General features: G+C 36.3%; 2 protein-coding genes across 6 annotated transcripts; both read left to right on the top strand.

Moving 5' to 3' along the window:
* Positions 1–13,928: 13,928 nt before the first annotated feature.
* LOC145663114 (PEST proteolytic signal-containing nuclear protein-like) lies at positions 13,929–29,713 on the top strand. Of its 4 annotated transcripts, none has more exons than XM_081729392.1 (4): positions 13,929–14,104; positions 21,608–21,783; positions 24,869–24,999; positions 29,171–29,713. In XM_081729392.1, exons 1-4 carry the CDS (start codon positions 13,951–13,953, stop codon positions 29,292–29,294), a joined length of 585 nt encoding a protein of 194 aa, XP_081585518.1. In that variant the 5' UTR covers positions 13,929–13,950; the 3' UTR covers positions 29,295–29,713. The 4 variants fall into 4 exon arrangements, with proteins under 4 accessions (XP_081585518.1, XP_081585519.1, XP_081585521.1 ...); XM_081729393.1 differs by having other exon boundaries at positions 13,932–14,089; XM_081729395.1 differs by having other exon boundaries at positions 13,936–14,089; positions 21,591–21,783.
* A 36,663-nt stretch (positions 29,714–66,376) lies between these two features.
* On the top strand, positions 66,377–143,938 carry LOC145663113 (macoilin). 2 transcript variants are annotated; one of them, XM_081729390.1, is made up of 14 exons: positions 66,377–66,627; positions 82,339–82,480; positions 89,909–90,035; positions 97,103–97,232; positions 100,574–100,640; positions 102,741–102,879; positions 106,934–107,062; positions 113,429–113,645; positions 115,539–115,745; positions 119,858–120,016; positions 125,905–126,087; positions 127,645–127,765; positions 129,828–130,002; positions 132,512–143,938. In XM_081729390.1, the coding sequence occupies exons 1-14, from the start codon at positions 66,548–66,550 to the stop codon at positions 132,724–132,726; spliced, it is 2,091 nt and encodes a 696-aa protein (XP_081585516.1). In that variant the 5' UTR covers positions 66,377–66,547; the 3' UTR covers positions 132,727–143,938. The 2 variants fall into 2 exon arrangements, with proteins under 2 accessions (XP_081585516.1, XP_081585517.1); XM_081729391.1 differs by lacking the exon at positions 106,934–107,062.
* Positions 143,939–144,179: the final 241 nt, after the last annotated feature.

Here is a 144,179-nt window from a genome sequence, read left to right as displayed (position 1 = left end):
ACGGATAAACGAGGATAATGAAAATAACATTTCATATGGCATAACATTCGCCTGTCGTGTGGTGCAGCTTTGTTACATTTATGATCATTTTGTATACTACTTTAACATAGCTTTTCACACTTCCCGACAGTGGACTTGATTGACCAGGGTGTCTATCGGTCACGAAATCAGAACACGGTCATAAAAGTCAAGAAATTTAGCTTTTGGCTCACGATTTTTTAAAATCTGTACAAATGTGAATACAGGTTGCAAAATTTTGTTCTTTAAAAATTCAAGATTCACCACCACAAATGTCTTTATGGTCGACTTTGGACGCTACCAAATCGCAAGCAAACCACGCTTCTATCGCATGAATGAAAACTTGGCCAAATACGTTCTTGAGAGTGTTATGAAATTTTACGATTTGGCAAAGAAAAGGTCACGAAATTTCATTTTGGAATTTTAGTAGACACCCTGTTGATCGTTAAAGTATTTTCTGCTAGCACTTACGTAAACGTTTTAACCCAGCAGACGTCTTTTTGGTTTTCTCGTTTACGTGATGTTAGTTCCGAGCCAGCCCATCAAATTAGGTCATTCTTGTTTGGAGTGTTTAGTTGCCACACATTAACAAGTGGGTTACAGTGATTTGCGAGTGGTGTGGTGCTTTGCTATGTTACTATTGTTTTGCTGCTGAGTGCTGTAAAATGAACGTTTTATTATATCGTTCTTGGGTTTTCTTGTAGTCTTAGGTGGAAAACTGAAACAAAGTGAACAGCAAATAAATGAAGCGCCGACTTTGAAAAGTAAGGAATCTGAAATATAAATGTATGTAACTACAGAACAACAATATTTATTTCGAAATACCGATGTTTAGAGAAAACATTTTATAAGCTGATTATTTAAAACCGGGAGAGATACGAAATAAATACTTTAGAAAGATCTAAAAGAGACACCAGTCAACTTGAAGGGCCCAAATTAAAGGTTATCGGCACTATGCAGAGTCGTTTTGAAGTATGATTAAAATCATACTAAAGATTGACTATCGCAGGAAACATGTCAGTCGGACTTTAGTATAGCGCTAATCACGTATCAGAACGACTGCATAAGGCCCAATTGGCCTTATACAGAGTCGTTTTCATATATGATTTACACCATACTACGAGGTTGACTAGAGGATGGTTATCAAAATTGTATCCTCCTTGGATTTCTATCTTTGCCTCAAAAGGTAAATGAAAACAAACTGCAACCGTAACACACTGTCTTTCCAAACCCATTTCCAGTAACGTGTTAACAATACCGGCATTCTCAAATTTTTAGATGTGGAGTGGATTCATGGACGCCCGAAGGTGGGAGCAGGGTGGAGCCCGGGACCCCTCTGCCTCACGAAAACAACTCAAATTCCTTAACATTTTCTTAATAGAAATAATAAATACCAAACGTAATATAGCAACGAGGGAGACGGGCCCCTCAATAGAAAATTTTCTTCGGGCGACCATGAGTGGATTGTATACCTTATAATGAAAATCTTAACATTTTTCAGTAAAAAATAAATGACAGCATTTCGGCAATAGTACAGTTTTTCGGCATTTGTTTAAGGATGTAGTTTGACATTTAGAGTCAGTTGTTCGTACAATAAATTACGATTCTGATTCGTGGAATGTGAATGTGTTTGAAACTATAACATCCCAGAAGATTTTGTTCCTATTTCGTACTACAATTCCGAGTTTAGCGTATTGTAACTCTCAACATAACCCTGGCGTTTAAACACCGCATTGCAGATAGATCCATCGTTTAGAACGGAATAATGCCAAGAATAAAACAAACCAGAAATGGCAGAAAAACTACTACTACCGGTTTTAACATTGAGAAAATACCATGCCATGCAAATCAAACTGCTTCACAGTTGTAGCGTCTGCTCGGGAGCTCTCCTCCTGTAAAGAGGAGGAAGTGTTTGAAAGCTGGAGGTACTTGAATGGAAGGGGTAAGATAATTCAAAAATGTTCTTTTTGATGTTAAGTAATAGTAATAGTGGAGCATTGTGTATATACTTATAAACCTGTCTTACTGTCGTGGTACGGTGGCAGTGGCGAATCTATCCCGGGAACAAATTCTTTTTTTTTTAATGACAAAAATTACTGAAGCTATCGTTTATATAGTTTTGAAAGTTTATAGTAAACTCATGGTATAATCTGGAGACTCGCTGCTCACCATTTCTACCTTCTAGATTCGCCTCTGTATGACGGAAGTTGAAAAAATAAAAAGACCAGAGGCCCATTAGTGGCTATTGTTCAAGCATATAATTCCTACAATACATGAATGTTGAGCACCAATCATGTAAAAAAAAAAGTAAATAAAAGATGCAAAAGTTGTTACATCCTAATCTTGTCCTGACTTGGGACAGAAATACTCCTGAAATAAGTATCGAGAAAGAGAAATGGGATACAAGTTAGACATTGAGAAGTTTCAAAATAAGTGGGTAAAGTCTCATTCGATTGAAAAGTAAATGAGTTGATACAAAGTGGATACAAAAACTATTTATGCCGGCATTTTGATTTACAAGTGAAGATAAGTTATCATGAAGGTAGCGTAGCTAAGAATAATGGGTTACTAATAGAGTTTTCGTAAACATGGCATAAAAGTATTTTAAAAAAATATACTAATGAATGTAAAATAATGTGTACAAAGTTGAACTGCGAATTAAGCAGTAAATCGACCAAGATGGGCTGTAAATAGAATGGTAGCATTGACAAACCACTACGACAAGGTGATATAAAAGTAGATACGCCTATGGCATTTTTCAAGGATGTAGAAGAAAAGTACATATTCGAGTATGTGGTTACTTAAGAGAGTCGTCATAAGACATGTTGCATAGTTTGAGAGTAACAAGAAAGTTACTACCACTCCAATTGAGGAGAGAACTCTGTTCTATTACAGAATGTAGCAAGATGGTCGCCGACATTGAATTCCTTCAAGAGTCCCTTCGTACCAGTTTTCGCAAATATCTGCGTACAGTAACACAATAAGAAAGGATATTATAATAGTGATGTTGCTTATCGTAAGTATTGCGTAGCGTTGACAAACCATTACGTAATATGACCACTTATCAATGAAAAGTTGCAAGACAATGTCCTGAAAATGCTATCTCAAGGTTTGTGACACTGTCTTGGTACTAAAACCGTCCTAAGCACCTGTTTTAGAGGATAACGCCGCAGGGTAATTCGCCTCCCATTCATCCAACCGAATAAAGATATATCGCCGAATTTATGAAGCTCTAAGCTGTCGTGCAGTTTTTAAATCCTATGACCAACAAACTTTTTTTAAATTACATTTGTTTATTGTCTATGAAGTTACATTTCTAGTGGTTGAGAAATCAAACTATCTAAGTTTGCAAATGTCTGTAGCTCGCGACCGACGATTTTGCGATCACTGTTCAAAACTCATCATAAAACAGTCTCATGCCTTCCTTTCGGAGATTTGTTACGTGAGGATGGCGCTCAGCTTTTACTTCGTTTCTTTCAAACTCGAGGACAAGTAGGCTTATATGATATTCCACACTGTGAGAACAGCCTTCTACGGGGTTTTATTGTAAAGGAACGCTTGTGTCAACGGAACAAATTTTTCCTTTAGTCGCCATAGAAGTATTCAACACTCTTCGCATGTTTGCGTATCGTTGCTGCTTGCAGAATTTTTCAATGAGTGGTAAGGAATGAGTGGAAGTCAGCTTTATGTCTACCTTCATTGGACAAATTATTTTGCACTTCATGGAGCTCATTCCGCTGCAGTATTCGCAACATTCTGTGATGTGAAAAGTTGTTAAAACTGCAATGCCAATTATATCAAATTTTGCTATGCATTGACGCGAAATGTTAAATAAAATGCCCACATATCACGTACTATCCACATGTTTGAAGTAACGCTTCCAGGATGTCAGTACGCCTAGCGTCAAGAATAATCCAATAGGAATTCCTATATATTATATAGTGTATAGGGGTAAAAAACTGTGCTTCCTACGGGACTAATCCGCAATGGTTTGCGTCAACGTAATGTAACTTTTCGATCAACAGAAGTAGAGTTGCTTGCTAAATTTTACGAAGGGTGCTCCGGAATGCTCCTCAATGTCTTGTACAACTTCGATCTACCTACTGGAGATACATAAGAAATATTGGACTATCCTCCAGATACTTAGAAGTGAAATTTAAGCTTGTTAATACCTAAGTAATTAGAAGAAACCAATAAAATTGTTTTTACGCTATGGTTAATTTTCAATTAGCTCATTTTCTTGCAATAAGTACCTTATATTTCTCTTTGCTTATTTTACCGTTTGTGGTCAGGTGTACTCTGAAGAAAATGAATGAAACAAATAAATCTTCATCTAAACTCAATTTACACTTTTGGATACAATTTAGGATATTTTTCAATTGCTATAATATTTGTATAGTTGTATACACTATCGCAAATCCCGAGGAATTAGGGGGTGTGTACCTTCCAATCTGGAACTGGGATGACCCCACCCCCAATAATCCGATTTGAAGTATGTGTAATCGGTTTAGGTAGAAATGGCATGATTATATCCGATTGACACAAAGGAAAGTGATGTAAAATCGATGTCCCCCAAGAATAAGTCTCAAAACTACTCATCTCCAAATACTGAAAACAACTTTGCTCTGTTCATCCTCCACAGCATTGTTTCTCGATTTCATAAATATTTTGAGTATGGCTTGAAAAAAAGGATTATGGGAACGCACTTACTCGATCCCCCCAATGATGAAGACAGATTTGCGCCGCAGGTTTTATTATTATTGACATTGTGTAACTTCATAGTCACGAGCATGAGTCAACTAAGTTTCAGCACTGGCGTCGTTAGCTTTTTAAATCTGGGGTCGGATGAATCAAAATCCTCTTTCCGGCAAAAGTTAGTCTATAGGGTCTACTTAAAAAAGTGATTTACTTACGTTACGAAATATAGCTGAGCGAACGAACGAGGTAAGTAGCCCCGCAGCCTCATTTTGTTCCACCTTGACTCCGTGATATAAATTTAATCTCAGTTGCTTCCCTGTGACCATCTTAAAACAGCTCGCTAGGGTAGCGCGCGGAAAAAATACTTCAGGGTGTATTTCTTTCTCTCTAGTCCTGCAGTAGTCATGCCTTTAGTATGACTCTAGTCATACGTCAAAACGTCTCTGCTTTTTTTCCACTTCGAACACTGGTTCACAATTTCTATGCTTTGTGTTGCGTTACATCACTTTTTGATGGTTGGTATAAGATTGTGCAATTCAAATTTTTGTAATCTCTGTAATCAGCACCTAGGGTTAACATATACTCGAGTGAAAAGCGGGACAAATGTGGTAAAAAAAAAAAAAAAAAGACATATTTAAGAAACCATTGAAGCCAATTTTTTCTGCAAAATTAACAAAATGATATACAAAATTACCAAATATATATATATATATATATATATATATATATATGAATTAACATACAATGGTAGGGCCTATGTACTAAATTAAATGCAGCATAGAGCTTACTTATTTGTACTTTTCTGCCGGGCCAATTTTTTTCAGCAAGTCCTTACTCTCCAAATGGTAATTATAAAACTGACTGCATGTGAAATTTTTGAAATTGAACTTCGTACAAATCATCCATCTTACACTCTCAATATCAAACCTATTGCGTTCTTTTGTCCACTGAGCACCCACTAAAGAAAAAAAATTCTTTCAAAGTTTGCATTATGAGCAGTAATTAATAAGAAAAATTCACATAATTTTAATAGTACACAAAAACATTCAATATTACAGGTATTGAAATAGCTTGTCCACTTTTTGTGCATTGGAGTATCAATGAACATTTTGTCTTGCTTCTTTACTACTACGTAGTTTTTTTCAAATTTACACACTGATCAAACAATTTAACATTATCAATATTAACCCCCCTTCTGTTTACATAACTCACAGTTTCTTCAACTTCTGACCAACTTGGTTCGAAATCCAGAGACAACCATTTAAAACATGCAAAATCTTTGATTGGCTTCACCCACTTTTTGAGATACTCAAGGCAGGAAGCATAAACTTGATTTATTTCTTCAGAAAATTTATCACATACTTTCTGCAGCCAGTGTTGGGTAAGTTACTTGTAAAAATGTAACGCGTTACAAGTTACTTTACTTTCTCATAAAATGTAACCCGTTAGTAACTCGTTACTTGCCCCCAAAAAATAACTCTTACTTTACTTCGAAAGTAACGCGTTACTTTCAGGTCCGAAACTTTAAAAATGTGAAAAAACTTATGACTTCAATTTTCCGTAGCCTACTACTATTCAACCGCCTACTACTATTCCGTAGCCTACTATTACTACTAACAATATAATATAATATAATATAATAATATTATTATTATTATTATTATTATTATTATTATTATTATTATTATTATTATTATTATTATTATTATTATTGCACGTTCTGAATCGCTTTATGTAAATGCAAGGACAAATGTTTATACTACTTGATATATGAACATTTTCATATAATGTAACATTGATAAAAAAACCATACTGCGTTACTCGTAGGGATGGACACCAGCGAATTCGAGCGAGTTTTCTTTGAAACTCGATTCTACTAGAAACGGACATCTTTGAGCTCGACCCGAAAACTCGACTTGAAAGATTTCCTCCAACTCGACTCGAATTGGGGTCGAGTCGAGCCAAATCCGGTTGTGTAGTTTCGAGAAGATTCTTCAAGTACATTACATAGACAGTATACTTATTATCAATGTCACTACTACTACAACTACAACTTATTATTATTATTATTATTATTATTATTATTATTATTATTATTATTATTATTATTATTATTATAACAACACTGTATATAAAATTGAAAGATAGGCGGTTTGTATTTGAATACTAAAAAACTAGTTGATTGCCAACCTCGGTAGTCGTGAATCTAGGAGTCAAGGACATTGTTCACGAGCTCCTGAATTTGGGTTGAGGGTCTAGGTTGAGTATTCGAGCTCGAACCAAACACTGTTAAAAGTTATAGGGCACTGCCAAAACATCTTCAAAACTGCTCGGTCCGGGTTTAGAATTGTCAACGACTCGAGTAGCTCGGATCACAGCTCATGCACTATCGACCCGAAGTGAGCCGAGCCAACAGCTCACCCAACCGACTTGGGTAGAGCCCTCGGCTAGTTGAGCCGAACCGAGCAGATGGCTCATCCCTACCAAGCCAGCTCGAGTCGATGGTTCACCCCAAGTGAGCCGGCTCGAGCCATCTCAATTGAGCCGAGCCGAGCTGAGCTTGTTATAAAAAATCACTTGTGGTCTCGCTATCGAGACGAGACGAGATGCGAGTAGTGTCCCCTCTCGTGAGCAACACTAAAAGTATTCCATATTACTGTTTAGCTTACATTTCTCATGGCTTTCGTTTTCCAGTGTAATCAGGCCACGATTTCAAAACGAGTTAAAACGAACGAGCCATGTATCAAACTCGACTCGAAAAACTGAATCGGCTCGGAACTCGACTCGAGGATATAACCTTTCACTTGACGACTCGAAACTCGACTTGAATTCAAGTCGAGTCGAGTTTTAGCTTGACTCGTGCTCATCCCTATGCGTTAGAAAAAATGGTTGCTTATTATTATTATGCTAAACTAATTATATAATAATAATGTTTTTTATGTAAAATTAAAAATACAGAATATGGAGAAACATTACACTACAACTAATAAAATGATAACACATGAACTGGGAGTCAATCAAAACTTGCCAGTGACTCTAAAATCGATACATGCCTTTTCAAGCTAGTTTCAAACTCTATAATCAACGGGACTCTAGGATAAACAAACTGATCTGAAAGAACTCCAATATTACATACCATCAGCAAACTATTTTCTAGTAATAAAGTAGACCTGCTCATCAGAACACAGTTTATTCATATTAACCCCTTATTGTAAATAGTTAATTATGGCACCCTAGCTGTCGATAAATATTTTCCGCCGGGGCACTTCAGACACTTTACTTTTAAATTCTGTGCACCATCATCCTCAGCTCTTAAGAAAAAAGTATTCTTTCAAATGTTCGAACGGTACAATACTTTCGTTCTCCATCTTTATAAAAACAACACCAATCAAAGTAAAATAGACTACCAGTATTATTGCACTCCTAGTTCTCTCACTGAATGTATTGATTTGGAGCTGTCAAAATCTACGACAAAATCTTCCAGGTGCGTGCAATCAGTACGCGTGATTGCCCTAGAGCTGTCCTCATCTTCAAAAAACAGCAACTGGTACTACGAACTTATCTGATTCTCTGTGTGTCTGTGACTGTCGGTCACTGACATACGTAGTCCATGCTCGATTGTTTCATTCTGAGAAATTCACTTATAGGAAACAAACATTTGTTTCCGAAAAAAAATATATATATACATACATTGTAGTAACTCATCCGAAATGTAACGCGATAAAAGTAACGCAAACTAGATACGTTACTTAAAAATTTGTAACGCGTTACCGTTACAGTTACTTTGAAATAAATGTAACGCGTTACTGGGAAAAGTTACTTAAAAAGTAACGCGTTACTTGCGTTACGTTACTTCCCAAGACTGTCTGCAGCCAATTTCCCTTTAATTCGTTCAGAACGTTCCTGACTTTGAGAGATATAAACTTGTGCTCTAGCCTACCTTCTAACATTAATTACACTCTCAAGATGTAGCTTCACATCAATGTCCGAATTGTCCTCTCTTTCAATTTCTTGAATTTCTCTTGAAACACAGACATTAGTGACTGACAAAATAACAACTAAGCTTCACTAAAATCGTCACTGAAAAAATTCTTTATGATTGAAGGAGGATGGTCCATTGAAAGAAAATAGGATTTTAGTGCTGGTTACATTTCAAGCACCCGCTCAATGGCTGGAAAAAGGCAACCACCGCGTCTTGTAGTGACTCAATAATGTCTTGTAATTAATATTTACAAACTCTAAGTGTTTCATTTCGAACTGTATAAACAGAAAAATAGTTGAAAACTTTTAGAATAATACTTTCAATGTCAATTGGCAATAAATCGACAGCATGTTGAATGCAGTTGCTACCTACCGTATCCCTCGGGTGCTGGCTTCCGGAGTATTCCCTAAGGAAACAGCTGATAACAATTCAGGTCAGAGCCCATGTCCTGTTTAGGCGCAAATTGATGATAGTGAAATACAACAAGTGATTTGACATGAGCAGCTTCAGTGATTTCGAGACTTAGGCTTGGTTATACTTACTTTTGTATACTCGTATATATATATATATATATATATATATATATATATATATATATATATATATATATATATATATGTGTGTGTGTGTGTGTGTGTGTGTGTGTGTGTGTGACTGGCAAGCCGACTACTCGCAGGGATTAACATACACATAAATGAAGACGATAGTATTCCCTTAGAGGAACTCTTATTTATTGAATAGGCACATATGTGCATACGGAGTAGAATGAAAGATATTATTAACACAGAAAATTTTCACTTCACAGAGTACGAATGCTCAAACAGAAGAAGTTACACAACTGAATGAATGAAATCATGGCAAATAAAACACTTAGTATTGCATAATAGACGTAGATATATATATGCTATATAAAACACTAGAACATAGCCCTTCTGTTATTGTGATCACTTGCACTGTATGATCCTTATTCGCACTGATATGAGACTTTCACTACGTAATTGGGAGTGTGGGGGATTGAGGAAACACTAACTCGTGATGAAGCTTCTTGACTCGCAAAATGCTGTACTCCAGAAGATAGTTACGAGTACATCACTTTGTTCACTTTTCCGGTTGATACCAAAATAATAATCTATCAAGTACTTAATTATTCGTTGTAATCATCCTGTACTAATATGTAGGTAAATTGTTCTTTAAAAGAAAACTTTTCGTTCCTTCTTGCTCTGATGCTAACTCTTGCTTTTCCGAACGCTTGGGAACATTCCGCTCACCATACCTCGGGTTGGTAGTACATTGTAAAAATTAATAAGAAAAGTGTCAAAGTTTTTCATATTCCTACACAACACAAATATAATGATGGTATAATCAAGAGCGCTGGCAACACATGTTTCAGTTCTGTGGGAACGAAACTTGAAGGCGATAATCAAACAAGTGTTGCAGGCCAAACTTGAAGATTCCTTCCACGGCTGATGGATTTTTCACTCTATGTTTCTACGTAAAACAGTTCGGTGGAAAAGAGTGCATATTGGCAATTGTGTTAATTAGTCATTTCGTCTGCGACACCTACAAGCTATGAACACTGTTCCCACGGTAGGAAGGGTGACGAAATGTTAATGCATTTGAACATAACATTCGACGAGTATTCATTCACACACAGTATCAACTTCATGACTAAAAAGATTTCCAACCTCAATAAATGTAGTTATGAAAATATATATATAAAACAGTCATAGTGGCGAAAACCATAGGTTGCTAACTTCTTTTAGGGAAAGAAAAAAGTTTGCTGTTTCAAAGCACTTTGTCCAGACGATAAGCGTTGTGTTGGGAAAACAACAAGTCCTTTGTTTTGTCGTCAGAAGCGATAAGAAACTGAGGAACACCTGCAGACAAAGAAAGAACTGAGTTTCTTACCAGCTTGGTAGTATTCAGAATCAAAAAAGAAAAATAGCTTTTCTTTTCCGTGAGTAAAATAATGATTTCCCTGTATGAATAAAAGTTAGAAAAGAAATACACTGTCTGTCCAAAAGCGTAACCTTGTTGCCATGCTGACGGTCACACAGTTGTGTAAAATATGTGCTGGACACCCAACACCTATCAAATTTTCATTGACCTGGGACTTCAATTTTGAGAAAACATTGTTAACTTCACTTCTTCGCATTCCACCAAAATTCGTATTGCAATTATCACCCCCAAATGCAACACATCTTTAATTAAGGAGGAAATTATTTCGGCTTTTTCGTTTGTTACATTTCTTAAATCAATGAGTTTTGTTTGCAATCCACCTTGTTTGAAATTGAAATATTGAATAACTACAGGAAACATTTTTATGTTTCTGTGCTTACTTCCATTTGTACTGACGCCAATGCAAGACATGTTCTCGGTTTCTCTCACACAACTCTCCACAGACTCCGGACCAATCACACTGTTAATAACGGCTTCGCACTTTGTTCGCGCACAAGACATTTTTTTCGCTGCTCCACAATCTGGAAATATTTTTGCTGGTAATTTCGGAAAACAATCCATTGTATTGTAACTATTGTGATCAAGAATGTTATTAAATAGAGGATCTGCCCATATAACAAAATTAGTAATCCATACGTCACAGCTTCGCCACACCTACTCTGCCCACTCCGCGCCACTGAGATAGCAATGCTTCGAGCCAACAATCATGGCGGAAACGAGAGTAGCCAATCAGATGAGCCGGCTCAGACGATGCTTGATTGTTTTTCGGCTTCATTGAGTTCATATGATGAAGATACGTTTTATTTATTTATTTATTTTGCCTGTTTTGACTTACAATATGGAGAGTATCTCCTATAAGTTCTACAGTTGTCAAGTATATAAATGCAAATTGTAATTACAGCTTATTACACCATTTGAAGTACAAAATTATAACAAACATCATATGTTAAATTTGTTACATCATTACATCATATTCAAACATTGTTATGATTTGCAAATTCCTGAATTGGATAATATGCTGTAGAAAGTAACATAGTACGAATTTTGTTTTGAGTATTAAAATTTACCTCTTTATAATGTGATGGTAACATATTATAAAGTCTCATACAATTTAAATAAACATTATTTTGGTACTTGGAGTAATTTTGTTGTACTATGTAAATGTCGTTTAATTGCCGCGTGTTGTATGCATGAATATCTCTTGTTTGTACAAACATCTGTTTGTTTTGTTTCACGAAGTGTACAGATTTATATATGTATAGGCTTGGAAGGGTTAAAAAATTTTGTGAACTAAATATTTGTTTACATGATGTTCTTTTATTTAGTCTGAATATTATTCGTAGTATTTTCTTTTGTATCCGAAATGTTTCTTGACTGCATGCGGCTGACCCCCTCCCCCCAAAATTCCAAAACTTAGGAGTGATTGAACTTTTGCATAGTATATCGATAATAAGCTATTTCGTAAAACTGTATCACGTAACCTAAAGAACGCAAAATATAAAGTAGTCCATTTTTTATTTTACGTATGAGCAGATCCTCTATTGTATAACATCCTTGATTATGATGTACAATGGTATGATTGGCTAACGTTCCTTCTGCAGCACGTATTTCGTCAGTCAATGGCGAATCTATTTTAGAGAATTTGTCAGTTATTTTGGATGACGATGATGTACCCTGTGTACTACTTTTATGTTTCGTTGTAGAAATGTGATTTTTCAGGTCCAGTGCACCTCGGCTAGCAACAGACACGTACGTCCCGGCCGCATTTTTGCCGATCCCAAACGTTTCAGCATTCTTGCCAAATTGATGTCGAGAACAGAACCCAAACAACCCCTGCGCTGCTTCAACCCGTTCCTACTACTACTACTACTACTATATTAGCTGTGGATCTACATAGTACAAGGGCAAACGTACTACTACTACTACTACATTTGCTGTGGATCTATATAGTACAAGTGCAAACTTATTTTAATGAAAGAAGTTTAATGAAAATTTTTAAAAAAATGATTGTTAAATCACTTTTTGAATCTTATTTTAACGAAAGAAGTGTTATAAAAATTTTTAAAAGTAGTAAAAAAACTGTCCGTAGGCAGGATTTGAACCCACACCAAAAATATTTTCTTTACTAGCCTGTTACGCTAGCCCACTCGGCTACCAGAGCCGAGAACATTTGCCGTTTACTTTCTGCTATATGTAGATCATGTCTTGTGATATCGTATCTGTATCGACCAATCAGATCAGAGGATATCTGAAACGTTTGGGATCCGCAAATATGCGTCCCGGCCTTGCACACTAAACATTCAGCTAAAAGAATTCTGTTCTGACGTATACACTCAACTGACCAAGGATGTTAAAAAATAGAGGATCTACCCATACGTATCTTCATCATATAAACTCAATGAAGCCAAAAAACAACCGAGCATCGTCCGAGCTGGCACGTCTGATTGGCTACTCTCGTGTCCGCCATGATGGTTGGCTCAAAATATTTCAATCTTAGTGGCATGGATTGGGCAGAGTAGGTGTGGCGAAGCTCTGACGTATGGCTTCACGATTTTGTTGTATGGGCAGATCCTCTATTTTATAACATCCTTGCAACTGACACTTTTTGCTCATACGCGAAAACGCGACTCAATTGTCATCACAAATTCAATGTGGCCAGTTGCAGTTCCAACAAAAACCTCAGAATGAATGAAAACACACAGAAGAAATGTGGAAGCATAAAGGTTGCTTTACATACCGTATGTCCGTGAGTTACGTGTTTCAATTGCTATTGGCAGAATACCCAAAAAGCTCAGTTCAAATACGTGCTAAGTTATATGAATATCACTTGTAGCTAAAAATACTGACATTTTACAAATTTCCAAAAATAAATACGGACACCAGGATAAGCCTTTAAAATACGGACTTCTCCTGGTAAATACGGATGTCTGGTAACCCTACGAGCACCTTTATTTATCTGTCAGTATGATTTCGATCAACGAAAAATTGGTATTTTTAGTTTATTTTGATTTAGCATTTATAACTCTTTTTGCGTTATGCCATTGTACATAGAATTAAGGAAGGCCTTATACGGAATCACCCTGTATCATTTACGGACAGATAATCGTGTCCCAGCATTATACGTTATAATTCATATTTGTATCCAATTTTAGGTTTTAAGGTTGTGGAAAAACTCCTAAATGCCCATTGCCTCTATTCCCCTTTTTGTCCGTTATTGAGGGTGTTCACTGCATTATTACTCTATGGTTCACTGTATAAATGTCATTGGCAACACTGAATTGACGACGCTGAAAATGGCCGAAGTCAACAAGAATAGTTCTCCGTTGCTCCGAGAGACTGCTGGTGCGGAGTCCAAAGAAATTTCTAACAGGCATTGGCCCTTTTTGCAAGATTCAAAACACAGGACTCAAGATATGGCTGAAAAAGAAAAAGGTGCAGCAGATAGAGGTTATAACAGCTTTTATTTTATTTTATTTTGTTTTTAGTGTAGATGGTTATGGAGGAAAAAAAAAAGTACTAATCATAACAAACAACGGTGTTAACATGTTCAGACACATTCTCTAACTTTAATTTGTTCGTACAGTTTTACTGTATAAATCCTTAGTATAAGTGGTAGTTGGAGGAGTAGGTGTTGGAACGAGTTAGAAGCTTCACAGGGATTCGGTGGGTTCTGTTCTTGACATAAAATGGACAAATTAAAGACTTCCGTAATTTTTTCCGTATATTTTCAATCGACGGATCCGTATGATAAAACTGCACCAATTTATATCATGTGTATATAAAGTTTAACCTAGATCCTACCGAAGGAAATAAAATTGTGCAAAATAATTTTAACGATACAATTTTCAATAATTTTTCCCTTTGTAGATGATTTATACCGTTCTTTAAGGCTTCCCTTTTATTAGGTATAGTTGTAGTTGAGGGTCACCACTCACCACCTTAAACATAGTTACACTTTTTTTTATTCTATAGAATGTTCAAACTCGTATATATTACTAATAGTATAAAGCTGTAGGGTTGAATCACGAATATGACTATAAATAACTGGAAGTATTGTTAGTTACCGGTACCCTTGATATATAGTTAGGCCGACACAATGGGATTGTTGTGGCCTCGCGTAACGTAGTCGCTAACGCTCTCGTCTTCGGTGCGAGCGGTCCCGAGTTCGATTCCCGGTGGGGCACTCGTTCGAAAAAGTGTAAAAAGCGTTTTCAGATCAGCCATCCTGGATGAGGTTTTCCTGGGTTTTCCGTTCACACCAAGCAAATGCCGGGATGGTACCTACCGTATAGGTCCCAGGCCGCTTCCTTCCTTCCCGCGGTGGCTCAGTGGTAGAGCGTTCACCTCTGGTGCTTGCAGTCCCGGGTTAGATCCCAACCCGCGCCAAGTGAACTTTGTGGTGGACAAACACCGTGTGGGTGGGTTTCCTCGGGTTTCTCCCGTTTCCTCCCACTTTCTTCATTCCACCATTTCATTCATTACTCATTATCACCGTCTCCTTTAGCCTAACCGGCATAACCGTAAGATGTAAAAACTCAAAGATTTCATTTCATTTTTAAACCGTTCGAGTGTCATTAAGAGCTTATCTTCTTTTTTAAAAAATAAATTTATAAACTACAGCCAGATAGTGAAAGACATCAGGAAGCTAAGAAGCAGGATTATTTTAGTCTTAACGGTCAACGAAAAACTAATAAAGAAGCTACTTAAGCTGGAGAACATTGGACCACCTCTCTCGTCAGTAGAGCCTCACGTCTATTGAACGTGAGTAGTGAAATTACTTCACTTGAGGATCTCCGAAATCCTATCGAAGAGGAGATCAAATCTGAGTTAGCTGACCAATTTGTCGGAGAAGCAGCTTGTGGTTCAGATTCTACCTTAAACAGTAGATCGACGTGTTCGTGCTGAAACTTGAATGGTCGAGTGAATTGCTCATTTGCTTTGTAAATGATCAAAATTGAATGCATCCTTGCATTCCAATGGATCGTGAAAATGATGATGTTTCCCTGTTTTATAAATTAATAAACACCTATATATATATATATATATATATATATATATAAATGAAAGTAACTATGTGACTTAATAACTTAAACCATCCGACCAATCTCCATCAAATTTGCCACTTAGATAAAATTCGGGCCTGTTTATATATATAAAAATCCTTTCACTTTGACAGTGCAACTTAACATGTTCGCTGCGTTACGAGTCACGGTGGCTCGTGCGATATTTCATTTCTGTGCTGTGCCGTTTTATGCATGCTATTACCTCTGTTCGTTTGTGGTATTTTCGTTTGTACAGATTTTAAACATTACTAACGTCCATGCGCTACACGAGTCACCGGTGACGCGTGACACGTATAGCACTGAGATCCAAACTCAGTTTTACACTGCCACAGAGAACGTGTTAAGGCAGGAGGAGGGGAAGATATTTAAAAATGATCGAAAAGGACCGATAGTAGTGTCGAAACCATAGTTTTTTTGGGGTGGGTGACATGAACAGTGACACTTGGAGGAGAGGGGATATATATAAATATAAAGGAATTGTGTATTTAGTTTTCATTTCAACCCAGCGAAGTGGGTAATCAACGCTAGTTGTATATATACGAAAAGTGGAGCTAGCTAACTTTTCCCCATTAGTTTATATATATATCCGTTTCAAATTACACTGTTAATAAGGAAGTTTTAATGAATATGTAACGAAATTATTTTTACAGAATCGATTGAGAAATTCAACTGAAAGAAATAAGTTTAGCAGTGTTGGCAACATCAGTTGCTTTCTACTTCTTGATTACCTTGAATTCTTTGCTGAGTAAAATATTTAAAATTAGGTTCGATAAGTCGATATGTATGACAGATATTGGATATATGGTTCTGCAAACGCATTCTCATTTTTCCTGTATCATTTGTGCGTCACATCAGAATTTAAAGAATGTCTTCAAAGGTAAAAAAATCCTGGATCTCTTAGGGTGCGGGTTGAAGCAGGTTTCGTCACCACTCCCAGTCTAAAGAGGATAAATAATCCAACGAAGTTACATGTTATTTGTCACAGGCGTGTGATATTCTTAACTTACAATAAATGTTTACTATAGTAATGGCATATTTAGAGCACTTGCTGTAAAAGTTACGGGGTGCTATTGAGGAAGAAAACCTGAGTTTACTGTCAAATGTGTTTTCTGTTAACTCACCGTACACCTGCATGCTGTGTTGCTTCTAATTTTGTTTGTCGTATACATTGTGTTCACAACCTTCCGATTGACATCTCATTCTAAACTTGAATAACTCTACGGGTTAAAAAAAAAATCGCAAATAATAGTGAGGTTATTACAAAGTGGCGTACTTGTTTGTTACCAAATTTGCAAGATTTCAACAAACTGCTTCATGTATGTGAGAAGTGTGTGGAGAGGGAAGAATGTAAATGGTGGGCGTGGGAAAGTAATTATCAGTACGCGAAATTTCAGCTCTCGTAGCACACTCGGTCAGGGTAGGAATTTGGCCTTTCCTCGTCGTAAAATCCATATAACTTAGACTCGAGCTGCAATGGGTTTTAATTTTTTTCTTCTGTCAGTTTTACTAAATGAATGTTAAACTGTACCTCTGAATATACACATATGGAACCTCTCTTATTTTCGAAAATATCTTTACATTCTCATTGTTAATATTTCCGTATATGAGTGAGTCAATGTCAAATCAACTGTTTTCAAACCAATTCTACTTACCCTGCCAGATTGGAATCTTTTGTTGTGGCTTTTTTCTATCAACGTAAATGGACGGAATAATACGCGAATTCTGAACACTGTAGAAATATCTATCCTATTTTTCTCTCTCTCTCTCTCTCTCTCTCTCTCTCTCTCTCTCTCTCTCGCTCTCGCTCTCTCTCGTATTGCTGAAGGGCGGATACTCCCAGCTTGCCACAACGAACTACTCTTGGACCATGTTTACATCCTCTCCGTCTAGAACTGAGGCACGATGAGCTTGATGTAAACACGATTAGTTAATATTGAAACGAATATGTTGTTTAAGTCAATGCAAATAATGTATTAAGAAGGGGCGCGGTGGCTCAGTGGTAGAGCGTTCACCTCCGGTGCTTGGGGTCCCTGGTTCGATCCCAACTCGCGCCGTGTGGACTTTGTGGTGGACAAACACCGTGCTCGTGGGTTTCCTCGGGGTTCTCCCGTTTCCTCCCACTTTCTTCATTCCACCATTTCATTCATTTCTCGTAATCACCGTCTCCTTTAGCCTGACCGGCATAACCGTGGGACGTAAAACTGAAAGATTTCATTTCATTTTCAATGTATTAAGAAATTAATTCGGCAATTGGGTGAAACTCAATGACGTAATCATATGATAAGTATATTGAAGCTGTAAATTAAAATCATATGCAAATGTAAATAAGCAATGCTATCAGGTACATGTTACGATTTTTACAATTTATGAAAAAGATAGTAAGTGCACTTTTTACTCGAAACTCAATATATTGTTTTTCTTTCCCTTTTTTGTTATTTAGTATGTATACATATATATAACAGGTGGCTTTACGTACAGTTCATTTAATATTCACGATGAAGCTTCTTTAGTTCGTTCCACTATCACTCACGTTGGTAGACCGTACAGGGTTGAAGAGGAACACTTACCAATCCTGCGAGATTAGATCCAGGATCACGCCGACTTCACTTTGCAAGGATACCAAATGTCTCCACGCTGATGTCCCTTGTTTTCCCAGCGTTGACGCACTTAGAATTTTCTTTTGACAACATTTACTGACAACGTTTCTTTTTACACATTCACAGTCAAAGAAAAATACTTAAGCACACGCCTTCAACTGACATGCGATCTAGAAGGTTATTAACTACAAATATTAATTAAGGCGTCTAACCCACCAAATTTCCACTGGTGTGGTGGGTCTGTTCTGGGTGCGTTTCGCACCCCCGTTGTCAGACTAACTTGCTTCTTCAGCCAACCTCTTTGTGCTGAGACTCCAAAGGGAAAATCCCGGTTTTAGCTCGTAACGCAACTGACTGATGCAATGGCTAAAATTAACAATGAGACTGCTCGTTGGAATGTACTGCGAAGCGATTTTCTCTTTCGTTATATAAGGAGTTCTAGGCGATTTGATTGTAGACGGCTCACACCAGGGACGTACGCAGGAATTTTTTTCGGGAGGAGTCTAAAGCATTTCGGGGGGTCCAAATACAATTTGAGGTTAAATTATATGAAAATTTCTAAAAGTGCCCCTAAAAGTAGACTACATTTACAAAAAGTCGGGATTTCGAGGGGGGGGTCCGGATCCACCCCCTGCGTACGCCCCTGGCTCACACACACACACAAACATATATGTATATGCTTGCGAAGATAGAGAATTCTTAGAATTTTTTCATACGAAGTTTCATTAAGAAGTTAAGGTTTTCAGTGCAGAGACTATCTTTTCCTCTTTCGATTTTAATAATTATTTCCATATTTTATGAGCTCCAAAAAAGTTGGTAATAAGATTCTGATGAAATTTGGCACATTTTTGGATACTGCTGGAAAATAATAAACCTTGATATCTCAGGTTGATATGTAAACTGATTTCGAAATTACAGATCTTCAAATTTCGCAAAAATTGTGTAAGTGGCATTTGTTCGATTTGCATTTGCGACTGACTTATAGTACTTTGTACATTAGTTAAGGTGTCATTCTAAAGGTTATGAAAAGAGCTTTCAGTTGGTATATAGCACTGTAGATTTTTTTTTCAGTTTTTTCTTCGAAAAATTCAAACTTTTGCATTTGATTTTCTCAGAAGAGAAAACATTTTGAAAATGTTGAAAAATTTTATTTTGGGATCGGCATGGGACCATTTGGACCAACAGTTTTCATTTCCAAACATGGAGTTGAAAATCACATTAATTCAGGTAAAATGGATGTGAATAATAACTTTGTGACAGGGTGAGGTGCAAAGCTATCACTGGACTAGTAAAGAAGCCACTGGCCATCCATTTTTACTCAGTAACTACGCCAGAGTGGAAAGAGGGCAGCACCACCTGGTGACTACTACGTCTGCCCCCTATACATGTATTATTGTAATATAGGTCAAATAATATAAAACTATCCTTTTCGGTTTACAAAAGAATATCATTTTCGTCCCGGCACTTCATGAACTTCTTTCTTGTGTGTGCTAAGCATACTTCTGTAAGAACGGAATAATTGGCAAAGAATATCGTTTGCAGTTTACACAAGTTCACCGTTAATAAGAGTAGTAGTCGTATTAAGGAACCTAAATAGAATCTCAACAGGTGTTCGTTCTCTAGGGATATTTACATTACTTCAAAAATTGGGTCTGGACACATTGCCCTCACTTGGAGTTGAATTGTCAATTAAAAATTATTTCACAAATTCACATCAGATGCCATCAAAAATATAGAACTAACTTTCAGAAGAAATCTTATTGTCAAACTACACAATCCAAAATAAGTGGCTACCCAGCTCGGTCTTAAAATTCACATAATTTGCAAAAGTGTTAAATCTGCCAGTGGAATTAGTGTTTACAATAATCAAAAATAAATCAACAGACAACCACACAGAGTATAAATTAAAGACATCGTAGAATTCCGTATAAATTGTTAATGTGAATAGTGATGTTGTAAGAACAGTGAATTGATGGACAATACAAGAACAATTATCAAGGGCAATCAAAAATCGAAATTAAATCACTGAATACCTTGAACTAATTTTTCTTGAAAGAAATGAAAACTTACAGTAGATGTAAAAGTAAGATCTGATGATACAGTAATTAAAATGGTGCTGATGTCGTTCCCAGACAGGAAAGAAATATTCAATTAATGTAATAAATACGGAGACATAAGGTGATTCACTTTTGTTACAAATAAATTTGTTAATATTGTACCATATATGGCCAATTTGAATCTGATCACTATTATATAAAATAAATTTATATTGAGTTTATACTTAAACGCTGCTGTATTTTCAAGTGCATTTTGTAAATATTTGTATCGTTAAGCTTTACCTGCCTCTTTTGTTAGTGAACGCTAGGATACATAAATAATATAATTAAATAACAAGGACACCTTGTATCGAAATTAATTTTTCTTTTTGTAATTTCAGCTCTCTCTGAAATCATCTTGAGTAACTTTGCCTCTGCTTCCTCTTCTTTCCTTCGTGTTAATCGTGGAAATGAATTTTCCCGAGTTTTTTTTTTCTATCAAGGCATTCATAAAATTAAGAATTTAATATTCAAAAACACAGGGTGCGGAAAAAGTCCCGGAACGGTCCAATATCTCCCGAAATATACAGATCAGCAAAACAAACAAACCACGTGTTAAATGGTGCCAAAAAATCTATCCAATATACCAAACGAAATGCTTTATCCTCACCAATTCGGGAGTACATAGGATAACTTTAAAATTTTAATTCTGTGTCAACTAACTGTCCCTTTTTCAGGAGAATCCAAATGTGTAATAAGAAATTGGGGTTCTCATTTAAAATTTTAAAGTTAAACCCCCGAAGTGGATGGGGATAAGAGGTTGCGTTTGGTATCATTGGATAGCTCTTTTAAAACTATTTAACACGTGTATTTGCTGATTTGTATATTTCGCGAGATACTGCACCGTTCCAGGACTTTTTCGCCACCATGTATTTCTATAAGTGAGGAAATGCGAGAATCTTCAAATATTTGAGAAGAATCCTCCTTGAAGTTGAATATGTAAGGGAGGAAGAGTAGCGAGAGGTAAGTTACTGAAGAAAGCTCCAGAGAGGGCCGAAACTATATATAAAAAAGAGTTAATTATTTTGGGATACAAGGTGATTATCTATTTAACAATTGTTAACTAATGTTACAAAGAGCAAGTGCTTAAATGAGTAATCGTAATAACCGATATCACTGTGAGAATTAGTTGAGTGATTAGTTGTTTATAATTTTGCCATTATCTCAACTTTGCCAGTGTTTCACCTTACTCAGGGTCGATGGAGAATGGCGAGAATCAGAGCCCTGGTGACAAACGATCAGCAGAAGAAAGCAGCAGCCTAACATCACACAAGAAGCAGAAGATAACGTTTGGATTAAGTAAGAAGCAGACAGACCAGGGCTCTGATGGAGCCGGCAAGAAGGGTATCCAGATCAGACTGGGGGCCCAGGTGAGTCTTTATTGGTAGATTTTTGTTGTTTTTTATCTATTACGCGGAGCTGTCAGAAAAAATTACTACAAGTAGACATGCTAACTACAGATGGTAATTCTTCCTGTGTTACGTAATAAAACTGGACTTCCCTTAATCATTCAGTATATCTACAATAACTTCTTTAGCCACCAGAGGAGAATCACATGTGAGAACGAAACGGCAATAAGACAAAGGTATTCATTTTATGCCCCCCCCCCCCCCCATACGCACCGATAGACACTGTCCCATTTAACCTTTGTGAAGAAGTAGTGAGCGTGAAAACATACCAAGTGTAATCGAAGCGCCCGCCAAGTGTGAACTACGTGATGACAGCTGCTGGGTTCTCTGAAATTCCAAAATCAGACAGTTCTGAAATCGTAATCTGTGCCTTTCGCGAACCACGTTCACACGTTTATCAAGGTCGTTTGCCGCCACACATTTCTACCCTTAATTACTCTGGTCGTATTAAGTCCTTCATAACTCTGTGCAGCACTCCTGCACATAGCCATCACTTACAAAGGTCCCGCCGTAATCTTTACTGATATCACAATGAATTTCAGTGAAGAAATCTAATTTGCAGTTCACACTTGGCGGGCGCTCCGACTGCATTCGATATTTTCGCACGCTACCACACGATTAAATAGCAAAGGTATAGGGGGTGGACGACGTCCAGTGAAAACTTTGTCTTATACCCGTTTCGAAACCTCACGTGGTTCTCTGGTAGCTTAACGAAAGTTAAAAAATAAATAAACAAAGCTTTGTATAACTACTACACATAATTCCTTATACTTGGACACGTTAACCTCAGGAGATACTTGGAGCCCCAGTCACTTAACCAATAATCCGCTCATGGGATACCACATTTACTGTTTTAAAAAGTCAGGATTACCAATCCCCCCCAAGAAAAAACTTGTCAAATCTTAGAATTATCTCTTCGCACATATATCAACTCTCAAAAGTATGTGTGTGGTATGTGCTTAGTTACATTCTTCCCGCCTAATTCTGCTTCCAATAGATTTAGTGCAGATATGAATGCGAAAGGAGATACGTTAGGATGATTAAATAAATAAATAAGAACAAGGGTTAAAAAGGTGCCTAAAGTTCCCATACCGCCGTATGTGACTTTTCTAAACATAGAAGGATAACATTTACGTAAAACTGAAGATTTAATTCTTCAACAAGTGCAAATCACAGGTTGAAAGGTAAACGTACGAATTATACTGCATACAAAGTATCCGTCTTTGAAGACAACTGAAAGAACCTACGTAAGACGTAAGTTAATTGAAAGGTATAAGCAAAGATTTCAATAAAAAGTCTTATAAATTTGTTAATGATCATTTATTTTTACAATTACAAGATTGCATAGGTGCAGCTTATACTATACCTAAATAATATGACGGCTTACCTTATATTGCATAAGTGATATGTAGCGTTAACGATAATTTTGGTTGATTAATTATTCTGTTTTTAATATTGGAAAAGGTCAGGCAACAGTACATTCTGACTTCATGGAAGAAAGGAAAGGAGCTGGGATAGAAATTACATAGTTACCTATTAGTACGCTTTTATAGCTTTAAATGAACTAACGACTAAAAGTAATAAACGTAAGTGACAAAAGCGAAAATATTAAGAAATCTTTGAAAAGCCCACATATCTTGTGTTTACAGTAATGTAATACAGACATCTTTACACGCTCTTTGGAACTACTGGAAGGCCTGCCAGGCACTTTTCACGAGTAGCATTTTATGCAAGATTATTCTATAAATCAATAAGTTCAGAGGTTAAGTAGAGCTCGTGGCTAAGCGATACCCGGGTTTGATTCCATGCGGAACCTTGCTAAACTCAACATCAAATTAAAATTTGAAGGTTAACTAGATGCTTATATATCATATATTTTGCTGCTTCAAACCTGTGAAGATTGTTGTTAGGAATCATTCTGACACTCATTTTTATTGCCCAACACCCATTTGATTCGCCTAGCTTTTTTCTCCTGCTTCCGAACTACACAGTGTGACAATTAGGAAATAGGACTGATTTTATCGCTGCGAAGTTTTGTCTTGGCAGAAAGTTGCAGTGTGACGATGATGTGTTAAAAGTATTGACTATTGTTGTGATTCCTTGTCGCTGTTTCAACAGTGAAACAAAGATTGAGTACAAAGTTATGTACGTGCTTAAGGAAAACTCCAACGAAAACATTTGTGGTGTTGAAAAAGTTTTATGGGAACAATTGTCTTTCTCTACGTCGTGCGTTTGAACTGTTTAAGGGGTTTACTGCTGGTAGGGAGTTTGCGGAAGAAGGTGAACGTCCAGATTCGAACGGTTCTGTCAGAATAACTAACATGATTGACAAACTTCAGATGACCGAAGTACAAGTTTCGGCGTAATATCTGACCTTGGGTTAGTGAATAAGCTGACTATTCGCCGAATAATAATGGATGATTTAAAGGAACGGGAACTGTGGGCGCTCGTCAGACTGCCCGCCAACACGGAATCTTACGTCATTCATAAATCCTCAATGACAAAGGCAGTTGTCCCCATAAAAGTTCTTCAACATCTCAAGATATTTCCGTTGTTGAGTTTTCCCAAAGCATGCACTGAACTTGATATTCATTCTTAGTTCTATTATTGAAATGATGAGGGATATCACAATACCTGTCTATATTTAGCCACTTCACGCGTCATACTGGCGATCGTCCGAGCTAGAGATGTTTGCACGTATCCCCAAACTGTACACAATATTCGCCACTTCAGCGCCAAAACTAACCTCTCGAAAAAAAAAAATAAAATAAAAAAGTTTCGCTTCCCAGTTGCCGCATTATGTAGAAACACGCTGTATATACGTCCCACAAATTTACCCTTCTAGCGAATTGCCACTCCTGTCTTAAATATTTTAATCTTGTTGTCAAATAATATTCAGTGACATGAAGGTTGTGTGTAATTTCATATAGTGTAACGTTCTCCTTCTTTCTGTGTTTACTCGAAATATCTTTCTCAAGTTGGATACTTTATAAAATCAGAATTAAATGCTCAGCTACCCACTGAACTTTAATGTTTGTTTCCGCAGAAATCGACAACGCCTGTGGCAGCGGTGAAACCGAAATCGCAATCTGTTGCGGCAGCGTTTAATGTAGACGAGGAGGAAGAACCTGAAGAAATGCCTCCAGAAGCACGTATGAGAATGAGGAATATTGGCAGGTAGGTTGAGAAACGGTTGCACGTTCCATTAAGTAGTTTTCTGAGGGCATCTATTTATAATCATAAATTTATCGGGAATCGGAAGGATCAAGATACAAATGAGTGGCGAGTAAATTTATTAACCTTTTCAAGACCAACGGCTCAAGGACTGAGGCGAAGGGTTTAAACCTCCGTGGCTCAGCTCCTTATTAACGTAGAGAGATGATTAGGTTTTTATCTCTTTAGGAAGGATGTCATTTTCCAACGGTGTGCATTTCATCCACATTGGGGGTCCTGCAGCGAAATGGTAGGGGGGAAAAGTTGGATGTTTTTAGTTCCCGTCCCTCTCAGCATTTGGGAGGGGCAGTTCCTTTCCCCCAAAGGAACAACAAGCACAGAAAGTGGTATCAGTAAAGTAAACATATTAACTAGTGATACCGTGTGTATGGCGAAAAGCGAAGATACAATAGCAAGGAAGAAAAAATTCGGAACATCGTACCAACGAGAATCATCGTGTATAAATATATATTGTTGTCTACCCTGACATCGGCAGCCCTAGCGACGCCCCTAATTGTCACAGAGGCATGACCTATAGCTCGTTGAAAAGCTTATGAGACACATTCATGTCCCTGTGACAAGTAAAAAGGGTACTAGGGCCGCCAACGTAAAGGTCTACAATTTTCATGAAATCTCTATCGGTCCTATGTCTTACCTTAGTGTCTGGTTTAAAAGAATTATTAAATCATTTCGACGTAGTCATCTGTCTTCTTCAGTAGTCCATAACATAGTTGCACTCCAAACTCGTAAAGTCTCAATGATATGTAAATCATAAAAGACTAATTTTCACAAAAACTAGTTAGCATTTACTGCAACGAAGCAACTTTTTCCTAAGAAATTGTTAACGTTTAGTCTGACTAAACCAAAACAAAATAGTGAAATACCTTCTACCAATAAACATTCCAGGATAAGTAGTGCTCACTTTCTCCACTTGAATCACTTTATCGTGAAAATTGTCTTCACTTGAGCCTGACTAATCCATATAAATTGTAAAACCCCACTTTGATGTTGATACCCAGTAAATAATCATTAGCTTTTAGCTTTTTTGTGTAAATTTGTTCCGATGAGTTGCATATCATTAACTCCTTCGGGAAAGTTCGACGTATAGAAAATTCTTTACTGGGTCTGGAGGTTATAGATTACTGAAGAAGACATCAGAATATGTCGAAACGATTTAATTCATTTTGAACCGGATTTAGTTAATTTATTCAGTATGTACCCAGTTGCATTTATAAGCAAATATCAGTAACAAGTAGTTACAGTACATGCACAAAAATCACATATGCCAGGTTGGGGTTTAGATTGTGGTGACTAAAGAAGGAATTAAACTGAAACATGCATTTAACTATTAATTTAACTTCAGGAAGTGTCTAAATATTTATTAATGTCGAAATTTTCAGTGAGAACTCCCACCTTCATCAGCGGGATATTTCTTTCGCATAAATAAATTACCTTACCTTACCTTACCACACATCTCTACAGCCCGATATGGGCCTTGGCTTCTTCCACCAGTTGCCTTCATCTTTTCCTGTCTGGCTGTTTGTTTCCAGTTAGCCACTTTCAATATCCGGAGATCCTCTTGCACATTATCTATCCAACTCTTGTTTGGGTCTCCCTTTCCTTCTGCTAGAAAAGATTTTCTCATTCATGATCCTTTTGGGAAGGCGATCTTCTTCCATGGGTAATCCAGCCATCTCAGTCTTTGTGCTTTTATGTATCGGACTATGTCTTTGTTTTCCAGAATTTCTTCTATTTCTCTATTGGAGCGTATTCTCCATTCCTCTCCAGTTTTCACAGGGGCATAAATCTTCCTTATTACTTTTCTTTCGAATACGCTTAGGTTATTTTCGTTTTCTTTGGTGAGTGTCCATACTTCTGAAGCATATGTTACTATTGGTCTCATGAGGGTTCTATATATTTTTAATTTTGTGCTTCTGTTAATTACCTTATTTTTCAGGAGCATGTTGTTGGCGTGATAAGCTTTGTTTCCTGCTTGAATTCGTTCTTTTATTGCTATTGTTGTGTTGTTTTTGTTATCTATTAAGTATCCTAAATATTTAAATCTGGGTACACTTTCAAACGTCTTATTTTGTATTGTTATGTTCGTTATACTTCTTCTATGTTCTGCAGTTGTTATTATCATATGTTTGGTTTTGCATAAATAAATATTGTTGTATTATATCTTATGGCTTCTGTTGTATAATGAGTGAAAAAAAAAAAAAAGCATGTATAGTTTAAGTTCAGTTTCTTCAGTAATTATTGAAGTTGGTTCCAAACTAAACCAAGCTGTGAAAAGCTCAGAAAACTACACTACACAGTAGAAATCACAACTCTGGACTTTTTTAAATTTGAAAAAATCAGATTTCTCCAAAATTCATGAAATGCGAGATTTTGCTTTCGGAATGTTACAAGTAATCTCAACTATACCGGCAGTATTTTCTTCAATATGTAATGGAAGTCATGTCAATAAAATAGCAGTGTTTGTTTACGTATAAGAAATAATCTGACGAAGAAGCGGATTCCCAAGTTAATTAAAAAATTGATAATTGTAGTAACTAAAGTTTAGAAGTGTTCTATGTAATTGATACATAACTCAAAAAGGAATAATATAGAACCAACCTTGTTATAGAAATATTCTTAAGAAGTTTGAATTAAATATTGATTTGGAAAGAAATACTAACAAGTAGCTTTGGTATTTTTTGTATTAGATTGTTTAAGAATTCTGTAGTGGAAGCGTTAATAAATAAAGCGTAGGTTTATACGTACATTTTCTGTGGAAACGAAACGACCAATATTTCCTCATCTATCTGATTATTATGTTTTTGAATGTCCATTTGCAAATTCCAATGCTCTCATAAGCAAGGTTCCCAAATTTCTGGATACAAAAAACTGGGCACCTTCGATTTTATTGGAAATTAGTGAAATGATTTGTTGTTTAAACACACATTACATTGAAATGCGTTTATTTTTTCGTTTTTGTAAACGTAAATGATATTTGGTTCATTATATGTTATGTTTTCAAATGTGTTTAGCAATGAAACAGTCATGGGAGCTAAGGGACCTTAAGTCTATATCTGTGCTTGGCTTCTCAAGGTCAGGATTCTTTCCTGGAGTTGGAAATAACATATTTCAAGTTTCGCTAAGAGACTTTTTCTCGCTCACAGTTTTCTGCATCGTTCTTAACCTCACTTCATAAGAACAGTCTATTTCGTGATCTGTCACGAATTTTTTAATCTGAAAGAATACAAATTCCTGCTATTTACCTTAGTGATCATGTAATCAGCGCATTGGTAAGAAAGTAGTACCTAATTAATCTATTTTCCAACTCCAGATCAAAAATATGGATATTTTGGCACTTTTTACCTTTGAGCAACGATAGTAGAGAAGAATGTATGATGATCGTGAAAAAAAAAAAAAAATCGAATTCGATATTTCAAAGGATTTCTATGTTTCTTAATCCCTACATACCAAAAAAGTGATTTTTCGATGTCCGTTCGTACTGATATATCCTCGCCTATAAGTCATACCATTCAACGTATCGATACTAAATTTTAAATTTGAGGTTTTTATACAATGCTTCAGGCAGGTTTTTTCGAATCTTCGACCTACCCCAAAAATATGTGTAGTTTATTCAAGTGTGAAGTGTGGAAAAAAAAAAAAAAAAAGGAATTTCTGGAAAACGGCTGTAATAATTTTGTTGATTTTCTATAAATCAATATTTCACTAACGACCTTATATCATTTGATAAGTCGTTTCTCCAGGAAAAATACAGTACTAGTTTACTCTTGTTAGCATTTTTTCCTGTACATGAGACCCTGCTTAGCTGTAAAGTTGTGTTACCATTGTAACATCATGAGGGTTTAACGTAGGTTCATTCGTCATAGCGTTCGTGGATGTGAAGTAGTTCGTTTGCTTGAAATAACCAATTTTATCCTTTCACCTTCCCACATGGTTTGACCTTTCTAAACCTTTATCAAAATCAAGTCAGCTGAAAATGAGAGCCATTTCCCTCGAAAGTGCTACAATTTTGTAATTCTAACGGTATGTATGAGGCGTTATCTTTTATTGCTGTTGTGAGTAGTATCACTGCTCGCAATCTGTACTTCATTAATGGATAACTGTTTTCTCATTCCAGAGATACCCCAACGTCTGCTGGACCAAATTCCTTTGGTAAAACGAAGCAAGGGTTTTGTGACACGAAAAAGATATTTGAGAAATCTTTGAAAAAAGCTATGGACCAATCCGATTTAGACGTATAATAACTAGTGCTGAGGTTTGTTTTCTGTTAAAAACAAAAAAACCAAAAACAAAGAATGTGGTTGTATTCAAGTGGCACAGACTAAGAAATCTGTGCTGTAAACCGAATGTATGCAAATGTTGAATGCGTGATTCAGAGTAATTCTATGCAAATAATATTCTTGTAGTAAGCTCAAAAGCCATTCCAACTTCTTATTTTTTATTGGTAAAACTCTCTAAGAGAACAGTGTTAGACTTACGTTGTGTGTACTTTTGACTTAACGAAATGAATTGCGAATAATTTTAATGCAGATTCTTAACAGGTTTATGTGACAAATGTGCTGAGCTACTTTCCAGTCATGAGTTGAATGTGTCGACTTTTGTATATATGTATTGTTATTACTATAAATAACTCTCACAAATATATTTAGTTCCAACACGATACGTTCTTTTCTTTTAGAAAAAAAAATTAAGATAAGGCATCAAAAATTTTCGACTCCACAAAATTTTGTTTTTACTGAGCAAAAGTCTTAGAAGCTGGCGTCATCACTTTCTTCTGCCCATTTCCTTGTACCAGAAGTTAAAACTGAAATTTGCTTTATGCTACATACTTTTTCGTCAAAGCCAAGCAAACAATACAGAAATTTCGCAGAACGAAACTGAAAAATAAATTATTGACTCAATTATTTCGGGAAGATAGACATATCAGCTTCTCTACATTAATAAGAAAGCATGAATCAGAATGTAGTAGTAGTTGAGTTGAGTTGGTTTTGAGTTTAACATCCGTTTCAGAGCGAGGCTATATGAGACGTGGACCTACTGATTAACGTGGAATCCGAACTATATGAACTCCCGTCGGGAATCGAACTCGTGTCTCACACGCCAAAGGCGCGTACGCTAACCGCTCAGCCACAAAGGAGCTCTGGAATGTAGCATAACATCTTAAGAAACTAAACTGATGCACGAATACAAATATTCACTTGGACTTATTCTGGTTATTTAGTGATTGTCGAAATTTTCAGTGGGAATTCCCATTTTCCTCAGGCGGCGTTTATTTAAATTATCTATAGCAAATTCATCATTGTGGTATAGAAGTATTGAGTTTTTAATGCACGAACTAATGGAGCTATGGGATCCAAGGTAAGTAAGAGAGGACACTAAACAGGACAGATTTCGTCTTTGTAGTTCCTCTAAAAGGAGACTGTCATTGTGTACTGTATATAGGGCGGTCGAACTAGAACCCCTTATATGGTGCTCATGAACATAATAAGGCGGGGTATATATGATGGAATAAGTTCTAGGAATTCCCTTAAGAGATTTGTTAGGGAAAGTGTTATAAAAGATCTTAACACGAGATTTTCTTTTCATGCCATACACATAGAGATTTCCCTTGTCATAACGATTGATACTGCCAGGTGTTGGTCCACAATGCATCGCGGTAAAAAGACGCCTACTGTAGAACACGCTATTACTGCATTTAGAATAGTACAGTATTATGTACTGTATCACATTTTGGGCAAAATACACCTATCTTTAACAACGATATATGTGCGTAGTTCGACACAATTGCCTTAATAAACTGTCGTAAATATCGTGCACAGATCACATCGTGTCGTGGACAAATGTGGCGGCTGGTGGGGAAAAAACAAATTTGTTTTCACTTTCTCTCACCTGATGTCGCTTAAATTGAAATCTTAAAAATTTTCTTTCCGAAATAGAGCGTGCTCTAAAGACGAAAAATCTCATAGGATCGTTCAGAACAGGAAATGACATGCGATCTGATGTCATACATTTTGAGATTTTGACTCTACAAGAACTCGTAAGAGATTTCCTAGAATCTATCCTATAGTGTATGGCAGGCCTAATGATTTATTTTCTTCGTAAGATTGTTATAATTGTTCTCATCAGCATGGATGATTTTCTCAATTCTCAATATTTATAAATTCTCAAAAACGATTAATTTAACTTAAAAAAAAAGTGAACGTCGTCAATTTGAAAGAGCGAAACATTTCGCATCAGAGAAGGTTCTGAAATTTTTCCTGAGATTCGCCATTTTCCAGAAATGGTTGTTATTGTCACTTTTAGCAGTGTGTTGAAATATTTTTAACTTTACTTAAACTAGCCTAAAACTGAATAAAGTTGCTGCTCTGTCCGTCGTTTTTCCAAGATGGCGGCAATGGCACAATTCGAATCAGTAAGGACTTTTAGTATGTTGATGAGGAAGACGATTACAACAATCCTACGAAGAAGAATATCCATTATTAATTATGTCTATAATCAGTGACTAATTCGACTGACCTAATGGGCTTAATTATTAACTTAGTTTTAGAAGTCCAGTGACGGATCTAGCCCGAGGCGGTGGACTACCCCCCTCTCTTTTTTTGGGGTGGCAAAAATAATTTATATATTTTGAAAGTTTATATAATAAACTCATTATATACTGTCTGGCTCCTCCCTGCCCCCTCCCATTTTAACCTTCTAGATCCGCTACTGTTGAAGTCAGCAGATTTGTAACCTTTTCACGTATTCATTGTTCACTTTCGTACATCCTAATTTTTTTACCATATTTTTAGTTACTGATTATCCAACCATATGCTGTGCGCTGTCAGCACCACAAAATCACCCCTACCACCTTGTTGATCAAAGCCCCTGACCACTTACTGGAGCTCTAGGAGCCTTAATTACAACCACAATCTTAGGCTAGGTTTAGACGGAAGCATTTCTCGTAGCAAAAATCGTATCATCGATATCCTACCGTGTAAAGTAGCAAATGCTATAGCATTTCCCATACCATGGCATATCCTATGGCATTTCTTGTCGATAGAACCTGCTCTATTTCGTAGCATTTTCCCCAGCATTTCTGGTCCGATTGCAGCGCCGTGGTGTGTTAAAAAGAACCGAAAGATTTTGTGCCAAATATCCATGCTCTTTGTTTTGTGTGGGAAATTGAATTGTGGTAAAGAAAAATGAGTTGGAGTGGGATGCTCTTTGCCCACATACTTTGTGATTTTCGTTTTTTAATATGACCGGCGAAAACTTTTGTTATAATTACTATAGCTTTAACTACTTCACTCTTAATTTCGGAGTCATAATTGCGCTCTTCACTAGTGATTTGTTTGGTACGTCACGACAGATGCTTATCAAAATGCTACCGTTTAAAAGCACTATATACTTTTGATGCCATAGAATATTATATGAAATTTTTGACAGCACATCTGCTACGAGAAATGCTTCCGTCTAAAACTAGGCTTAGCTAATGATTTGCTGTTGTCAATCTGTTATATGGAGTTGTGAGTGTCCCTTTAATTCACCTTCTTGTTTTCTTTTATTCTTTAATCTTAAAGTTCTCGTGTCTTCAAGGAAAAGAAATTGTTAAAAACTTGTTAAATGATTAATGGATATATGGGACCTTTTATGTTTTGTGTTGGGGTTGAAGAACATTTGACACCTAGCCGTCCTCAAGCGGGAGGATAAGCTTCAGGTATCCATGTGGAAAGCAATCTTGTGATGCTGAAAGCAACATACCATAAACATAATCCACAGTGCATTGATCCACAATAGTTTAGTCATTAAATTCCGCAAGTAAATAGTAAGCAACAATGTTTGAATAACAATTTATGTGCATTTGTTTTGCTTTTCTCGTGGTTGTTCACCCAATCCATATTAATACTGTAATGGGGATTGTCAAAGCGTGGTAGTTTTCGTGCTGATTGAAAATCGTGTGACAAACTACAGTGAAAATCGTGTTCATTCTTTTATCGGCAGACCTATAATGAGGGGTTTTTATGCTGAAATTTACGTTTGCAATCTCTTCCACTCCGTTTTTTCTTCCATTAGTTCCGTTATGTGCAAAAATAGTTTTCTTTTACACATACCCACGTCATAATACGAGATACATTCGGAAAGTAACCTCCGATTATGCGTGAAGTAATTGCGGGCAGCGCTATCATCTTTGCACAGAGGTGCGCAGTAGATCAGTCTGCATCCAGCCGTGGTAGAGTGAAGGTTGTCTGATTACTAGTTCCACTTTTGTAGCGTCTCAAAATGTGTGCTGCAATAGAAAACCCCGCCAAGGTGCGAGGTACGGACTGTTATACGTTTTCTTACGGCAAAACAATATTCGGTAGCAGGAGTTCATCGGGAACTTTGTGCCGTGTATGAAACAAGTGCAATGAGTGAAGGAGTTGTTCGTGAATGGGTTCGTTCATTTAAAAGCGGACGAACAAACATTCATGACGAAGAGAGGAGTGGCAGGACATCAGTGGTTACCGACGAACTCGTTCAGAAAATTCACGGAATAGTCCGTGGAAAATCGACGTTTCACAGTCTCGGAAGAAGTGGTTTGGATCTCAGTGCTTTGGTGATAATGATGAGCTGAAAGATTCGGTCACCAGCTGGCTCAAAGGCACAGCCGGGAGATTTTTATGTTGATGTAATTTCTAAGCTAGTGCAGAGATATAAGTGTTAGAATGTTTATGGAAACTATGTTGAAAAATAGAGAAAAGAAGTAATTTTCAGATGTGTTTAATAAATTATTCTTATTTACTTTGGTGTTTTTGTTTTTTAACCAATCGGAGGTTATTTTCCGAACGACCCTCGTATACACTGTTCAATTTGAGGTTATTGGGAATGCCGGCTTTGACTGAGCGTTTAATGAATGAAATAGGGAGATCCTTCAGGCGCTTAAGTATGACTTCTTGGTAGCAACAATTCCCTTCGAAAAATTAAACAATGTACTTAGCCCAGAAGTAAAGCAGCACAAGAAGTTACCATACATTCGTTGTTAGAAAATTGTCCATATTATTACACAAAAGGAACTAACATGATCAATTATCCCCTCTTACTGTAGCTATACCTGCAAAATAAAATGTTGAAATCTTTCACATGCGTAAGTTTACATGAAAAACTTTCCAAAAATTTTGACGTGATGAGGTAACAAATAGTAACACGTATGGCTAAAAGGAGAGAACGACGTTCCCCTATTTAGGAAATCTAATATCCTCGGACGGAAGAAGTGAAAAAGAAATAAATTCTAGAACAGTGCAGGCTAAACAAGCATTCAATAGGGAAAGAGGACTGCTAACATCAAGAAATATGTCGTTGGACGTTCGAAAACTATTTATTAGGACCCTTGTATGGAGCGTAGCGCTTTACGGATCAAAGACGTGGACATTGAGAAAAGCTGGAAGCATTTGAAATGTGGTGATGGGGCAAAATGTTGCACATATCATGGACCGAAAGCAAAAGGAGTGAAAATGTACTAAAGGAAGCTAGTGAGGGACGGTAGATCATGAAGATAATAGGAAAAAGAAGAAACAGCATGCTTGGCCATCTTAATCGGCACTCCGATTGGACCACCGTCTTGATAAGAGGGAAAGGCAGAAGGAAAACAAAGAAGAGGAAGACCAAAGATAGAATATCTAGATGCATTTACGAAGAAGAAACCTTATCAAAGTATAAAACAGCTCTCCCAAGGGAGAGAAAAGTTTTAAATTTCCTTGTTACCCATCAACGTATGGTTGCGGTGAGAATGAAGACACAGTGCGATCCGTAAGTTCCTGGACTAGGGCCATTGGAAGAAAAATAAGAAGGCTAGTATCATTTTTTTTAGTTTGTTTATTTAAAATAGGGTCCATTGAAGAAGACACAGCTGAGCACGTATTTCCAATTTTTTCATGGCCTTGGAGAACTCTTCTGCAGGAATCCTGTTTGGCTTGTCGACCACTTTATTTTTTAATCTCCTTGATGGTATCGAATATCTCACCGTGTGGTTGCAACGTCTCCTTGGGGAACAGAAAATAATCTGGTTGAGATAGGTCTGGCGATTAGAGAGGATAGTGCAAGGGTACGATTTGTTTTTGAGCTAGAAACTGCGGAACAAATCTTGCACACTCCGTTTTCTAAATTCTTCGGTTAAAATTTGTAAAGCCAGTTTTCTGTATATTGAGTATTTGCTATTAATCGAGACGTCACGAGAATCTTCATTGACTATTTCGGCGATATCAGCGATGTTGTCATCGGTTCGGTTGTTATGGATCGACCACTGCGCTTATCGTCCACTGCCCTCTATCGTCCGCTTATCTAACCCCTACCCTCTCGAAACCCTTTGTGTTACTCAGAAACGGTTGTTTGGCTTAATGCTGCATCACCATAAGCTTTCTGAATCAATTTTAGCGTGTCCGTTGGAGATAAACCGACTTTACAGCAGAATTTAACCGCTACACATTCTTCGTCCTTTTCATCCGTTTTATACTTTGACACAGACTAATAATAGCAGTGTGAATCACACATCTTGTGGGACTTCGAGACAATATGGCGTTGTGATAAGCAGCCCTGTCTTGAACTCCAGTTTGATACAATATTATATTTTTCACAAGTGTTATTTTTAGTTCAATTTATGTTTATTTCCAATTTTAAAGAGTATGGACATTTCTAGTGTTAATTTTCAGTATCATGAAAAGTTAGCTATCAGACAAGCAGTTTAACACGGGCGACTTCGCGCTCTGCGCCATTTTATTACAACTCAGATTGTGATCCTGATAATTAAAGTGTATAACAATTTTAATTTAAACCAATTTTTACTATTTAACAATTATAGAGTAGTAGTCGACATGGCTTATGGCTGCGGCATTCCTATTATAAAACCACCAGTGTTGTTATAGAACAAGAACAAGACGTCTTGTGTTCTAAACAAGTGCAACTGCATTAAAGCCAATTTGCACTCTTGCTATGAAGACCTAGTACTACGTAATTCAATTTGGTGTTCCACAAGTAACAATGGTAAAAAATTAGTCCGGGAGCTTATGGACCACATTGTGTAATTTTCCAACTTTAAGACTTTCACGATATTCAGGGCTTTTGACAGTATTTAAATCTATTTTTTAATAATAATAATAATAATAATAGGTAAAGTAAATGTTCTTCCCAGAAAAATTTTCAGCACAGATATTCATTGGCGGGCTTTTTCTTTGTGAAAGTTATTACGTAATGCAATAAAAGAATTTCTGATCACGTATGTATCAGATCAATGCTATTCCACGTGTAAATTGGCTAATTGGCTTGTTAATTATTTTAAGTGTTTAAATATTTCTCTTACTTATTCTGTAAAAAAAAAAAAAAAAAAAAAAAAAAAAAATTAGTTTCGAGGTTAGACAGCAAATATGTAATTTACTCAATGCAAACAACGTTAAAATGGCGTCAATCGATGTAGTTGACATGTATCCGTCCATTCCTTTGCAATTAGTTTTTGAATCAGTTACTAACATCTTGTACAGTAAAAACCTTAGTACTCCAGAAGTGAATGAAATTTTCAATCTTCGTGAATGTTGCTTAAAATATAATATTTTTTCTCATTTGAAGGTAATATAAGTGTGAGGATTGGCTATGGGAAACCCCTTATCACCATTGTTAGCGAAGCTAATATTCCATATGGTTGAGAAAGTAGTTTTGAAGGAACGGAAACTTGGTACAGTTCGATATTATAGATATGTTGACGATGTACTTTTCTTGTACAAGGATGATTCACAACTGGATTACTTATTAAAAGATTTGAACAATATTCAGAGCAATTTGAGATTCACTGTTGAAAAAGAGAAGGACGACAGTCTCACGTACTTAGACCCGAATATAAGAAGACATAACAATAAATTCATCATCAGTGTCCACCACAAGCCAACAGTCGGTAGACAGTACATTAATTATAAAGCTGCACATTCAGCAGATACCAGAGCTAACATTTGGAAGAATTTCTTTTTGCGCGCCATACGTCTTAACTTCCTTAAAAGCAGATTTACAGACAGAGATTGAATACCTGATTATATTGGGTAGTCTGAACGGGTACACAGCTTCATTATTAAATAATTGGTACAATCGGGTTAAAAGGAATTTAAATTCCGATGAACCTGAAACCGACATAAAAGATTAAAAAAATGTGTTGGGTTTCCCAGATTGGCAACTGCATTAAATAGGATCTATACACAATATGGTTTTAGTCCCCCAAAACTTTGGAAAAGAAAAAGACACAATCTAAGAGTTATTATATGGATCCCAATGAAAAATTGTGTATTTATGAAATAAAATGCAGTTGTCAAGAGAGTTATATAGGCGAAACGAAATGAAATCTGAAAATCCGAGTAAAGGAGCATATTAAAGATTCAAAAGCGGAAAATCCGGTGTCAGGTTTATCGAAGTATTTAAAAGAAATTCAACACAGTATAGAAGATTCAAACATTTTAATTGGAGCTAGAAATGAACTAGAGAGATTGGTTTTTTGAAAATTTATTTTATCATTTTAAAAAACCGAAATTAAATTTAGACAAGGAAGGGTTGAGAGACGAGTGGAAGGCGATAATTACAAAATTTTCACAGCATTGGCATAACAATGTAAATAATATGAGTTACTAACCTTCCAACAAGGAACAAGAAAAGCGCACAAATGGGCTCTGCCTTATTTTAGTTTGTATCATCACCGTGCTTTACGTTCATCCGTTGATCACTGACATAATTGACAAATGTTTCCGTATAATGCAGCTCTTCTCTTGGTAAGTCCGTTCCATTTTTATTCCTTGATGTGTCTATTCTTCCTGTTTTTAATCTCCATGACCAAGACTCCAAGGCAGAGCCGAAAGCTTGGAAGTTTAAAGAAAATCCAGGAATTACAGAAATCTGTAATAGAATGATAGAATTGCTGGTCGTGGGTTTGTATTGTCTCAAATAATAATAATTAAAAAAATCGATATCTGTTCACGATTTGGCTATATATTCGGAAACATTTCTTGGTCCCCAATGTTATACAACATGTGTTGTAAAAATATATAAGTAACTCGAACATATAACTGGAAAAATTTGAACAGTGCTGGGTGGCCGGCTATATGTTCCCGTGCTTTACGTTCTTGTGTATTTTTTATTCTATACAAAAGGAGCAATTAATGTCAAAACGTACAGAAACATCTGTACAGAGATATAACTTCTTTCTTTGAATAAAAGGCACGAGATTCTTCCTTTATTTTAGCCAGATTTAGTATCTGCCCACTACGCAACATCTGCGGTACAATGGTTCATTGACTACATTGATAAAACACATCCACCCACCCAACTGCCACAACTCGATCTTACGTGAACGGTATTGCCCAGTTGTGAGAAGATATACTTCAGAAACAATGGTAAAGCTGCAGGAAACACGGACGAATTCAAAAATACGATCTGCTGCTTCCAGAAAATCCACAGCATGATGGGAGCTGTACAAAGGATTATTCGTCTGAGGTGAACTATGCAATTACTTCCATCTACAGGTTATTTTTTTTTATTTTTTCAATAACTTTTCTTGTTTTAATTATATTTGTTTTGGTAACGCTCTTTGATAACTACTTTCCTTTACATTCCTTGCAAGTTCTTGAAACCGAAGTATTCTTCGTTTCCATTCAGATAAAAGTAAAATATGACATTTTCAAGACTGTCGAACATTTATTTAAAGATCTACTATTGTAAACACTGTAACGACATACATAAGTATAAGTAGTTCTGTAAAATTGTGTAACACTTATAAGCTTACTGTTTTGACTATAAACTTAATAAGATCACACAGAGGTGTTTTTGCTTTTGTGTGAGCATATAAAAATGCATATACAGTGAAACCTGTCTTTTGGTCTTTTGTTGGCCACCATCGGTTCCATTGAAAAGTAGCCATCTTACAGAAAATAATTGTGATTAGTGTATTTTTAGAATAGGATTTCTAGTATAACTTGATGGTAAAATTTTAAGAAAAAATGGCACAACCGTTCCTTTAATATCTATCTATCTATCTATCTATCTATCTATCTATATATATATATATATATATATATATATATATATATATATATATATATATATATATATATATATATATATGTAGGACGCAAAATTTCAGTCAGATGCACTTGCCAATCCAAAAATGATAGTCACCAGTATCTCTCGCGTACAAATTATGAGAAGTACACTTCTCTCCCCTCTCCCCTTCATCCCTTTGGTTTGACAAATAGAGATATCACATCAGGGCATAACATTTCAAAATAAGACAATTAGATACAGGATAATCAATTTTGAATTGGACAATTCATGTACACTCATGTCCAAAATGATTGTCGCATATCTATAGCTGTCCTCTTGTAAGAATATAATTTGATAATGATTTTGCAGGGCACTTTTAATACTAATACTATGTGTATAATCGGGAAATTTATATTTGTGGTAAATTTCATAGGAAAAGGATTATAAATACGAAAATTAGAATGAGTGAAACAAAATGTTGCTTAATGGACAAGAAAGTTTTATTTTCGTTTTATTGTTCTTATTTACTGCTGTTTTGGCATGAAATTTGCCACATACATATCTTTGCCGATTATACATATACTAACATTGTAAGAAATATCGGGCCAATTCGTTATCAAATTATATTCCTACAACAACATATTTATAGACATGCGACAATAGTTTTGGACATAAGTGTACATGTTTAACAAAATATCTTAAGACTTCACGTTTGTAACGCGCTCTCTCTTTGAAATAACAGTTGTCGATGGCAGTTTTCGGATGAAAGTCCTCAAGTGAACGACCATTGATGGAAATTGTCAGCAAATCATCCCATGTGTCAGTCTTCAGTGAATTCCTGTAGTCACTTTTAACTCTGTTGAGACTATTGAAGCTTCTCTGACACGAAGCAGTACTCACAGGTAAAAATGCATGAAATGTGACAATTGGAAGCAAATTTGGTAATCTCGTAACGAAGTTTTCACTTTAAATCTTTTTCAGTCTGATTCAACATCAATGAGAAGAAAACAAGTTTATATTCTGCCCCCTCTGCTAAGCCAAGGTCCACTTTCTCACTGAAATTGCGCAGCAGTATGAGTTTAGGAAGAAACCATTCCTACTGAACACTGGTCGCCAGCTCTAAATTTCTGGACGCCAATGGCGACCTGGCAACAGGAAATTTTGCGCCCTGTATATATATATATATATATATATATATATATATATATATATACAGAGTAATCAGTGGCGTATTTACTATTTTGTTTCGGGTGGCTTTGCTACCTTTATTCCTGGAAATGTGAAAATTTTGTAAGCTATTTGATTTACTTTAAAATAGTAAATAATATTTCGACGGGGGGCTTAAGCCCGGAAGGCCCCTTAAATACCCCACTGAGAGTAATCATAACAGTATACAGTAATGGTGGTTTATTTTAGACATATTTATTTTATTCTTTTTGGCACATATGCACATTCTAATTTTGTAGTTCTTGCATAGTATCCTCTACCGCTTGTTAATGAGCTACAAATGTTTCCCTCGGAGCAAAAGATGTTTTGAGAAAATCTTAAGGGAATTCATATCTTAATATCTCCGCTCCCTTGCGACAAACCGTCAGGTGGCAATAGTTGACAATTGAGATGGTTAGCTGTAATCTTAAAGCTCCCTACTGATGAAAGGAGCCGTTATAGCTAAAGGTTTTACCAAAAGAGACAGGGTAATCAAATACGTACAGTCATTTCCTGAATCCCTGTACGTGATTTTTCTTATTCACATCTTCCTTCACCACCCATTTATCAGGGTAGCGTTCTGGCCATTGACCTCCAAGAACAAATCGTGGGAATCCCTGCTTCTTTGTCCTCAGACACAAATACAGAACATCTACCTCAGGAATACGAAAGAGTGAAGAATTTTTTTTTAAAACGGTATTTTGCATGGCCAAGATACGCAGGTAAATTTATCATTATTGTCAGCGGGTAAACATTGCTTCAATGCGGCCAACTTCCAAGATAGACAGATGGCCAACTTACAGAGTAATAAGCAACCTATGTCTTATGGGAAAATGCAGGTTCAAGACAAACCAGGCCAAGATCAGGTTTTACTGTATCTTGAGTTGATCGGCTTGTATTGTGGCTACAGTTTCTGTCTCAACCAAAAACAATAGCTCTGACTTCTTCAAGTCAGTTTTTAGGTACTGTTTTTTCTCTTATGGGCACGCCGCTGACGTGGTCAATGTAAAATATATTACTAGAAGGATCTGAGGTGGCAAAGTATGGACTTAGCATCACCTGAGAAAAGCCAGCATGAATATATTGGCATCGGCCAGTCAAGATAGTCACTCAAGGTTGGTTAGAGTATCATACCCGACCTCCTTCGTTTTGAGTGAAGCTGTCCTCCCTTTAGTCACCAATATTCGCTCTCCTCTCACTGAAGGGATGCAAGATCAACCATCTATTTTGTGTTGAGGTAAAAAGAAACTTTTCCGATTTAAAACATCGACCAGAAAAAAAGAAGAAACAAAGAGTAGCGATGTTAATGCTAACAATGCGTTCTAGTTTAAAACCTTAGGCTAGTTTTAGACGGAAGCATTTCTCGTAGCAGAGGTGCTGTCAAAAATCTCGTATAATATTCTATGGCTTTTTTTTTTTTTTTTTTTTTTTTTTTTTGCACAGCAGCATTTTGATAAGCATGTTGTCGTGACGTAGCAACAGATCATTGGAGAAGAGCGCAATTATGGCTCCGAAACTAAAGTGTGAGCTAGCTAAAGCTGTAGTGGTTGTAACAATTCTCGTCGGTTATATTAAAAAACGAAAATCACAAAGAAGTATGTGGGCAAAGAGCATCCCTACGCCAACTTATTTTTCTTTACTACAATTCAATTTCGCACACAAAACAAAGAGCATGGATATTTGGCATAAAATCTTTCGCTTCCTTTTAACACACCACGACGCTGCAATCGGACCAGAAATTCTAGGGAAAATGCTACGAAATAGAGCAGGTTCTATCGACAAGAAATGCCATAGGAAATGGGAAATGCTATAACATTTACTTCTTTACACAGTAGGATATCGATGATATTTTTGCTACGATAAATGCTTCCGCCTAAAACTAGCCTTAAGAACAGTGAATATTGCGTAAATGAAGTATAAGAAGTATAAGGTTCCTGTAAAGAAGCATATATATATATATATATATATATATATATATATATATATATATATATATATATATATATATATATATATATATATAAGAATAGGCATATAGTAAAAGGTAAAATAAACATTTATAAATTTTGCGGCATCCATGAACTAGCCTTGAAGAAATACTGGAGGATCTAGAAATCAGGGGAAGGAGTACTTCTAGTATATCCTACACCGTAAATTTAGATAATGTACTTGTCAGTCATTTAGATAATGTTGGCGTGTCCAAAATGATTCACAATGATCTGTTGATTGTAATATTCTTGCATATTTTTGGACGAAATTGGTTCCATATTAAACATGCTAATTTCGCAAGAGTCAAAATAGATAAAACAACTGATATCTCGTCAATATCTTACTGTAGTTCCTTCTAATATTCAAAAAAAAAAAAAAAAAAAAACATGGTTTTTGTTTCTTCGTTGTTCTTACCGACATGTTTACAATAAAGAAATTTCAGTTCCATGATAAAGGAACAGTTAATTTAATTTAAAAGAAAAGCTTGTGGCCCGAAATTACGATGGGCTGTGTTAATAAAATGAGTTTGCAGTGATGTTCAGATTTTAGTGGCAGCATCTTATTTCTTTTGCAGTTCACTTGTTATGCAGTTATGTTTGTGAATACCATTAGAATTAATTCATTTTTATATTATCTCCAGAAGTAGTAGTCTTAATAAGTGACATTTGTCATGGATGGCTCCCGGTAATATGTGAAACGAGGACGAGGAAGAATTTCAATTCAAGAGTTATAAATGTCATCAATGAAAATAATGTACATTGGGACAACAAAATTAAAAGTAGAACAGAGGGGAAATGAAGAATTCTTGCTTTTCTTGAGTTTTTTTTTTTTTTTAATGAGTCCTTTCACATCAATCATTTTGCAATCAGAAAAGAAGAAGAAAACACACAAATCCTGTAATTCCTGGAATAGCTTCGGGGCATTTGCTATATTTCTGACGCCCGAGCGACCAAGGATGTTATAAATAGATGATCTGACCATATGTATCTTTATCGTATTAAATCGGTGAAGCCAAAAAAACAACCGAGCATCGGCACGTCTGTTTGGCTACTCTCGTTTCTGTCATCGTCTGATTGAGTACTTTCGTTTCCGCCATGATTGTTGGCTCAAAACATTGAGATCCTATTGGGCGGAGAGGGCAGAGTAGGGGTCGCGAAACTGTGACGTATGGCTTCAAGATTTTGTTGTAAGGGCAGATCCTCTATTTTATAAGATCCTTGCGAGCGACTACTGAGAGATAAGTCTAGTATTCATGTATAAGTGTATCGAAAAAAGAAAAGAATAAAGAGGAAGCTTAGATATACTAGAACATATCAGTCAAAAAAAGTAAATGTGCACCTGTTTGTAAGTCTGAAATCCCTACACTGATCGAATGAAAATAAATCAGTTAAATGTGTAATTTCGTACGGAGCGACAATGAAAGTCTGAAGAAGACACTTAAAAGTGACAGAAGTTGTATATACAAATTATGTATAGTAGAGATAAGTAATTGCAAAGTAAAAGAAATACAAGTCCATGAAACGAAGAAAAATATCATAGAAGATAAAAAGTAGTGGCACAGACTGGAATCGCCTGTAAAGACGTCAATGACAGCGCCTTCAGGATGAAATAGTTGTGAGCGATTGGCTAAGGCAATAGACTACCGAAGTCAAAAGCCAGCAATTCGACATTGGTTTAATTTATAATTTATGCACGTTGGCTCAATTCTCTCTCTGGTGCGTCGGATCCTTGTTTCGATCCCCAGCCAAGTAAGTTAGTGGTGGACAACATCGTGTCCGTGCATTTTCTTGGGGCACTCCCTTTTCCTCCTATATTCTCATTCCATCAGGGTACATTATCATTCATTTACTTTAACCATCCGTCTCCCTCAATTTAAAGAACATAATCGTGGAACGTTAGTGAAGGATTAATATTTCATTTCATTTTATAAATTTTGCGGTGCTTTATAGATTATGCCAAACGTTTTAATATTTTACGCCAAAGTAGGATAGACATGCTATTGTTTTTGACGACGAAAGTTGTGTTATCCACATAAGACCATGACTTGCTGCCCCAACCACGTTTCCCGGGTTTACCCAGTACAGGTTTTCCGAAGACCAATAATGTATGTTTTGTCGGTTGATATCAGAGTATAAAATGCCTCATCGCTATGCAAAATGTTTCGCTCGAAGTCAGGGCCACGTTCAAGTTGATCGATTCATCACTCACAAAACTGTATCCTTCTATCAGGAACATCCTCACTGAGATGTTGCATCTGCATCTTGTATGGATGACACTTTTGTTCCTGTGTAATCCTGCTATAGAACTCTTGCTAACACCATATTGGTCGGACAGTCATTGAACGCTTGTATATATGGGTAAGCCTTGCCATTCAAAGAGGCAACGCAATAATTGTTTTAAATTCATTCCCATTCTCACACAAAATGGATGAAATTTTTTATCTAAAATAAATCCTAGAATATTTTGATATATATATATATATATATATATATATATATATATATATATATATATATATATATACAGTGGTGCCCACCCCCCCTTATGTCTATGACGCATCCCCCAATTGTCTATCCGTAGGTGTTCTTCCATGAAAAAAATCTTATTTTCGATTAATTTTACCCCCCCTCATCAAACATATTTATATAGATTTTAACCCCCCCCCAAATATTTCAATGACGCAGTTTGCGTCATAGCCCCCCTTGTGGGCACCCCTGATATATATTCGATTTACAAGTTGAGAAATATTCTAGACAACGATGAGTAAGGAAATTAACATTTGTATGACATTCTATAGTGATTTTGTCATAAAAATGAAGATTCACTTATCAATGATATCGAAATCGATTATCAGTTATTGTTAAAATTTTAAAATTAATACAATCAAGAATATTAAAACGTTAATCATGCAAAAAAAAGTGCGGGAAGACAATCTCGACATCATATTGTAAACGACATTATTTGTAGAGCCCTCGTTTCAGCGGGAGTTCCTTCAATAAAAGAACCAAATGGTTGTTGCCGCTCTGATGGTAAAAGGCCTGATGGCATGACCTTGGTACCATGGAAAAATGGAAAAGCACTAGTCTGGGATTTCACATGTTCCGATACGTTTGCTCCTTCCAACTTACCCTTCTTCAATTCAGGCAGGTCTCGTCGCCGCTCACAGAGAATCAGACAAAAGACTAAAATACTCAAACCTATTGGACAAATATTGGTTTGTAACAGTAGCAATAGAAACCAGTGGGTCTTGGGGTCACGAAGGATCTAATTTCATTAATGAAGTTGGTCATCGAATAGCAATCAAAACTGGTGACCCCCGAGCGACTGCATTCCTTTTCCAACGTATCAGCATCGCCATCCAGCGCGGGAATGTGTCATCGATCTTAGGCACATTACCTCCTGGTAAAGAACTGGACGAGATGTTTCTTCTATAACACACAATAAGACGGAAGGAGACATATCCGAGGAGGCTGACAACCACTTTGACTATGTTCATGAAGAAGGTTTTGAATCCAGTTTGGATAAATATACATTGTTGGAAGTCATGGCTAATACCGGTAAATTAGGGAGTGGTAGCAACATTATCTACAGATTTTACTTTGTTACTCAAAATCGTTAAAGACCCGAATGATATTGTTTATTTGTCCGATGTTTATTTTGGAACAAATATGATAGCTACAGATAATCTATGTATTCTTAGATGTGCGTATATATATAAAATATTGCAATGAAAAGAATATTAAAAAAATTAAAAATGTATAACAATATATATATATATGATTGTTAAATTTTAAATGTAAAATAATTAGGCAAAAATCGCTTTGTTTGTGATTTTGTGTACTATATTTGAAACATTGAAATAAATGGAAAAACTTATACATATATAATTTCACAAATGATGCCAGAACTGCCGTTGTTGTTGCTTCATCCCTAGCTGTTTTTGATCTTGAGATCGAGCCTATCCGTTTCTTTAAACCGCTTAAGCACATTAGCGACACTAATATGTGGTACTGGCGGTCTAAGCGGATGGAAGTCATTGGTAATGTCCCGTGAACTTGTCTCGCTGGAAATGAGGATAATCTCAATTTGTTCAAGGGAATAACTTCATTTGCTTCGTCACTTACACCTGCAACAAAAGAGTTCTGATATTAGTTATCACAATGTCCATACGTTATCATAAGTATTTAAGAATAACATTGCATGAATAAGTTTGTAGAGATTAAAAATATCTAAAAATTGATTTCATATTCGTGTTTCTGATGATATTCTAGCCGAAAATTATATGCCACACTTATCCTTCCTATTTAAATAAATTAACCTCAGTCCAACATGGCGGATACCAAGATGGCCACCCCATGGTCACCCACAGCAATCAAGTTCCCTCTACCCATGCAGTATTCCCGTATTGTCAAAGCATGCCCATCTCTGAACTACCCTCTTTAGCACGGCTGTTAAAGGACTTTTGGACACTTTATTATTGAATATTTCAATTACTTTTGTTATTCACTTTGTGTACATGAGAGAGTTACTCATTTTAAAGATTCATGTTAGTAGCAAAAGTGATTTGATTTCCTCCCCCTTGTTGAAATGCAAGTATTATTTAAAAAAAATAAACATTATTTTAATATTAAAATGACTAACACAACTTCCATTGTGCAGTACACAGTATCTTACAGGTAACCAGCTTAGACTGACCCTTGAATAGTGAAAGAGTCACTGCAACGACAGCAAAGCTGATTATCAATATATCATAATTATAAGTAGAGAAACCTTTCACAAACTCTATGATAATATGCCTTTGTTGAAACAAAAAGACCTAGTAGGTTGAGGTTTGTTACGGTGGCTCTAAGAAGGAGAGAGCTAGTCATTGATGCAGCAAGAATCCCCAAGAAAAGAAGTCCCAGCAGAACAATCAAGGGAACCACAAAATAAACTAACTTAAGGTGGCCGCTTGTTATGGCTTCGGTCAAGTTTTAAATGGTCTTCAAAATAACTCCATGATTAGTGTGTGGTACAAACACAGTCCTTCAATATGGCTAACTCGCTAATCTGGGGTCCCTAAAATATCCTCCTGCACTAGTTTCACGAAGGAATGTTTTAGGGTGTTGAATATGTTACATGCAATGCTCGAAATCGATCGTTTACCCCGACACTTCTTTTTTCTAATTACTTTTCACACCAAAACCTTTCATAGGGTCCCATTCTGCCTTTTGGCAGGTCTTGGAACTAAAGAGGGTTTTTTTTTTAATTTTAGATTTGGGCCTGGAATTGTTTCTTCCACGTTTCTCGAACTTCAGTTTCATCTTTTAACTGCCAATATTTTCTTCTGTTTGTCAAATCATTAATCAGTCATGCTCTTCTTCCTATTCCTAGCTTTCCTTCCACCATTCCTTCTATGGCAGTATGAAGAAGAAAATTTCTTTGCAAGATGTGTCCAATCCAATTGGCCTTCCTACGACGAATACAGACTAGAATCATCCTCTTCTCTTCTATCCTATTTAAAACATCTTAGTTTATTACTCTGTCTGTCCATTTTATCTTCTCCATCTTCCTCCAGCATCACATTTCGAAGCTCTCTAAACATTTCTTCACTAACTTCCGTAATGTTCAAATCTCTACACCATACAGTTCATTGCTCCATATATAGTACTTCTACCTTAGTCCAGTATTGAACCTGCTAGTTGAGAGTGATTTTTTTGTTGAATGCTTTGGCTATGGCTATTCTTGACCTGGTCTCTTTTCTTTGGTGCAGTAAGTGTCTCTTGTCAAAATACTTCCTAGATACTTGAAATGATCGACATCTCCAAGTTCTCTTTGTTCTACTGTGACCCGTAAGGGCGCGTTTCCATGGGATATTTTCATGATTTTCGATTTTTCGATGTTGATTTCCATTCATATAGTTTCCCAATGTCAACTTATAACATTAACTAGGTTATAGCAGTATTTTTTGTGAACGCTCTGTATATTTCGTAAACACAGTAATTATTTTTCAATTTATACTTTATTCTGCTTCGCAAATAAGTCCTTTCTTCGATGGGAACTGTTTTTCTTTCCCACGCAACAGAACAAAGAACTCTTTCATCATTTCGATGTTGAGCGCCAAAAAGGCGTAACTGCAATTTTATTAGTTTAGAGGCTTAAGTGATATGTGCCTCTCTGGCACACAACTAAATGCTAGTAACTCAGTTATACCTTTATATCTTTTTCGAATAACGTTCCAAGGTTAGAGATTTTCATTAAGGCGTCTTGGCACAAGAAAATTCAATCCATTATACATATCCTCATAGCATTAACACAAAATATGAAAATTCGACAGTTACGCCCTTTTGGCGCTCAACCATCGATTTATATATATATATATATAACGTTACTTTGTGATGAGAACATTTCCGGAAATACTGCGACCCATAGCACACTAGATGTCTGAGCACCAGAACGACGCCAGCCACATCGTTTTGCCAGTTCGTTATCTAAATGTTCCCACAAACAAGTTATCGCAATATCTTGTGCGTCGTGGCCAGTGTACTAAAATTAACGTTAATTCTTTTTCATATTCGATTTGCATGTACATACAGGTGATTTAACCTGAGTGCTTTTGAGAATGAACTGCCAACAATGAACAGGCGATCAGTGCAGCTCGTATCTCGAACCTCTGAGTTCAAGGAGTCTTACTCCGTAACTTTGAGGCAGCAACCACGTACGTTGCATCGGACATCAAGTATAATGTTGTGCTAAGGGGTATACGTTATTAGTCAATCTAGTCAATCAAGAAATTAGTTATGGCTAGCCCCAATCAGTGAAATCCTAGGTTCACATACTTAGTGTGTATTTGTTATAAACGCGCCCTCCATCATTATCATTCCAGTTTGGTGATTACATATTTTTGCTGAAGACTAACGTCGACCTTCAAGTACTTTTTGGAGCAGCAACCATACTACTTCGTAGGATTATCCCAATATCACTCCTACAGTGCTAATCCCCCATATGCACTAATGGTGTGAGAAAAATATCTATAGTGGAATCCTAATCATAATCTTCCATTCTAACATATAAATGTGATAAAGGCCTATAGTGTAGTGAAAAAGCAAAGTGTAATTTTATTAGTGAAAATAATTATATCTATTCAGTGTTGAGTGTTGAGATTGTTTTCTAATCCATTTTTTGTAATTAGTATTTTAATAAATAAGCATAGTGTCGTTTTTTCCAGTGTGTTTTTGTTACGTGTATGAGTGATGCTTGTGTGCGTTGTGGTCTGAATGACCGTCTGATCGTCCGTGAGGTTTTTGAGACGAGACATCTGAACCTCTTGGTACCTAATGCTCATCTCGTTATTGAGATCGGCGGGCAATTTGGGAACGATTTTGTAATCCCTTTCTGGAGATGTCCTTCAAGGTCTTACCCAGGTAAATCCAGGTCTCCGGAAAATACTCATTGGCACGACAACGGAGGACAGACTCCAGAAAGTGGTTATAAACTATTCTGTCAAACATCTGTAGTCCAGTGGCGGCCGGATTGTGGTTTCGGGTGTTGCAGTACGAACGATCGGAGACAGAAGATATAAAGTGGACTCATTGACTAATCAGCATAACTTTAGATGCAAATGCTATGTGACATGTTATATTAAATAAAATTCTGTTTTTAAAAAATAAAAAATGAAGAACATTTAATCCGATTAATCACCTTATTTAATTAGTAAGTTCATTCTTCTCTCTTTGATAGGAACAAATTTGCCTAATACATGCTGGTTGAACTCTAGAATTCTTATTGTCAGGTCTTTTTCGATGGAAAGCTTATCCAATGGTGATAACTTTCTTGGGACATTCAATTTCTTGAAAGTGTCAATTCTTTTTGATGTGAAAAAAATTTCTTCTTTTACTGATGCCATAGGTACAGTTAATATTAATTTCAGAAGCTTTGTAGATTCACTAAATATTTTTTCTAGATTATTGTGAACAATTAATTCTAGCAAACTCAGTCCCTGACAGTGATCCGAATTCCTCTTCAGTGTAGACTCAAGAGAGTTCGTAGGAGAGATTAATGTTATTAAAAAAAAATTACATTGAGCGCGCTTTATTCACAATTTTTATCTAGGAAAATTTAAAATAAATTGTGGAAATGTATCTAGTGCATACAACATTACTGCCATAAGATGTCCTGTAAATTTAAACCGGTTTTCTTTTTCGAACACTCTCCTGAATTGCACTTTGCTTGTTTTGTCTAAGTCTTAATTGTAAGTTTTTCCTCAGTTGAAAGCTGGGCATTTTTTTTTTTTTTTTTGTAAGTTATTTACAGAAGTCATGGTATGCAATTCATTCAAAATTTGTAGGTTATGTACAGAATTAAAGCACACACAATAAAATTAAATCTAATAACTAATAACCAAAACAGCTGACACCAAAGAGATACTGGTATATGAATTGCGAATGTTACATATTCATACATAGGGCTGTCAACTGGCCGGCTTTTCATTGGCCTGACCGGAAAAATTGCTGTTATTTTGATTAAAGCCGGTGACGGGTATAAACTTCTCACCAGCCCCTTTATAACCGTTTTTTTAAATTTGTATCTAATTCTTAGTATAGATATTGAAAAGTAGCTGTCATTCTGTAAACTCAAAACTGTTACCTTTCACCATCTATCAACGATTAATATATTTTGTTCACCTGTTTAGAAAATTTTAGAGAGATGACAGGGACTGTATGAGGGAAAATTTACTTTCAAGGAATTTTATACATTTATTAAGAGTGAAAAATGACTTCTTAAAGCAATTTCCTATAGTTGAAGTACAGACTATATGTTTAAAGAGTGAATTTAATTTTCCAAATCCAAAATTGTCACGTAAAGATTATTATACTTTTGTTCATCTGTTTCGATAATTTTAAAGAAATGGTATTTACTGATAAATACAATAAATTGATCAATGCCGATTGATCAATTTCAGTTTCTCATATATAGCACAATGTATATATTAAGCTTATTAGTGAATGTTCTAAGGACATACAGAATATATGTGTTAACGCACTTTTGTTTACGATAGTACGTTTCCTTTCCATGGATAGATCCGAACAGAGATACTTCACGCTGAGACCTATATCATAGAGAATTTTGAGGAAGTGCCGTTTTTTTTATTTTACAGAGTTGGCAACCCTATTCATACAACAACACGCACACACACAAATGTGCGTAAAAGAAAAAATACATTCCAAATTATCCGCCTTGGTTGTTACGCAATGCAAAATGAACGCAATATACTTCCACATGAGGGGAAACAATGTTTATCAATGTCATACGTTCTGCAAAGCAACCTTGAAACCCGCCAGATATAGGAACAACATGTTAGCTGGGAGGGGTCCAAAGTATTTGAGGAAGGTCCAATACGTCTACGTAATAACGAACCTGTATTATACTGTACCCGAAAAGATAAGTAATTCTTAATTACCGTCACCTATATTTTTAGAAAAAAAAAATGATAGAACGATTATTTCTATAAGAAAAGAAAGAGTACATGATGAGGTGTAAAATAAAATATTTAGCGTACATCAATCATTTCTATGTTAAACAAGTATAGTTTGTTAGGTAAGTCTACAAATGTTAGTCAAGTTTCGAAATTTTGGGGAGGTCCGGACCCGGTGGACCCCCCACGTGGCTACGCCTCTGAGCATTCTAACTAGTCCCAAATTCAATGTGGCGTTCCCCACCATACAGTTTTATCAAGAGTATAAAATATACTTATTTTATAAAAGAAATATGTATATACTACAATACTATCCACAGAGGGGGGGATTCTGCATATTGACTTATTAATATTTGGTTCACAAATTACTGTAGAAGAAACCTTCATTATCTATATAAACTAAGAATTAACTTGTAAATGCGGAACTACTTTCATTTGATTTCTGTTCTACTACATATTTTCTTCCTTATTTTGTAATTCTGCTATCACTTTTTTTAATTGTTATTATATTTATTTGCTTCAGTATAAGTACCGTAATTTAAAAATATGAATGCATAAAACCAAAATCCATTTGTTAATTGCTAGTGAAATAAAATTCAGAAAGCTTACTTAGCGCGAAAAACCTTATTCACTGGAAACCGTGCTGTGTTGCAGAAGCACTGCAACGACCAGACCCTTTAACTTCTGGGATAGGGGAAAGGAGACTTAACATTCGCTCCAATTCCCGCGCTGAAGGAATCTGGTCGTTGTATGCTCGCTGCAACACAATATAAATTAGAGACTCTGTGACGGATTATTTTTCGCCTTTTAAAACGGATTAACGAAACGGACAGTTACAGAAGTAAAAAAAAAAATGTTATTTCAAGTATATATGGGAGTATTAGAAAGTATTTTTCTGTTCTTTACTACTATTGCTAATAATATTTTTTTCTTGAAATACTTTGGTCGTTGCGCAATGCTGCAACACTAACATTAGCCGCCACTGCTGTAGTCCTTATTCAGTACTAGCTATAATAAGCGCATCATCTGCATACCTAATCTTGTTCATGATCTGCAATCTTGATATCTTCAATTCCCATTAATGCTTCCTTCATTAAACTATAAATGTTCAATAACTGGGGCGACATTCTACATTCTTGTCTGACCCCTCTTCTAATCTTCACATTATTGGTTTCTCCTTGGTTCAAACGCAGTTTCACATGTTGTTTCATGTACATGTTGGCAATGAGTCGTCTGTTTCTCCAGTTGACCCTAATTTCTTTAAGTTTTCAGAAGCTTTGTCCAATTGACCCGGTCGAAAGCGTTTTGCCACTCGATGAAATACAAACACAAATCTTCCTTTACGACAAGAACTCGTTCTGATATAATTCTCAACCCAATAGCATTTCTGGTACCTTTTCCTTTCCGGATTATAAATTTATATTCGTCTAACATCTCGTCTATCTTATTTTCCAGCCGCCTGTTCAATAATATTTCAAGTGTGTGAAATAAGGCTAATGGTTTGTGATCGCTGCACTTCTTTGCTTTCTTTTTCTTCGATAATTCAATCACTGTAACAACCAGAAGATCTTTTGGCCATTCTCCACTCAGGTAATAAGTGAACTCAGTACTTTCGTTGCATTGTCTCCTAATCCCTTGAGCAAATCTGCTGTTATATCGTCGTCTCCAGTGGCCTTTCTCCTTTGCATGTCTTTGATCTCTTGTACTACTTCACTTATAAATATACTGGGTCCTTTTCCCGCTGCTTCAATCGCAATATCTTTGGGGTGTTTTTTCTCATCATACAGATCTTTTATGTATTCTTCTCAAATTCTAAGGATTCTTTTATGATCAGTGACTAAATGACCTTGTTATCGCCGATTCCAAACGTGCGTACACTTTTGTTAGCTTTCCCTCCTAACTTTTGTGCTTTTTCATACATTAGATATCTGCCGTGCCGTTGAAGTTCTACTATTTCTTCACATATCTGTTCCATGCACTTTTCTTTGGCTTTTTCCGTTTCTCTTTTCAGTTCATTATTCAACCTTTTGTATTCTTTGATGTCCATGTTTTTCGCCCTTCTGCGTTCCGCCCTCTTCTTAAGGATCGCTTCAGTTATCCATTCCATCCTCCCAATGTTATTATGGAGTGTGTCAAATAGGATCTATTTGACTTTTCCCAAACTATTTTCTACATTGCCAACAATATCATCAATTGCAGAGAATTTTTCTTCAATCTCTTATTTCACATCTTTGTTCATAGTTCTTAGTCGCTTTAAGTTCCATTTTCGATTTGTCTTCCCATTTTTCTTGATCGACTTTAACCAAGTTTGCATTTGCGCCACTAGAAGATTGTGATCCGAATCAATATCTGCTTCCGGTAGTGTCTTTACGTCTCGTACACTATGCGCGAAACATTGCTTTACAAGAATATAATCAATTTGATGCCGTTTCTCATCTTCTGGACTTTTCCACGTTTACAGATTGTTTTTTTCTTTCCTTAAACCACGTATTTGTCAACACCATATCATGTTGTCTACAGTAGTCGATAAACATTTGGCCCCGTTCGTTGCTTCTACTAGTCCAATGATCCCGCTATCTTATTCATAGCTCCTTTTCCTACTACGCTGTTGAATTCTTCCATTACGATGTTGTTGACCTTACTTCCTTGATACAATATGTCACTAATATCATCATATATTACTTCTATTTCGACATACACACTTGTATTTTTACAATATCCACTTGTTTTGCACTTAGTTTTACAAACGTCAAGTGGTCAGTGCAGCATCCACTTTGGTTACACTTCTTGCTACTTAGATCTTCATTGCTATCGCGACACCATTTTCTATCTTAACGCCACCCGAATTAAATATTGTGTAATTTCCTGGTACTTTCTCACCTTTTCCTGACCATCTCACCGCTAACTTTACTGAAGCCTACTATGTTCACTTTACATTTGTTCATTTCCACTTCTAAATTTTCAAGTTTACCCGCACGTCGTAAAGTTCGTACGTTTCAGGTTCCTATGCTGAAATGAAAGTTACCAACCACTGAAATCAAAATTAAAAACATATAAAATTGTAAAATTTGTACTGCTCACAATGACTGTAACTGTAAGTACAAATTTTACTATTTTATATACGGGTACATATTTTTAACTGTATTGGACGTGGTCACACGGACACTATTAAAGAATCTTAAAGCTACTTAAATCACTTGGAAATGAGGAAATTAAAATTATATTTTTAAAAATCCATTTCTGGTGTTGCAGTACACTGTAATATTAGAAATTGCTATTTAGAACTACAATCTTTGTAGCACTTTGTAGTAGAAAGTAAATTGTACATTATAAAACAGGCTACATAATTAAGGGCCAATCCTACAATATCCTGATATTCTTTCTGATTACTATCAGTCAGAATTAGATATCAGGAAGTTGTCAGTTACTTTAACCCGTGGTTCGTTCTACAATATACTGTGCCTGATATATACTCTGTCAGATAGTTAACCCGAAGCAAGGTTTTAACGGACCATTTGATTGGTTGGTTTTCTGTTGCTCATACTGAAAACAATTGAAACGTCAAGCGCGTTTTCAGTATGCTTGTTTCATGGGAAACAGAAATGAGTACCGGTATTTTTTGTTATGCACATTATTGTCTAGGGGTACACTATCGTAAAGGCAAACACTAACTTAATAAACTACATTTTATAATATTACACGTAATAACACAATCTGAGCTTTTAATTAATTCATTTATTTGATATTCCACCTCTAAAAATATGTAAATTAGATTAATAATTTAGATATGTTTTTATATATCATTCAATTTCAATAATTAAACTATTTTATATAGAATATATTTCTTCATCTTCTAACTACACAAATTAATGGCGCTTATGTGCGGGCACTTGTAGCCAACGGGTACTAATTATCGTTATAAATTGGCATATATTCGAGCTAAAATGGTCTTCTAGGCCTTGCTATATATTGAACAATCTCCTCATCGTCTTCGGACACCAACAATTCTTCGATTTCGCCCAAGATTCACTACACGACAACTAACAAGTAGCTGATAGCTGTTAACAGGCAATTGAACTTCCTGTCAAAGTACCAACCAGCTGATAAGGTTTATCAGTCACCTGATTCTTATCAGGACATTGTAGAACACTTATCGGAAAAATGTCAGGAGGATATTTATATCAAACAGATATCAAAAGATTGTAGGATTGGCCCTACGTAAAAAATAAGAAAAAAAATTTTTTTCTACCTACTTGACTTCGTACCAGGAATGGAAAAATGGAATTTTCACTAAACATTTCATAAAATTTATATAGAAAATTCAATTACACTAATTATCCAGAGTTATTTGTAATTTTTACTACACTTACTTCAGTATATCCAGTTTGTTAGTACATTCACCTCTCTTCCTAATCTCATTATATTCACTTCACACTAATAAAGTACGACACAATTAATAAGAAATAATTCAAGTTTATATTGAATTTTAAGTGCTATTTTGTAATTTAAATAATTGGTTATAATACGCATAATATTTTCACTTACGTAATTCTACATTTATTTCTTTTCAAAATTGACCAATAGTATCTTTTCTTTCGCTTGTCTTTGATTTGAATTCTCTTGCAATGGTGTTTAAATCTGGTCGCTACACATATGCAACAACAGCAGATGAGCCAATCTTTCCTGCGTCATGGACTTCCTCAAATATGTCTTTAGACTACGCAAACAGTAGCATCATTTCAGATTTGGCTTGGGGGGGCAAGGCCCCTTGATATATGTCAAATTTCGCGTTTTTCATTGACTTACTACTATTCTATTGATAAAATCTATATAAATCTCACTCGGGGGGGAGGGGGAGTAAATGACGCCCCTGTACGCAAAGAGTTTAAGGGGATCTTCTACCATCTCCGCTTAGGTTTCTAACTCTCCATTTGATAACATGTAAAATTTAATATGGTAATTTCTAACAAAGTATTGCATGTAATAACTTGAAATTTTTAATACAAATACACAAGACCCATATAAATCCAACCACGGTCTCCAATTTACGTTACATGCGTTAGATTAATTGCAATATATTCATCAGTAAGTTTGGCAACAGAGAATAAAAAGTATGATGCAGAGGGGAGAGGGCTGACCATCTGTTTGCTTGTTAGCTGCTTTTAAAAGGACGCTCTTACCAGAAAAATCACGTTGTGATTCTCACTTCTCAGTGGTTAGAATGGTCTGGACTGGAAGAGCCCAAAACCTCTTCTTTCTTCCTTTCACGGTTTGTTTGTTTCTTCCACCCCCTGCTGTCACAAGAAGACAACTTGTTTCGGAAAGCACTTTGAATTAGTAGCGAAAAGCCAAACTGAATGACACCACGGACGGATTAAAGGGAGGGGCGGTCACTCCCTCCGAGAACATTTGAATACTTTGAATAATCGGAGTAAGAAACTAGAAATTGCGTAATCTAATAAGAAAAGTTTGTTGAAGTATACAAATCAAGACGCATTTTCAGTGTCACAGCATTGTACTCTCATCCCCTCCCCTCCCAATTCCCTTCTGAAGAAGTTCTCTTTTGTTTCTCTGTTCCATATTAGCCTTTACACTTACACTTTCATTATCCAGTATTGATTTTTACCATACCATCTGCACAGAAGGCGAATAAGGTTTACGAGTCCTTCCTGCCCCCTTTTTTAAAAATTGCTAATTATAATAAAATTTATCGAAAACAATTCATCTCAACGATAAAGACTTATACACATTCATTATTGCAATTTTAAAATAAACTCGCCGCCTGTCGCGTATGCTAGCGATCTAATATATACGAATAGATGAAAAGTTAGTTTGAAGCGTATTGTTTTTCTGTAATTAAGTCCGAATTCATATTTGTTTCTATTGTTGCATCGACAAAAGTGAGTGCTAAATCGATTTAGGCTCGTTGGTCTTTGCGAGGTCCCTCAAGATGCAAGGCCGTGGGCAGTCGCCCACCACTTGAAACGCCTCTGCACTAGAGGTCTGCACGTGCTCGGGCCTACAAAGAATGTATCACTTCGGGCCCGGGAGGGGTTCGGGCAGTAGCGTCATTTCAGATTTGGCTTGGGGGGCCAAGACCCCTTGATATATGTAAAATTTCGCGTTTTTCACTGATTTACTACTATGCTATTGATAAAATTATATAAATCTCAAACTCGGGAGGGGGCAAATGCCTCTCCCTGTCCTCCTAAATGACGCCCCTGGGTTCGGGCTGTGAATTTTTAAATATACAACCATATTTCTCGGACTTTTTCGGGCCTAACTTTGTAAATATAGTTTAAAACGATACAAATTGCACCGTTCTTTCTGGAGGACTTTTAAAACACAACTGCAAAATCAAACCTCGAATTGCTGTAAATAAAAATACAATTTTGCATTAATAATTAAGTTTCTGCAATTCGGGCTTATTTCGGGCTCATTTGATTATCACAGAGCTCAGTCCGGGTTAGGGCCTAAATGCTAAGACATATTTTGGACTCGGGTCGGGCCTCACATTGTAAATTCACAGGCCGGGCCCGGGCTGAAAATTCCGGCCCGTGCAGACCTCTGCTCTGCACCCGCACACATTCCTTCCTAGTCCAGAAAATCTCCTCCCCTCCGCATCGTCAATAATGGTAAATTTGTTCCTCGTATATTTGCTTATTATTGTAGAGAAGTTCAAACCAGAACTCTAAAATTTGTTCGTTCTCTGGGGTAATGTGAGTAATGCAAATTAAGAAAGATATGCGTAATATACAAATGTCAGAAAAACTTGATATCAATTTGAATAACCTTTTACGTAATGTTTAGTTTAGAAATAATAAACTTATGCAAGTATATCGAGGCATCTGAAATTTAATGTTAAATAGTGGCGAGTGAGCCAGAAGGGGCGTGCACTATTCAGTTAGTCAAAGAACTCATATATGTAGCTTGAAAACTAATACTATTTAAACCAATATTGAATTAGACAAATTTGATCACTCTGGCCACAGAAAAGGCGTCACCTTCTATGGCCCACCCATCGCATGATGGGAATGAAAGACAGAGGAAAAAAAGACAAATTTGTAAAAAGTAGGATAACCATAATTGGAAATAGTGTGTGTATTTTTTAAGGAGGAAACCCAGAAGTACATTCTCGATATAATAATAATAATAATAATAATAATAATAATAATAATAATAATAATAATAATAATAATAATAATAATAATAATCTTTCTCACTTCAATCATAGGTTGATGCGCAAGAAGGAAATTTTAAAACTTTTCTCTCCCCTGGGAGAGCTGTTTTATAATTTGATAAGGTCTCTTCTTCGTAACTGCATCTATCCCTGATCGGGCCGCGGTGGGTCAGTGGTAGAGCGTTCACCTCTAATGCATGGCGTCCTTAGTTCGATCTCAGCTCGCACCAAGTGAACTTTATGGAGGACAAACACCATGTGTGGGGGTTTTCTCGGGGTTCTCCCGTTTCCTTCCACTTTCTGCATTCCAGCATTTCCTTCTTTTCACAACATCACTAGCTCCTTTAACCTACCAGGCATAACTGTGGGACGTAAAACTTATAGATTTTTCTATCCTTGATCTTCCACTTCCTGGTTTTTCTTCTGCCTTTTCCCCTATCAACATGGTGATCCAATCGGAGTGCCGAATAAGATGTCCAAGCATGCTGTTTCTTTTTTTTTCCTATTATCTTCATGAACTGTCGTCCTTCATTAGCTTCCTTTAGTACGTCTTCATTCCTTTTCCTTATACAGTATTATTATTATTACACAACCACACAAAATAAATAAAAGTTCTGTGCACTGGACCCCAGGGTATTGATTCGATGTATTTTGGTACCCAGAACCCAAATTTCGAAACTCCAGGACGATTTGACCGTGTCAACTTTGTTTTATGGGCGAAGAACGTAAGTGCTGTTTTACGTTTGCTTATGTTTATCGCCCATTTAAAAAAATATCACGGTCAATCGTCCTGGGGTTTCGAAATTTGGATTCTGGGTACCAAAATATTTTGAATCCATACCCTGGGGTCTGGTGCACAGAACTTTTATTCTTTTTGTGTAGCTGTGTTATTATTATTATTATTATTATTATTATTATTATTATTATTATTATTATTATTATTATTATTATTATTATTATTATTATTATTATTATTATTATTATTATTATTATTTTCCATGCGTACATTTTCTCGAAAATATCCTCCCCCTAAGAGATGATCAACAATTCATTCCTGAATAGTACTCAGCTCCTTTTCCTACTAATGACTATTTAGGAGTTTTTCCTTAGCTGAATCTCGTTATATTGTGTCTCCATTGTACGTAGAATAGGATTCGATTGCCAGTGTAAGCTCACAACTTCCGAAGTTGAGTCAACATCGTGAAAGAAATGGAGAACTATCCGAATAAAGTGGTAGCGATCTCTGGCCAAGAAAGACGAAAGGATTGTTTGATGTTATTGCACTGATCACGATCTTCTAGGTTGTGAATGTTTACCAGCTGGCATGTCCAGGCCCCTATGGGCTGTATTGCTGAGTTTAGATTTTAGACTAATAAACAGCTGTCTTTAGAAAATAACCTTGTAACACAAATATGATAGTCATGAGTTCCGAACCATAGTGTCAAGTGGTATAAATCTCACTTGGGTGGTAAAATTTGTTATTAGACATTCGTGGAAATCAACTGCTCTGTTAAAATATTTCAGTTTTCTAACATTGTTATGCCTAATTATTATTAAGCATTAATAATTAATTATTATTAAGAAGAAGCTGAAAATCGAGAAACATGGAAGAAATATTTCAAGGTCCAAACTGAAAATTAAGAAGAAACGAAAAAAATCTCATCAGTCCCAGGACCGGCCAAAAGGCAGAATACTTAATAATAATAATAATAATAATAATAATAATAATAATAATAATAATAATAATAATAATAATAATAATAATAATAATAATAATAATAATAAGAAGAAGAAGAAGAAGAAGAATTTTAAAATTTCGTTCTTGATTATAAGAATACATTATGCATTATAAAAGTCGTATACAAAGAAATGTATACATCCTAGAAACAGTATATACATATCAACGAAATACCTTACTACTGTCAAACAACACTTGTACTGTGTATACATTTATATTAATTCTATAGACTGTCACGTCTTTTAATCACGTGGCTCCCCAGCTTGCCTCACAACGATGAGCAAACGCCAATGATTTGAGTATTCTAGTAGGGAATCGAACCTAGAATCACGCGAACAGGAGTCAAAAGTTCTAACCACAAAACTATGGAACCCCTTAGTATGACGTTATGCTTGAAATTCAAATGATTCTACCAAAAACAATTATCAACGAAATAGTTTATTACATCTCTAACACATTACATTTATACTGTGCATACATCTATATTAATTACATTATGAAAAGGAGTAGAATGACTATATGCCTGAAATGAAAATGATCCTACAAAAAGCATATTTTTCAACGAAATACCTTCCTATTGTCATGTATACGGGTAATTTTATTCGTGGGTGGAAGGAGGAGTCGCCCGAAGTAAGGAAGAAATACAATACTCTCCTATCTGATAATTGAAATCATGAATAAATTTTATTATTATTATTCTTTCTGTATATGTTCATTTTCGAGTTAATCATTCCATATCGGACTCCCGAAGAAAAAAAAAAAACTATCGAAACAACTTATTGACCGTGCTGATAGCGACTACTCCCCGTCACGACACCGTTTTTCAGTTTTGTTAGTGTTAGGAAAAAGAAGAGTGAGAAGGAAGAGTAGCAGAGGGAGGCAGAGAAGAAAAGAAAAAGAGAAAGAAAGATAAAGGATTGGAGGAGAAAGGATTACTGGATAATTCAAGAAATATAGTAATGAACTTGAATGGTTATTAACGAAGGATCAATTCCGAAGTGATCCGGAAATAGACACATGTCCATAAATACGAGCCTGATCTGGGTCCAGGCGACTGCACAAGAGGGAGTTGCCCAAACCCAGCCCAAGCTAGGTGAAAATGGAATTTAATTGGTTGTAAGGTAATCCTGAATGGTAAATATTAACTATCCAGTCTCTGAACTCCATACTCTGAGATCGACCACACATATGAATTAGCTTGGCGAGACTTCTTTTTTGGAAGGAGAGAGTACCAAATTCTTTTCCTCTTTGATTCCTTCATTTTGTCACACTTCTTGCAACACACATATTATAGCAAAACGACAGTAGAATTTCCAGTAAGTGCACTTTGCAGTTCGTTTCAAGACTATTCTAAAACTCAAGGGTCACAAAATCACCCTCCCCTCTTTCCCTTTTCGAAGGGATCTTTCGGGGGGAAAGGTGAAAAATGTGGAAACAATTGGATACAATTACTAAGAACATTTTCCTTCTTCCTTCACAAGTCTCTTGTTTATGGTCATTTCGTCTTGTGTGATAAGGCGGACTTCAGAACACAAAATTGCAACGCTCCAGATTCCCTACCCAAGTTGTCACGCGGTTCGTATGTCAGTCTTCGAGTTTCTTCAAAGAATGTTACATTATCTGCTATGAGATCTGCAAACGATCTCCATTGTATAACTGCTATCTCGATAGAGGCAGTGGACAAAACTGAGGACAAAGCTGCCCAAAACAAGTTTTTGACAAAAAAAAAAAAAAAAAAAAAGGAAGAAACAGAGACAACATTTGTTTTTAGCCAGAAGCGCTCATAAATCACTACCACGTGACGCGAAGACTATTAGGGCTAGAGGTTCAGCAGAGAGCTCTCAATTCCTGGAGAAATTCTATCCTCTACGTTGCCAAGTGTAAACGGAAGTATACATTATAATTAATCTAAATTGATCTGGGGCATTAAATCAAAAACAGAAACCATGAACATATAGGTATTGCTGTTGGAAAATATCATGGAAAATTTTGAGACGGTAAGTGCAATATCTTGTTAAATATTCACATAGAAATATCTACGTGTTATCTTATAGGGATCCTGAAACACTTGCAAGTGGGTAGACATCCCCTTAATGATCTTTCGCAAATGCTCAAGAAGCTGGCATAGTGAGAACGAAAGTCCCTAGACGAACAACTTGGTCGAGAAGACTGCGAACAGTTGGGGTTTCAGCACTAATAGTTTTTAATATTCTGATGGTCATCAGCGACTCAGTCGTCATCAAAGTGGGTGGAAGCAGCCTGAGCTGAGTTCATAATCTATCCAGGTTAAAATCCGACAAGTGAACTTCCAATACCTGCTTCAAATATTCTCTTGAGAGAGGCCCACCTGATTGATGTGGCTGATTGAAACGACACTGCACTTCATTCAACAAAGAGTCAATGATTTCGAAGTACATTTTTCGAAGATCTGATACAGGTTCTAGGGTAGCTGCTATAGAAGGATTATCAGTCTCCTCCAACCTAATTGGTGTTCTCTTTGATCTTGATGAAGTGGGCAATTTTAAGTGTAATATGTCTGCATTTTCCTTTGCTTCCTTATAGATGTTTTCAAATGCACTGTCCGTTCGTAGGTTTCTCAGAGTGTTGCTGCTCTTTTAGCTCCAGAAGCAGAAGCTTCAGAATTTTGAAGCACTTTCGCTAGTTGTCCGCAAGGTACAAAAGCAAGTATACTGACTATCAGAAAAAAATATCATTCCGAATTTGTTCATTCTTTTCAAATGTCCTTTTAGAATTACTTTTTGATCATCGTTTGGACCACTTGTATTGCTGATGATTCTTTTCGAACGTGATTTGAATTCGTTTGTAGTAGATTGAAATCTGATAGAGATTTTTGCCTAACACAGCAGCGAGTAGGACAAACAGGCAATAAATGTTAAGGATTACTTTTGTTGATAGTTTTACAGGGTTCAAGAACAATGTCGGCGTGCTTATATTGTCTATCGTTTTGCAGAATCCAGGTTGATGTTTCAAACGTCTTTCACTATGGCCCGCACGTCACACAAAGGTTTGCATTTTCGTGCTACTTCTTGCAATGGAAGATCTAATGCATGATTACTGCACTGAATGTATACAGCTTTCGGATGTTGAGTCGAAGTTATCTTCTGCACACCACTCACTCGTCCTGACATGATAGCTGCACCATCATGACACTGTTCGCGTATATTTTCTGCATTCAGGTTAGGTTTCGTTAGAATATCTTGGATCGTGAATTCTGTTTCCGATTTTGTGCCATGTGGTGTGATCATTTCCATAAATATTTTGTTAGGTTCATGAATCAGAGTCAATACAGCGCACACAGATACAACTGTTTTTTCTTTGAAATATCAGTCGTAGAGTCGGCTATGATTGCATAAAATGGAGACTCTTTAACTTCTGCTACCAGGTCTCTCTATATTGCATGTCCCATAATCTTTAAAATTCTTTCAATCAGCACTAAGCCAGTTATCCTGTCGATTAATCCATTGGTTGAGAACAGGCACATCCATTTTTCTTTCATCCAGGAGTGACATCAAATTACCCGTACTATGCAAATGTCCACTGATTGCTCGACCACTGCGTGCTAAATATCTCACACTACTAGTTATTATAAGCAGTGACTGTCTTTCGTATTCTTGTTTACAAACTTGGTCTGAAAGGAGAGCTGAAATAGAGGTTCTGTTTCTGCACTCATATCTGAACCCTTTCACTACCAGTGGGATATATGTGTCCCACGATACATGCTCAGAGAACCCCTGTAATTTACCACATTTTATTGCTATGAATGCTTCACAGAATTCTTATTAATATTATCCAATAGACAGTAGTGGAAGTGAACGTGAACAATGAAAGTGATAATGGAACAGATGAAAGTGAGGAACAATGTACTAGTGATAAAGCAGTAGTTGCATGTACTGTAATTTGGAAAAGGATTCCGAAATGTAAAATATTTGTAATCATAAATACGACCCAATTGTTTTTCTGACAATATACATTTCATAATTGAAAATACAAGATGATCATTCATGTCAATACCACTGGGACATAAAGGTCCCACGTAAAAATATCAGAGGGATACATAATGTCCCACCCTTCCCACATCGAAAAACGAAACGGTGGAAAATGTTTATATATATATATATATATATATATATATATATATATATATATATATATATACGTTTGAAAACAACTTAAAATAGCCATATATTAATGTTTTTCACTCCGAAAAAAATGGTAGTGAAAGGATTAAACGAACGGAACGACAATAGAGTTCGCATTTTTCATATGCTCAGAATTATTAATCCTACCTTATACATTTTTCCTCCTCACTATAAATCTTACTGCACTCTGCATATTGTTTGTAAGAAAATTAATTTAACTTTATGGAAAATGTATTTAGTTCCTAAATGTCCTGTTACTCATTTAAACTGTTATATTTTTCAAACTTTAAAATCTCGCTCGACGACTCGTTTCATATTGCAGACTTACGATTACTTAAACAAAAATTTTAAAATAATTTACAGTGTTTTGAGAATGTACACAAATGGAAATAAAGAGAATTTACAATTCTTTTTCCTAACTCTTTCTGTCTAACATGGGGGTAGAAAAAGCGCCCGGTCTCTTGTTTCAAAGAGAAAGATGAATCTGAAATAGATAATTTTTTTTCACATTACTGTAAAAAGCAAAATTTAGTTCATATAATCAGTGTTGTGTGATGTTTCTAGTCTGAAAGTGAGAGGGCAAAAAGGGTATCTTGCCCCCTTTAAAAATTTCAGGAGGGGCAACTGCCCCCTTGCCCCCCGGTTCCAGCGCCCCTGCATCGGTATACTAAACTGTGGGGATATATGCACGTACCGATGGCCGGTTTTAATGACGTATGCCATGTTGTGATACAACATTTTGTTTGATTCGCATTACGAAGTCTAGGGGCTTCGCTCCGTAATAGTCCTTCAAAATGGACTGATTGCAATACGAGGCAAATAATGCAAAAAAAAAAAAAAAAAAAAAACTGTTGGTATGCCGACTATCGCAAACTAAAATATAAAAGTTTGTGTTGCATTGACGCACACCTCTTCTGAAAGTGTCCTTTTGTGGAACTAACTGAAATTTGATACTGATCTGATATTTTGATACTTGATTTATGGCTTAAATCTAGATTTTAATGGAAAATTCTATTTAAGCCATTCTAGTATATCATAAGAAATTGCACAAAACATTGTTTATAAATATTTTTTTCTATATCTAACAGCTCTTTAGTGACTAAGCGGTTAGCTTGCGTGGCTTTGAGATGAGACACCTGGGTTCTATACCGGCAAGAGTTTATGTGGCTCGAATCTAAGTTTAATCTGTAGTTCAACGTCTCACATAACCTCCCTGCCGAAAAGAATGTTAAATATACAATTAGATCAGTTCACATTAATGTGCAATATATAAACTTAGTAAAAATGGAAGATTTTATGTTTTAATAAATAACTAAAAGTTCTTTTGGAGATCTTTCTTTACCAATTTTCGCAAAGTTATGCGTACAGCAACGCTACGCAAATATTGCCAAAAGTGATTTAAAATGTTATGCCGATTAGGCCTATCATAAAGCAAAAGGGTAATTTTGCGTTGTATTGACCTATACGGTTACGGAATGTGCTTATTTGTTAAAGTAATATATTTATATGATGGAATGAAGAACCCTTTGTACGTTGAATTTCTCATAGAACGATGCCGTTTACATCCAATAACCAATCAGAAAACTTACATGGTGACGAATGTCGCGGAAAATATCTTGCGACGAATGAAAACAAGACGGTTCGATAGGGAACTGGAAGTATTTTTTAGAGTATATTTCAACTTTTCTTATGTGGAGGTGCTGTAATAACTACAAATTTGTGTGGTGAAAGTGCCAAGGAATATGAAGAGAAGAAATGCCGAATGTGGCAAACTCCGGAGGCCGTTAAAACGAAACAAAATAACAGAAAGCATTTACGGAAGGTGAGATTGGCAGCCATATGTGTATCAAAATGGCTGACCTATAAAATAAAAGATGACATATATTGGTGAAAATAAACAGTGTTAAATGACAGTAATATGTGTCAAATACATTAAGCGTTATAATTGCATAGAATCGTAAATTCTTTATATTTTGGATAACATGATAGGCCAAACAGTTCATGGCGTTCAGTCACGTTTCAAGAGGCATGCAGACGATCTTTGTCTCGAGCGTATTGTTTTGAAAGATAATGTTGAAATAAACGTAAACAAAAACAAATGTTGAAAGCATTTGCGTAAAACAGTGGTTGTACCACATGTTCATATTTCCCTTGAAGTGTATCTATTACCTCTGAAAACAATTATTTCCGTTCTTACTAGCAACACTTCTTGTTTGTTTATTTTGCGGTGTGTTCAAAAATATTCGTTACTTCTAGATAGAGTAGGTTGGGTAACGAACGTGTTTTAGTGGGACTTTTATTCTGCTAAAGGATGTAATTTCCTACATACTCCCTTTGTTGCGTGAGGTTATGAAAATCATGTATTTTTTGTTCTTCCACCATTGACGTCTCTTTATTAAATATATATATATATATTCAAATTCGTCCTTAAAGGACGTATAGCTTTCGTACAGATTGACGATAACCAGCATGAAAAGTAACATTTTACTGGTAAAATAAGTTTCACAGAATGAACAATGGAGCCTCAGTGGTCGAAGGCTTATCTGTGGTACTTGGGGTCCGCTGATTCGCTCCCTGCTCTCGCGAAGTGGACAAACACCGTGTTCTTTTGTCTTCGGATTTTTCTGTTCTTGTCTCTTCGTTCTACCATTTCTTTCATTATCCCTTAGCCACAGAGAATAAACATGGGATGTAAAAATAATATATATATATATATATATATATATATGATAATATTATACAACAGTACCTCATCATCTTCTGTGCGCGTGGATACTTCCTATATATAAATTGAGGCGCTATGCTTGTAACTGAAGAAATAAAGGAAAAGTTAATAAATGATATAAACTGATCATAGTCATATTATCTTCTGTATGAGAAGTGCACATACTTTGCAAATCAGCATTTTATATGTAAATTGCATCAGTTATCCGCATCTGTGCCTTCGGTGTTGTAACGATCTGATACTCGCCCGCTATATCTCTCACTTCCTAGTTTCCGAACTACATTTCATGTAAATGTACCTAGTAGTATTTAGTAAATTGGAATACCGCTAATAGGGGCAAGTTTAAGTCATTGAGAGATCAGTTTAGAAAATAATAATAATAATAATAATAATAATGGATAAACTTGACAATGCACGCTCTAGCTGCGCATCTATAAGTAGGTACGATTTAAAAGCGAATAGTAGAGTAGGGTTGAGTTAGCATATGGAAGTTTATACCAAATTTGTTAAAATTAATTGAGTGTAATTAGTTGTGTATGCATAGGAATACCGCATTGTAAAGTTTACCAGAAAAAAATAATCCATAACATGTGTTCTGAGATATTGACGTGGAGATTGTAATTTTAATTTTTATCCCGTGCGCAGTGCATTCTCTAGAGGTCGTTTCCTTTTTATTTATTACTACAACAGTGTTTAGATTTCCAGCTATTATCACTGTTGATAAGAATATGGCATAATAAGCTCAAAGGAACAGGTGATGTAAGCGCAAGAGATGATACCGTGAAAAAATTAGATTATTTTCAGTTATGTGTATATACCTCAAGAACCTTTTAATTCTCAAGAACGAGTTATATCTTCGTACTTATAGACATTGAGTTTATAAGAAGTTTATTTATATAGAGAACATACCTTCTAACTAAATAATAAAATTGATATAAATGTATATACTTTACAAGGAATACGTCACCGAATGTTCTTATGGAACAGCAGTTACGAAGGACAGGACCTACAGTTTAAAAAGTATTAGAACCACTTTTCAGTTTGCAACGAAAAAAATTGTCCTCCACTTGGACTTGAACCCGGATCTCTTGATTACAATGCAACAAATTTACCAATTCAGCCACCGAGGACACCTGATCAAAATATGTCGCACTGGTGTTCAATTTATTCACGTACTTTGCGTATATATTTTAAAATTCAGATCTTATCATTTTGATAACCCCGTCATACTTGAATCTTCGAGATAGGGATTGGGCCAATGGGATTCAGTTGAGACGCTCAAGAACAACATACTCGGAAGATGATGCCACGTATGATAGGGAAATCGAAATGATAAGGATTTATTAAAAAAAAAACACGAAACGTATATAAACAAATTTATATATGTACTTACACATAGCTGATGGCATATAAAATGAAAAACTTTAATGATGTAGTGATCTTGCATACTTGTGAATATTTTAAGAGTCATTTCACAATTACGAAAAGATAACTACATAATTTAAGTCTTTGCACCGAGTTAACTAATACAACTTATTAAAATAAGTAGACCATTTGAAGACTACAGGATACAGAAGTTCTAATTTAGTCCAAGTTGCGAGTAAAAAATACAACGACTTAATTTGATTTGCATATCAGAAAAAAAAAACATAAAGTGTGAATAATTTAAGATCATTCTAGCCCTGAACTACTCATACATAGAGATATGTCTCGGTTGTAATGTGTTCAGCTCTGGTGCTTGGGGTCCCTGGTTCGGTCCCAGCTTGCACCAAGGGGACTGGGGTGTGCGTGGGTTTCCTCGGGGTTCTCCCGTTTTATCCCACTTTCTTCATTCCACCATTGTATTCATTTCATATCATCACCGTCTCCTATAGCCTAACCGGCATAATCGTTGAACGTAAAACTTAAAGATTTCATTTCATACATAGACATATGCAGAAAATATTTTTCATTCCACATTCATGTTTCCTGGCTTTTTAATGTGTGAGAAAAGCTCTTCTAAGTGGTTTGAGTTTTGTGGAAACGTCACCATGAACTTCACACAACTTGTGGCATTTTTGCTTTTAAATTTATCTTTTACATTTAATCCAGTTGGTTATTTTGAAACGAAGAAGGAAGAAAAAAAAAAAAAAAGAGAAAGAGCACCAGATTGATACCACCTTGGTGTAAACCAATCAACCCTGCCGTACAGATGTTTACAAATTATGCTTTACTTTAAATCAGGGATACTTCAAGAAACGTCCGTTTCTGTGACTTCGGAGTGTAATTTTAGGCGGGTGGGAAACTTTTTTTTTTTTGTAGAGGCCGCATTGACAATGCCCACTTCCCAAGAAGGCCACATATGACGGTTGCGAAAAGACATGATTTTTGTGGTTATTTCACAGGTATTAATTACATTAATAATGTATTGAAAATGGATAAAATTAAATCATATACCACTATATTATTTGATATATGTAACTGTAGAATTCTGTTTCTCGTATATTTCATATTATGTAATTTAGCATTTTTCACAATCCCAGAAAGCTGCAGTTCATGACTGAAGGCCACAGGTTTCTCACACCTGCTCTAGGTGTTTCTCACCTTGCTTCAGTCACTCAGGCTCTTTTACTTCTCTTCGGTTCGGAATCTGTAGTTTAATATTCATTTCAGCACCGAGGCTAGATGAGATGTGGACCGACAGTTTAAGATGGAATCCGAACCGCTTTAATGCGTTTAAGATTTTAGTTCTCTCCCGCCGGGAATCGAATCTGAGTCCACGTGCATCATAGGCGCACTCGCCAGCTGTCAGACCAAGGCAAGAGGTGAAGCCTTTACCTTAACGTGGAATTACAACCACGTAAGCTTCCACCAGAAATCAAGTACGTAGGGTGCGAAACATGGGCGCTCGAAGGGGGGACAGGGGGCTTCCCCTGGCTTACGAAAATGTATATGTAATATAGCAAACCATGTATATTAAATACCAGACGTAATATAGATGCCACCTCCCCCTAGAAAATTTTCTTCGGGCGGCCCTGGTGCGAAATCATCACAGTCGAGGTGAAAGGGAGACAGAAGTGTAAAAGTAGTAATGACAAAGACGAAAAAGATCGCACGATAATATTTCGACGTAAAGTTTACATATTTGAACACCCATAATTAGTATAGCTATGTAAAATTTAGCAATACCGCTAAACACTTTTTCACCCATTAATTGCGTAGGAATTATTGTAATTAATTTTCCTCATTCAACCCCCAGTGAGTTTTTTGAGATGATTTTTTTTTTTTTTTTTTTCAAAAATATTAAGGAAAGGAAATATCTCCCTCAGTTTTTCACATTTCTGAAGCCGGATCTCCTGCGCCCAAGGTGCTATGGTAATTATCTTCACAAGGGAGCTACTTTCCTTTGCCTTACAAAGTAAAATCTCCTTATGCTGCAAGCATAACCAGTGGGAAGTTACCAATAGAGTAATATATATATTTTTTTATGGTCTTAAGGGACGTTTTTATTCCAAAGACACTGTAGTCACTATGTTGGTGACACCAGTATTTGAATCTGTTCCGGATTTCGTTTTTTCTCCACCCTCCCTTCTCCCCAATAAAGAATAATTTAGACTATTGCCTTTCCCCGTGTATAGCGAGTGTCATGATGTTTTCGAATTGTGGTCATAGCTGTCTACTGGAGAAGTCATATTTGCGCATCTTTTAGCTTTATTATTTTATCACTGTTCTGAATCACCTTGAATAATAATAATAATTATAATAATGAACAATACCTATTCAGAATGTTTATGTTTGATAAGGTGTAACGCCACAATGCAAGAACAGTAACTTCCGTTCTATTCTTGAGATTGTTTACAAAGTATTTCCTCTTGAATGGTTTGTTGCGTAAAGCTATCGTATCTGTTATGTGCAACCTTGTTTACTCTGAACTGATTGAATTCATTTGTGATCAAAAATAATAAACATCTTCATGAATGTGATGCACGATTTCTTTTTTAAAAAAAACCCTCTGTCTTCGTATAACTTCCTTGAATGAGAATTCAATGTGATTATGTAGAAATGTGTGATAAATCTGACAGTTTCCTCTTTGTCTACTCAAAGGTTTTACGAGGATAGCTCAGCATTCCACTTATATTCAAGGTGGAATTCCCTCTTTCCTTCTCGTGTGTCATTACTGCGCTCATTGGCTCATTTATGATGTGTTATTCATACGTACCACGTAATCTTAAAGTTCAAAGTTTAAAAAAACAGTTGAGCGGTATGGTGGCTCAGTGCTAGAACTCTCATCTTTCATCTTTGGTTCGATCTCAGACCAAGTGAGTTTCTAGCGGACAATGTCGTGTCCATGGTTTTTCTCGGTGTTATTCCGTTTCTTCCCACATTCTCATTCCACCAACCCATCATTCACTTCTGTTAATTGTCTGTCGTTTTTAGCGTAAGCGCATAACCATGGTTCGTAAGATAAAGTGGACACCCATACATAATATGTGTTGGTTTCTACATTAGAGCTAACGATCAAAGTAATATCATGTATATTCTGTCATTAATCAATTTTCTTTTTCATCATCATTATTTCCTCATTGACTTCGTTATTAAAGTATATATTATTTATCTTCATTATTTGCCCACGTCTAAATTTTAATATTTATTTATTTAAACGTAAATTTTAAAAAAAATGATATTGAATGTGAAAAAAAGCCTTTAGGAAGGAGAGAAACTTGCAACTCTATCCATCGCGTCTCTGGAACTCACTAAAGAAATAATAAACACTTCTGACCAGAGTATATACACTTGTTTATTAAAAACTAAATTATAGTGTAACGGTTTCAACAACTTAAGTTGTTGAAACCGTTACACTGTAATTTAGTTTTTAATAAACAAGTGTATATACTCTGGTAAGAAGTGTTTATTATTTCTTGAGAGAAACTTATTTTGCCAATCTTCCATTTGAAAAGAAAGAAAGAAAGAAAAACTCATGAAATATCTTGTAGTGTAGTGTACTCTATGGGGAAAAATGCAAGTGATTCAGAACGACTCGAGGTTTTCGAGTGAAAAAAGGGACCACGATGGTTTAGTGGTAGAGCCTTCACCTCTGGTGCATGGGGTCAATGGTTCAATCTTAGTTCGCACCAAGTGGACTTTGTGGTGAACAAACACCGTGTGCGTGGGTTTCCTCCAAGTTCTCCCGTTTCTTCCCGCTTTCTTTATTCCACCATTTTATTCATTTCTCATCATCAGCGTCTCCTTTAGCCTAGCCGGCATAAAGGTGGGACGTAAAACTTAAGGATTTCATTTCATTTTTTTCGTTCATCTTTACAAACTTCAAAATATACCTGTTCTGTAAATACTTCTCAGTGGAACCGATGGTGGCCATAAGGTCGCAAACTTTCTCATGTTACAGGAGAGCTCTCGTTTGGGATATGATTTAGATCCGGAGCACATGTTTTTCGTATTTAAAATGTGGCAGCAAAAAAAAAAAAAATCTTAAACGAACAACAAATGGCCTGATAATAGGAACCGATGTAATTTAGATGTAATGAAAGTTGAATTACATGTCAGTGTGAATTGTGTTACACTTGCAGAACTTGCAGACATTTGTGTTACACTATGTAAGGAAAAATCCCGAAGTTTAGGCTGCTGGCAGAGATAGAAATAAATACCGTTTTAAATAAGATTATCTGTAGTGTGCAGTCACTTCACATATGTTTTAAACCTAAGCGCGGTTTTTATTCACTGATAGTGGCCCGAAAAATCTCTCTCTATTTTTATAAACATAGAAAGAAAAAATATCGTTTGCATTAAAAGATAAAGAATATTGGTCTAAATAAGGAAATTCCTTTGAAAGATAAATAAATGAATTAACATGACATGAATTGTGCACTCTGAGCAGCAATCGTTGGAATTTGGTCGGGCTCTCTGACTTGATGCAGAAAATGTTCGAATCTGTGGAACTGTTACAACCGAAGTCAGATGCAGGAGATCTTGTCCCAACTCCTTCACTTGATAAGTTCTTAAGATACCTGTATGAACGGCTACGCACGATAAATTGGTCATCCGACTCAGGTTCGACATGTAATTTCGTCGGTCGAACGTAGTTTTCAGTCGGTTATTTTGGAATTTGATTCCTTTTTAGCACTGAGGCTGTATGAGACGTGGACATACAGTTTAACGTGGAATCCAAAATACATGAATTCACAACAGAATTGAGCACCAGTCTTCAGCACTGACCACAAAACCTAATTTTCTGTTCAAACCCTACAAAGGAGCCGATAGATATATATTTGTTTTGCCCTCTATTGGTATTTTAAGATGGTTCTAATTGATTTAACGTAACCTGCGTATTGTAATGCACAGATATCGCAAAATGTTAAGTGGCAATAAGGTTTTATAAAAGTACATATTCCTCGTTACTTAGTATTTGAAAACAAGATTTACCGAACATGGAAAACCAACTTCAATTACTCTATCAGTAATCCTTTGGAGTAATCCCAACCGTAATATGCACTGTATTCGTATACGTTTTGCTATTAGCCCTGTTCTCATAACCATAAATTAGGATTACATTTAAATCCACACATAATTCTAGTCCTCGACTGTAAAAGGTGATAACCCACATATCACAAAAATTTTAGTTCTGTAAATGAAAAATACGAATAAGGGATTCCTTTATATAAAAATTTTTGCTACTTGACACTCACGCCCAGTTGTCGCTCTCATCTGACATGATAAGTCACTAGTATCATCCCTAATTTTTACTTTCTACCGGGAAAACTAAATAATTTTCATAGTTAATGAATATTTAGCTTTCTGGGCTTTCGGCATCTACGGCCATCTATCCCTTCATGTATGAGGGATGATGTTCCTCGGCGAGCACACTATCCGGAGAAAGGGAAGAAAGAAAGGATGGGGGAGGGAAGGAAGCGGCCTGGGACCTATATGTTTGGTATCATTTGCCTGGTATGAATGAAGAAAACTTCATTCAGGATGACTGGCATGCAAAAGCTTCTTACACTTTTCCGACCGAGTGCTCTCACCGGGAATCGAACCCGGGACCTCTCGCACCGAAGGCGAGAGCGTTAGTGACTACGCTACGCGAGGCCACTTAGTTAATATTGTAAAGAACATAACTTGAAGTTTTTATTTTATTCTTATATAACATCAAACAGCTCGAGTAGTGCTGTCGAATTTTTGTGACATTTGCGGTTTTCAGTTTTTGAGGAAACCGGTTTTCTGAAAACCGAAAACCGCAAAGGCAATTTTCAAAACCGAAACCACAAAAGCGGATTTCCAAACGAAACCGCAAAAGCTCTTTTCGAAAGCGAAAGCCGCCCGAAACCGTGCTTGCGCTTTTATAAGCAAAGCCATGTTTGTCCTTTTCAAAGCAGAAACAATGTTTGATGTTTTTAATTACAACTTTTTTTTTTTTTAACAATTGTGAAAGCATCTATCAATCGAGACAATTATATTGATTTCTATGTGTGTTTTAACTGTTTTTTATTTGCTCCAAGACCATTATGGTAATATGTGCAGCACTGTGCGAAAGGAATAGTTCGATCATTGTACAAGTCACAGCTAAATTAGGGTTGCCATAGTTTAAAATCAGAAAATTGGGGGGGGGGGGTCTAAACCGTGAGTACCGATGTGAACTTGTGTTACAAATACTGACCTGGGATCCTTCGCACTTTTTAGTTATTTCGTTGATGACACTTCCAATGTACTTTTCGGTTGCAGGGAAGCAAACTGGACCCCATCTGATTTTTATATATTTTGTAAATTAGACCACGATGAACACGAATCTGAAGGAATTTTGACATTTCGAATTTCGGAACTCTAGATATTGGAACTCGACATAAAGTGACCACGGAAGCAAAAAGGACCCCATTTGATTTTTATATATTTTGTAAACTAGACCAAAATGAGCAATAATTTTAAGGAATTTTGACATTCCAACTTCCCGAACTCGAGATACTAGAACTTATACAGAAGTTTTATATAGTATGTATAGAAGTATCGAAGAAAATTCTGTCACTTTTTGACCTATCACCTTAGAGCATCGATATGTCACCAAAGACGTACCTGGAAGATCAAAAATAGTACCCATCAGTATCAACGACCTTTTGCCAACGTTGGGGATGGGCAGGATTCCTTCGCGGTGGAACTTGGTTTGCCCAGAAGCAAAGAAGGTATCAAGTACATTTTGCACCTCTACTACGGAGTTAAACTGAAGTCCTCTAAGGAAAGTGTCCAAGGAATGGAACAGGTGATAATCGGATGGTGCAATGTCCGGGTAGAATGGCGGATGCAAGTGTTTCCCATCCAAGTCGTAGGATGGTGTCCCGGGTCATTCTAGCCATGTGGGGCTTAGCGTTGTCCCGTAGCGATTGAAAAGTGCTGGCTTCAGGGTTTCCGCTGCATTACTGGTTTCAGCTGTTTTGGAACCTGTTCATGGGATTTTAACCAATGATGATGATGCCGTGGAGCTTCGCACAGGGCCCACTTCTCATCACATGTCAACATCCTGTCCAGAAGTAGCTCCTTCCTCAAACGAGATAGGAAAGAAACACAGGTGTCTGCTCGCGTAGCCTTCTGGCCCGGAGTCAAATCGTGTGGGACCCACAGACCCAACTTGTAGTGCTTCCCAAGTTGATGGAGGTGTTGCCGAATGGCTTCTTTACTCACATTGAATAACCCCAGTTCCTCACATGTCTGTCCACTGTTCGCCTCAATTGCTACGTGAAGATCTTTATTTTGTACATGTGTTGGTCTTCCGGCACGTGGTGCGTCTTTCGTGAGTGTTTCGTCACCGTCCTTAACCCTGCTAAACCATCCTTCGCACTGTCTACGTAACCACGACACCCTCATGAAAGGCCTGAGATATCTTCCGCCCCGCGGCAGTGGCGTTTGACCCAAGTTTGAACTCGTACAGCATACACGTCCTTATGACGCTCTGTGGATTTTCCATATTCACTCTGTCCTTACACAAGTTCACGTTGTAACTGAACTGCCACAACCAGGAAGAATGTTGGATATACCCACACCAACAACCGACCTTCGCCTTGTCTCCATTCGCATTCAACTCACGGTGTGGGGGCGCGGTGGCTCACTGGTAGAGCGTTCACCTCCGGTGCTTGGGGTCTCTGGATCGATCCCAGCTCGCGCCGTGTGAACTTTGTGGTGGACAAACACCGTGCTCGTGGGTTTTCTCGGGGTTCTCCCGTTCCCTCCCACTTTCTTCATTCCACCACTTCATTCAGTTCTCATCACAGTCTCCTTTAGCCTAACCGACACAACCATGGGACGTAAAACTTAAAGATTTCATTTCATTTTTCAACTCACGGTGTGAGGACTAATTGAACATAGACCTCCACAAAAAGCGACAGAACTTTCTTGGTTACCTTCATATATATCACAGGACATAATATGTTTCGTATAGAGAATATTGTCTTTTTTCATATAGATACATAGCGTCTATATTAAACTTTAAGTTTTAATATCTCGAGTTCCGGAAGTCGGAATGTCAAAACTCTTTCAGATTCGTGTTCCTCGTAATTTAGTCTACAAAACATATAAAAATCAGGTGGGGTCCAGTTTGCTTCCCTGCATCCTACTTTTCAAACGAAACTGAGTTTTCCAGAGTGTACATTTTGCTTCAAACTGAGTTCTGCCCTGGCTAACATACGTAAATTAGCTTCTATAAGGGTCTTTAAAGTTACACTTGACATTGTCGTTCGGCATTCTTGTAGCTTATGAAGGCATGAATAATTCAAGTATGTTTGTCACAACATCTACAAACGAATTTTCATTCGTATAGAACCTCCAATACATTACATTAAAAACACATGAACTACACAAAGAAAACCATTATGCATTAGAGCAGATATCTTATTAGCAAATGGCCCTTCACACGCGCACTGCTCAGATTGCCCACAGCCTGAGCCTGAGCGCGAGTCCAAATTTAACTCAATCGCGATTGAGATTGTCAGAGGTGTAGCAGTTTACATTGAATATACCAACATTTTATCAACTAAGTCGTCTTAGATTTTTCTCCAATCCCAAAAAGCGGGTGGTTTTTCGTGGTTAAGGTATGTTTAAGCGTGGTACGAATATAGCAGTCTTGGGAAATAACGTAACGCAAGTAACGCGTTACTTTTTAAGTAACGTTTCCTAGTAACGCGTTACATTTTTTCCAAAGTAACTGTAACGGTAACGCGTTATAAATTTTTAAGTAACGTACCTATTTGCGTTACTTTTTTCGCGTTACATTTCGGATGAGTAACTGTAATATATGTACTTTTTTCGGAAACAAGTGTTTCTTGCCTTAAGTGAATTTCTCAGAATGAAACAATGGAACATGAACTACTTATGTCAGTGACCGACAGTCACCGACACACAGAGAAACAGATAGGTTCGTAGTGCCACTTGCTGTTTTTGGAAGATGAGGACAGCCTCAGGGAAATCACGTGTACTGATTGCAAGCACCTGGAAGAATTTGTCGTAGATTTTGAAAGCTCCAAATCAATGCATTCAGTGAGTGAACTAGGAGTGCTATGATACCGGTAGTCTATTTTACTTTGATTGGTGTTGTTTTTGTAAAGATGGAGAACGAAAATATTTTACCGTTCGAACATTTGAAAGAATACTTTTTCTTAAGAGCTGAGGATGATGGTGGACAGAATTTAAAAGTAAAGTGTCTGAAGTGCACCGGCGGAAAATATTTATCAACAACTAGCGTGCCATAATTAACGATATACAGTAAGGGGTTAATACGAATAAACTGTGTTCTGATGAGCAGGCCTACTTTATTACTAGAAAATAGTTTGCTGATGGTATGTAATATTGGAGTTCTTTCGAATCAGTTTGCTTATCCTAGAGTCCCGTCGATTATAGAGTTTGAAACTAGCTTCAAAAAGCATATATCGATTTTAGAGTTACTGGCAAGTTTTGATTCACCCCCAGTTCATGTGTTTTCGCTTTATTAGTTGTAGTGTAATGTTTCTCTATATTCAGTATTCTTAATTTTACATAACAAAATTGTTATTATTATATAATTAGTTTAGCATAATAATAATAAGCAATCATTTTTTCTAACGCATAGGAATGAGCACGAGTCAAGCTAAAACTCGACTCGACTCGAATTCAAGTCGAAAAAATGAAATCTTTGAGTTTTACGTCCCACGGTTATGCCGGTTAGGCTAAAGGAGACGGTGATGATGAGTAACGAATAAAATGTTTTAATGAAGAAAGTGGGAGGAAACGGGAGAACCCCGAGGAAACCCACACACACGGTGTTTGTCCACCACAAAGTTCACTTGGTGGGGGCTGGGATTGAACCCGGGACCCCAAGCACCAGAGGTGAAAGATCTACCACTGAGCCACCGCGGCTCAGTCCAGTCGAGTTTGATAAATGGCTCGTTCGTTTTAACTCGTCTTGAAATCATGGCCTGATTAAACTGGAAAGTGAAAACCATGAGAAATGTAAGCTAAGCAGTAATATGGAATACTTTTAGTATTGCTCACGAGAGGGAACACTGTTCGCATCTCGTCTCGTCTCGATAGCGAGACCACAAGAGATTTTTTATAACAAGCTCAGCTCGGCTCGGCTCAGCTGAGAAGATGGCTCGGTTGGGCTCAACTGAGCCGAGGGTTCTAGCCGAGTCGGTTGGGTGAGCTGTTGGCTCGGTTCGTGTCGATAGTGAATGAGCTGTGAGCCGAGCTGCTCGAGTCGTTGACAATTCTAAACCCGGGCCGAGCAGTTTTGAAGATATTTGGCCAGTGCCCTATAAGTTTTAACAGTGTTTGGCTCGAACCCGAATATTCAACCTAGACCCTCAACCCAAATTCAGAAGCTTGTGAAACAATGTCCTTGACTCCTGGACTTAACGACTACCGAGGTTGGCAATCAACTAGTTTTTTAGTATTCAAATACAAACCGCCTATTTTCCATGTTTATATACAGTGTTGTTAAAATTATTATTATTATTATTATTATTATTATTATTATTATTATTATTATTATTATTATTATTATTATTATTATTATTATTAATAATAATAATAATAATAATAATGTAGTGTCATTGATAATAATTATATTGTTTATGTAATATGCTTGAAGAGAGTACGCGAAACTACACACTGGATTTGGCTCGACTCGACTCGAAACTCAACCCCAATTCGAGTCGAAGGAAATTTTTCGAGCAGAGTTCTCGGGTCGAGCTCAAAGATGTCTGTTTCTAGTCGAATCGAGTTTCAAAGAAAACTCGCTTGAACTCGCTCGTGCCCATCCGTACGAGTAACGCAGTCTGGCATTTTATCAATGTTACAACATTATATGAAAATGTTCATATATCAAGTAAAAATTTGTCCTTGCATTTACATAAAGCGATTCAGAACGTGCAATAATAATAATAATAATGGCAGTAGTAATAGTATGGAAAATTGAAGTAATTTTTTTTTCAGATTTTCAGTTTCGGATCTAATAGTAACGCGTTACTTTCGAAGTAGAGTAACAGTTACTTTTTTTCGGGCAAGTAACGCGTTACATATTAAGAGAAAGTAAAGTAACTTGTAACGCGTTACATTTTTACAAGTAACTTACCCAACACTGGAATATAGAACCTGAAAATCAGGCGGTACCCGCTAAAATCTGGTAATATGGCAACACTAAGCCAAATAGAAAATAAGGTATATCCCAATTTAAGATCACTACATGCAACTCGTGAAATTGAATTTGAAATATCATCCACTTAGACTGAGATCTTTTATATTATTATTACTCTTTCCCCTTGTTTTTAAAAATAGTACTGCCACTCTTTCTTTTGTTAACACAAAAGCACCACCTCCCTTTATAAAAAAGAAAAAAAGAAGAAAGAAAGAAAATCTAGATCGCGATACACAATTTTATTGTTGATTTGTTGCCACTCCGATAAATGTAAATGTTGTGGTTTTGCATGTGTTGACTGGTTTCTTATCGCAAGTCCCAGACAACTGCAATAGTTTATACGTGAAGGAATCACCGATCATGTTTTATTCTGTATCTTTTTACTTCCCAATAACGATAGCCAAGCCTCTTTGTGAGAAATTGCAACTTATTTTTTTATTCTGCCAATTGTAAAAGTATACTCAACAAGAATTTCCGTACACTTTTAAGACATTTTAAGAAAAAATACCTTCTTTCCCCTCTGCAAATTTTGAGTATTTTTTCCTTACGCCGAGGGAAATTTCCCTCCATCTGTCAACTATGAGCCGAAGTGGGGAAAGATTCTTTGCTGTTTTCTCGTCGTTACTTGATGTTAGTGCTGTCGAATATTTGACACATTTGCGGTTTTCAGAACCGACATTTCGGTTTTATGAAATTTCACTTTTTTCAAAAACCGATTTCGACAGCACTAATTTCGAGATAGCCTTGCATCCTAGTCTCAGGCAAATTCTGTTTACATGTTCCCTGTTTCTTACATTGTGCTCCTTGAAACTAGAATCCTCTTGTAAATTTGAGAACATACAATTAGTGTGTACAACAGAAAATAGAATGTTCATACAGGATATGATATCCGACAAGTTAGCTTATAAAACAACAATTCTTGGTATATGGTACAATTTTGTTTTACTACATAATTTGCACAGAAACACTATTATGAGGCAAATTGAATAACTTAAGGAGTAAGTTTAAAACTATGAAGCATGAAAAGTTAAAGAAGACTATTAAAATTTTCAGATTATCTATTTTAGTTTGATAGTATTATCTATTTTAGTTTCATAGTTGCTAACCTTGTAGTATCGGCTGTGTTTTATGAATGGAAATTCTTGTCTCGGCTTCCCATTCTTTTTTTCTATTAGTCGCAGTTCCTCGTATTTAGTCCTGGTTTGTTAGACCTAATATAAAATGCTTGGAACCACTCCTTCCTTTCAAGTAATAAGGGTCCCTTGTTACCCTTAACCTCCCGAATGTTGCAGAAAGCCCAGACACGGCAACACTTCCATCTATAGCGTCTCTAGCAAGTATCTTTATCTTGGCCAATGGTTTGATCATAATAATGTAAAAGTTTTCACACCTACATTTTACCTCGTTTACTCTAAGTATTGTGCGATCTACGAAATAAAGTTTATAATTGGTGAGAAACCTTTTAGTGGGTTTTGGTTAAACGTTAGACATAGGAATAATTGAAAGAGACCCATTTTTCTTCAGCCTTATGTTATGAGGTCTAGTCTAAGATACTCATATTTTACTAAAATGAAAGAATGTCTTCTAGCCATTTATTTTTTATTATTATTATTATTATTATTATTATTTTGTTTGTTTGTTTGTTTGTTTAATATTTGTGTTTCAGTGTAATATGTTTCAGTGTGAATGTATTGTTGACCATCAAGAGCTACGAATAGTGTAAACATTTAATAACTAGCAGGTTTGTTTTTATTTTAAGTTCAGTGTTACCGTTACATAAGTTGAACATTAAATTCGAACCATTTTATTCTCCCCGGGAATTGAATGCATTTTGGTAAATAATATGTAAGAAAAGGAAAACATAGTTAATGTCTTAACACTATGATAGCTATAATTACACTTTCACATTGACATAATTGAAATATAGTTGGATTCACACACTCGTAAGTAAAATATTCTGTATCTCGTGTATCTTAGGAATGTTAAATATGTTCACTTCTAGCCTTAACAGATTTTTTTCCCAGTTCGCACTATATATATATATATATATATATATATATATATATATATATATATAATATTTTTGTTTATTTATTTATTGGATGTTATTTAGTCCATTGTGAAATATATATTCTAAGATATTTCTTTCCAATTTACTTTCGCAGCACAATTCTTTATGTGAAGTTTCTTATGCTTTGGGCTCTGGTTTTACTGGCAGATTTTATTCTGGAATTCCGTTTTGAGTTCCTGTGGCCGTTTTGGCTTCTACTTCGAAGTGTGTACGATTCTTTCAAATATCAAGGCTTGGTGAGTATTTCTTAAAAATAATTTATTGAATGTTAAAACGCAAGAACTAGTGTAATGTGGGTATAATACTAATTTGCTCGTGAGTTTCAATATATATACAGGATGATAAGAAACTATTTGAACAAACTTTGGGAAGCCTTTTGACACCGAAACCAGCAAAAAAAAAAAAAAAAACTGCAACGTAGAGAGTGCAGTTTAGAACATGACACTCAAAGTCATACCTGCTCGCTTGAAAAATGTATGTTTAAAACCTCCGTAAGATGTGTGCGAGGGATTCTCCAAGGGCACATAGGGAATACTTGCCAGGTTATAGGAAATCCCCAAGTACCTTTGTACTGTCGCGTCAGATGCCCACTTCATTCACAGCATGAACCTTTGCGTGTGTATGGCATATGGGTCCTGTCGCCCTGAACGGGTTTCATCGGAAACACACGCCTTGCTTATTTGTCATCTTGAGTTGCACACAACTCATGATAGATTTAGATTAATTTCTGTCCTTTTGACCACATAAACCTGATTACACCCCGCAGCTTCAGCGGTTTGAACGTCTCGACTTAGGGTGCTATTTTGAAATATCTACTGTTCAACCTGCCATCTCGTGGGTAAGTTAAATAATACATATAGTTCAGAATGTATATTCCTGTTTTTTAAATATATTTGTTTTGTTATGAAAGATTTACTCATTTCTTTTTTATTTTACGTCGTGTACATGTTTGATTATATCGAGAATCGAATTCAGGTGTGTGTAACTAACTTTCCCAGTGTGTTAACCCTACGATGCCGTTCCGCTTCCTGACCACTCAAATATTTTCTCTTGTGAGGTCGGTTCTCAGTCATTCAATCCAAATCCAGTCTAATCCATTTTCACCTTTTGTGTTTATTAAATCCGCACCAGTAGGAGATGGATATAGGGTTGTCTCTTCATTCACCATACACATTTTATTTTTAGGGGTTGACTACCAGTTTTGGTTTCCTGCAGTAGATACATTTTATTAAAGATCTTATAGGACATAACACTTTCATCCCGTGGACTTGACGGAATAGATTAATGCTATTAATTTTCAAAATTATATGACCTTGTTTGCTTAGTTTGTGACAGCGTATATTTCTAATGTTGAGGCTGTATAACTTCACTTTATCAGTACTTGAAAGTATATTTCTTGTTGTTGGTTTCCTTATGTCAAACTTGTAGGCAAGGAAAGATACTATTAGAGTGAAGACATGTAATCCCACTGATTCACGTTATCACTTCAAGAATATATTTTCATGTAGTGTACTGTTTGGTTTGAGAACACAAATATGAGTTCGGTTTGCAGAATTTATGCGAAAAAATCCTTTTAAGTATGTTGCAATTCAGCACACGACAGTGAAAGACATCGTACCCATAGAAAGAGTTTCTTCTCTGTCAGAAGCCAAGAATAGTTTTCGTGTCAATCTGAATCTGATGTAGAAAATTTGATAGTAGCGTTAACATTTTTTGTAACCATAATTTGTATGTATGCAGATGGTTGTTCGGTTTATTTCTGACCGAATTTGAAATGCCATTGTCGTTTGGAGAACAATGCTGGAACTACTCGTCTGTAGTTGTAGGTGGATTAATGACGTCAAATGGCCACCAGATTAAACTGTTACTCGAATATTTTTTTCTTTCTTTTTTTTTTTTTTCATTCATACGCATAGTGAAACAGTGTCAGGAGACTGGGTATTGCGAAAGCTGTCTTAGCCTGTTTCACAGACCAGGAGTCCATTGTGAAACAGTCGCCAATGAAAAGCACCAGCAAGAGGGCTCCAAGAAAACTGACACTAGTAATGCTGCAGGGGATCCATTGATTGGCTTGCCAGGAAAATCCACCAACCGAACGTGCGATTCGCAAGCGATCAGTTTGGCTCCTTCATCTGTGAACGTAGGCATTCGCAACCCTGTATTTTTTACTAATGTATGTGCTTTTTCCCTCGGGTCTTCCACATTTTTCCTTAAGTAACAATGATTTTAATCTTTCATACTAATTATCACAGCACAATAAGTTGTATCTCGTTATAAAGTACTATAACGTTCATTCATTTGTTGAGCTCCGTGGCTAAGCGGTTAGCGTACGCGCCTTTGGTGTGGGAGACCCGGGTTCGATTCCCGGTGGGAGCTCATGTTCTGATTCCACGTTAATCAGTAGGTCCACGTCTCATATAGCCTCGCTGCTGAACGGGACGTAAAACTCAAAATCAACTCAACTCATCCATTTGTTATACAAAAGTTTTGTCTAGTTTTGGAAGACGAGATTTCAAATTTATGAACGTTTTGAAATTTGGGAGGGTCCCGTAATCACCATAAATTTGATTCGCGGAGACTTCTTATACTCGTGAAATAGTACTACGCATACCTACTATTCACCAAGTTTCTGATACCTGGTACAAATAGGGAGTTAGGTTTGTGGTGTGTACATGATCTATTTTTATATGTATGTATGAGTGAAAAATAATCATACACGCGCGCACACACACACAGTCACAAAAAAAGAAAGAAAGGGAAAATAAAGAAAGCTGCAGGCGGGAAGCTTCCACGTGAGCACCATCTTGAAATGCAACCATCTGAGTTTTCTTCTTTTCCTATTTCTTTTTCCCTTACCTACCTGATTAAACTTTCAGCTAAAGTGTTTATAGTTTATTTTTATAGTGGTTACTTTACTCACTGTTTTCTGGTAAATAATTCATTTACTGTATAGTTCAATTTGTATATAAATATATAGCTTGAGTGAAAAAGGATTTTACAAGTTTGAAAACATATAAAAATGTATTGAAGTAACTTAGAGAATGGATATAGGTGTCAATTTGTAACAAAACACTTCAAGTTTGACTCGCGTAGTGCCGTAGTACCACATTCCATCACCATGAGCGCCACCGTAGTGCATTCTTAAGATGGCGACTTTCACTGGTGCGGAGCGTGCTCTCTGTGTGTTGTTACATCATGAAAGGAACTCTGCAGTAGCTGTTCAGCGTAAATTTCGTACGGAACAAGGTAAAGAACCTCTAAGCAGGCCTACAATTTACAGTTGACACAAGAACTTCGTTGAGACTGGTTGTACTGTTCGTCATGTGAAATCACCAGGTCGCCAGCCCGTTGCTGCTGCTGTTGAACAGGCTAGGGAAAGCTTTGCCCGTAGTCCCAAAAAAAAACAATGCGGTGTTCGTCTTGCGAGACGAGCATTCCACAAAGATGCTACATAAATGTTTGCACTTGAAACCATATAGACTTACCAACAAATTACTGACGTACATAAGGTTGCTCGTGGAGAATTCTGTGTGAAAACGTTGTATCGGATAAAGGGAGACAAGATGTTCCTTAATATAATCATCTTCAGCGACAAGAATGTATTTCATATCAGTGGCATGGTAAACCCCCACAACTGTAGAATCTGGGGCAACGAAAACCCACGTCAAACCATTGAATATGTCCGTGACGTCCAAAGGTAAATGTGTTTTGTTCCCTTAGCAAATTCAGTGTACTGTCTTTTTACTTCATGAAGAGCATTGTCAACGTATCATGTATCTTGATATGTTGGAAAATTTTTTAATTCCTCAGATAGATGAAGACGAACAAGAAGAAGACGTGACCTATTACTACCAGCAAGACGGTGCACCACTTCATTTCCTCAAGCAAGTTCGAGATTTCCTTGATATTCGGTGGATTGGCCGTGCAGGTCCAGTTGCATGGCCACCTCGCTCCCTAGACTTAACATTGATTTCTTCCTGTGAGGTTTTGTTAAATATCGAATGTACGTTCCGCCCCGAACAGACAGTCTTGCAGACCTGAGAAATCACATCTATGCTACCGTTGCAAAAGTTACGCCTGATCAGCTAGAACGAGTGTGGAAAGAAATTGAGGTCCGTTCGAATGTTTGCCATATCACCAAACGGCACTTACATCGAACCAAAATGAGACTTTGATGTTAAACTTGAAGCGTTTTGCTACAAATTGACACCTCTCTTGTTCTTGTAAGTAATCTCAATAAATTTCTATATGCTTCCAAATTTGTCCAGTTCTTTTTGACTCACCCTATATATAAGGTAACGAGTGTGTTTTAAACCGTGTATATCAACCTTCAAATGAATTATATTTAGTGTTGGAGAAAATTTAAATGTTTTAATATGTCTATAAGGGCTGTTCATTTAATTTTCCATTTTGTTTTTTCTCTTTGTAATATTAATTTAAGTTCACTGCAAATACATGTCACTACGATGGCGTCACAGCGTTATTGCTCACCTGAACCCAAGCAGTGTTAAGCGAGATATGATTGAGGACGATATGTTGCGTGACCATGTCTGAAGTGCTAAATTTTGTTTTAAACTCGGAAGAATGGCTATAGAGACGTATGATATGCTGCAATGATGTCCTGGAAGAATGTCCGTGTAGGATGATCCCCATCCTGGTCGCCGGTGCGTGAGTCGAAATGAGGAGAAAATTTCCGAGGTCAATTCACTTGTTAGATTTAATCATGGGTTAACTGTTACGTGAAATTGCGGAGAGTCCATAAAATCCCGAACATTTCAATTGGCTCATGTCACTAAATCTTCCACATAAAGATCTAGGAGTGACCTGTATATCCGTGAAATTTGTGTCGAGAATTCTCGTACAGGACAAGAAGGATAATCGTGTGACGATCAATAGAGAACTGAAGGAAACAACCACCAGCGACCGGACATTCTTGGTTAGTATTACACAGAGGATGAATCGATGCATCTACGGGTACGACCCCGAGATCCGAAAAGGCTAGACAAGTCCTATTCTGGGCGAGAGTGCTTCGGAGGTGGTTTTATGATTGAGATCTTGCATCACAAAATTTGTTCAGAGTGGCCAAACTTTCAATAATTTCCTGTGCCTTTGCGTATTTTTGTTTATAAAATCATTTCAGTCCTACATGTGTTGCTGGCATCTTCCTCAGATTGGACTTTCCCTTTGATTATTGAGTCGAGTGGATTTTTACATACATTTATATTAATGAAAGGAGGAGGAAATAACCGTACATACCACAATCCTCTGTAGGTGCGAATTAAACAACTTACAAAGAGTGAACAAGTGGCCTGACTGGACTGGGACTCGAACCCGCTATCTCCGGCATACCGTGTCGATGCGTTAACCTCTATGCTACCCAGTACGCTTCCGAGAACAGCCAAACACTTTTTCACTCTTTGTAAGTTGTTTTACGTACATTATTTATTCAGTATCTTAAAAAACATTATTAAAAACTTCTACCTCACTTAAAAAATGCATTTGAAGGGTAAGGAGAAAAAACAAGGAATGCCCAAGTGTGCTTTATCGGGTGCTTTGTCCTTATCTGTTGGTGTCTATTGGTACTATTTGACAGTATATGGCATGCATGCGTAGATGTCGAAATATCCATGTAAAAAGGGGCAAAATATTTGACTACCCTATTATGTTTTTACGTGGTTTAAAATATAAAAACGCCGTTTTCTCGAAAATGCCGTTTTGTGACATTCCTCCTTTTTTTTCCTTACCCTTCATTTGTAGATTAATCAAGAATAATTAAAAGTATTTACTCCAACCTATATATAGAAAATTAGTCTACAAATGCATTTTCTAAGTGAGTATTGAAGTTCTTAATATATTTTTTTTTTCAGTGATTGAGTTTTTTTAGTAAAATATCAGTGAAGATATTGAATAAGTTAACGTTAAAAATCCAGTCTATTTAATATTCAAAGCGGAAGTCGATTCTGACGAGAATGCCAGCATCACATGTAGCATTCACGTGATTAGGATTTTATAAATACAAATACGTAAAGGTACGGAAAATTATACGGTATTATAAAATTACGTATACTATACTTAATTGTGTATAAAATATGAATGCTTAAACCTGTCATCAATAAGGTCTACACAGCTGAGTTACAATGGTTACGCGGTTCCATTCGTCGTAAACAGCCGGATAGTGTGCGTCTGGAGAGTGGCGTTTGGACCATGATAATGCTCCGTGGCACACGTAGGGAAATGGTTTCTACTTTATAAAAAAAAAATAAAATAAATAAATAAATAATAATAATAATAATAATCCTATAGTACACCATCTGCCGACTCTAGTTCTATAAGATTGTTTCCTGTTCTGTACAGGGTCATTTCATTTGAAATCAACTAAGCCCAAAACCTCGTGGTATAAGATGTCGATGGAACTTAGTGTACATATAATCCTCTACAAGAGATGATTATGCACCAAATTGTAGCCTGTACCTCCTGTAATTTCAGAGTACAGGGTGGTAAAAAATGGACAAGCTTGATGTTTTTTGTAGAATTTTGTTAACTTCAATTGGCCATATCTTCCGTAAATATTGATGTAAAGAGAAAAATAATATGTACCATTTTGACATATGGGGCTACCTTGGTACCTAATTTTAAGGAAATCAAATCTGAGATCACTAATCCTAAATTTTCCCGGGATTTCCCGAAAATATTTGATTTTCAAATAAATGTTCCTGACATATCTTGTAGTCTATTCTTTCCTCTTCAAGCGTTCACCTCTGGTGCTTGGGGTCCCGGGTTCGATCCCAGCCCCCGCCAAGTTAGCTTTGTGGTGGGCAAACCGTGTGCCTGGGTTTTCTCGGGGTTCTCCCGTTTCCTCCCACTTTCTTCATTCCACCATTTCATTCATTACTCATCATCACCGTCTCCTTTAGCCTAACCGGCATAACCGTGGGACGTAAAACTCAAAGATTTCATTTCATTTTTTTCCTCTTCAAAATGATATATTATTTTTCTCTCTAGCTCAATATTTATGGGAGACATGACCAATTGAAGCTAACAAGGTTCTATAAAAAACGTCAAATTTGTCCATTTTTTTTACCACCCTGTACTCTGAAACTACAAGGGGTACAGGGCTAAAATGTGGTATATGATCATCTCTCGTAGGGGCCTACATGTACACTAAGTTTCATTATCTTCTGAGACGACGAGTATTTTTGAAAATTTGGTTGATTTCACATGGAATGGCTCTACATTAAAATCCACCTTAACAGAGAAACAATTTGATCACATTCAGAATAATCCGACTAGACACTACGGCACATTTCGCAATAAGTGGTCCGATAGTGCTTCCAGCAATGGCGATAGCATTGGTATCGGTGTTGGTGCAGCAGGAAAGTACTTCGGAGGAGACAACCACGGTTAGGTGGTAAGTCTTCCCTGTTTATTTCAGCATCAATCTGGGAATTAAATTAACAGCCTTTGTATATTAAATATTTATAGTCTAAACAGCCCCGCCCATAGGTAGGAAGTTTCATAATTTCACTTTGTTCCAATAAATATTGTATATTTTTATTATTATTATTATTTTTATCTTGGTACAATGTTTAGAAGAAAGAAAGGTTATTTGAAACTTCGTGTGTGACAAGTAGTAAAGTAGCTCCATTATTGTTCTTTTGTTTCAGGCCTTTTCTGTGTTTTTCATTTGTATTGCACTCACATCAGACATGATCTGTTTCTTCTTTATACCAGTTCATTGGTTATTTTTCGCTGCTAGTACATACGTGTGGGTACAGTATGTTTGGCATACAGGTGAGTATTAAATAATGATTATAACTTAATTTCAAACTCTTCCGCAAGGAAACACGGGACAGACAAAATATATGAACATTCACATATGTTAAGTTGTTATTAGATAAAAGGTAAATTATAAAATAAATACTCGAAGTATTCTTTGAAAATCAGTTTAAGAAACAAGGCATTGTTAAGAAAAATACAATAAACTTCATTTATTGAAATGAATTGTAACTCAATTTGTTAAATGGTCACTAAGATTAGTTTCCTTTCTTTAATATTTTATTTTAAATACTGTTCTAATGAATTAAAGAGGAACAGAATTTACAGTTGAGTCAGTCAAAACTGCAATTTGTTACGTTATCATAATATTTCGCTAAATAGTTTTGTCCTGGTAATTCTGTTCGTTTTTGTTATATTCGTCTGTAGTGTTTCCTTGCTGAAATGCTAATATAATGTATGTTGTAGGTAGGTAAATTAGACTACAGATATAGAAAAGACGTTTGATAGTTTGATGATAATAATACTGGGAGACGGGTTCGATTCCTGGCGGAGTTCATGTGGTTCGGATCCCAATTTAAGCTGTAGGTTCACGTCTAAAATAGCTTCGCTACTGGAAGGAACACTATACCCACTTGGTTCGCCATTACTGATGTCATTAATATCCGTCATTCGCCGATGCTGAAAACACTTTATCATAGTACATTTATTTGTGTTTCAAGAAATATGAAAAGAATGGTGTTAGTAAGTAAACCCTTGGAAATACAGTGTACTAAAACCTCATAGTTGGTTTTGTTTAAGTAGATTCCTTTAATGGTATTTATTGGTGAGAAATCAGTTACACAGTCGATGTGTTCCTCATCAAATAAAACGAAATTGTTGACTTTTGTGCGCGTGCAACGAATTATCCAATGCTCTTTGTGCTTTCTTTTTCGTGCTTGAGAATTGCTGTATAAAATCGTATTGAATTGTGACAAGACTCTTGAAATTACTGACTGTTGTAGGAATTGCATCATACATTAAATCGATCCAATTGTTATTCCAGAATTATTCCTAAGATATCGTATTAGGGAGTTAACAGTTTTTGAACCACTGTGGCTTTAGATAGTGTATAAAGTAGTTTTTTAAAAAAATCTTCAGAAACAGGCTAGATAAAGAATAATTTGTACACGAGATACACATTAACACGTTCGCTGCTGAGGACGCCCATCGGCGTCCAGTACTGAATTGGGCATGTGCGCCGGACGCCGATCGGCGCTTGTCACTGCAACTGATTCACTTTCCCGCCTATACCTGCGTGTGCACAGCACACTAGCGCACTCACACTTTTTACAGTGATTACCAAGGAGTGAAGATACCTTGCAGTGTGCTTCGTTTCGGTCTACAGTGCTTTGTCTTTTTGTAGGCATTGTTGAACAAAATAATATAGGTTCTTGAACTTTTTAATGGTGATTTGTGTGTTTGTGGCAGTGAAATACATATTGTTGATTTTTTATTCAGTATTTCGTTCTTTATGCCTACACCATGAGTGGGCCATCCAACAGAAAGGCAAATCCACAATATAGCCTATTAACGTTGATACACTAACAGTGAGTGAATTAGACAAGATATCTTGCAGTTCAAATTCAAATGATGAAAGTGAACTCTCTGAAAACGAAAATATAGTTTGTATTCCTAGCTCAGGTGAAGAATCAGTATCTAACAGCTGTTCAGAAAGTGATACACATGATGTTTTGCAGCCTACCTGGCAAAATAATCCTTTGCTTCTGAAATCGTTTCCTTTCGATAAAATAAATCAGCTTCTTGTGCCTGTTCCAGGTAACAACGAAGCATATGATTACTTGCAATTGTTATTGGACGATTCTTTCGTGGAGAAAATCGTAAGCTATACTAACCTGTACTCCGCAGATACATTTCTTGATGGAAACCATACTGAACATTCTCGTATTACAAGGTGGAAAGACTTGACAATTGAAGAGCTGAAAGTACTTCTAGGCCTTGCACTTCACACAGGAACAATTGTTATGCCTAGACTTCAAGATCATTGGAAAACGGATAATTTGTTTTTGTGTTGCTTTCCTCAGTACATGAGCAGATACCGTTTTCTCTTGATATTACGCTACTTGCACTTCGGACAAAATCCAAATGCTAATGATTCAGAACCTACAGATTGGTTGTGTAAGATAAGACATGTTGTGGATTACTTCAATACAAAGATGAGCTCTGTTTATTATCCAGGAAAGGAGTTATCTTTAGACGAGGCTATGGTTTTGTGGCGTGGTAGACTTTGTTTAGGCAATAAATCAAGGGAAAAAGACACAAGTATGGTGTAAAAATCTGTGTGTTGTCGGAACCAGATGGTCTTATACTGAAAACTCTTGTATATACAGGTAGAGTTGACGATCTTGGTGGCAAAGGACATGCCAGCAATTAACACATATATATATATATATATAAAAAAAATAATATAAAATTAATTCTCAACGGTGCAATGGGTAAAGTGTTTTAGTAAACCACAATAATGGAACGGGTAGTATAGTGGGATTAGAGTTATAGTGTATTGCCTGTCACATGGAGACCATTACCCAAATGATCCATGACATTTCATTCAGATGTGACAGATAGTAAAATAAAAGAGATTGAATAAAAATAATAAGAAGAATGCATAATGTAATTAATTAATATTCAGAACAAAAGAAACAATTACACATAGCTATAAGTCAAATGCACAAATATATTACGGTACTAAAAAAAGAAGCATACAATAACTACAAAAATATGTAAATTGCTAATAAATAATTTTGACTTGTCATACTATACCATACTTTAGTTATACTTTCTTTCTGAGTTTATACTTAATGTCCTGACGACAGCTACTCAGAGACTTCATGTCGAAGCTCTGAACGGAACGAAGTGAATCTGAAATGGTGGATTCAGAATGAATGGTTTCAAAAGAATGTATCCTTAGTTTATAAAATCCGTCTTTTTATACTCGTAAATGTTCTTGTTTGTCACAACTAGTTGGCACTATATTTTTGAATCTTAGACCAGTCAAAAAATAGTTTCCTAATAAATATTATTGTTATGTATACAAATATAAAGGTTATTTTTGTTTTTCTGTCCAGTTTTGGAAAATCCGTGTATTTGTCCACCAGAACATCACCAGATATTTTATTTTTAACTTTTCCTGCAAACAATTGTGAGATCACAGATGCACATATCGAGATCAGCTAGGTGTTACGCTATAGCTTGTTATGGGAAAGTTTATTTTCCAGTTCACACAACCTTGGCCTCAGGTTATTCTTATTTTGGATGCTTTGACTATTCGCACTGAAAAATATTATTTTAATTGTCCATTTTGTTCTATGTTAATTAAAAAAAAAAAAAAAAAAAAAAAAAAAAACCTTTATGCACTAGTAAGTGATAATTCACTTATTATATGACACAATGTTGTTCTACATTTAATCCAAGATTTGCTCAATAATAGACGTGCATTGTACATGGATAATTTTTATAACAGCTGTGATCTGTGTAAGAAGTTCCTTGACTATAAAACTTACTCTACTGATACACTTCGGTCAAACAGAATGAATACGCCACATTCTGTTTCGAAAGCTAACTTGAAAGTTAATGAAGCAGTAGGTTGGTATTCTGGCGAAGGTATTATGATTGGAAAGTGGCGAGACAAATCTGATGTCTATATTTCAACTGAATTTCCAAACGACATTGTCTCATTCGTCAACAAAAAGGGACAAACCAAAACAAAACCTCTGCCAATTGTACAATACAACACTTACATGAAGGGTATTGATCGGCAAGACCAAATGGTGGCCTATTATCCATGCGAACGGTAAACCTATCAGATGGTACAAAAAATTATTTTTCCATTTTTTACAGTTACTGTTACTGAATTCTTGGTTTCTTTAAAACAAATACAATTCGATGAACAAAATGTCGCTCTATAATTTTTGTCTACAACTTATACGCCACCTTTTGGAAGTGAAACCACAGGGACAAGTAACGCCGTGACTGGATGTACTAAAGAAAACACGAACGGAAGAGAATCACCTGCCAAACGAAATGTCCTGTTGGACCAAAAGGACGAATATTGAGAAAGAAATGCAGGAAATGCAAAGAGAAGAACATTAGAAAAGAGCATCTACCACTGCGCGAAGTGTCCTGGTCAGTCTGGATTGTGTTTGGAGCCGTGCTTTAATGATTACCAGTACTAAACAAGACTTGTAGAAACTGTCCTGAACTATATATGTACAAATTCTTATATATTATATTTCTTTCAGTTATAAAATTGAAAATGATGGACTCCTAACGGCGTCCGCAGCACATGGGATGGAAAATTGATGGCATATGCTGAGGACGCCCTTTGGCGTCCTTACAATTGCGCAATTGATGGCATATGCTGAGGATGCCCTTTGGCGTCCTTACAACAATTGCGCAATAAACATATATATTTAAAGTAAAACTGTTATATTCTTGTAAAACAAAGCAAAAGCAACAATATCCAACAATAATTTTTTTTTAGCATATCCAACGACCTATGCGACCAAGCTAAGCAGTCAACGTGTTAATGTAGCCAATGTAAATGAATTGTGTACAAATTAATAGACATCTGGAATAAATGGTGGTGACATATTGAAATCATGAATGTATGTTTTTAAAAGAAGAAATTGATACATTAACGCTTGCCGATCGCATTTTGCTCGCCACATTATGCTCTTTCTCATTATTGAAGTAGTGTATTTATTGTTCATACTTGACATTTTTATTGTGTCTGATACAGTTGTGGTAATGATGTAGTTGAAAAAGTAGGTGTCGACTTCAGAAATTGCATAATGAACCACTGTAGCGTTATATAGTGTGTAACTCGGTAGGAGAATGATTTTTATGGAGCTTCATTAAGCATAGACCTCAGTTCTCAGAAAATTCATAAGTAAATTATATATAGTCGTATACACACATGAGCAATTGTATTAGAGATAACTGCCGTTTTAGGAAAAGAGCATTGTGTTGATCCGACAAATGTACGAAGACGTGGCATCTAAGAGATGAGATCTCAGTGCATTTAATCGTGGTCAGATTGTTGGAGCCAGACCTGAAGTCGTGTACGCACTGGGTTCTCTGAAGGCCATTGTATCAAAAGTGTACTGTGAGTACGTGGATTCGGGTAAAATCGCCACCGCCACGTTCAACCGTTGTGGTGTACAATGCGTTGATGACAAGGATAGGAGCGAATAGACGGGCCACAGTGCTGGATAACACCGACGCAGGAGCACCTATACCGTTCAGAACTGTCTCCTCATCATGGAGTACAGAAGCAAGCATCCCACGAGGATGCTTCTGGTCCTGGTCAGCACCCATCACAAAGGACAGTGACTGAAATGAGCAAAGGAATGTTGCTGTTAGCACGGATAGTCGAGGTACCAGTTGGTACACGCCAATGGCTAGGCACAAGTGCATCGTCAAACTCGTAAGGAATTGGATCCCTTTTGCCAGCAGAGTATACTATAGTTCAGGTAGGTAGTGATGGTATCCTCAGGTTCAGGTATGAGGACTATTCACATTAAATGAAATGGGACTCGTGATACATCTGACAACGTCCCCCACCGGCGAACGTTACAGGAATCGACTGAAAGGTCATGTTCACCCCATTGTTCGCCTTTAGTACCCTGCAGGGGCCTGTACCTATAGTTAGACAGTGCTTCAATCCATCACTCCCGAATTCTGGCTGATTGGTTCGATGAGCACTCCACGGATATGAAGATGCTTGCCTGGCCCCCGAGGAACCCTGACCTAAATCTCATTGAGCACATCTTGAATGCTGTCAAGAAGAACGCTCGTACCCTGGACTCTGCTCCGACTAGTTTTCGTGATTATGTGAAGCTGTGCAGCTATCATGAACCAGTATGGCTTCCAATACTCTCGGTGTCTTGTAGAGTTCATGCCACGCCACATTGCCGTTATCATCTAGCCAGGTATCTTCAATTCAATTGCTTATGAGTAGATAACGAAATATACTGTTGTTATATATTGGGTGGCGTTGTTAACACTATTAGTCGGATATTATTTTTAAAACCAATATTTTCCTGTGTGAGTGAATTTTTTATTTTACTACCTTTTTTAATCTACAACAAAATACAAACTCGAGATTATGCAGTTTTATGTAGTTGAGAAGTCCCTTAAGTATAGTGTGTAATATTTCTGTCCATAATCGCTAAGTTGGAGGTATTTACTTAAAGACTGTAATTAATGCATTTTTAATCTAATTAGAGGGATATAAGTGAAAAACGTTCTTCGTTGATTGCGTCTGTAAGATTTCTTGTACATATTCAGCCATTTATGTTGTAGCTTTGTTCGCAAGGTTTAATCACTCATATCAATTTGACTTATAAATGCATTTTACGCTTTTGATGCAGGGGTTCTGAAATCAAAAAAGATCTCGCGATAAACTGATTTATTTAAAATAAATGGACATTTTCTTTTGACGGAATTGGAGATACGATTCTTCGTGTACACTAATAATGTAAGACTTTCGTAATTATGAGTCTCTCTCTCTCTCTCTCTCTCTCTCTCTCTCTCTCTGACGCTGCTGCTCCTTTTCTTGATTTAACTTACTTTAAACATCTTTCGAAAAGTCTTCTCCATTCTCATCGATAAAATGAGTTTTTCTTTCTTCTTTCCGTCTTGTTCAGCAGTTTTTTTTTTTTTTTTTCAATTTGAATATTTTCGCACCAAAATTGCAAAATGAGCTGTGATTCAATCTTCACGTAAGCGGCTGTTAACCTGGTGAACAAGACTACAGAATATGGGATTGAAACCATATAGAGAAACTTTTACAGACGCAATCAACGAAGTAACTTGTTTCCCTTATTTCCTTGATAATTAAGTTAAAGGTACTATTACTGAATCAGACGTTTATGTATTCGAATGATGTTTATATTGTTGATTTTTCAAATTTACATTAGTTTTGGATGTTAATTTTAAGAGAATATTTTATGATACAAGATTACTTATAATGCATTTACTTTATTTACTTTGAACAAAAATTAATTTTATTTTGTTGTTTCCAGAAAAGGGTATATGTTTACCCACAATTACTTTGTGGATTCTGTTTGTATACATCGAAGCTGCTATGCGGCTTCGAGAGTTGCGACATCTTCCATTCCATTTAGACCTTTGTAGGCCGTTTGCAGCACATTGGTATGTATTGTTCTCTCTTTCTTTCGTTTTTATGTCAGATACAGGCAGGTTTCATTATTACGTTGTACATTAATTAAATACTATGCATATTAATATTGCGTAATTGATACTATGTCTCCAAGCATTTTTGATTTTGTTGAGTATTAACATTGGAAAACTCCAATAATCCATGTGGATGAAACCAATGTCTTGACGTTTTTGATAAATAGGCAAGGGATAAAGATAACAGATAAGGGAAAAGCGAAGTTTTTTCCAGTATAAAATTTAAGAGTAGACAACTATGACAAATATGTTTAATGTGAGATTTGATCAAAATTGTGCTATTTTCCTTGTGTAGCAAAGTTTCAGAATTTGTGGTTGGGGCGGAATAAAGCATTATGCTGAATTGTAATGCGCACATGTAAATTATTGCATTTGAAACAAATAGAAGTAATTACTGTTGAAGATGATCTGAAAGCGAAAAAGTGATCCCCGTCATTGGAGAGACTACTGAATATAAAGTTCTTAAGAAAGCAGTAAAATTTGGAGCTCCATAGTGCTAGGACTATATTTCGTAATTCTGGCATGTATTTTTCAATAAATATCATTTGCCATTATTGGCAGGAGACGGGTAGAAAAGTGAATCTGTTGATCTATAAGCTTTACCGAAAATTTTGATTGAAAGTGTAGGCCTTTGTCTATCAAGGAATATTTGTATCAAATTTTAAGTTTTATTCATATGAATTTGAGTAAATAGAAACGATGTTCGTTTACAAGAATACTGCGTACCGTAAGTAGTTCGCATGCAGAGAAACATTTTAATTTCCTTTCGGTGGTGATGAGGGATATCTCTGCTGTTCAGCGAATGAACACTTTACTTGTCAGTTTGTGCAAGTTTGTCGTTTACTGGATTTACGAACAGATTAACAAATTAACATGTTATCATCATAACCTTGCAGCTTTGTGAATTAAATATAATGTGATGCGCAAAGAACACCTTAGAAACTCATCATTCAGTGATCAGTGTTACGTTATGTCTAACTGCTGTGATGAAGGTGACAGGTCAAAATAATAAATAAATACAGTGAAACTTCTGGATAATGGATCTAAATAAGAGGAGTCCGTCACAGAGAGGTTAGCTCCTATGGTAATTGTATACAGTATACAATGCATACATACATTAGTAATAAATGTATATATAGATTACTCTCGAAATGCTGTACTGAAAAATCTTTTTTCTAAAGAAACAAAAACGACTGCTGGAATTTATGTTGGTGTGGGTATGCACTGCAAGACGTAATTCTTGTGTGATAAATTCCTTCTCAAGCAGCGGGTGATCGAAAAGTCGCACACATCAAAATAATAATAACCGGACGACATTACATAGTACTACTTAATACTGTTTGTAATGCCACGTTCATAGATGCATGTACGAACTCTTTTTACCATGGTTGAAGCCATTTTGTGGAGCACGTGTAAAGTGGTGTTAATGCCATTTGTTATGTTAATCTTTAGTTCCTCCAGTGTGTGTAGCCTGTTATTACAGACTTTACCTGTAAGGTAAGCTCACGGGAAGAAATGAGGAGACGTCAAATCGGGTGATCGTGTGGTTCAAAATCCTTTAAATATGATACGCTGCGAAAAATTCGCGCAAGAAATGCATGGTGTCGTTAGACGTGTGACATGTGGCACTGTCCTGTTGGGACAAGCAATCACGTTCATCTTAATCAATAAACACAATGAACTGTATAGTGATATCTTAATACACAATGCTATTCGCTGTAGTTTCGAAGAAAATGGGGCCCAGTATACGACGACGTGATATGGCACACCAAACTGCAATTTTCTGAGAGTGTAAGGGGTTTTCGTGTAATACATGTAGAATTTCAGTTGACCAAATGTATTTTGACTGTTCATGTAGTCACTAAGGTGAAATCACGCCTCATCAGTAAAGGCAACACGGTCAAGCTCTGCAATTCCATGGTTGGGAGCAAATGAGCGAAACCATGTACAGTACACTGCCCACTTATCTTTATCCGGCTCCTTAAATTCCTGAAGACTGTGGACTTGATATACACGAAAGTATAATCTCTTCATCGCTCTCTGAAACTGCCATATAAAATCCGAGAGTGTGCTGATAGTTTTTCAAGCTTTTTGAGGGCGAACACTGCATTACATTTTTAATCCTAGCCATTTTAGCATCTGTCAGAATTGGCGGTCTCCCGGTTCTCTTTCTGTCTACAACAGATTCTCATCCTCTAAAACGGGCGATGAATCTAGTAATGGTTCAGTTGTTAAGCACTGCCGCATCAGGATATTTCCTACGAAATTAGTCTGCAATACGTGCATAAAAATATCCATTGATAAAATAATGTTCAACAATGAAAACTCTCTCCTTTTGTGAAAACAACATGTCCACCAAAGAACACAAAGCACTTCTGCAAGCGTTGTGTTTTCAGTACACATCCCAATGGTGTCTAGGTGTGTTGTTAATATACTTGGTGCCATCTTGCGGTAGCCGATGCAACTTTTCAACTATAACACTGTTTATAGACAAATGAATTTGAATATGCGCAACTTTTAGATCGCATGGTACAAATCATACCTCTGTAAAAGTCCCTTAATTCGCTTACTGTCTATTAAAAGCAAAGTAACCCAATAGGAACGTGCAAGATTATGATTATTAAATACTGGAAATTTAGACACGATTAACTATTGATGATAGTTTATGAATTTCTTGGGAAAATGTCTGCCGTAGTTGTCTACCGTGTAATCGTGGAAATAGTTTCTGATCGAGATTTGATTGTAATTGTTGAATCAGCTGAAGGGATTAACTGAAGATATATTTTCAAATTGTAGAAAGTATTTTGTGTGCTAAATATGTACGAGCCGAGGACAGGACGGATAATTCCTGTCAGTTATGTAGAGGTTACTTTAACATTGGACGTATAAGAAGACTGTCCGTATAAAAAAACAGGATTCTCTCCTATAATAATAAATGTATGTATTTTTGTCGGGACAAATCGTCTTCGTATTATGATGAAATAGTCTGCTATTGAGAAGTGCTCAAGAGATGTTTCACTGTATCAGCTGCGTAACATTAATACAGAATATTATGGAAAAAAGAAGACGGAGTTTCGGGGTCAAATAGTCTCGCTGCTGACATCCCCATTAAAAATCCCAATCAATTAATCAAACGTAATTTTTGCTTACAGTGTACATTTAATGTAAAGTAGTATTACTTCCGTTTCCTGTTATTTTTGTAGTTATGAAATTCTGATCGTTTCTGCTTTGTAAAATACCATCATGCGAGATAAATCATAGGACTTTTGGTATTAAGTATTTTTCCTCCTTTTTTGCAGCATCGGATATCCAGTAGTAACGCTGGGTTTTGGATTTAAAAGTTACGTAGGATATAGAATGAGACAGGTGAGCATAATATAGCAAAGGAGTGGTTTTGTATAGTTTTAAATTAAAAGATTTTATTTATTTGCGACAGTTGCAAGTGTATTTGTTGCTCTTTGACATTCTGTAAATTTTAAATATTGTCAACATTTACTGATTTAGGTATTTTAAAAGTTGAGATCTTCCTTTCTCTCTCTCTCTCTCTCTCTTTTTTTTTTTTTTTTTTTTTTTCCTAAATTGTACTTTCGTGCTGTAATAAATTGATTTTTATTCAATTTGTAGGCTTTAGAACAGACAAAATATTAGCGTTTGTTTTTAGTACTGTCAACATAAACAAACTATCAACTACATATTTAAAGTACTTGTTTAGCGTCAGGCTCTTTTCCAGATGCAGGTAAATACGAAGTTAACCGTAAACTTCACGTTAACGATATTAGATTGTAAGAAGTTCTTTGCTCTGTTTTAGAATAAGTATTTCCTAGAAGAAAGAAAATATATTAATTTTTTTTCCATTCTGCCCTTAGAAGGTTACAAAATATGAATTCCTTTTGCTTTAAAATCAGTTCGTCTAATAATGTTAATTATGTCCAATAGTCCCATATTACTGAATGTTAACTCTTTATTATAAGTAACTTTTTCCTAATCTTCTAATGTTTGTCATCAACTTCGCTTTGCAATTTCTATGTTTATTTTTACCGAAAGTTAAAATCTTCAAAAGGTAAGCAGCGATGTTGAGATGGCAGTGAGATACTAGGACTTGCGATAAAATAACTGAAAGTACTTTTCCTTCCATATTAAAAATTGTAGTTTGATACTGTTTGGGAACATTCCCAGAACTCCCTCGTGGCTAAGCCATTAGTGTACGTGCCTTTGGTGTGGGAGACCCGGGTTCAATTCCCGGAGGGAGCTAATAAGTTTCGGGTTTCCTGTTAAAACTGTAGGTCCACATTTCATATAGCCTCGCTGCTGAACGGGACGCTAAACTCAAAATCAAATCAAATCAAATTGAACATTCCCAACGAGGCAGAGAAAAATTTTCGTATACATAGTCTAGCAAGCTTGCAACGGTCAGTTTTCATGGCCGTTTTAATAGTCTATTACGTGACAAATTTTATGACATTATACGACGGACAATTTCGCATGTTTTTTCGATACAAGTTAAAATCGCATGAACTATTGCTTGACAAATAGGATGAACAGACCCTTGTATCTGTCCAATACGTCCATTATCGAAATCTGTAATTACTTCGGAATGCATTCTAAGGAAAATAAGCGAGAAATCATTAATGCTGGTGCGTGCTAACAAACTGAACGTTGATACAGCATAATGCAGAATGACATCGTGTGTCACTCACTGCTAATGGGATTTTAAGTTTCTTAAAATCCTGGTGGCGTTTTATTTTGGTGTAGGAAGATCCTGATACCGTTGTTCTAATTGAGTAAATAGTCGCATGAATACGTTAATGAACCCTACATGATGAATGTAAGGGGGCAGGGAGCTCAGTGGTAGAGCGCTCACCTCTGGTGTGTGGAGTCCCTGGTTTGGTTCCCGGCCAAGTAAGTTTGTACGGGACAATATTGTGTCCGTAAGTTTTCTCCGCTAATTCCACTGATTCTTTCATAGTCATTCACTTCCTTCAATCATCGTCTCCCTTAGCCTAAAGGGCACAATCGTGGGACATTCAACTGAAATATTTTTCATTCTTATTTCATGATGACCGTGTAAGTGTCCCTTTTTTGACGCGAGCGAACACGGATGAAGATTGGTAATAGGAAGATGGCAACTTATCCACAACCGTAGTTTGTCTCAATAGAAAAATACCAAAATAAATAGACCCTGACCTCCGTCGGGAAATTTCTCCCCCTTTCTTTCCTTGTTACTGGTTCCGTTGAAAAATGGCTTTAGTGACTGTATCATGGACTTTATTCATGAGTTGATGTGTCAATGCTATAATTCAGTTTCACTTTAAAATTGCATGTTGCTTCCAGTAATTTATTTAGTGCCGTCGTATGTATAAGAAAAAACAAAATCAGAAATTTGTTAGGTTCTCTGTTTGTGTGTGTATTAGATGTGCATTTAGAAGCGAAGAAATATACATATTTCCTTTTGTTTTCGTCTTGCAGAGAAGACAAAAAGATGTCGCAAAAGAAAACGAATTTTATATGCAGTTACTGCAGCAAGCATTACCTTTAGAACAGCAACAGCAGCAGCAAACACATCATCAACAGTCATTTCTTAATACTAGTCCAGAAAAAAGTAAAGGTAAATATCTTTCATGCATAGTAGTTAGTTAATGCTTAGTGGATAAGTATTATGTATTCAGCTCGGGACTGTGGACTAGAAATTTGTTGTATTAGTAGTCTTTTGGCTTGGGATTTGGGTAAGGATTTGAAATAGTAGTTTGTTTCATAAGCAGCGACGTAACGTTTAGATAAATGGCGAGAAACATGTTCATTATTCACGTTTTCTCTGACATATTATTCTCATATTTCCAGTTGATTTCCTGTAACAATATTTTGAGTATGTGACGTTTTCCGTATGCACTGAAGTATATTTGATGTGCTATTTTATGCAACTATCCTAAAATAATTACATGTAAGGCAAGTAGAAATGTATTTTTTTTAAAAAATATGTATCACAAATTAGGTTTATATACAGGGTGTTTCAAAATATCGGTGTTCTAAGCCTTCGTAGTATTTATTACAATTAACCTAATATTATAAATAATACATCAGATAAAAGAGCAACTTACAGTCTTGTACGTACGAATGCGCATGCACTGTTTTGTCTGTCGGCTGTTAATCAGCGTTGATAGCAAAGATGGCGACTAGTGACTACAGAGCTTTTTATGTTTTACATTTTACAAATACTGGATCTGTAGTTACACTGCAACGTGCTTTCCGTATTAAGTTCAGTTACAATCCCCAAGTGATAATAACATCCGTAGATGGTATCAACAGTTTGAAAACACTGGCTGTCTGTACAAAGGGAAGAGTACGGGATAACCAAGAGTGACTAAAGAATGTGTTGAACGAGTGAGAGAGTCTTTCACGGGTAGCTCCAAGAAATCAATTCGGAAGTCCAGTCGTGAATTAGCAATTCCAGTGACGTGTGTGTGTGTGTGGAGAATTTTACGGAGATTGAGGAATTTAAGAAAGAGGATTGAGGCAGTTGTTGCAACAATTACTACAAACATACTGATCAAAATTTGGGAAGAACTCGCCTACTGACTCGATGTGTACCGTGTGACGAATGGTACTCACATTAAACACTTGTAGCAAAAACTGTTTTGGGTTGCTCTGTCATTTGATGTATTATTTATAATTGTACGTTAAATGTAATAAATATTACAAAGACTTAAAACCGCGATATTCATTTCGAACCACCTTGTATTTAATCGCACATACACACACAAGGAATAATCCACTAGAGTATTATGAGACAACTCCTGTAGGAAACTTAATTAGCGTTAATTAATTAGTTGGCGTGGGGGGCCCGGGTTCTATTCCCGGCGGGAGCTCATGTGGTTCGGATTCCACGTTAATCAGTAGGTCCACGTCTCATATAGCCTCGCTGCTGAAAGGGACGACAAACTAAATTGAACTGAAATAATTAATTAGTACTAATCGTATTAATACCAATTCTATGTATGCCTCAGAAGAATATGGAATCAAAGATTTTATATCAACTTCACGTAAATATCAAAAATAAAAGTCCCAACAGCTCTTTAATTCCAAATCAAATTATATTTCTGTAAGAATTTCTGTCAAGAACTTCGTTTTAGTGTATTTTAATATTCTTTGCTAAGAGGATAGAAAGGTGCATGTGAATATTGTGTACATATAAAGGGAACAGATAGTAAGAAATTTATATAGAAGCTTCTATATAGTATGGAGCCGCGGGAAACGATACGCAGAAAATAGTAGACGTAGAAGGTTAAAAATATTTCCCACAGTGAGGGAAGAAGCCTTAAGTAAACCTCAATCCAGAATCTTCGTTTTGGAAATATCGCTCAACTTTCACATGATTTCTGTATTCAGTATTCCTTTAACAAAGCCGCTTCCGCCTTGTGTTTACTAGATCTTTCTTTCCTCGGTTTAGACAGGTAATAATTTCATCTTTCAAATTTCCATATATCGTTTTTCAGCGCCTTGAATGATGAATTTACGAAATTGTTTGAGAAAATAACGGGGTGCAATAACGCAAAATTGTTCCTGGATTAGAAAGATATCTTGAAATACGAACAACTGGACTGGAGTTTTTCTTTTCTTTTTCAAACCAAGGATTATCGGAGTGTTTTATAAGCAATGAGATAACGACCTTAAGGCACTTTTGGTACAAATAATTAAAAAAAAAAAAGTTCAAACAATTGATAAGCATTTCTAAGAGCATTTCTAAGAGCATTCGAAAACATAAATACAAAACGTGATTTAACAAAACATTTTTTAAATATAACATTATCATAACTTTTTTTAAAAATATAATTTCGCTTTATTTATTATCTATAAAGGTAACCAAGAACGTTCTGTCGCTTTTTGTGGAGGTCTGTGTTCAATTGGCCCTCACACCGTGGGTTGAATGAGAATGGCGACTTCGTGAGTTGAATCAGGTGCTGGTGTGGGTATATCCAACATACTACCTGGTTGTGGCAGATCAGTTACACCATGAACTTGCTTGCGTAAGGACAGAGTGAACATGGGACCTCCACAGAGTGTCATAAAGGCGTGTATGTTGTACGAGTTCAAACTGGGGCGACGCCACTGCAATGGGGCGGAAGGTATGGCAGGCTTTTGGTGAGGGTGTCGTGACTACGTGGATAGTGCAGCGGTGGCTTAACTAGTTTAAGGACAGTGACGAAACATTCGAAAACGCATCACGTGCCGGAAGACCAACACGTGTACAAAATTAAGATCTTCAAGCAGTAGTTGAGGCGAACAGTGGCCAGACATGTGAGGAACTGGGACTGCAATTCAGTGTGAGTGGAGAAACAATTCGGCAGCACCGCCATCAACTTGGGAAGCTCTACAAGTTGGTTCGATGGGTCCCACATGATTTGAGTCCGAGCCAGAAGGCAACGCGAGCAGACACCTGTATTTCTTTGCTGTCTCGTTTGAGGAAGGAGCCATTTCTGGACAGGGTGTTGACATGTGATGAGAAGTGGGTCCTGTACGAAGCTCCACGGCGCCGTTATTGGTTAGCATCCTATGAACCGGTTCCAAAACAGCCGTAACCAGTACTGCACCAAAAGAAGGTTCTCCATTGTGTTTGGTGGACTGCTCGCGACATCGTGCATCGGGAACTGCTACAAGCTGGTCAGAGCATCAATGCAACTGTGTACTATCAGCAGTTGAGCCGTGTTCAAGAAAAACTCAAAACTGTGGAGCCAGCACTTGTGAATCGCAAAGAGGTCCTTCTATTACAGGACAACGTTAAGGCCCAAGTGGCTAGGATGACCCGGGACACCATTCTATGCCTTGGATGAGAAACACTATTGCATCCGTCATACTCCCCGGACATTGCACCGTCCGATTATCACCGTTCCATTCCTTGGACAATCATCTTAGAGAACGCCAGTTCAGATCCCTAGTAGAGGTTCAAAATGCACTTGATACCTTCTTCGCTGCACTGCCCACCGCGATGAAATCTATGACCTTCCAGAACGTTGGCAGAAGGTCGTCGATGCTGATGGGTACTATTTTTGACTTTCCACGTACATCTTAAGTGACATGTCGATGTTCGAAGATGGTGGGTGAAAAAGCGACAGAACTTTCTTGATTACCTTTATAAATTTAGTAAATAGTTTTAAGAATTAGTTGCAAAACTTGCTCTTAAGTTTTACATAGTATCGATTCTATACGAAACCACGAAAATCTAGTATTTCTTATAATGAACACTTAGAAATTAAATGCGGCATTTATGTGAATAATATGTAGTATAGAAAGAACGATCTGAAGGAAATTTTGTCGGAAAAGAATAATTTAGAATATTCGAGAACCTGGGATAGTGAAAACACTTTGGATCGAGGCGTAACAAAGGTGCACAAGGCAACTTCGAGAAGTTTGCAAGAAAGGGAAGATGTAGGAACACTGGAGAAGAAAATAGACAATTAAGCTACGTGTGTCTGGAATAAGTGACCAATAAGAAAGCACTGGTGCGTGTATTTCAGCTGTTATATAAATTTAACGACAACAACAATAATATTAATACTAAAAATTCCTTCAGTATTGTTCTTTTGCGAAGTATTTATTTAGCAAGAACACAAGAATACTATTTGTGTGAGCGAGACGCTAAGGAACCAATGTGATGTGTTTTACAGTGGATTATATTGAATCAGGCAGAGCCAAAACAGAGTGTACAAGCCGATTTTTCACATTTAGCAGAAAGTTGAAAGAGGGATTTGGTGCATTCCTACAAAGTGTGAGGCATTGGAGGAGAAAGGACAAAGGTGGGAATAAATGACTTTTAGATCATCTTTCCTAGTTACATTTTGAATTCCAATTCAAACTAATATATATATATTTTAACGATTTAATATGTAACAGTTTGAACGAGGTTGCAGTGTGTGAAATTGTGCGCAGGTGTTTTAAAAGTTGGATATCGAGGTATGTAAGGTGAGTGAATGTGATTTATGGAAATGAGATTACAACAAGACATCACTATAGTACTAGTATGCAGACTCAACATATCTCTTGTGCGTTGTGCAGTATGTATTGTGAGACTTCTGTATGAATAGGAAGAAATGAGTGCTTCGTGATTGCGTGAATCAGTAGTTTCATCAGTGGCTGCTTTTGTAATCTTGTATTTGCCCTGATGTAAAAGGGGTGTTTATTGTGTTAGCAACCGTGCGTTGAAGACAGAATCTGTTGGGCAAAAATGAATGAACAGGTTTGTACCTAAATTAGTTGAACTTTCCTTAGGAAGTTGTGCACTTTTATAAGGTATTAGAACTTCAGCAAAGCTCCAAGAAATGTAGTAACATGAGCTTAAAATATAAAAAGCATGACTGCAGCAGGTTTAACAAACTCTAGAATTTCTCTTAACTCTTCTGTTATTGATATAAGCAGTTTCTGCCTTAGACCTTTGGCTTGGTAGACCCGGACTCGAATCCACGTTAAGCTGTAGTCGATGTCGCATATAGCTTCGTTGCTGAAAGAGACACTTAAGTTCAAATTCAACCAGCAATAAAGGGGCACGGTGGCTCAGTGGTAGAGCGTTCACCTCTGGTGCTCTGGTTCGATCCCAGCTCGCGCCGTGTGGATTTTGTGATGAACAAACACCGTGGATTTTCTCGGGGTTCTCCCGTTTCCTCTCACTTTCTTCATTCCACCATTTCATTCATCTCTCATCATCACCATCCCCTTTAGCGTAACCGGATAACTGTGGAATGTAAAAGTTTAAAAGATTTCATTTCATTTCAACCAGCCATAAATATTTCTGTATTATCTCTAATCGCATTTTCTTTCTGAATAAATTTCTGTCTTATAGGTCACATATGCTTTAGCGAACTATTTATTTCAGCAATGACAAACTACTACCAAACCGTAACATTGCAGAAGATAAATTATAATTTCAGTAGATTTTCTGCCCAATCCTTGACTTTGAAACCTTTTGCTTTTTGTGTTGCATTTTTATAGTTTTCTTTCTCTGTTAATGACATTAAGCAGTAATCTGCTTCGGAATTTTTTGTGAATGTCTGCACAATCTGTGTTCTGGACGAAATATGTTCCCCCATATATATATATTAGTCAAAGCATTAAAGTTGAATGTATGCTTTGCAAATGGTACATAAACACACTCTGGCTGTCTTTTCAGCGGAAACACACATCATCTCGTTTGCTGTAACAACTGAAAAGATGATTTATTATTTATCTTATTTGCGAAAACAAAACGTATTCTGTGGGCGAGTAAATAACTAAAATTATCGTAATTTCAGATATTGTCTTTTGATCTGATTGATTATTGTTTTACGTCATTTCGCAACACTGATATTACCAAGGACGGAACCTTGTATCTACATTCACTCCAAACCACGACGAATCTGAATTCAGAGCAGTTTGTGAGCTATCGTTTTGCACAAAATTCTTTGGTGCGGTACACCCGAGTTCGATTCCTGGTAGGAGATTATGTGGTTCGGATCCCACGTTAAGATTTAGGTCCACGTCTCTTATGGCCTTGCTGTTTAAAGGAACGCTAAACTCAAGTCAAATCAAAAAGCTTTGCACAGAATAGGTTCTTCCCCGTTGCTAATACCCTTGAAGAGTGCTGGAATACGAAATCATGTCATTGGAACCGGCTATTTTTGTATCAGTTCTTCGCAATGTTGCAATTGGATTGGAGTTCAACGTTCTTTTCAGCACTGAGACCATATCGAAATCTTAACTGGCCTTCCACACTTCATGCTACTTCATACATATATTACAAAATTTATGCATAAACTCTTGACTTTGGTACCTGTTTAAGATTCCGAAATTTATAGTACATTATCGATTTGACGAAAGTCAAGCTCACCATTTAAAAGTACATGACATTTCTGAACCATTTAGTTTCTGTCTTCAGATGAGAGGGTTAAAAAGAAGGTTAAAATATTGGTAAAAACATATCAATCCCTTAGCTCACTATTTAAAAATCTATACACGGAACGGCGTCAGTCTACATTTTCCTTCATACACCTGTACACTTGTGTAAGAGTCCCTATATGAGAGATCATACTTATATCGGAAATAGAGGAAAAATGGATAGCCTTACAAATTTTAGGAAAATGGTTGAGGAATGTAAAAAGAATTTCTTCTACGAAACAGTAACTAATCAAAAATAGGTTAATTTACCAATAACCTCAATAAATATTTGAAAATTTAGGGTAAATATGACATAAAAGTATAGAAAATCATGTAACCCAATACAAGAATTACCTTACAGACCAGCTATTATAAAGCAATAGAGTATGCCAAACCGTTTTCACATGTGAGCTCGTTCGTGGCTAAGCGGTTAGCGTACGCGCCTTTGGCATGGGAGACCCGGGTTCGATTCTCGGTGGGAGATTATATGGTTCGGATTTCACGTTAATCAGTACGTCCCGTTTCATGTATCCTCGCTGCTGAAAGGGACGTTAAACTCAAATCACCTCACCTCACCGTTTTCACATGTAACGAATTTTCACATTGGAACACAAAAATAACTGCCAACAACAACAAAAAATACGAACTAGTATTTGACCTTAAAATTTCCATTTTCTAGTCGTGGGTATTCTCAGTCTGCACCCAACATAGTTGACAATTAATATGCGTAGTACATATTTTCAGAGAACTGTCCGGATATTTTAAAAAGAATTGACAAGCGTGACATAAAAAGAAATAGGACAATAAGGTTGTATGATTTAGAAAAGGATTGGAACACAGTTCTGGACCTATGAAAAAATGCAGTGCACGTATTGAATACGTGTGATACAATAACCCTGTAAAAGAAATGGACAGGTGTATAGAGGATATAATGTAGACTGTGATGCAACTTTTTTTTTTTTTTTTTTTTTTTTTTTTTTAATAGCGGATAATTTATGTTTTTACCAGTATTTTAACCCTTCTTTTAATCCTTTCTTCCAGTGATTATAATAATTGGTTCTGAAAGTTGTAAAATTGGAACTTGTACTTTTGAATAGTGAGTTAGACATTTTTAAATTCGAGGACCATCCTTGTATTTAGTTCCATTCACAAGTTTAATAATGACCTTAGTTAGAAATTGTGATGTAGTTTTGAGTATTTCTGAATTAACATACCACAATGAAACAAGGACATAAGAAAAACAATACCAGAACCAGTATGTATGTAGCTTACCGAAAAACTCGTGTTACTTTTGTCCTTTCTTTAAAGAAAGAAATACGAGAGAGAATCTCAAAACTAAGGTTACAAGGCCGATATTTATGGAGTTTCGTCTGTTGTAGAGGAATGAGAAATGAAATGAAATGAAATTTTGTAGTTTTACGTCCCACGCTTATGCCAGTTAGGCCAAAGAAGACGGTGATGATGAGGAATGAATGAAATGGTGGAATGAAGAAAGTGGGAGGAAACGGGAGAACCCTGAGAAAACCCACGCACACGGTGTTTGTCCACCATAAAGTTCACTTGGCGGGGACTGGGATTGAACCCGGGACCCCAAGCACCAGAGGTGAACGCTCTACCACAGAGCCACCGCGGCCCCGAGGAATGAGAAGTGTGCCTTAATTTATTACATGGAGTTGACAACCGTGCAGTTTCAGCCACACACCACCTGCGGCGCTAACAAATGGCGACTCGTTTTGAAAACTGTTCTCGCGAAGAAGTACGGCCAGTTATTCTATTTCTGTGGGCGAAACATGTAACCACGGCTGAAATTCACCAGCAGCTGGTAGAGGTTTATGGAGAGACTGTATTGCCTCGTCAGTATGTCGCAGAATGGTGTCGAAAGTTTGCTGCTAGTAGAGAAAACGTCACCGACAAGGAGCGCAGTGGCTTGCCCAGCACAGCATCAACAGATTTGAACACAGCTTGCGTGGAGAACTTGATTCAGGACAACAGGGGGATCACTTAACGGTACCTGACGGCTGAATTGGGAATGTCGTTCGGAAGCGTTCCTCACTTCACTTCAGACGAGGAGGTGGAACATTCGTGACATCGTGGCTGAACACGCAAGGAGAGGGTTTTTACCAGGAGTAAATCTTCAAAATCATCCCATGATGCGACAAGTGCCTCAACCTATATGCAGTCTATCTGTTGGTTATATTGCTTGAATGGAATAAAATATACACACACGTTTCACTGCAGGCTTTGTAACCTTACTTTCTGATCACCCCTCATAACATCACTAGGGTAGTATACAATCGATGAGTCATCCAATCTTAAACAAACTTGATGGTAGTAGGTCTTCACTTGTGTTTTACGTATATGAAATATTGTGGTGTGCAGGCCTTTGGTTCCCGAGTTAAATGAACCATCAAAGCTGGGTTTTGTACTTTCTCAGATTTCTGCAAAAAATTTCTCCAATTGCTGTTTAGAACAATTGGAGGGGCTCTGGTAGCTCAGTGGTAAAAAGCGTTTACCTGTCGTGCGTGCGATCCTGGTTCGATCCCAGCCTGTGATGGACAAATGTCGTGTGCGGGGGTTTTGTTGGGGTGCTCTCGTTGTCTTCCAGTTTTTCATTCCACTATTATTATGCATCATCGTCTCCTTTAGACTAGGTGCTTAATCGTAAAAAGTTCCTCTAAAATATATATATATTAACCCTAGAAATCCCAAGTTACTTGAGGTTATAGGTCATTTCACGAGGGGAGCTCCTCGAATTCAGTTCCTAATATTTTTATATAATTAAAGTAAAAAGGAATTACTTCAAATTTTCTTAGCCCATAAGCGTACATGTACTCTTGTACATAAAACACACAAAGATATATTTTGTTTTCTGTACAAGAAGCTACAGCTTTTTTTTTTCTTTCTTTCTAAATACTATGACTCATAGAAACAGACTTAACTGTAAGTGATAGTACAAAACTGTTACCTGGCTGGCCAGTAGCCAGATACATACTTTATTTAATTCAGAGACATGGAAGATAAAATTATTCTCTGATATTCTGATCAGATAATAGTCTGGTACTTAAAAAAATCATTTGATTTGATATTCAACTGAAGTGGTTTCATATAATCCCAAGGGGAGGTTTGTCGGACTCTCTACCATATTTTCTAAGCAACTTATAAACTTATAGCAAATTGTTTAAGTAACCGCAACGAAACAGGAACAGCTGGTAATAACTTAAAAAATAAAATAAAATAAAATAAAATAAATAAAAAAGCAGAAACTACCTTGTCAGTTTGAGGACTGTATGTACCACATCTTGGGGTTCCTAGTATTAAATGTTAATTAGAGTCTCAACAAAGCAAATGATCAGACAGTTGATTAGCTATACTAAATGAAGTGTGTACTTATAGTAAAGAATTTTAAAAAAAAAAAAAAGATTAAAATCAAAATTCTTTCTCCGCACTAGAAAATCTTAGTAGTTTGTGTTACAAAATGAACTACCTCAGCTTAATTGAGTAGTAAAACTAGGCGCTACTAACAGTAAGGGAATGCGCAGAGTAACTTTTGAACCTTGGTGCTTTAGTACCAGTTTCTCTCTCTTATTAGGGCCTGCTCACAATATTAACAACCCTTTACTATTATTGTACATAACAGCGGCGAACACACACAAACTAACTTCGCCTATGTCGTGAAATGTGGATACACACATGCAACCAATCCTACATTTTTTTTTTTTTTTTTCAACTAAAGTAACAACTTTTCACAGGCTAACTCCCTAACAATACATCCTTGCAAAGTATGTGCCGACTTCTTTACACACTTTTCCGCTCGGAGTTCAATATTGACTCTCAGTTGTTTTATGAGTCGAAAGTTCATCACTGCGAAAACAAACTGTGCTAGTATAACCTTCTCTGTGCTAACCCATGGCCAACAATTTCTCTGTTATTCTGCTTATATTATCTGTGGATCTTCTTAATTGTTTCTAAATTTTATTTATTAAAGGGCTTGATCTTTTCTAAATTTTATTATTTATTTATTTTAACTTTCATAACTAATGTGAGTGTAACACGTGTATATTTCCCATTCGAACATCATATATTAGCCAATTTAAATGTCTTATTCGTAATATTCGCACACAATCTGCGTTACTAAATTCTCGTCGATCTTAAAATGTCAATAGTTTCGTCGTTTACTAACTTGAGTTCGGTTCTGATTGCATGTTTAGTTGGAAATTTCATACATCATTGTAATTATCTTTTTCTCTTTTTTTCAGGTGGTGTGCCACCAGGGGAAGCAGGAATTTCAAATGGTGTCATACATAACGTAACACCTCTACCTCAATCTTCCACTACAAAAAATAATCATAGAAAATCCCTTGATAAGGGAGACAAGTCAACAGAAAGTGATGGAAAGTGTTCAGAAAAGTCTTCAAAATATTATCATACAAATGGTAGCATACACGGAGAATTGGAATTTATGGAAAGGGTTGGGTATGTACGCTTTGCTTCTCAAACACCTTTATAAACAACAAACGTTTGGTGCGTCGTCGTTAAAATATGGTGCGTTCAATGCATCAGGGAGTCAAGTCCATTTTTTTTGGTTATTTTGGATATATATTTCATCTTTACGATCTCCATCTGAAGCTCCTTTCAAAGCTTAAAAGTTCTATGTCCAGACTTAGTAAATAACTCTTTATAATGTAAAAACAGTGTTAACTTTTCCATATACTTAAGCGTACAGTACAGACTTTGTCTCCTTTTCTCACAGCTGTGATAATTTGACTTGATTTCCTTGTGCTCTGAACCGCATATGTGTTACATGGTACATGTAGAAAATAACAAATGTTACAAACAACCTAAATATATATGTATCGTAGTATTTTGAGAATGTGTTTAAGTTTCTTAATATAAGTTTGTGCTTTAAAATTATTTCCTTCATGGTTCAGTATAATGATTTCAGTAATTACTCAGTGATTAAGAGCACCTTCAACCTTTTCGTAAGGATCATTTGCGATCCCACTCGAGACTCTTCAGTGGCCCGAAACAACTGGTTTCATTCATAGTTTCAGTGTAGGAAAGGGTAATTTCAGTCAGACGCAACAAATCGTCTAAATAAGATTACTTTAAGATAAGACGGTTTCGCGGTTTTCTCTTTCTTTCTTCATTCACGTTCGACCGACAACTAAAGTGAACGAAGTATTGTAATTGTGAAAGATCAAAGTAGACTTAAAAGAATTCGCACATTTCATAACCGGACATACGAAAAAGTTGTTTTTGATTGTCATGTCCGTTGGTTTCCAGAGACCTAGAAGCCACGTCGTTCAACGTATCGAGATCCAGTTTTAAACTGGGATTTCCTAGAGCAAATACTGTATTTTCTCTTGACACCCCAGTTCAACTTGGGTGGATCTTAAGATGAGTGATTTTTTCAATATCGGCTCTAATGGTATTGTTCATATCATAAATAAATATTTCATGAACTTATCGAAAATGTGTTTTTCTCGGAGAACTTCAGATAGAGTAAAGAAATGCAGAAACTATCTGGCATATTTTTCGTAATTAAATACTGCAACTAACCTTATAGTATTAATATATAAGAAAGTGCAGTGGCTCGTAGTAAAAGATGTGGAATAGAAGTACGTTTCAACTCTGTCTTAAATGTAGTTTCTCTGCGTCTGTATGTTTGGTTAACGTTAAATATCTTGTTAATTACCTTCCTTCTGTCCAAAGATCCGATTTCACGATTTTCATTTGTGAATGATTTCAAGAACCGTATAAACCTTTCTTCATATAAAGTAATTGCTGTACTTTTTTTTAAAAATTCCTTATTTTGGTAAGATTGACTGCCAAAAACCTCTTTCAGCATTCGGTAAATTTATGTTGCAGTTTCTTCGAGTGTAAATAGAAACTTCTTTCCCCTCTTAGCATAACTAGTTTTGACTCCAGTGAATCACGAAAACATGGTGTGAAGAAAAGGACTTCGGGAGCATAAAACATTGTCGTATTATAACCAATTGAGATAGAACTACATCATTCGATATCCATAAATGAAGTAATAAAATTTTATAATATCGCCGATTTTTAACACATTAATTTCTCTATGGGTCCGAATTCAATGATAAACAAAGCGTAAAAGAATGCACAACTGAACCCAGGATCTTCGGCGTACCGTACCGATGCGTTAACTCTTACGTTACTCAGTCCTTCGCTGAACAACCATACATTTCTCGCTCTTGAAGTCGGTGTTGAAAAAAATAAAATAAAATAAAACGGCAGCATCCTTATCGTAAAATGACATGTTTCTTGTGCTTTGTTAGTATGTTAAACTGTATTGGTATGCTCTCATAACCTTAGATTCTAACAGTGAACTTTTATCCTTTGTAGGTCTGTAAATGATTTCGACGAGAACGAAGTAGATAAAGATAAAAGTATTAAAGGTTCAATCCAGCCGTTAAAAAGTAATTCTTCGTCAAAATGGAGTAGTAATCAAGTACGTGATAACTCCATAAACACTCAGAGAGAAAAGAAAAATAAATCGAATAAAGAAACAGGGGAAATAGTAACAAACCACAAAGACGAATATTGTTTAAGGTAAGATTTTTTTAATGATGTAGTAATTATTTAAAGATGAGAATTTATGCTTTTTTTAAGAATTGCTAAATGTACTCTTTTATTTACTGCGTGTAACATGTAATGTACTATTTCGATATTTCTTGACACTTTTCTCAGCAATTCAACTCTTAGAATTTTTGTCGTGCACAATTTCGTGTGCACGGTGAACATTGATGAGTCAAAAAATTTGTGAATGATAATATAAATTCCTTGTACTAAAATCCTCTCTTTCTGTAAGTCTTGTTGCTGTGAAAAATTATGCAGAAGATTTTTGTTTATGAAAACTTATATTTTATGCTGTTAACGAAACAGTTACAATTTTTTACTGATTTAAGTTCCATTTATGTATATAGTCCATAAATGCCAGTGGACAACATTTTCAGGGTAATACATTAAGAAGATAGGTATGGAAAAAAAAAACTGCTTTGCAAGTGAAAGACATTTAGATTTGTTATTCGCAGTTGTTTTTTTAAAATTGGTAGCCCCCATACCTTAAAATGACGTGTTTCTTTTTCCTTGTCGCTATGTTGAACTGTATGATAAAATGTTTGGTATGCTCTTATAACCTTAGATTCTTATTGTGTATTTTTATACTATTGGGAAGCCTTAAGGAAAATGTACGATGTATTACATCAAAATCGAACAGTTATAACTGAAATGATTGTGGAACCTATCTTTTAAATTGTTTATGTGTGTGCCTGTGTGTGGAGGGGGGGGGGGAGTAATCCATCGCACATGAGGGGGCTGAAATTATCACTATTTCTAGTTGCATACATACCAGCACTAGGTTTGATACTATAGAACAGCTTCGGTTGAAGATAAATCATTTTGTGTGTAAATGTAACTTGACTTTATGTAAATATATACGTAGAAGTGTTAATTACATACAGATATAATTATTTCAATCAGTGATAACTCAGTTTGCAGTATAATCGCTCACTCTTAACGTTATGCGATAAGTAGGTCTTCGACAAAATCTTACATTCACACTACCGCTTCAGCGTGTCAGTACATGTACTTTGTGATATACTGATTATTGGCCGGTTTACTTGGGAAGTAATCCATTTTTCAATATTGATGAAGTTAACATGAACCAAAATCCATTATAGTAGTTTATATACTGCATAGTATATATTATAGTAGTATATTAAATCCATTATACTAGTTATATAGTACCTAAGTAACTTTAAAAAACGAAAACAATTCAACATTAACTACAGTACATGATGTATCAGAAGGCGTCAAAATTAAGAGTAGCAACAACTAATATAAGCACTACGTGATTTAAATTAATTCCAAAGCTTTGTAACCCCGCAATAGTTTCGTCTCAAAGTTACTTTCTATTTAATCATGTAAATGGAATTAAGACAGTAAATACAATTAATTACACTTACGTAGCAGATAAATGGGTAATCCTCCTTTACTGTTTCAAAAGCATAATCCAATTACACTGTCGTTTTTACATTACGTTGAATGAAAAATAATTCCTTCCATAAAAGGATTGAAAGTATGTTAAGTTTGTGCATTCAGAATCTTAAATACATTTTGAGCAAATTGCACCTAAGCCCTATATTTAAAATGAAGTGCAATATATATATATATATATTCTATTTTTTAACGCATGATTACCTCTTACATACATCCTCGAACATTTCTTATTGCATTTAGAAGAATCTCACAAATCATGTTAATCAGCTATGAAATTTCGCTGCAGCGTTTGAATGTATTCATCTGCCATTTACGAGCGGGGAGCTGAAATTTGAGCATCAGTGTCACACAAGCTATCAAGAGCAAATAAACTTTGGTTTTTCGTTCTCTAACACAGCCTTTTCAAATTCTTGTACATACAGTTTACACGTTAACTTCAACTACACACAGGTTGATCCGTTTCCATTCGAACATATTGAAGTTTTACTTACTTGGCACCGTCGAGTGTGCTAAGTGTGATGGCCACCAGTATGGACTACTGCACGGTATCGCAGTTTCCGCGGCAGCAGCTTCTTTGGAGCTGTACTAGGGGTATATTGTTCCACTCGTCCGTGCAAGCTTTCCAGAGGTCATTTCTCGTGCGAACCCGGCGTGATGAAAGGCGTCTTTTGAAAAGTCCAAAACCCCAAAAATCCATGTGACTAGCATCTGGACTCTTAAAGGGAATGTTTTTGAAAGAGGTGTGGTTACCAGTTGCAGCGCCGTGCATCTGTAGAAAGCCAACAATGTGTAAGCCCTATAACTTAAAGCTTTGTCCTGGTATCCTGGTAGATTTTGATAAGCAGCAGCATCGATTTTTACATTTATTTGGACCTTACGATTCTTGAGTTTTCCTCTGTAGTAATAACCGTAAAAATCTTTCGAGGCAGTGTTTATGCATTTACGCACAAAGTTTCGTCTGCCTTTTTTTATAAACAAGTCTGTACCTAATAACCCGATCTTTTCTCTCGATTCCTCGATTAATTAACAATCTTCGATTTCCTAATCGCCCACAAGAAATATTTGAGAATTCATATAGGTAAATCCATGCTTTGTCCATTATCACAATGTTTCCAGCAGTCACCACCTAAGTGTCACTCGTACAGTCTTCTGCCCGTGCTCTTTTGCTCGGCGTAATGTCCTGGTATTAACGTATGTACACGGGCGTTGCAGACAGTCTTCATCTTCAGTTTCTAATGGATTTGCACGATTTAGTGTTGATTGGGACACATGCAGTCGTTCGGCAGTAGGACGCTGTGGTAATGGATTCTTACAATCAAATCCTTTTTAGCTCAGGTCTTACAAGTTTCACTGGCACCCTCTTTGCATGCATTTTCGTTGATGTGGGTTGTGGAGGAGACTGCTGAGCATAATGATCAATTATGATACAGTGGCTCGTTCTACCATAAAGCAGCACAAACACCGTGTGCGTGGGTTTTCTCGGGGTTCTCCCGTTTCCTCCCACTTTCTTCATTCCACCATTTCATTCATTACTCATCATCACCGTCTCCTTTAGCCTAACCGGCATAACCGTGGGACGTAAAACTCAAAAATTTCATTTTTCTACCATAAAGCAATTGTTCCGACATTTCTACTATGCGTGAATGCTAAAGCTTACATGCATGATATACTCCTCCAGAAAGCCTTTTTTCTTTCTTTCGGTAGCATTTTGCCTACTACATCCCTTTACTTGTTATACAACAGCAGCGAGACTAGTACACATGTGAGTATAGTTTTGTTGCTCTTTGAAAGTCGAGATAGTGGAAATGGATCAGACACTGTAGGTACGTGATGGTTACTATAGATACTTCTTTGTGTTACCTCGTACAAATAAGGGATATTGAAAATCCTACGTGCTATCTTTGAGAGAAATTTCGAGAAAAAATTATATCTGAGTCCAAAAAGGCATTGGTCTACAGTAACTTTACCGTCTCGTTTCCCCTTCGTATCCAATACCGAATATAAAGAACTCGACGTCGTAACAATTAAGACTACATTTGATCAGCCTCAGATGTAGTTTGCATTGGGCTGAGAAATTCGTGTTACGTCATCTAAAATGAAGGGATTGTGTAATAATTCGAAAATGATTGGGACTGGGATACTACTAGTGCGTTTCTCAGAAGAAAGAATACTGACAATGAGATAAAACCAAGAACGATACCATTAATGAAGAGATAGAAGTAATTTAACTGACTAACTAACTATATGGCTTGTGGAACCCGGAGATTGGGTCCCGCATTCACTTAAGCTCTAAATTGACTTATATCCGTAGCAAACTTCACCCAGTTTCTACTTGATATTCTTATTTCTGCGAGAGCCATCTTAATATTGTCCTCTCATCTGCGCTTTGGTCTTCCTAATGGTCCTCTTGTGATTGGGTTTCCAGTTAAAATTGCCCTACTTTTCTCTATTCTCGCTATATGACCTTCCTAGCTGAGCCTGGTAGACTTAATAACCCTTACAGAGTTAAGTAAACAGTATAAATTATGCAGTTCCTCGTTATGAAATTTGTGCTATTCCTCATTCCTGTCCCTTTTGACTCTCAATATTCACCTCAGGACTTTATGTTGAAATATGTTTTCTACCCTTATTTATGCGTATTTATATGTTCTATTTCTTTGTAGGTTGGAAGCAGATGTTAAAAGACTGAAAGCTGATCTTCAAGCAAGTCGACAGCTTGAACAAGACCTGCGTAGTCAAATAAACACATTGATCTCAGGTGAAAAAATTATTAAGAACGAGTTGTCCCAGTTACAGCAGGACAATGATGATTTACAATCAAAGTAAGTATTCTTCTGTAACCTCGGTAGTGTATTAGCTAAAGTAAGCGTTCTTCGTCTGGTAGTAATTGAAAAATTTATAGAGGTAGTAATTGAAACCTAAAGAGTCAAAGTGGAAACCCAGGTGAATTGTATTTTCACAACAGAGAACGCTGATTTTTGGAAAACAATCAATAAAAAGAACGAAACTAAGAGAAAATATTACATGAAAGAGAAAACATAGTGTATCATCTATTTTTCCGTAGTGGAATAGATATGTAACCTACCTTATACGCCAGGGCTTTAATCTGGTTCGTAGTTGTAACCTGAACAGTAACTGCTTTCTTGAAGTTTACAGAAACGTTATAATTGAACCTTCCTAAGAAAGGATAATTGGATACATTCATTAGCGCGAGGGGTCGAAAGCCATCTACTAGTTCTATGTACTGGGAAGGAGGCGGAGAGAGCCGCTGCATCTTAGTGTAGAGCGCTCACATCTGGCACGTGGGATATCTAGTTCAATCGCAGCTACACCGAGTGGGCTTTATGTTTACAAACACCGTGTGCGTGAATTTTCTCGAGGTTTTCCCGCCTTCCCAGTGTATTCATTTCACCATTATCATCCATTTCATTGTCCCAGTCTCTCCCATCCTCGGTACATAATTGTGGGACGTTTAAAGAAAAGAAAAAAAAAAAAGATACTAGTGGTTTCAACTCTTCTAGCGAGAGGGGATCGGGGCACCTGGGTCTGCGCTGGAGTATTAAGGCAACCCCTTTGGTGCACCAGATGCCGTTGCGACGCCGCAACATATCGAATCCAACGGTATGACCACAACCTGACAGGAGTCCACCCATGATCTGGGGGATCAGGGACGGGTTGCAACGCCAGTTCTACCTACTTCAGATTAAGGCTGAAATGCTATATTCATCACTGAACCAATGTTACGTGCAAACACTCCATTTGGGAGGGGGACAGACCTCTCGTCACGCGACAGAATACGATATCTCTTCACATTTGGCTCGTGTGACTTTATAAGAAAGGAATACTTTATCAGTGAAAAACTTAATTGTACCCCAAGTGTTTACAGTTTCCTCGTAACGAACACTGTCTGGGAACGCCTAGCAATTAAAGCGCTAGCTACACTGACAAGGAAAGAAAGAAAATGGCTTTTTTTTTTTTTTTTTTTTTTTTTTTACACCAAAAACTGCAGTTATTAATCAATTTTACACGTAACTTACTCCAGTTTTTTACGTTAACTGTGAACACCCTGATGATAAGTGTGCACGCGAAACAAAGGTATTCTGTTTTCCACATATGAATAAACTAGCAGCGTTCACCCCGCTTCGCTGCGGTCACCCCGGAACGCAATAAACTTTGTTACTTAGATAATTTTTACTTTTTCGCTTTCAAGTGATATGATAAAAACCATAGAAGATTGCAGTAAATCTTAACATTATATCGCCTGTCATTTATGTTAACCCGCCCCGCTTCGCTGCGGTCATCCCGGTGCTGGCATATTGTAAAAGTGTCTGTAAAAATAAGCAAATCAATTAAAAAATTTTAAACAGAAGATTCAAGCTATTTTCCGCTGTATATCGCCTGTCATTTATGTTAACCCGCCGAGTGACACGGTCATGCGGGTTGCATATAAATACGTTTATTTTTACCTATGATGAACTAATAACAAAGGATTTGTACGTTATGGACACTTGAATGGTCAATTATCTCAAGACACTGGTAATTAAAAATTAAAGTGATATGATAAAAACCATCTAGGGTCCAAATCCTAATAACCCCCCAAAAATGAAAGAAATTGGTTCAGCCGTATTAGCGTGATGAGCGGACAAAATTTTGTACGTTCTCTTTTATATATATAGATTAGAAATAAACACAGCGTTTGTCTTTAAATAGATTTTAATGATGTTTTATTAATTTCAACGTATTAATAAATAAGTGGACTGCATAAATGTAAAAGATTATATGATGTACACAACCCGACTACACAGTTCACGATATAGGCGAGATGGATATACCACGATGTCTATTCATTCGACACGAAGATCACACAAACACTGCATGTGGGGCCGAAACAACAAAGTTTGACCGTCTAAAAGCCAAAAAACATTTTGGGTTGAAGAAAACTTAACCCCGCATCCCTCTGTCAGAAGAAGCAGTACTATCACAACATATTTACAGTTTCAGGTTGAGGACAGCTGGCTCAGACAATAAGTAACCTGTAACTTTCAGAAAATCTGTGAACTTTTTATTAAAAATGATCCACCGATGTCTGATTGAAATAAACCCTAACGTAAATGCACCACCTGTCAGGTTTAGTGTAGTATACACCAGGAGCAGCCAACTGGTCGACCGGAAAGTTATTAGAGGCAGTCTTAATTGCCCTGTGTCGATCACTGTTATTTTATGGTTCCATCTGGAGGTCTAGTAAAGATAAAAGTAGGTCGCCAGTAATATCTGAGATTAATAGTAGTTCTCAAAATTAATAAGGTTAACCAACAATTGTTCCAACTCTGCAATGAAATTTATGAAACGGGAAAGTGGCGAAAAGACTTCTTGAAGACTCGTGGTATCGATGGCTAAGAAATCAAATCCAGAGAGATATAGAACTAGATCTCTCATATCGCATGGAGCAAAAATTTTGCTTCAGATACTTTAGAACAGAATGTTGTATGGAAGAACAAATGAAAAAGTTGAGGAGGAACAGTTTGGGTTCAGGAAAGGTAAGGGCACAACAGATGCAATTGGATTATTAATGGTGATCGGTGAAAGGTTTATAGAGACAGGGAAAGAGGTGTATGTTGCATTTATTGATCTAGAAGAGGCTTTTAACCACGTGAATCGGGAATTGTTGTTGAGAGTTCTAAAGAAGATTGGGTTGGAATGGAAAGATCTAAGACTTATAAGAAACTTGTACATGAACCAACAAGTAAGTGTTAGAATAGGGGAGGAAATGACAGAGAAGAGTGCGGTTGAAAGGGGAATTCGACAGGGATGCTGTCTTTTGCCAACATTATTTATCTAGAAGAGAGAGTGAAAAAGACCTTACATAATGAAGACGGCATTTCAGTAGGAGATAGAATGATATGGCGCTTGTTGCGCAATCTAAAAAGAAAATAACATGTTAGAAAGACGAAAGCCATGGAGATTAAAACGAAGCGATCGATGTCAAATGTAGAAGTAGGAGGGTAGAAACAGAACAAGTGACTAGCTTTTAATACCTTGGTAGTAGTATTAGTGATGATATAAAGTGCAAACGTGAAGTAAAAGCAAGGATAGGAATAACGAGAGAATCCTTTAGGAGGAAGAAGTCTATTTCGTGAGACCTTGACTAAAGAGTTAAGAAATAGATTTATAAAATGCTTCGTGTGGAGTATTGTACTGTATGGGGCAGAAACATGGACATTACGCGGAAGTGATGAAAAACGACTGGAAGCTTTGGAAATATGGGTGTGGAGAAGAATGGAGAAAATTAACTGGGTCGAGCAGAAAACGAATGAGTGGGTATTAGAAACGGTGTGGGGAGAAAAGAACAATTGTCAACGAAGTAGGGAAAAATTGAGTGATGCTTTCCCGTTACCCTCCACCATGTTATTCGTGAGTACGAAAATAATACACCGGAGATATTTGTCTCTTTCTCTATTTTCACATTGAAATAGATGAATAGAGATTTAAGTCTGTATGTAGTAACTTTCGTCATTTCTACCTGCAATAAAACATACACTATCGTATAATTTATAATTGACAGTAACTTTTCACAGATAGTGGTAACAGCTGTAGTAACACTCTAGTGGTGACATGCAATCAAGAGTGTGCCTATCATTTTAACAAATAAAAAATGCATTCATCTGTTTTAAAAAAAAAATCTACGGCTGTCTTTACCTGTCAAACCTCGTCGAGGCCTTTCCGTTATTGACCTAAGTTCTTATTTAATACGAACAAGATTACTAAGAAATATAGTTATCAAATTAGCCATAAATCATCAATGAATATTGAGAACATTTTACTTCAGGCTATATGTTAATGTGGTGGTATATATGTTATTGATACGACTAAAATAAACATTGCAACGAGAATTTTTTAAAAAATATATACAGATGGTGATCAGAAAAATGGAAATACCTGTAGTTGGCAACACGTCAGATGTATGCGTTGGCAGTGGTGTCGTGGCGCCCGCAGCGCCGGACCGCTGGTGGTGGTGTGTTAGGTCGGTCTCCATACTACGTCAGGCGCAGTGGAACAGCAGTGTCCAGTGGCTGCAGCAGACGGAGGTAGTGTAAAATGGGAGACCTCTCAGATTTTCAAAGAGGGCAAATTGTTGGTGTGCGATTATGTGGAGTGAGTGTGACGGCAGCGACTACTGTGTTAGGTGTGTCGCGTGGGACATTGTCGAAGGTGATGACGGCCTACACAACACACGGGAAAACCACATCGGGGAAGCGGAACAGTGGGCGGAAGAAAATCATGAGTGACAGGTCACGTCGGGTATAAAAGCGCATTGTCACGCAGAACCGTCGTGCCACTGCAGAGCAAGTGAAGGAGGAACTCAATCAGCACCTCCCCCACCCGGTTTCGACAATCACAGTCCGCCGCGAATTACATGACATGAACTTACGGGGTCGTGTTGCACGGGCCAAACCGCTCATTAGGGACCATAACGCTTTCGCACGCCGCAAATGGTGCCGCGACCATGCAATTTGGACCGTTGAGGACTGGAAACGTGTGATATGGTCGGATGAGTCATCCTTCACCCTATTCCCAACCACGGGCCTTGTTTGTGTGTGGAGAACGCCCAAAGAAGCTTATGATCTGCAGTGTCTCCGCCCAACTGTGAAACATGGCGGCGGCTCGGTGATGCTGTGGTCCGCCATATCATGGTTTTCATTGGGTCCTGTGGTCACACTTAGCGGACGAATCACTGCCAACGATTATGTCGCAATTTTAGGAGACCACTTGCATCCTATGGTCCGGATGTTGTTCCCGAACAATGACGCCATCTTCCAGGATGATAATGCATCCATTCACACAGCTGGCATTGTTGCAGCGTGGTTTGAGGAACATCGGGATGAAGTGCAACACCTCCCCTGGCCCGTCCAATCCCCAGATCTCAACATAATTGAACATCTGTGGTCCGTCTTGGAAACACGACTTCGGCGACGATTTCCACCTCCATCCTCTCTCACAGAACTGGCCGATGCCCTGCACGAGGAATGGTGTAAAATTCCACTTGCTACCATTCACGACCTCTATGCCTCCATCCCACGTCGCATCAAGGCTGTTCTGAAGGCGAAAGGTGGCCCGACACCATATTAAGCTGGCAAATTGCAATTTCGTTCAGGTGTTTCCATTTTTCTGATCACCATCTGTATATTAAAGATGCGGAAGAACAAGATTGTAAATTCGTTCTTATAAAAACATTTCAGGTATTTCGAATTATAAAGTTAAGGAAGTGAGAATTATCCGTGAAACTGTGTTATGTATAGAAATAAGCTTCTGTGGTCAAGAAATCCAGCCTTGTAGACTGCTTTAATGCTGATGTGATGCTTTTGCTCAAATGTGCCATACAGGAAAATTAATTGTGTGTGTAGGATAATTGCTTTGCTCAGAGATTGTATGTTATTTCTATTTTGAAGAATAAATAAGCTAAAGATTTATGGTACAGAAATTACATAAGTTAATCTTAAATTTCAACATATTCGCTGTACTACTTCAAGCTTGATTCTGCTTTTCCTATGCCGCCAATGTATTCAAAGTGTATTTAAGGTGTAAGGTAGTTCGAGTCTTCTCCAGTTCATTAGATATTTCCTGTTACTTTCTTTCTTCCCGTCGCTATTCTGTGTATATTTGTACGTTGTGTAATTTTATGAATTAAATAATTAAACTTATTTGTTTGCAGACTGCACGGCCTGGTAACAGCTCGTCAAAACGATAAACAGACAATCTGTCAGCTGGAGCGACGGCTGCAAGAGGAGAGGCGAATGCGAGGCGTGTGTGAAGCACAGCTTGCGGCTGAAAGGAAAGCCAAAAAGGCAGAGGAAGCAGCTGCTGCACGGGCCGTCGCAATGGCTGCAGCGGCCAAGTAAGTACTCAACGCATGTACAAGAACCAGTCGGTGTATCTTTTCTCCGTTACTGAATATATTAACATCGAGTTTTTGTGTATTTACATGGAACAATGAATGAAAATTAGCAAAAAAAAAAAAAGTTATGCAGGGTTCCTACCGACCTGGAAAACCTGAAAAAGTCAGGAAATTTCATGAAAACCTAAAGAAAAATATAAATAAATAAAGAAAGAACGAAAAAGTTAGGGAATTTCATGAAAACCTAAATAAATAAATGAAATAAAATTAAGAATGAAAAAGTAAGGGAATTTTGAGTACGCATCTTTGCTTCTCAGAACTCATTTCTCTTTTTTGCCTTACCCGGCTATTTGATAGTTATTTTATAAAGTAATTTAGTTTGTTTTACAGAATCTCTTTATGTACATAAATATTATATACTTGTACATCCATAATAGATGGAAAATCTCCTGATCTTGAAAAATGTAGTTTTTTTTTTTAACGTTTTATAGTAATGAAAATATGTAAATCATGACCTGGAAATGTCGAGGAATTCATTCTCACCTAACAAGTGAAAACCTTGTTATGTGACACCTATAAATAAATTCAAAAAAATATTTACTATGTGATCCTTTGTATTCGTTTCCAGATCCATTAAAAAATAATAATAAAACAGTAAAATACCAGAATAACGAAGTTTTGAAAACGTCTGAAATTAATTTGTTACAGTAAAATTTTGTCACACTAAAATAAATCAATTCTCAAGAAATCACCTTTTGTTATATCCACTGCAGGATTTACATTACTCAGGGCTCCCACGAACTTGTAAAACCTAAGTAAGTCAGAGAGTTCAACTTACTCGTAAAGTGTCCTGGAAAGATTAGGGAATCTCATGAGAAAATTTTAAAAACTGGAATGGTCAGGGAATTTCCTTCTCAGACCATTCCAGTCGGAGAGTACGGATTCCCCCCCGAGAAGAAACATCCGTACTTCCCATTCCGGGAAGTACGGATTTTTCTTCTTAGAACCCATTTCTCTTTTGGCTCATGTGTCGTCGCTAATACTGCCGCCTTTAGTGCTTCGATTTCCGTTGGGGACACCCGGTCGAAAAGATGTATAGAAAAAAGCCTTGACGGGATGGTATATAACATAAAAGGACCCAGGCCACTTCTTTCCTCCCATTTCCCCGGATATTGTGATCGCCGTGAGACATCGTCCCTCATATGTGATGGGCTAATGTGGAGAAAAGAGAGAGACCTAAGATGAGCTAATGTCCAGAAAAGAGAATAGACCTAAAGATAGTTACGAAATTCGGATCACTTCGTTATAGTAGTATGCGTTAGAGCGATATTTTACCGTAGTGGAATTTTCTCTGACTGCTGTCAGCATTGTAAAGACATACATAAGAAAAGAAGTATTTAATGGGGATTTGATACATGGGAATTAATTACGTACGTAATAATTGTATCCACGAACATTTAATATTTGTGGCTTCCAGGCTTCCTTGAAGCTCTCAGTGCGTTAACAAAGCATGTAACACGTAATTTTATTTATTTATTTATTTATTTTTCTTTTCAGAGGTGAATGTACGGAAAGCTGTCGAGCCCGTCGTCGCGAGCTGGAAGGAGAAGTCAAACAATTGCGTAGAGAATTGAAACTGAAAGAGGAATGCTGTCTCGCAGCAGACCGTGAAGTGCAGGTTGGTTTATTTTTGTATGATAAATATTATCCGTTTTGAAGTGAGATTTTCTTCCTGTTTTATTTTCTTTCTTTTTGCTGTTGCGTTTATTTCAGTGGCATTACTGTTAACAAACTCAAAACTTTTGTAACTTCGATATGTTTTGCCCTGATAATGAGCAAGAGGCATGACGCATAAGGCTTGCGTTTGTATTTTGAGACCGGGAGAGAATATTATACTCTGTTGGTGTTTTACTTGTCTCTCAGTGTGATATTATAGATCCATTTCTTCCATTCAGATGGTAAATGAGGGAGCCAAGTCAGGCGAATAGGTTGGATGGGTTAACCCTGTAAAGACTAAGGAGGTTAATTTCGCTGTTTTGCCTGTAGTGTGTGAAAAGGCATTTACATGAAACAGCTTGATGACACTTATGTAGAGCTTTCCCCAACGTTTCCCTAGATGTTTTCATTCATTTTCCCCGGTACAGCACAGTAATATATTCATTGATTATTGAACCTCGTTGGAAGTAATCCATTAACAGGATTCCATTCTTATTTCAAAAGATTGTTGCCATTTGTTTCTACGTATATGGAACTTATTTGGCCTGGGGGAACCACTGTTTCTTCATCGCAGGATCGTAAGAGTAGATCCATGTCTTATTATCAGTAGGGAATTTGTCCAGGAAATCTGACTCATTCTTTGCACTTCCTAAACTGCTGCCTAGGTTTCCACATGTTACTATAGTTCTGTTGTCAAAACTTTTGGAATTCATTTTGCTGCAATTTTCCTCATATCAAAGACGTTGTGCATAATGAATTCATGTGATACCCAAACATGTAACAATAATGTGAATGATATTCGGCCATCCTCCATGTTCATGTCATGGCTTTTCATTTTCGGGCAGACAGAAGTAGGCCTTCCATTGAGTTTTTCATTTTTAATACTGAAATGGCCAGTTCTAGATTACACAACTCACCGTTTAACTAATGTATATTAAGGGTCGTTGTCACCTACAGTTCTTAATGGATCTGCTTTACTTCCTTCTTTTGGAGAAACAAGAAGTTGGTTACGGTTTTGTGCTCTTCATCATTAAACTTTCTTGAAGCGCTGTCATTCCACTTTATACCTGAGAACGAACAAGCAGTTACGATCATAGAGAGTTTTGCAACGTAAAATGTGAAATAATTGTCAAATATACAACAAAAATTTCACTTTTGTAGTTCAGTTCAAGTGAAGCTCAGTCTTTATCGATATCCCGTCATAGACTTAGGAAGCTCTGCTGGAGTGTACAGTTTCAGGAACTTCCTCCAACTTTTAAGTAGAGCGTCCACCTCCGGTGCTTGGGGCCCCTGGTTCGATCCCAGCTCGCGCCGTGTGGACTTTGTGGTGGACAAACTCCGTGCTCGTGGGTTTTCTCGGGTTTCTGCCGTTTCCTCCCACCTTCTTTATTCCACCATTTCATTCATTTCTCATCATCATCGTATCCTTTAGCCTAACCGGCATAACCGTGGGACGTAAAAGATTTTTTGGTACCATTTTTACCTTCCACGCTTTCAGAATTGGCGTGATTTTTTGGACGACCTTGGGGCGTCTTGTTTATAGCTGATGCTGTCGTTCTTAGGTTCCTCATCCTATCTAAAAGCTTCCTCTTTTAGGCTTTTTTTTTTATTTATCCGATATTAAAATGTCTGCATTCAAATTACATTGATATTGGTTGAATCAATTTTATATGAAAAAAATATCCCGGTGCAAAAATATAATGCCCCCTCATATAACATACTTACTATGGCTAAAGAAGACAAACTTCTTCACAAAACATCTAAAAATTAGTTCATATCTTATCAGACATTTTTAAAACTGCCTAAATATTTCTGCCTCACCTTGATAACCGTAAATGTCCACTTCTGTTGCCATGTAAGTCTTAGCGTTTAATCTTGTGTGTTTTGTGTTATATGGAGAGGCTTTGTTAAGCAGTTTCCCTTCCATAAATCTACCCCCCAATTATAATTTTAGTTTATTTCCCTGGTTATTATTTATTATCGTGCTATCTATTATATGCTAATACGTGCTTATTTTTCCTCAGAGTTTAAGGCAATACAAGGACAGTCATAGTGAGACTGAAATATTGATGTCAGCCCTCTCTGCAATGCAAGATAAAAATGCTCATCTTGAAAACAGTTTGAGTGCAGAAACTCGAATTAAACTGGATCTGTTCTCTGCGTTAGGCGAGGCAAAACGGCAACTGGAAATACGTGAAAGTAAGTAGTTTTTAATAATAATAATAATAATAATAATAATAATAATAATTTTATTATTATTATTATTATTATTATTATTATTATTATTATTATTATTATTATATCTTATTGATTGCCAACATAGTCTGTTGATAGTTATTACCTGTGCGCCACGGGCAACAGTCCACCAGTAATACTTTGTTTTGGCCGCATAAATGTATTTCTTTGTGTGGGGTTTTACATATACGCGGCATGGTCATTAAATTGTGACTTTTACGCCATATGTGTGTAATTACGTACACACCTATGAAACGAACGCGACAAAAGTGCAATATATTGTTTGTGTATGGAAAATTATACACGCGGCGCTGCACGGAAGAGCCGTGTGTATGGAATTCCATACAGATGGCAGTCTACGTGTTAAGTATGGGGTAATACCGCAACATTTCTTTCTTATTTAAGAGTCTGACATACTAAAAATAATACAAAATTTATCAATAATACGAGATAATGAAATGCAACTTACCACAATCATAGATATTGTTATTCTACAACAGAAAATATGAACTTGAAGAATTTTCAGTGTTGCCATCCATAGAAATTACAGTGTTGCCAGAATAACATTTCCCCCAAAATTTAAGTTAAGGCAGCGACTAGAGGAACGAACTTAACTGTATTTGATTACATACCATGTTGTTTTGGTATCCTGTAAACTACTTTCTAAACAACATTATTATTTAATTTTAATAACTGTGTGTTAAAATTATTTTTGTTTATTACAAACTAAATACAGCTATTATTTAAAAAGTAGTTCACAAGATTCCAAGACAACATGATACATGATCAAGTGCAGTAGAGTTCATTCCTCTAGTCGCTGCCTTAACTTAAATTTTGGGGGAAATGTTATTCTGGCAACACTGTAATTTCTATGAATGGCAACACTGAAAATTCTTCAGGTTCGTATTTTCTGTTGTAGAATATTATTATCTATATGGTAAGTTGCATTTCATTATCTCCTTTCCTTTACAAAAAACAAGCAAAAGAAAATGGTAAATTTTGTATTATTTTCGGTATGTCAGGCTCTTAAACTTTGGAACGGAACTTGTACTAACCATAGCAAATTATAAAGGTAAAACGAGTCAAACAAACAAACAAAAATAACCGTACAAGAAAGTGTTTTGTTAACTGGTTTTCTAAATATGTTCTTGTATGGCACAATCACTTCTTCGTTTAGGTGGGTAACAAATAACGAACGAAACACATTGTGATGAGAGTATCAACGTGACAATGTTAAAGTCTGATCAAGATTGGATTGGCTTAATGAAAAGGACTTTCATACGGATATTAGGAGAGTGCCATTAGGCAACATATGCGTCCCTTGAAAAATTATTAGCAACAGATTCACAATATAGGTGAATTACTTTGTATATTATTCCAGATAAATGTAACTACTTTATTTTTAGTAAATATTTGAGAACGCAGAAAGGGGAGGGGTGTACCTGGAATTTGCCCGCTGGGCTAGTCTACGTTTAGTTACGATAAATGGAGAAACGACCGATCTTTTATCATAATATAATCTCTATAGATGCAAATTCTTTGTAATTCAGAGAGTGAAAAATTAGTGGCTGGATCGAGAACCGAACCCGGGAATCTGGCCTATGTGTTGATCATTAATGCTACCCGATCTTCTTTCTAATCAGTCACATATTTTCATTCTTGACGGCAATATTCAATCATTCAAACCTCATAAACTGTTCTACAACTCATGTTATCCTTGGACAATCCAGTGCTTTATGTTAATTGAACATTATGTCGGTTCCCAGCCCAATCGTCCGTTTCACTCTTTGACTTTCAATGTTAAGATACTTCATAACCTAAAATACAAAACAGAAAAAATATACTTTTAAATAATTTGACATGAAAACATAAATAACATTCCTTAATTTAGATTAGCTGGCACAGATATTCTTCCCTGGCACATAACTGATCGCACAAGAACAAAACTAATCATACTGTAGATGTAGAGAGCATGAGGTCAGATTCTTGAATTAGAAAATACTGTAACCTAACATATTTCTAAATTTTTTCAACGTGTTCTTAGTATGAAATGCAAAGACAGGTTCACCAAGTATAGCTTGAAAAGCGTCCGAATATTTCACACACCATTTCCATAATCAGCATGCTCAAAGTAAAAACAACTGTTAGCATCATTATTATTCGAGGTATTAGTATGTGATGTGGCGTTGATATTCACTTTCGGTAAAGGGGCATTTCGAATATCTGTTGTATATTTGATAAATGTTACTGTACAATAAATGCCTAAAAGCTTAGGACATGTTATTCTTCTAATTCCTATTCATTTCTTTAGAAGCTGCTTGGTGGGAAAAGGATATATTAACAAATATACGCTAATATAAGTGTTTTTTTAGTACAAGTTTTATATTCGTGTAATATTATAACCTTTCACAGGCAACTGAATATCACATGCCTTTGTAATGCGATCTAGAGATTTCTTTTATTACTTTTCCAGATCTTATTCGTGCCCAGGATAAAGAAATCGAAGAATTGAAAATGAAAATTGCGCAGGTGTTGGCTGTGATGCCATCAGACACTTTTTCACCCAGCAGCCCGACCGGAAGTTCCAAGTTGCTTCATACAGAGGATCCAACATCCACATCTAATCTCGATCCCAACGCTACAGCCTACACCCCGAAGGCCAGTCTTGTCACTTCTACGGAAGCTTAGTGGGAAATAGGAAATATAGGCTTGGAAGAAGATGGACAGTATCACCACCAGTACTGCATTTCTTTTTATTCATGATGAAATAATGGTAACATATTCCTTATGTTAGTGTTTCAGAGATACTTAGTTATGGGAGACTGTTGCTTCCGCTTCGAGAAACAAAGCTGCTGATCGATTTTAGTTCTCTTCGTTAGTTCAAAAACACGTGTTGCCTAGATTGGGTGTATTTTCTTTACTGACAGTATCGCAGAAATAGGAACTCGATAAAAACTTTGAAGACAAAAATACAGGCTAAACACATGAAATATTGAACACTAATCGTGTATGCGTATAATGCGGTTAGAAACGTTGGAATGGTTCCGAAAATGCACGACTAACCTTGTAAGTTAAACGATTTCTGGTACATGCAGATTGTTGAACGGTAAAACGGAGAATATTAATATTTTCTTACCCTCAACAATATCGGTGGAAGGATATCGCATCAAGTCTTGTCGTCTTTTCATTTCTGAAGATAAACATTAATTAGCTAGGCATCGTCATCTTTGTATTAACTTTGACGCATACTGATAAGAAACATATTCTCTTCAGTTAAGCTTCAGATATTTATGTAAAGCTGTAAGCCGACAATGTTGTTCCGTTATAGTTAATTATCATACACAATATTGTGCACGGAGTAAGTAGGTACTGCACTAGAGTGTTCCAAGATCAGTGTACTACTATTCCTGCCTGTTGATGGCAACGATTTGTGTTTGATAGGTTTAAAGGGACGGTGTATGTAGAATTTGCAGTATATTATTTATTTATTTATTTTTCGAAATGGGTACAAGAAGAAACAAAATTGAAGTTTTTATACGTAGAGTACAAGGACTTAGAAAAGTAGAACAGAATAAAGAAACGTATCGTTCGCATCACAATATAAAAATATTTTTCAGCATGTGGTGGTTAAAAAAAAAAAAAAAAAAAAAAAACCGTTTTAATTTTGCTTTATAGTTTTGAAGTTATTGCGCTGACATTTCTTAAATAGTTTGCAAACTGGCTTAAAATGTGCGATAGAAATCAGATTACTGTAAGCTCATGTTTTAAAAAAAATATATATATTTTTTTTAAATGTAACTATTAAAAAAACTTCGTGCAGAGCAAAGTTCAGTTTCTCTTTTTACGGTAACGTTTGAATGGATGGACCAATATAGTACTTCATTGCAGTTTTCTTTACTTCAAAAATACTCATTCTTACAGTTTTAATTCATTGTGAAATAATTGACGAAAGAACTTTGATCAGATGAAAAGTGCATACTGACTTTATGGTCATATATAAAAGCTTTGTCCGTTAGAAAATATGTACTTACAAGCAAAGGGAAGATGAAATACTTGACTTAAGAGTCTGTATCATTGCGAAATTAAAATACCGCTAATTTTACAGTAATTATGTGATATCTTCAAATAGATAAAAGATAATCGAAAAGTGGATCAAGACCTCCCTAGACGATGTTATTTTGCATGAGGTACCGTTATCACGAGTCACCTAGTAGCTTTTTGTTTGCTGTTATTTAGAAACGCGAAAATAAATGCCGATTTTCTAAATGGCTGGAAATCGAAAGCAGATAAATGAGACGTGATAACGGTATCTCACGCAAAATAATACTGTCTAGGGAGGTCTTGTTCCACTTTTCGATTATCTTTTATCTATTTGAAGATATTACCTAATTACTGTAAAATTAGCGGTATTTTAATTTAGCAAGGAAAGAAGGTAATTCATTTAGAGATTCAGGCATAGTTTCGAGCTTGTCCTTTCTGTTACTAACCGAAAACGTTAATCTACACGTACGGAAACAACTCGGAGGTAAGCAGGATTGTGGGCTTGACCTCCAAAAAATGAGCACAATTTGTAAGATAAAGTCAGAGTACTTTATAAAGGTAATTACATAATCACATTGCTTTAAAGCTTTTTCACTAAGCTCCATATCTCTACCTCTTCAAATGTTATATATTAGACCAACTAATAATAAGGAAATACTATTAAATAAACTAATATTTGTTTTCAAGTCTATCAAAAGTTTTAGAATATGATGACGTCACAGACTACACCAGTAATTTTCTAGACTATATAAAAAGACCTGAAAGTATGGGTTAATTAATTGAAATATATCTTATTTCGTAATACATTACTTTTTCTATGGTGACATAGTCTGTAAGATGTCAGTCTACCAATTGGCATAGTCTGTAAGGTGTCAGTCTACCACATTCAACCCCCTTTTGCGAGCTGGTTTTATTTTTCTTTCCCTCGCCCAAATGCAACTCAGAGATTAGCCAGCCTCCGTCAGTATATAAAGAAACGTTGGGCCAAAGATATAAATAGTCAGAGTGTTGTGCCGACCACATCACATGCATATGGGAAGTGTGGGGGCTTCATGTCGACTGTCCTACATACTTTTTGCGTTAGATGCGTTACCCTGCAACTTCTGATATATGTCATTGTATGTGCATTATTTGTGAAATTAGAAAATATAATTAGTTAGTTTAGGGGAAAACCTTGTATATGAACGTTCTTTTGTAATTGATCAACTCATTCAAGAAATTCTAAAATTTCATAGTGTATGGGCCAATTACCAACACGTAAACTAGATAACCTTAAACTTCATACTAGCAAACAACTCAAATATTGAAGCGTACGTTATGAGAATTATCCTAGCAGTTTTGTCAGTCATTCAATTCGGGAAGACATTTTCAGGAATTCTACCGAACTTTTTGAGAAAAATGATACTTTATCTTCATTGCATGTCCACTATTTGCACATGGAGAAACACTGCCAAAGTTTAGAGGGCCAATCGACTGACACTTCGACGAGAAATGAAGAGGAAGATGTAAATAACTGAATAAACTGTTCATATTTTTTTTACTCGGCGTAATCACTGCTGTAAGTTAAATATATGCAGATGGTTTAAAATAAAAAACTCTGTTAGGCTTTCACTAATTTTAAATATACCTGTTGGTTTCTTGTATCTCTTTCACCAAATGTGTGGTCTGGGTAGGAAAATGGCTTCTATCTTTTCCGTTTAAATCGTGTATGCACGCGCTGAGTACGACATGAATTTGAATTCATAAAACCTAGAAGTTCACCGGTTGTGTAAAGAATACGAAGGATGATGATGTTTAGTTGATGTGTTTTCCTTACAAAAAAAAAAAAAAAAAAAAAAAAAAAAAGTCCATAGATAAAATTACATTAAAAGTGTATGTACAGTTACCAGCACAGTTTGGTGTATACCATGCTTTATGCTAGTAACTTCAACGACCAATTGAAATACAATTTTCAGTCCTGTACCGAGATGAAATTTTCTCTACATCCAAAATAACAAAACTGAAATTAAAATTGGTCGACTCGTTTCCAAAGTTGTTAACAGAAGAACACGGTGGTATGTGTATATTCATTCTGGTAGTGACTGTACACCTCAATGTAATTTGATCTGGTTCAATTTGTCTTTTTACGTAAGGATGGCCAAAGATATGCTGTCCGTTGTGTTTTGTCTTAGAAAGCTACAAAATAAACGCTCTGTTTCGACTCATAGCATCCCTGCGCTCAGTTCTTACAGCAAAGTGTTCACTTTATAAAGTATTAAACCATTTAATATTGCACGTCCCGATCATTATAATGAAAAAACGCAATCCTATTTTTTTTTAAAAAAAGTAAAAGTGGGCCCAACCGTTTGTAATTTTAGAATTGCACTATTATATATTGTGTATTTATTAAATGAACTAAGATCCGTATGCAGGATTCACCTGCCACATAAGTAATGCATCAGATTAAGACGACACAAATTGTTCTCTAGCGTGCAGCAGATTGCAGTAGTTTAGGCTAAAATTGGATGACCTTTTATCCTAAGAGTTCTGGAAAAATTGCTCTTACTTGCATCGTAGAATGAACACCAAGATGCCAACAAAACTAGTTTAGAATCTATAAATCTCATGAACCTTAATGTAGCTCAATATAAAAAGCATTCGGCAGTGTATTCAAGAATATATGCCTAATTACAGATAATTAATTTTTCCGGTGGTAGAATTGCAATATAAATGATACAGTGTCTCCTTTTGTTCCACTAAACTGAAAAGTGTTTAGGATACAAGGCTAGAACATAATAGATACGAATCACGATGTTTTGGCTCGTACAAAATTAAACTAAAGAAAAATTTGGATATAGTATATAGTGATTTTGTGTATGTATATGACAATTTGCTGTTGATTTTTCAAGTTCGTTAAACATAATGACTTAACCTTTAGAATTTGTGCTCGTAGTTAACAGTAATAAATAATAAAAAAAATTGTCGTGCAAGAAAAATAGAATAGCTGAAAATAGTATATTACCATATTACTAAAATAAAATAATTAAATAGTGTTTGTGAAATTTGGTCATAGCTTTACTTTTCGTTTACATTTTTTTTTTCTCTTTTTGTCATAGTTAAACGTTTAGTCATACACAAAAGTAAAAGCAGTAGAACATAAACATCTTTCTCTCGGTTATAACCTAAGAATTATTTAACAAATTTGAGGCTGAAAGAAATTTTTCCGCCATTTATAACCCATTAATGCCGAATTTCATGATTATTACTTTTCAACATTACCATAAGCATACTTAGTGAAAAGCCACACTGATTTCATAAGTAAATTAAAATCATGCTTGTTTACAAGAGGTAGATGTACTGTAAGCCGTGTCATTTAGTGGTGTCACCGTGATCTTTAGATAAGTTGTGAACGAAATTACGTTAAGGACGTACACACTCGAAATTTCTCTGTTCAACCCGGTAGCTGAATGAATTTTGCCTTTTCGTTTATATCAAATATGATGTATAAATCCTTTAACGGAGAAACTAGCTTTGTATAAGTAGCTGCATCCAATCTGTTATATTTATATAAATATGCTGTCCATTGGAATGAAAATACAATGCAACCAATGTACCACGTAGAAAACATCGTAACAGAGACGCGATCATAATATTTTTGTTAAAACTATAGTAAAGTTTTTTTTTTATTATTATTTTTTATTTATTTTCTTTCTTTCTTTCAAGAAGCGGTTTTTGTTTTCATCTAGTCTGAACGTTCGCCAACCAATACTGCTTCGAGAATTATTTCCCATAACTAAGTATTGTAAGGTGTAAATAATGAATTGTAACCTTTACAAGGATTTGATGTGTTCTCAGAAAACAAATTGTAATCTCTCTAATCTCCCGCATTAAGTTAAACATATATATATATAGAATACTCAGTCTGCAACAGAAAAAAAAAATATGTATTAATTAAGCAGGGTTGGAAGTAATAATGCAAAATTAACTTTATAACAATGTTGAATTAAAACACTTTGATGAGTAAATTGAAGAGTTGGTATACAGCTTTGTAATCTATTCCAGCTTTCGTTTTTGGAAAGCTAAATTAAATATGTTGCTTATGTATTTTCCACAAAAAAAGAGAGAGAAATTAGCTAAAAATGATTTGTCTACACCAGTAGAAAGTTGGTTTTTATCGTTTTGACTCGAGAAATTACATGTAACTTTAATGCAGATATTTAATGGTAGGTGATGCTCCCGCCATAGTGGGAGAACGAATCTGGAATGTGATGAAAGCTGAGGCAAGCATTAACATAAATGGAAAACAATTATTAGGGCTGTGTGTGTTATGTGGTTTTTAACTGTTAAATGTTGTGACTGCTAAATATGTACATACGAAGTTACTACGTCTTAAATTTGCGTTGTTTTCAGTGTCATCTGTTGATGAAGTCTGTAGTTTATTTTCAAAGTGTTAAAAGTTCTTTAAGTTTCAGCTGATTTGGTCTATCTAAATACGTCTACTCTAGGTTAAGTATATTTAAAGTAAAACTGAAGAACGCCTGCTAAGACGTAAGTCATTAGTCCCCATATTAGTGATTACAAAAAAATAAATAAATAAATAAATAAATAAAATAAAAAAATAAATAAATAAATTAATTAATTAATTAATCATACATGCAACATATTTCATTTCTCGGTCCAGTTTTAATATAAATTAAAAATCAAGTACACAGTTACCTATTTTTTCCAGTAGTAGGAGGACCACGTCCTTCATCGTTTCTCAAAGCTAGATTGAAGTGAGTTGAATAGTATGATATCTTGCTGCAATTACCGTGTAGATTACGTAATATTAGATTACAGTAACTGTTTTTATGATAGCCATATACTTAATTGTGTAGCACATCCATCTCCATATTATTATTTCCTGACTTACAACGTCAGTAATTATATAAAAATCTAAAGGAGCAATGAACGTGTATTGGCATTTGCGGGTATCAGTACTTGCATACGTGAAGACGATATGCCTGCTCATACTATCAGATATAACGGTGCTAAGCCTTACTCTAACGATTTGTATCTAATATGTGTCGTTACTGTAAGCGCTTGAAGATTACCTTACAACTAAACCCAAACAGTACTCACCCACTTTGCGCTTTGTAAGTGTCTTACACAGTTACTAATCCTGGAGTTTTTGCTACCTACAAAGGTGGTATTTATTTTCTTTCCCTCTATAAAGTCTTAAAGTATGGCAGCGAAAATTATACAGTAGCGAAAATGATTGTACAGTAATTTATTTGACAGCCTGCAATGACCAGCTTAACCTTTTTCCTATCAGAAAGAGTTTTTTCTCGAACGAGGGAAATGAAATCGGAGCCTTATGCATTTTTAAGATACAAAGACATATCAAGATTCTAATATGTGAATCTTCATCAGGTGCAAAACTCGCCTTAATGGGATTGGATAAGTCTTTTTCACTTGTTTGGCTACTGATATTTTCAAGTTAAAGGAAGCCTCTGTACGTCTATAGCCAGGTAGATTAAGAAACGACTACGAAACGCAATACCCACCAAAGTCAGTGTTGCGTTGTAGGAGTTTTTCCTGTTCTTTGAAAAATCATTTTATGTGGAGAAGGCGAGTTTTACCAAATGAACCATGAAAACAGCCTAAAAACTGCCAGATTATTACCTTATTAAGTGCTCACCGCTTAAGAATTATTTTCGTCAACTGTAAAGAAAGTGTTTCGCAAGGATTCTCAATACTGTATTTATTTATTTTTAATGTCCTTAAATCCTCATTGAGGAAGTCCGATATTTGTACATTAACCATCTTGATAGAGATTTTAAAAACATGCGGAGATCATACTCAGGATGAAATCGCATGCCGTTATTCTATATTGGAAACCTAATGTAACGTATTGTTCGTGAGGAGAAAAAATTAAAGAATTTTTACTTTTTTATATTAGATTTCATTATATTCTCTTACATTAAAACAAATAGATGATTACTGAAAGTGACTATTATGAAATAAATGATGGAATGAAAGTGTGGGACGAAATGGGAGAATCTTGAAAAATCCATGGATACGGTGTTGTTCACCACAAGTTCACATCGTCTGGGATCGAAACTAGGATCCGTTGCACCAGAGGTGAGTGCTGTACCACAGAACCATCCTGTTTCCATTTATAGTATGAAAGACAGCACTTACTGATTCGATTCTACATTTCAGTTTCTTAAGACGATCAGTCTTTGTTGACTTAAGCGTGGTCCATTCGATCAAACTTATCATTCATAACAATATTCAGTCATTATCTGCACAAGTTTAACAAGAGATTGACAATGTTCCAAAGTTTACTATAGGTGTTGAAAATTATCCCAGTATGTCAGGAAAGGAAGGGAGGCTTTGGTGAGTTATATTGGTTACTACTGGGGTCGCGGTGGCTCAGTGGTAAAGCGTTTACCTCTGGTGCATAGAGTCCTTGGTTCGATCCCAGACCGCGCCAACTGAACTTCGTGGTGGACAAACACCGTGGGCGTGAGTTTTTTCGGGGTTCTCCCGTTTCCTACCATTTTCTTCCACCATTTCATTCATTTCTCATCATCACCGTCTCTTTTAGCGTAGCCGGCAGAAACGTGGGACGTAAAACTTAAGAATTTCATTTGTTTACTACTGTGAAGAATCGATCCCAGGATGTGACCTTACTGTGGGCATCGTGTTCTTTTTTAGATTATCTTTTCTCTCCTACTTTCATATCCCCAATTCTTCCATGAGTACTTACTCACATTTGTAATTTGCTTTCCTATAGCATGTAGGTAATAAGCGTGGGATGATATATAAGTACTTCATTTCTATTTACTTGACATACAGGATGTACTTTATGCATCTTCATTCACTAATACAGTTTAGTCATTGGGCTAAACACAGTTATGAGTTCAGTAACAGTAGTTAGGTGGTCACTTAACAGTAATAGTTTCTTAACTATATAACTGTGTTTGTTACTCAGTAATCTAATGTTCATAAAAAGTGGAATGAGTCAGTATTTTTTAGTTAAATCTGGAGCGTGATTGGCCCAGATGACTGCTAATACGAGGGAAGTCCGAAAATAAGTTTCCCCAGGCGACTGTAGACAGAGGTGAGGATGCAATATCAAAACTAACATGTGGCATTAAAGATCAAACGTACCTTTATTTTTTTCCACATAAGTACCACGTGCATTGAGATATTTGTCATACCTGTCTGTAAGTTTCAAAAACTGTTCCAGGAAAAATTCAGGACTCTGCATGCAGAAGTTCCTCCGCTACTTCATCGATGGTGATATGTCGGTTTGCTTGAATCATGTCATCCACCATCCTAACATTTTCGTCTGTAGTGGCCGTGCATATCCTTCCAGGTCTCGGATATGTCCAGCCTTGCTGCCGCCTCTCACTGAATTGGCGACATCACATCAGGACCATAGACTTCCACGAGGCGGTTATCGATTTCTGCTCTCGATACCTCACGTGCCCATTCATAACGGACAACCGCTCGCATTTCCTCCTTTGACCACGACGTTAAAACGAGCCTTCTTTCCGTAGCTACCAGACTTAGACTGAGAGAGTAGTCTCCGCTTTGCGCAGGCGCTGCAACGACGCCAGCTACAGGATCGCGGACGAACGATACCTACTTGTCTGGGTGTGTCGTGCGTGTAACCGCTGTCTTGTTTTCCCTCATTGTTGTTCGCCTTTTTGGGATAAATGAGAGGGGAAATTTATTTTCGGACTCCCCCTCGTAGATCCTGTCCTGTTGGACAAATTGTGATTGTAGATACGTTTTATGCAAATCGTAATTGAGAAGCAATTACAGCTGACACCAATTCGTGATAACTTCATATATAAATTTGAATCTTTCAGATACCTTATATAACACACTATAGACGGAACCACAATATACATTTTAAGATTAGGTGTTGTAATAATAGGGGTTTTGGTTATTAATAAGCTAAAATTAAAGAGTGAAACTTGAAGGGTAAGTATTTTTAGCAGGTACTTAATTTTTCTCGAAAACATATGTTGAATATTTCAAAACAACAATTAATTTGACATCTGTACAAAATGTACAAGATATATAGATGACCTAGCTGCTCTTTATCTTGTAGCTTTTTTATGTGATTGTGTAACGGAATAACTTTTTTTTTTTTTTTTTTCATTTAACACACACAGCCCTAGTAATTTTTATGTGTCAAGTGAATAACATGTTGACTCAGTAGTAGCTTATGTTAATAACAAGGAGTTTTTCTTAATTTAAAAGCTTGCTAAATGTTAAAACATTAATTCTTGTTATAGTAAATTACAATTTCTAACAATGAGCAACTCATTGTATGAATTGTAAATTATACATGTGTTTTAACTACTACTATTTCACCTGAACTTCCGGTATATATATATATATATACATACATATATGTTTCAATGTATATTGCCATATAATGTAATAAGACTGTAGATAGATCTTGGAGTACGCATGATTTCAAACTGTTTCAATGAAAGCACAAAAATATTTAATTATAAAATTAGTTTGTGAGTTCTTTTTACGTCCCTTCTAAATGGAGATGCATTTAGGTTGTTTTTGAATTTGCTAATTTAACTCTTGTGAACGGTAAGGTACTTAAAATGTGTATATATATTTAAAAAAAATACTTGAAAAGTACAAATTTTTACATGTATAGTTTGCATGTAATTTTGCAATTTCTGTCTTGCTAACAGTAACAGTGTGTGTGCACAAAAAATATCTATATTTTTGTGTCTGTATGTATGATTAGTATTTGAAATATGTGTAGGCCGTTTTTTTGTGTGATAAATGCTGTTAGTATTATAGACATATTATATATATATATAAATATAGGTAGAAAGATCGTTGTCTTAACGAGCTAACGTATCTCATGAATGGAGACGCTAATTCTGTTTTTTTTATATACATATAAAAACGAAAAAAAATATTGTGATTTATTTGTCGTAAGAATATTAATAATTGATGATCTCATAAGGTTTCCTATGTGCTAAAAGCTTCTGCTGGGTCAACGCAACAGAAAAGGCAGGACTTGATAGAATAATTAAGCTGGTTCTTGGTTAAACAAGGGAGATGCTATTGGTAGCGTAGTTCATGTACGCTGAATTTGCACAGTTATGAAGTACAAGGACATTTATTTTTACAGAGATCGTAATGTATTATAGATTTTTTAGAATAATAATGTTTTTTCAAGCTATTGTAGTAAAACGTTAAGGATATTCCAATATCTGATAGTGAGTAAAATATTTGTCCTTGTATTATATGCGTGTGCAAATTAAGTGTAAGTGAATTGTATGTGAAGATTGAAGGCTTAAATAGTGATACACTTAATGTTTTTCAGTTATGTTTTAAATATCTTTTAAAAAATAGTGTTCTGGTGTATTTATGTAAGCTACACAATAAGTGTCAACCTCTGGTTTATCCTTTGAAGAAGAAAATACAAATACTTTGTTGAAGAAATACTACATGTAATGCAGATAGGAAAAATGATTAATACTTGAACCAAAAGAAAATTAAAAAAAAAGCCCTTGTATCTACTTTAGACTCGTGACAGATAAACTAAATCATGCAAGGGATTTATGATGTGTGCAGAGCTGCCGCCATAATTTTCTACACGGGGAATTTTATACTGTCAATGTTGCCGTTTTTCATGCCTTTTTGTAATCCTGGAATCTTATCAGTCCCAGGAAATAGTGCAGTGGATAGTAGCAAGTTGGAGTCGCCACGTTAAACACAGATCATTTTGTGGCCAGGAAATAATTGCATGTTTGGAGATATTAAGCTCTCTATATGTGTCAAATGAGAAAAATAAAAAAAAAATAAAAATAAAAAAGGGACCATAAGTGCCCACACATTAAAATCTCTCTTATTATTTTTGAAAAGTCCTGTCTTAGTTATTTTAAATTATTTTCTTACTAGCTGATTACACATTGCTGGTTTCAACGGTAATCAATACGAGGGTTACTCCAAAAGTTCTGCAATACGAGAGAACTATACGTCCTATGATCTAAACGTTTTACATGTATTCAAAGTAATTCCCTGCGGCAGCAATACACTTTATCTCTCCTGCCACTCTTGTCTTGGAATGCTGATTTAAAAAC

The sequence above is a fragment of the Thermobia domestica genome, chromosome 10 (genome assembly GCF_964235325.1).
Source record: "Thermobia domestica chromosome 10, izTheDome1.hap1.1, whole genome shotgun sequence".
In the NCBI taxonomy this organism is placed as follows: domain Eukaryota; kingdom Metazoa; phylum Arthropoda; class Insecta; order Zygentoma; family Lepismatidae; genus Thermobia; species Thermobia domestica.
The sequence above is the reverse complement of the archived record's forward strand: the minus strand, read 5'-3'. Positions and strand labels throughout refer to the sequence as shown.

Bases quoted from the DNA above. Each gene is read 5' to 3' on its own strand.
- LOC145663114 (XM_081729392.1), top strand. From the start codon at position 13,951: ATGGCCGAAGTCAACAAGAATAGTTCTCCGTTGCTCCGAGAGACTGCT. The intron at 14,105-21,607 runs GTTATAACAGCT...CACCTTACTCAG, and splicing joins AAAAGGTGCAGCAGATAGAG to GGTCGATGGAGAATGGCGAG. The intron at 25,000-29,170 runs GTAGGTTGAGAA...TTCTCATTCCAG, and splicing joins AGAATGAGGAATATTGGCAG to AGATACCCCAACGTCTGCTG.
- LOC145663113 (XM_081729390.1), top strand. From the start codon at position 66,548: ATGAAGAGAAGAAATGCCGAATGTGGCAAACTCCGGAGGCCGTTAAAA. The intron at 82,481-89,908 runs GTGAGTATTTCT...CTTTTGTTTCAG, and splicing joins CTTTCAAATATCAAGGCTTG to GCCTTTTCTGTGTTTTTCAT. The intron at 126,088-127,644 runs GTAAGTACTCAA...TTTTCTTTTCAG, and splicing joins GCAATGGCTGCAGCGGCCAA to AGGTGAATGTACGGAAAGCT.